This window comes from Mustela nigripes, chromosome 5 (assembly GCF_022355385.1).
Source record: "Mustela nigripes isolate SB6536 chromosome 5, MUSNIG.SB6536, whole genome shotgun sequence".
Lineage (NCBI taxonomy): Eukaryota > Metazoa > Chordata > Mammalia > Carnivora > Mustelidae > Mustela > Mustela nigripes.
Window position 1 is genome coordinate 100,652,193 of NC_081561.1, and position 144,179 is coordinate 100,796,371.

At 36.6% G+C, this 144,179-nt stretch overlaps 1 protein-coding gene and 1 non-coding gene across 2 annotated transcripts; one reads left to right on the forward strand and one right to left on the reverse strand.

Moving 5' to 3' along the window:
- The first annotated feature begins 20,538 nt into the window (after positions 1–20,538).
- Positions 20,539–20,649, forward strand: LOC132018821 (U6 spliceosomal RNA). Its single transcript, XR_009404603.1, has one exon. It is a non-coding gene; the product is annotated as a U6 spliceosomal RNA (small nuclear RNA).
- Positions 20,650–55,890: 35,241 nt separating this feature from the next.
- Positions 55,891–116,731, reverse strand: LCA5 (lebercilin LCA5). Its single transcript, XM_059399207.1, has 8 exons — positions 116,653–116,731; positions 99,027–99,360; positions 93,792–94,321; positions 64,723–64,860; positions 63,694–63,790; positions 62,862–63,004; positions 60,216–60,348; positions 55,891–58,566 (listed from the first exon to the last, which is right to left on the reverse strand). The coding sequence occupies exons 2-8, from the start codon at positions 99,217–99,219 to the stop codon at positions 57,704–57,706; spliced, it is 2,097 nt and encodes a 698-aa protein (XP_059255190.1). The 5' UTR covers positions 99,220–99,360; positions 116,653–116,731; the 3' UTR covers positions 55,891–57,703.
- Between the last annotated feature and the right edge of the window lie 27,448 nt (positions 116,732–144,179).

Below are 144,179 nucleotides of genomic sequence, written 5' to 3' on the forward strand. Positions count from 1 at the left end.
CTGCTGTTGATTCCCTCCGTTGTAGTTCTCCTTTTAATTACTGTAGTCTTCAGCCTTAACTGGTTCTTTTTTATATTTTCAAACTCTTTGTTGAAGTTCTTACTGAATTTATCCACTCTTTTCTCAGGTCCAGTGAGTATCTTTATGATCATTACTCTGAACTATTTATCAGGCATATTGTTTATCTGCATTTCATTTAGCTCTTTTTCTGTGATTTTGTCTTATTCTTTCATTTGGGACATACTCCTTTGTCTCCTCATTTTATCCAATTCTCTGTCTTTGTGCTCATTTCTATGTCTTGGGTATATCAGCTACATCTCCTGGTCTTGAAAGTAGTGGCATTATGTAGAAGAGGTCCTATGGTGCCTATGGCATAATTCCCTCCCCCCATCACCAGAACCAGGTGCTTCAGGAGTGTCCTCAGTGTGGGCTGTGGGTACCCTTCTGTTATGGCTGAATCATATTTGCTATGCACACACTGGTGGATGAAGTTAGCATTTCAGCACAGCTGGTTGCAAGGACCTGCTTTGCCTGCTTTGGGTGCACCGGACAGGGTGTGCTTCCCCATGGTATGAAGAGACCCAGCTGCATTTGTTGGGCTCACTATTGAGTAGGTCTAGAACACAATATGCCTGTCTACAATTAGCTTGTGCCATAGATGCAGGTGCACTAATGGGCAGGGCTTGCTCCCTACATAGCCAGATAAGAGGCCTGGCTGCTGGACATGTGGGTGTGTCTATTTTATGGAGTTATCTCCTCCACTCTGCAAGGCAGGAGTCACTTTGGAGTGGTACCAGTCCTGTCTGTACTGCCTGGCTGTTGTGGTGAGGCAGAAATTACTTAGACGTGATGCCTGTGAAGGTAGGCAGGTTGGGTGGTGTGGTTCTGCAAGGCTATGCCAGTGTGGAGCACACAGTGGTAGCAAAGTAAATGGAGTGTGTTAGAATGGGTTTGTGCAAGCATCTGACCATCTAGACTATGAAAGGACAGGAAAAATGTTATCTCCCCCAGAACTGATTGATGTTCAAAGCCAGATGTTATGGGGAGTCATCTTCCCAATGTGAGTCCCCAAGGTCTGGGGTACCCAGTGTGGAGTGTGATCCCCTCACTCCTCTGTGCTTGGGATGTACTTCCCATTTGTGGTCTTTTTGATGTGGCCTTCTCTCTATGACTAGCTGTGGAATATCTGTTCTGATAGTCTTCAGGTTGTTTTTAGGGTTATTTTACTAGAAGTTGTGTTGCCTCAGTGTGTTTGTAGGTTGAAGCAAATTTAGGATCCTCCTGTTACATCACCTTACCCCTTTCCTCATATGAAGATTTGTTATTAATTAATTCCATTTATTTTCAGCGTAAAGAAGTTCTTTTAATATTTCTTGTAAGGCTAGTTTAGTGGTGATTAAGTCCTTTAGGTTTTGCTTATCCAGAGGGCAGTTAATCTTTTCAATTCTCAATAATAACCTTGCCATGTAGAGAATTCTTGGTTTTTCTTTTTCTTTTTCATTTTCTCTTCAGGTCTTTGAATGTGTCATGCCACTTTCTTCTGGCCTGCAAAGTTTCTGATGAAGAATCAGCTTTCCCTTATACATAACAAGTTGTTTTTTTCTCGCTGCTTTTAAGATTCTCTTGAATTTTTACCATGTTAATTGTAACATCTCTTGGTATGGATCTTGGTATGGATCTTGGTATGGACCTGAGTCCCATTTCCTTCACCATATTGAGAAATATTTTGGTCATTATTACTTTAATTAAGTTTTGAGGCCCTTTTTCCCCTTTCTTCTCATTTTGAGACCTCTACAATGTGAACATTATTCCACTTGTTGTTGTTTGAAAGGTCATTTAAGTAGCTTCACTTTTTAACTTTTTTTTTTTCTTTTGCTGCTCTGGATGAATTCTACTGTTTTGTCATCTAGCTCCCTAATCCATTCTATTGATTCATTCAGTCTGCTGTTGAACCCCTATAGTGTTTTGGGGTTTTCCCCCTGTTCAGTTACTATACTCTTCAACTTTGTAACTTCTGGTTGGTACTTTCTCCTATTCTCCACCTCCTTATTAAAATTCTTGCTGTGTTCATTTATTCTTCTAGGTCAGTGAGCATCCTTATGACTTCACTGTGAACTCTTTATTAGGTAGATTGATTATCTCTATTTCATTAAGGTCTTTATCTTGTTCCTTTATTTGAAGCATATTCCTCTGTCTTCTCATTTTGCCTGACTCTGTGTTTGTTTCTCTGTGTTAAACAGCTATATGACAAATCAGCTATTTGTCCCAGTGTTGAAGAAGTAGCCTTCTATAGAAGATGTCTCAAGGAACTCATTAATTCTTTCCCTCCTGGCCCTCAGAGCAGGCACTCAAGGGGCATCCTCTGTGTGAGCTGCACACACCCACCTGCTGGAGCACTGGGATAGTCAGGGTCCCCAGTGAGGTGTACCCTCTGATGTTAAAAAGCTAGAGAATTCTGAAATGGTGCCCACCAACAGTAGCATTAGCAAGTTAAAATGAGATTAAAAAACTGGCAATCACCAGTCTCTGTTCCCAGGAAGAGTCCCAACAAGTTCCTGCCCCTTTAGCAGCAGATACTTTAAGATTACTAAGAGGGCAAATACCTAGTAGTGCAATTGCAGAGTCATAGGGTAACTCTATTTTTAATTTCTTAAGGAATCTCCATGTTGTTTTCCAAAGCAGCTGTACCAACATGCATTCCCACCAACAATGTAGGAGAGAGATGTAGTGAAAAGAAGGACTACCTGTATCCCAATGTTTATAGCAACAATGGCCACGATCACCAAACTATGGAAAGAACCAAGATGCCCTTCAGTGGATGAATGGATAAAAAAGATATGGTCCATATATACAATGGAGTATTATGCCTTCATCAGAAAGGATGAATACCCAACTTTTGTATCAACATGGGCGGGACTGGAAGAGATTATGCTGAGTGAAATAAGTCAAGCAGAGAGAGTCAGCTATCATATTGTGGAGCATAAGGAATAACATGGAGGACATTGGGAAATGGAGCAGAGAAGTGAGTTGGGGGAAATCGGAGGGGGAGACAAACCATGAGAGACTGTGGACTCTGAGAAACAAACTGAGGGTTTTGGAGGAGAGGTGGGGGGATTAATGAGCCTGGTGGTGGGTATTGTGGAGGGCATGTACTGCATGGAGCACTGGGTGTGGTGCATAAACAATGAATTTGTTAGAGTTGTTTTTCTTTCCTTTGATATGTTACCAGAAGCAGAATTGCTGGGCCATATTGTAGTTTAAATTTTTTGAGGAACTTACAGACTGTTTTCCATAGTGGCTGTACTAATTTATAATCCCACCAACAGTGCACAAGTGTTCTCTCTTCTCCACTTCCACACCAACATTTATTATCCCTTGTCTTTTTGATAATGGTAATTCTAACAGGCATAAGGTGATATCTCATTGCATTTCCCTATGACTAGTGATGTTGAGCTGTTGAGCATTTTTTTAATTAACATAATGTATTATTTGTTTCAGGGGTACAGGTCTGTCATTCATCAGTCTTACACAATTCACAACACTTACCATAGCACATACCCTCCCCAATGTCCATCACACAGACACCCCATCCCTCCCACCCCCTCCACTCCAGGAACTCTCAGTTTGTTTCCTGAGATTAAGAGTCTCTTATAATTTGTTTCCCTCTCTGGTTTCATCTTATTTTATTTTTCCCTCCCTTCCCCTATGATCCTCTATCTTATTTCTCAAATTCCTCATATCAGTGAGATTATATGATAATTGTCTTTCTCTGACTGACTTATTTCACATAGTATAATACCCTCTAGTTCTATCCACATCATGGCAAATGGCAGGATTTCATTTTTGATGGCTGCATAATATTCCATTTTACCTGCATGTATGTTATATATTGTATGTATATTATTGTGTGTGTGTGTGTGTATATATATATATATATATATATATATATATATGTAGTCTTCTTTATCCATTCATCTGTTGATGGACATCAAGGTTCTTTCCATAGTTTGGCTATTGTGGACATTGCTGCTATAGAAACTGGGATGCACATGCCCCCTTGGATCACTACATTTGTATCTTTGGGGTAAATATCCAGTAGTGCACTTGCTTGGTCATAGGGTAGCTCTATATTTAACTTCTTGAGGAACCTCCATACTATTTTCTAGAGTGGCTGTTCTAGTTTCCATTCTCACCAACAGTGTAGGGGATTCCCCCTTCTCCTCATCCTCACCAGCATCTGTCATTTCCTGACTTGTTAATTTTACCCATTCTGACTGGTATGAGGTGGTATCTCATTGTGGTTTTGATTTGTATTTCTCTGATGCTGGGTGATGTTGAGCACTTTTTCATGTGTCTGTTGGCTATTTGCAGAAATGTCTGCACATGTTTTCTGCCCATTTCTTGATTAGGTTATTTGTTCTATGGGTGTTGAATTTGTTAAGTTCTTTATAGATTTTGGATATTAGCCCTTTATCTGATATGTCATTTGCAAATATTTTCTCCATTTCTGTCAGTTGTCTTTTGTTTTTGTTTTTTACTGTTTCCTTTGCTGTGCAAAACTTTTTATCTTGATGAAGTCGAGCATCTTTTCATCTACCTGTTTGCTATTCATATAACTTCTTAGAAAAATATCTATCCCATACAAACGTAGTGATCCAAAGGGGCACGTGCACCCGAATGTTTATAGCAGCAATGTCCACAATAGCCAAACTATGGAAAGAACCTAGATGTCCATCAACAGATGACTGGATCAAGAAGATGTGGTATATATACACAATGGAATACTATGCAGCCATCAAAAGAAATGAAATCTTCCATTTGCGACAACATGGATGGAACTAGAGCGTATCATGCTTAGCGAAATAAGTCAAGCAGAGAAAGACAATTATGATATGGTCTCCCTGATATGAGGAAGTGGTGATGCAACATGGGGGCTTAAGTGGGTAGGAGAAGAATCAATGAAACAAGATGGGATTGGGAGGGAGACAAACCATAAGTGACCCTTAATCTTATAAAACAAACTGAGGGTTGCTGGGGGAGGGGGGTTGGGAGAAGGGGGGGTGGGGTTATGGACATTGGGGAGGGTATGTGCTTTGGTGAGTGCTGTGAAGTGTGTAAACCTGGCGATTCACAGACCTGTACCCCTGGGGATAAAAATACATGTTTATAAAAAATAAAAAATTAATATATATATATATATCTATTCCAGTCCTTTGTCCATTTTTAATTGGGTTATTTGCTTTTTTGCTATTGGGTTGTGAGTTCTTTATATATTTTATATATTAATCCTTTATCAGATATGTAGTTTACAAATATTTTTTCCCATTCTGTGGACTATCTTTTCAGTTCATTAATGGTTTCTTTTAGTTTGACGTAGTCCCACTTGTTTTTTTATTATGTTACTCATGTTTTAGGTGTGATTTCCAAAAAAACATTACCAAGATCCATATCAAGAAGCCTTTTTCCTGTGTTTTGTTTTATGAGTTTTATGGTTTCAGGTCTTGCATTTAAGTCTTGAAACCATTTTGAGTTCATTTGCATGAGTGATATAAGATAGGGATCAAGTTTCATTATTTCACATAACAATATCCAGTTTTCCCAGCGCTATTTATTGATGGGACTACCTTTTCTCCAGTGAGTATTCTTGGCTCCGTTATCAAATATTAGTTGACTGTTTATGTGTGGGTTTATTTCTGGGCCCTCAGTTCTGCTCCATTGATCTAGTTATCTGTTCCATACTGTTTTGGTTACTATAGCTGGAAATCAGGAAATATGATGTCTCATGATTTGTTCTTTTTTCCCAAAGAATGCTTTTGCTATTCAAGGTCTTTTGCAATTCCATATAAATTTTTTTTAAGATTTTATTTATAGATTTTATCTATTTGTCAGAGAGAGTGAGAGAGAGCACACACAAGCAGGCAGAGTGGCAGGCAGAGGCAAAGAGAGAAGCAGGCTCCCTGCAAAGCAAGGAGCCCAATGTGGGACTCGATCCCAGAACCCTGGGATCATGACCTGAGCTGAAGGCAGCAGCTTAACCAACTGAACCACCCAGGGATCCCTCCATATAAATTTTAATATTGTTTTTTCTACTTTTATAAAAAATGCTGTTGGAATCTTGATATTAAGATTGGTATTAAATCAATAGATGGCTTTGGGTAGTATGGCGATTTTAACAATATTAATTCTTCCAATCCATAAACATGGGATAGCTTTCCATTTACTTGTGTCTTCTTTCATCAGTGTTTTGTAGTTTTCAAAGTAGAGGTTTTTTATCTCCTTGGTTACATTTATTCTTAATTATTTTATTATTTTTGATGCTATTATAAATGTGATCAATTTCTTTTTCAGAAAATTTAGTGTATGCTGTTTATTTTTACATGTTAACTTTATATATTGTGACAGTGAATTTTCTTATTCATTCTAACTGTTCTTTGGTGGAGTCTTTAGGATTTTGTACATATAAAATCATGTCATCTGCAAATAAAGATAATTTTACATTTTCCTTTCCAATTTTGATGGCTTGTATTTCTTTTTCTTATCTGACTTATCCAGCTAGGACTTCCAATACTATGTTGAATAAGAGTGGTAAGAGTGGACACCCTTATGTTTTTCCTGATCTTAGAAAAAACGTTTTCAACCCTTTACCATTGAGTTTGATATTAGCTGTGGTATTTCCATATATGACCTTTATTATGTTGAGATATGTTTTCCCTATGTTTAATTTAAGTTTTTTATCATAAATAACTGTTGATTTGTCAAATGCTTTTTCTGTCTCGTTGAGATGATCATGTGATTATTTTTCTTTCATTTTATTACAATCACATTGATTGATTTGTTTATGTTAAGCCACTCCTGCAGCCCAAGGATAAATCCAATTTGATCATGGCGAATGATCCTTTTCATATGCTGCTGAATTCAGTTTGCTAGTGTTTTGTTGAATATTTTTGCATCCATATTAATCAAGAATATGGGCCTATAGTTTTCTTTCTTGGTAATATCTTTATCTGGCTTTAGTATCAGGGTAATGCTGGACTCATAAAATGAGTTTGGGGGTGTTTCCTCCTCTTCAGTTTTTTGAAAGAGTTTGAGAAGAATTCATTTTAATTCTTTAAATGTTAATAAAACTCACAGGTGAAGACAAGTGTCCCTGGACTTTACTTTGTTGACAAATTTTTTATTACTGGTTCAATCTTCTTACTAGTAATCAATCTATTCAGATGTTCTATTTCTTCTTCATTCAATATTGGTAGGTTGTATGTTTCCAAGAATTTTTTCATTTCCTTAGGTCATCCAGTTTGTTGGTGTATAACTGTTCGTAGAGCTGTACAGTCTATTTTTTTTTAATATTTTATTTATTTACTTGACAGAGAGAGACTGAGAGCACAAGCAGAGGGAGTGGGTGAGGGAGAAGCAGGCTTCCCACTGAGCAGGGTGCCCAATGTGGGGCTCAATCCCAGGACCCTGGGATCATGACCTGAGCTGAAGACAGATGCCTGACTGAGCCACCTAGGTACCCCAGAACTGTACAGTTTTAAATGGTTTAAATGTTATGTGAATTTGATGTCAATAAAAAAAAATTACTATGCTATTCAAATTCCATTTGTTGCATTAACACTGTGATACATTTTTATTTTAAAATTCAATATTCAGGGGTGCCTGGGTGGCTCAGTTGTTTGAGCAATTGTTGATTGACTGTTGATTTCAGCTCAGGTTATTATTTCAGGATCCTAGGGTTGAGTCTTGCACAGGCTCGCCACCCAAAGAAGGTCTATTTGTCTCCCTCTCCAACTGCATCTCCACCCATTCACACACACACTGTCTCTCTCCCTCAAATAAATAAATAAACAAATCTTTTAAAAATAAAAAAATAAAATTCAATATTTTCAGTCTTGTTAAAGTTAGTATCTTTGTAACAATTTAAACTAGAATGAACAAAATTAGATGTTTAAAAATGGGTGAAGGTGTAGGTTAAATCTGATAAGATTGCAAATGTTTTACCATTTTCACCTTAAAAATAACAGTTTCGTATGAATCAATTTAATAGTTTACAAATTCTTTTAGAAGGTACATATATAGTGAGTTTGAAAACCACTGATGCAAAGGATCTGAAAAATAGGTAAGTTTAGCACCTGCTAAGTTAGGGGGAAAGTTAAATTTTGGTGAGTGAGAATTTTCAAAGTAGGTGAATGGAAGCATAAGCAGTTTGCAACAAGAGGCAGTGTATAAGAGCTCAGACTCTGGGACCAAGTGTCTTTCTCAGCTTCCTGAACTATAAAATTGTGATGATATTAGTACTTAACTTATAAGGTTGTTTTGAGTATTAAGTAACTGTATGAATGTAAAGAGCTTAAAATAATAGTATGTAATATGTGTTTATCAGTCAGTTATTGTCACAATAACATGGCATAACAGACAAGCATAAAATCTCAATTGCATAAAACAATAAGCATTAATTTCTCACTGCACACTCTATGGGTTGATTTAGGGTTGGGCCCATATGTGCTCCAAAGTTTCTCATCCTCCTTGAGCCGAAAGCTAACCTAACCATGTTCTTCCCATGGCAAAAAGGAAGAACATGAACAACAAAAAAAATTCCTTGATTGTGAACCAAATTTATGCTTCCACCACAACCATTGGTATACCCATTCTTAGAAACAGTCCACTTTTCTACTCCACCCAACAAGCAACATGCATCCTGGACAGCATGGATTTAAAAAGAAGACAGATTTTCCTTGCATTTGAATATGTTTTGAATAGAATTTTCTCTTTCCTTCTTTAGATAAGCCTGCCTTGTGTACTATCTGAGTAATTTCATCATAGCACCTACTGAAGACAAATAATTTGAAATATACATTTTATGTGTTAGCTAAGAGATTTACCTTGTGCTGAGCAGGTGAGACAAGATTCAAAGGGAATTTACATATCTGTCTATAGTTTGGCCTTTATGTTTTATTATCAGAATTAAAGTTTTAATTTCACTTTCTGCTTTCTGGTGAATAAACAAAGGAAGATCATTTTGATAAAGAGACTTAATGGGAAAACTTGATATGTTATACCTTTGCAGATAACTCAATTTATGAGCTCAGGGAACAACAGTTAACCAATTTCTTCTTCTCAAATAGTCCGTTTAGCTTGCAAAATTCACATAAATAAAATCAACACTAACTTTTTTCCATACAGTACTGCTAACAATTGTGTGTGAAGTTATCTTATGTACCTAACCAGGCTGACAACACCTATTGCAATTAAGGATTTCCTACAAATGTAGAATATGGTCGAGTCCTTCTGGACAAAGAGCAAGACTGCACATTTCTCAGAGTTTTTAATGTGGCTTTCAAATAGTACTGGGATTATACTTGTTTCTAGAAAGAAAATTCTAACTGGTAATTACTCAGAGTGAGTGATAAACACACTCGGTTTTGTTGACAGCTATTCTTGTTAATTCCAGTTTTAATGTTCCTACATTGGTTATATTTCCTTAGAAATGAGGGAGTTGTAGCCTAGCCTTGAGAGATGGGAGGAGTAATAGGAAGTTCTAGCTATTACTCTTCCCTCTGAAATTCAAATAGAAATGTTTATGGCCCTTTGACCACAGGTTTGGTTATTCAGTTTTAAGGAATGTGTATATAAGTACTATGCAGGCATTCATTGTAATACTTTTAAGAAAATTTAATGGCATTAGAAAATTCTCATGGGAGGATCATATTATTTCTATAACAAAAAAATAGGATATAAAATTTTTTTAAAAAACATAGTTCTTATTGAGATAGAATATACAGTTATTTGGAAGGAAATATACCTAAATGTTAATAATGGGCTTGGGATGATTAATATCCCAACTCTTGCACTTTCCTGTATTTATGAATTATTTAAAATGAGCCAGTATTTTGTGACTTGAAAAGTTCCTAAATACCATAAGACATAGCTTCTTCCGCATTCTTATAATATATTGGGAAGACAACATTTCATACATTAAAAACTAGCCATAAAAGGAACTTTTCTAGGCTTCCCAAATTTCTATCTTCTGTCATCTTCTTTTCTTTACTCTCTTAGTAATCTTAGTCAGTGTCATAACTTCACATAGATAATTCCATCGTGTGTATCCAGCCCTTGCCCTGAAGTTCATTTTTAGTCTTGGAACAACGACTACCTGCTAGGCAGCTTCATAGGGATATCTTGTCAGCACACTCAGTACACCCCAGAACAAACCCCTGAATTGTCCTCTAGGTCTGCTGATCCTCCTGCTGTCTCTAATCCTGTTAATGGCACTACTTTTTCTAGGTCATTAAGAAAGGATTTGTCCCTGCTATCCTTATTCTCCATTATCCGTCACATACAAACAATTGTCATCATATTCTAGCTAAATAACCTGCTCACATTTCATTGTTTCTTTCCATTCCCTCTGGCTATATCCAAATTATGCCTCTTCCTTGTACAATAGCAAATTATGCCTCTTCCTTGTACCTACTTACGAAGCACTTCATGTTTATTAACCTTAATACTCAAAACAGCCCTATGAGATAGGTTCTTGTCTTATCATCCCTAATTGTACATTAACTTGCCTGAGGTCACAGAGTTTACAAGTAGAGCTGGATTTGAACTCAGACCATCAACGGCCAGAAACTACACATATCCCTTTCAGCCATTCAGTTTCTAGAGCAGTAAAGGCAACAAGAGCTTTACACTAGCTCTTGCTACATACCTACATTGGTATTATCCCTATTGTAGAGATAGGAAAACCAGAAACACCTCATGAGCTAAGTCTATTCATCCCTCCACCTCCATCAAGATTAATCTTCTAAATGCTCTGTTCTGATTACTCTTTTAGAAAGAAAAACACAATACTTCTCATTGCCCAGAGAATAAAGTCCAAATTGTTTCATTGGGCATTTAGAAGTTCCCCATCTACTACCTACCTACCTTTCAGCTTTACCTGATAGTCTCTACTCCTGCTGGATGGGTCCTCTGGCCATCCTTCAGCCATGACGCAGATCCTGCCTCCACTCATCTGAGCTCGAACTTCTAGTTTTGCTTCTTACCACCTACCCCAGCTCCCATGTATATATTCTCCCCTGCAAAGGAGCTTTTTGGAATTTTCACTGAACAAGAGCCATTGGTTAGGTGCATTCTGAAGACCATCAGGACTTCTCTGCCATTAAAGGACCCTGGGAAACAGAAAAATCACATTTCATTATTCCCGAGTACAAAAACTAGGCTTGACAGAGCTATCCTGCTGCTTTCTCTTTTGCAGTGGTGACCCCAGTGCATGTTATCAGTTCAACAATAAATCGTAAAAAAAATTAAAAAGGCGGGGGGGGGGGGGGGGGGGGAGCTTGTCAGTGATGGTAGTGGGAGCAAGAAGTAGATTAGGTGTCCTTAACTATTAACCCTGAGAATGATCGTCTGGGTGGCCCCAGCCTTGTGACCTCTTGTGCCCAGAGGCACAAGACCTTTGTTTGTTTGTTTTAAATTCTTTTTTAAAGATTTTATTTTATTTATTTGACAGAGAGAGATCACAAGTAGGCAGAGAGGCAGAGAGAGAGAGAGAGGAGGAAGCAGGCTCCCTGCTGAGCAGAGAGCCCGATGCAGGACTCGATCCCAGGACCCCGAGATCATGACCTGAGCCGAAGGCAGCGGCTTAACCCACTGAGCCACCCAGGCGCCCCAGATACCGTTTTCATACAGCTCTCCTCTTGTGGGCTAAAGCAGTGGTTGTGACTCTTCTCCTTCCTCCTCTTTGTTCTTCTTATTCTCCATCTTCTTCCAAATCCTTTTGTCAGAGAAAGTCTTTAGGAGACTCAATATAATTAATATATTTAAAACAGTTGCTCTGCTAGAGATTAAGTGGGGAGCCGGAAGCCCTCTTTATTTGTCCCTCACTTACCAATTCTCTCCCGTCACCTGAGGACTTCTGCATAGCCTCATTTTCAAGGGTTGTGTGAGCAGCATGTAGTCATGCATGCCTATTTAGAGGTAGGATGAAGTGGAAGGTGATTCTGTTGTTCATAAAAATTTAACATACTCAAACCCCTCTCTGCCTTATTCTCCCGTTAATTGCTTTTTTATTCTGTGCTCACGAGAACCTGGAATCAATTGTAATTCAACAAATATTTGTTTAGTTCTTGTTGAGCTGCTTTCATGATATGAGGCTCCAGGGAAATATATGAAGCAGCCCCTGCTCCTAGAATGAATATAATCTAATTGTGAGGCCAAGAGTATCACCTTCCTGAAAGTGACTCCAAAATTTTCAGTTCTGATTTCTTGCCCAAACTTCAGTACTACTTTAGTTGTCTGCCTGACTCCTGGGCTGTCTCTGCTTGGTTGTCCCACTCTCAGCTCAACTCAGCATACCTAGAAAACCCAGAAAGTGTGCAACATCAACATCAGAATTGACCGGTAAAGGAACAAAACCACTGAGAAACAGTAGGAGGCAATGGAAATCATCCATCAAAATGACAAAAGTAACACAAGTAATTGGGGAGAGCTGTGAATTACTATTAAATCTGTGTACCCTGGGCGCCTGGGTGGCTCAGTGGGTTAAGCCGCTGCCTTCGGCTCAGGTCATGATCTCAGGGTCCTGGGATCGAGTCCCGCATCGGGCTCTCTGCTCAGCAGGAACCTGCTTCCTCCTCTCTCTCTCTCTGCCTGCCTCTCTGCCTACTTGTGATCTCTCTGTAAAATAAATAAATAAAATCTTTAAAAAAAAAAAATAAAAAAAAAAATAAAAAAAATAAATCTGTGTACCCTATCATTTATGAGAGGGAATGGATGTATCCTGGAGAGAATATATACCTACATTATCTCAACTGGTCTCCATTCCCTGATGCTTATCTTGCAAACATCTCTCTATGTTAATATGATCGTAGAGTTAAAAAAAAAAAAAGTGTTTTATATATAAATGGCCTTTAACTGCAAGTCAGCAACTACATCTGCAGATCAGCAAAAGAAATAGAAATCTTTCCAAAAATGGAGGGAAAAAATTGGTCATGATGGATGTTCTAAAAGAAGAGACTATATACATAAAACCATATTTACTATAATTTCTGGATGATGACTGGGATTTCCAAGGGTAATACTGAACTCATCTTGTCTACTTATTTAAAAAAAGAAAGAAAGAAAGAAACCCTGAATAAATCGTGACTTCACTGTATTTGCTAGAAAGGACAAGTCAAGGTTATAGAGTAGCACAGTGCAGCTCACTATAAAAGAGAACTCCTAACCAGACATCTGTCCAAAGTCAGACCTGCAGTTTGGGAGAGCAGCCTGGTTCCCTTCTTAATTCAGTGATGGGCTGAGACAAATTACTGCATTTGAAGAGTTGAATTGAAAGGCCTCCAAAGTCCCTTCTGACTAAACATTTTATGAGTATATAAATATAAGTTCATTTGGAGGCCAAAGAGGTGAGAAATTAAAATCAGGAGTTTTCTCAGAGGGGTCTTCCTAATGGAGGCAGTTACTGGGGCTTGCTTTGAAGAACTGCTAGATTTTGGAGATGGGGCAGGAAAAAGCCATCATTCTGGGTGGGAAAAACATGTCAGAGTATGGAAGAGGCTGAGCAGGTGCAGAGAAATGAAGAGGGAAGCTGATGCTGATGGAGGAAAAAAGAAATATGATAGAAAGAGCCCCTTGAGAGAGAGTAGGAGTTGAACTGTATTTGAGGCAGTGGTAAGCTTAGCAAAAACCTGACAGCTGTTCATACTTTATCTGATAAACCTGACAGTTGCCTAAGGACATGTGAACTTTGGAGCAGCTCTGAAGTGAAAAGAGATAGAAAAGCTGTATGCTGTGTTAAAGCATATTCCCCAGTGATAAAGAACTGGGGTTTTCCTAAATATGGGGGTGGGCTACCAATCTGAGGTAAGATACATTTTTTTAAGGTATCGCTTGTCTATACCGAGAAGCATGGGCAGCAAGGAAAATCTGTAAACATTTGACTAAGGTCAGGAAATGACATTTTAAGAACTTGCACTACAGAGGTGAGAATAGGACCTTTAAAAACATGATAAACATTCTTTGTTTATGAATAAACAAGTACAGATATGGTACAAGATGACGTATTAAGGAATTAGGACACAAATTAGGAAGCAAACCTGACATGAAATTGCTTCAAAGGAGTCTTTAAGACCCTATCCATTTTGCAACTCTCTCATTGAATTATTAAATAAATTATATTATTACTTATATATAGATTGTGAAACCATTATTGGATGGCTTGCAGTAGTGTGTAGCTCAGAGTGATGATGTATCCCCTGGACTACAAGTGACCAATCTGAGGTCACTAGCCCCACCTGTGCCCTAGGAATAGGGCTGTGCATATTACGGCAGGTAGCCAAAAAATACCATGGTTCCATCAGCAGCTCAAAAGCTATGATGGTTCAAGGTAGTTGGTATATTTTTATGCTTGGCCATTATTGAGCCATAACTGTATTTTTATTTTATTCTTTAAAACCTTACCAAAAAAAAGAGAAAAAAAAACCCAAAGAATATATTCAGGATATTGAGAGCGAGACAAATTATGTTCCAATCAATTTGCCCTTTTGTAATCAAAGAGACCTCAAGTCCAGAAATATCATTAACTTAGAAGAGATGAAGTCACAAACATTGGGTTACTGCTATCCAGCTATCGAGGTATGAGGAAAACAATGTTTGTGAGAATAAGACTAATCATAACATTTGTCATTTGGATAATGAGAATCCCTAGTGGTATAAAATATCAGCAAATTTTGCTCATTCTGAAAAATAGCCAAACACTTTTGTGGCTTGGATCCTGGTGGTACCTGGTGGTTTTTTATTCCATTGTCTTCCACGATAGACTCTTATCTCTCCCTGGGTCCTACCAGTTTACAATTGGCCTTGAATTTATTTCAAATAAAATTTCTAAGATTGAATTTTTTTCCTCTCTTTTTAAAAGTATTTTATTAAGTTTTTAACTTTAATTCCAGAACATTTAACATACAGTGTGATGCTAGTTTCGGTTGTACAGTATAGTGATTCGACAATTCTGTACAGTATTCAGTGCTACTCATGGTAAGTGTACTCTTTAATCCCCATCACCTGTTTCCCCCATCTCCCCTCTGGGAACCACCAGTTTATTCTCTACAGTCAAGAATCTGCTTGACTTCGTTTGTCTCTTTTTCTCTTTTTCTTTTAACCTTTGCTCATTTGTTTTGTTTCTTAAATTCCGCATGAGTTACATCATATGGTATTTCTTTCCCTGATTGACTTATTTGGCTTTAGCATTATACTCTAGCTCTGTCCATGTCCTTGCAACTGGCAAGATGTCATTTTTTTATGGCCAAATATTTTTATGAAAAATGTTTTTATGGCAGAATAATAAATTATTATTATATTTAATAATATGATAATAAATAAAACATGAATAGTAAATAAAACACACACCCCACCTCTTCTTTATCCATTCATCTATCAATGGACACGTCGGCTACTTCCATAATATGGCAACTTTATAAACAATGCTGCAATAAACATTGGGGTGCATGTATCCCTTTGCATTAGTGTTTTTTTGCATCCTTTGTGTAAATACCCAGTAATACAATCTCAGGGTGATTTTGATTTGCCTTTCCCTGACGATGATGCTGACCATGTTTTCATGTGTCTTTTGACTGTCTCAATGTTTTCTTTGGAGAAATATCTGTTCATGTCTTCTGCCCATTCTTTAATTGAATTATTTGGGTTTTTTGGTGTTGAGTTGTACAAGTTCTTTATATATTTTAGATATGAGCCCTATATCAGATATGTCATTTGCAAATACCTGCTCCCATTCCATAGGTTGTGTTTTAGTTTTGTTGATTGTTTCCTTCGCTGCGAAGAAGTTTTTTATTTTGTCCCAATAGTTTATTTTTGCTTTTTTTTCCTTGACTCAGGAGACATATCTAGAAAAATATTGTTACAGCTGATGTCAGAGAAATACTGCATGTGCTCTTTTCTAGGATTTTTATGGTTTCAAGTCTCACATTTAAGTCCTTAATCCATTTTGAGTTTGTTTTTGTGTGGTATAAGAATGTAGTCTTGTTTCGTTTTTTCACATGTAGCTGTCCAGTGTTCCCAACACCATTTGTTGAAGAAATTGTCTTTTTCCCATTGCATAGTCTTGCCTCCTTTTCAAAAATTAATTGATCATAGAATTGTGGGTTTAGTTTCAGGTTTTCTATTCTGTTCCATTGATCTATGTATCTATTTTTATAGTCAGTACCATACTATTTTGATTTCTGTCACTTTGTAATATAACATATAACTTGAAGTCTGGAATTTGAGACTTCTAATTTTGTTTTCCTTTTTCAAGATTGCTTTGGCTATTGGGGTCTTTTGTGGCTCCATACAAATTTTAGGATTGTTTGTTCTAGCTCTGTCAAAAATTCTGTTGGTATTTTGATATGGTTGCATTAAATCTATAGATTGCTTTGGTATTTTATAGACATTTTGGTATTTTATAGACATTTTAACAATATTTTTTCTTCCAATCCACGAGGAGGAATTCCAATTCTTTAGGTCATCTTAATTTTCTTTCATCAGTGTTTTATAGTTTGTTTGGTTTTTTGTCTTTGTTTTTGTTTTATAGTTTCAGAGTACAGGTCTTTCACCTGTTTGGTTAAGTTTATTTTATTATTTCTGGCATAAATATAAATGGAATTGATTTAAAAATTCTCTTTCTGCTGCTTCATTATTAGTAATAGAAATGCGACAGATTTCTGTACATTGATTTTGTATTTTGCAACTTCACCTAAAAAGAGAGCTTTAAAAGGAACTGTTCTAAGGCAGAGTTCTCATTGGGGTTCAGTTACATAGACCTGATTGGTCATCCACATTGCTGACCTCCACATCCAGCCCCTCTGGAAGTCTCCTTGATGACACATGACCCAAAGTCTCTACCCTACACCACAATAATAGGCTATTGGTGTGGCCCAAAGTTCTCAGACACTCTTATCAGAGACAAAATTTCAAGGGTTTAGAGATCACCTCCCAGGGACTAAGGGTAAAAGCCCAATCTCTCCTTGGGTAAGATTAATTCTTTACTAGGCACTGAGGTGACACAGTTTTGCCATTTTAAAAATTCTCCCTCTCATTTCTGTCTCTTCTTTCTTTGTCAAAATCTTATAAGCTACAAAACAATCTATGTCCCCAACACCCTCTTCTTAGCCACTGCCAACTCAGGCTAACATAGTGACTAGGCTCTAAAAAAATGAGAGCAAGGTCAGTGTCATGTCTTCGTCCTCAGCTTAACAAACTCCACAGAAGTCTCTGCGCAAATTTCACGGTGCCAATTCCCTGGAGAATGTTATTTGCAAGGACAGCTTCTCACTTGGGAAATTGCAACAAATACAAGTCCTCTCAGAGGCCAAGGACTTAAAGTCTGATTTCCATGGTGACATAGGGACTGCCCCTCTCCACTAGGGACAGAGCATGTTGAAGACTTATTCTGAGCCACATAGTTTCAAACAATGCAGTTTTTAACAAAGATTAAATTACCCCAAAGGAAGTGACTATGTGATTTAGGTAAAGCTGCCTCAAAGCCTTTAAAGCTCTCTCAGGTGGCTTTTTGTTTTACTTGATATTCCTTTCCTTGCCAACCTGTTTCCTTCAGTGAAAGCCAAAGAAGGCTCCTCAAATAATGAGGAGGTTTTATTCCTGGAGATTTTTGCCATCTTGAGTCATAGCTCACATTAATTATCTTTAGAGATTTTTATAAGGAATTCCTATCTTAAAATTAAAAAAAAAAAATTTGGAAAAAGAAGATTGGGTCCAGTTTGGGGCTTATGCCTACAAAGTGTGTTCTGTGGTGAAGGACTTTATTTGAAAATAAAATATTTTCCACAAGCACTTCTCTAACTAAATCATATAGCACAAAAATAAAAGGGCTTGAATTCACAAAAACAATCATTATTTGCAAAGGGAAACCTTTTCAAATGTGCCCATACCTACCCACTCTGCTTTTTGATCTTGAGGCCAAAAACTCTCTTGAATTAAGTGTTTTCCTTCCAGTGCACTTATCTCAGAATTGTGAAATGAAATAAATAGGGAAAGTAAACAGCATTATTTTAAAATAATGCAATTTGTATCTAATGTGGTCATGTGTGGTACTCTTATTATGTTGAACTGCAATTTGAAATACCTCGTATCATATATTTTAAAAACTAACCTAGAGTTTTCTCCTACATCTTCAAAAGTAACTATTATATTTTCATATTGTCATTAACATTGAGTATGCTATCATACTAGTGTTCTGCTTTATATATTTTAATTAAATGTTTTAAATTTTGTACTTGTATCTAAGGCAATTTTAACATGAAGGGGACAATTTTATAAATGGGGGGAAAAAATCAAATGAATAGTGTGTTCCCTGCTGCCTAGAACATTTAAAAGCCAGAATTCCGTCTTCAAAATGTTTTTAGGCAAAGTAAAATTATAAGGAAAATTAGATGTTCTTAGAATGTCAAGAGTAAGTTATTTTCTCTTATTTGTCTTGATTTTTGGTTTGTTTGATGTAGTCATGAAACCATTTCTCCTTAAAAATGAGTTTGGTTTTGCTGAAGAGAAGGTTTGAAGGTTTATTCCATGGTCATTTATAATTATTAAATAATTGAAGATAAGGCAAATGTCTAAAAATAGGGGATTGGTTGCACGATTATGGAACAGAAACACTGCATAATCTCTAAAAGTCAGGTCATAAAACAACATAGAAATAAAATGAAATTTCATTTAAATGTTAAATGAAAAAAATCAATTATAATCAGTATACACAGAATAGTCCTTATTTGATTAAGAAAAATACATAGAATATGAATAAATAATATATGTAAATATGCATAGAAAACATTGAAAGGCTCTTTAGACCAGATTAGTAGTGGTTCTCTCTGCATTAACTACACATGGTTTGAAAGATCATAAATCTTTAAACTGTAGAGCTGAAGTGCCTTTGAGATCATTTAATTTAGTCACACATTAATTCACTAGATAATTCATTCCTTGGCTATTTAAAGACTGTCCTCTCTTCTTCTTCAATTCTCTTTTCTTCCCTATAACAAGCCAAGTTTTTTTAAACATTTCTTTGTGATTTCCTGACTCCTCCCTCTCTTGAGTTGTTGGCTTCCCTTTTAAGATAGGTCATCCGGAATACACCCATGTTCCAAGTGTGATCAGGCCACCAGCATCCAATGGACTTGTTTGCTCCTTCAATGTCTATCCAGCAAAGGCCATAATTTGTATGAACATGAAGTCAACTAAAACTTTTTCAGAGAATTTCTACATGAGCAATTATAAAGTCCATCTTCCCCAATTTGAATTCATTCTATTAATGCTTTGAATCCAAAGCAGGGTTTCTACAGCTATAACAGTCTCTGATTCAGCTTCCAGCCTTTCTATGAATCCTTATTAAGCCTTATCTCATTTGTTTTACTCTATATCCATGTCTGTCAAACTCATTTTGAATCTTGAATCTGTCCAGCAATATATTATATTCAGGGTTTTTTTTCCCTTCCCTTATTGATAAGCAAGACTTCTCTATCTTTACTCATCTCTAAAAACCATCCTTGAGAGCCAGGACTAGAAGTTGCTTTACCATCTCTAGAGTCCCATATCTGCTTTTTCACAGAGGACTGTATGGCATGGCATTTCATTGGTCACCGCCCCCACACTCATTTACCCCAACTCAGATAAGTAAGACAGGCATCCTACCTACAAGCATAGTCAGTGGCTGAGGAGGATTCAACCCTGCATTTTCTACCCCAGAGTTTTAGTGCACTTCTCACCATCAGGCTCAGTAAAAAGAATACAAAGGTAAAAAGTGGAGGCAAAAACTAAAGAGGGGGTTTTCCTGAAAGGAAGAAAATGTAGAAAAAGAATGAAGTAGCTAGTATCAGTTAGTGTTTACCTATCATTGACAAGTTCAGGGTCTATAAATAGAGTAATGGGATGAATCTCTTCTGTTTATCCCTGTAAAGACCACCCATGTCTGGCTCATTTATTTTGAATGTGGCTTCCAGAAAAATCATAGATAGGGGTGTCAAACTCCTGGGAGAATTGGTCAGCTGTGAATTTCAGAGACTCTAGTTATTATTATTATAACATAGCGTCCTCCCTGGACTTCAGACTCTATACCTACAAGGTGAAGAAAGTTAACTACTTGATGACACTAAAGTCCTCCCCTGTTCAACGTTTTTGATACAAAGATAAATTAATGTACCACCAAGGGGCAGTTTTTCCTTGCGATGCAGTTCAAGATAACCCGTGACACATAGATTTGATATTTCCAGAGTGTCTCTCTTCCTCTGTAGTTTTTTCATTTATCTCAAACTGACTCCCTGCTTTTTTCCTACACTCCTCAGGCACTCCTATATCCCCACTCAACATACTTTCTGCCTCTGCATGCTCCCTGCTTTCCTGGGAAAATTGCTGCAACCCAAACTTAGGGCTAGGGGATCTGGAAGCCTCTCTACCTAGACTCACATGTTACTCAACTGCGAATTCTGCTACTTATTGCCAAGTGACACATTCAATCACCTAATTTCTTAGCCTCAGTTTGTTCACATAAGATGATGATGCACATATACTAAAATTGGAACAATACAGAGAAGATGAGCATGGCCCCTGTGCAAGGATGACACTCAAATTCATGAAGCATTCCATATTTTTTTAGGATTTTATTTATTAGACAGAGAGAGAGATCACAAGTAAGCAAGGAGGCAGGGGGAAGCAGGCTCTTTGCTCTTTCCCTGAGCAAAGAGCCTAATGTGGGGCTCGATCCCAGGACCCTGAGATCATGACCTGAGCCAAAGGCAGAGGTTTAACCCACTGAGCCACCAAGGCACCCAGCATTCCATATTTTTATAACAATTATAAATAAGCTTATTAAATTTTTCTGGACAATGCATTTGGATTTTTTTAAAACAAGTAAATTTGTTATTGATGGCAACAAAATAAAAAAATAAATAAAAATAAAAAGATGATGGTTCTTATAAAACTGTTGGGAGGATATGTGGAATCAAGAGTATAGAGTCTTAAATGCATTGTCTAGTTCATAGAAAACACAAATAGATGTTCACCAAAAAACACTTCACATTTCTCTACTTTATCATTTCTCTGTATCTTAACCCTCTGGTCTCAGAATACAGAGGAGTCTGTATTCTTTTTCTTAGGCTATCCTAAGCTCCTTTTGTATTTCTACTGGCTTAAAACAAGAGGAATTACACATTCTTGTAGCCAAGTCTGGAGGAGGATGGACTTGAGCCTCTCAGCGTGCCACGAGGAACTGCATTCTGTGTTCTCTTCTCTGCCCTTGCTGGTATCAGCTTCACCTTAAGGTTAGGGCTCCTTAGGATCACACAATGGCTGCAGCTGTTCCAGAACCACATGCTTCATTTTGCACATTCAAGCAGAGAAAAAAAATTGGTTCTAAAACTTTACTTGGAAGAGCAGAGAAGCTTCATTTTCAAAAGTCTGGAGAGGAAAAAAAAAAAAATCCCTCTCGTATTTCACTGGTCTAAAGTGGATGAAATGCCTTCCCTAAACCCATAACTAAGGTCAGGTGATAAGTTCATGTTATTTTAAGCTTGAACCCCATAACTCTGTTTCTAGAAACAGGGTGGAGTTGAATTTCTCTCCAATGCACATAGAAGTCAGAGTACCCTGGCAGCATGGTCTCATTGCATGATTCATACGGATTTCTCATCTGGAACTGTGCTCTGTGGCTTTCACATAAAATACAGTGACTAGAGCTTCCTAGAGTTAGTCATCTGGTGGGCTTGGACTTAGAAAGAGGTGGTTGAACTCAAAGATAGTGACTGCAAGGAAGGTTACTAGATATTGGTTATATCATCACAAAGTCTACTTCACCATGTGCCTTTGAGTCCTTCCTATGGAAATTTCTCCTGTTACTTTATCCTTTTTTTGAATTATCAACAGCTTCCTTTTTATTGGGTCACTTATGCTCATTTTTTTTATCCAAAATAATAAACAAAAAGTTAAATTAAAATTTAAAAATCAGCTTCCCCAAACCTGCTACTCTGTCAAGCTGTTTGTGTTATTGAAAACACAATCTATCTTCATTGCCTCAACTTGGTCGTATTGCTTCTGCTTTAACCATATTCCTAAATCTACTCTCTGTAAATGAATCCAAATGCCATTGATGGACTCTAACTTCTGTGATCACCACATCATTCCTCTTTGAAATTTTCTCCTCCTTTTTCTCAATTTATTTGATCAAAATTTATCATGTACCTGCCACATGCCACACACTGGGATAAATACTGAGAATATAAACATTAAACAATTTAGTCCTTCCCCTCAAGGAGACTAATAAAGACTAGTGGGAAGACAGTCCATGAAACAACAGCCAAAAGCCATAGTGGAGGCATGTGAGAGGAGTAGAGGAGTAAGCATCTAAATCAAGGAGTTAGTGGAGTTTCAGAAAGAGATAATTCTTGGACTGATCTTAGGAAAAATTAAGGAGTTTATCCATTGGAAAATGTGTAAGACACAGGGAATATCATGGTACAATCAGAGAACTACAGGGGCTTGGTCTGGTTGGGGGATGGTAGAGAATATAGGGGAAGGGCAAGAGGGGAAGTTGTTCAAGAAGGCAGAAGCCATTTCAAGAGTTTTGACAAAGTGACATGGATCATAGGTAGCCACAAAAAAGTGAGCCATTGCTAAATCATTTCTGTGTAACAATGGAGGATGGAATAGGCAGGCAGACGCCCAGAAGCTGGTGGACTGGTAAGAAGGGTGCTCAAGAATGCTGATGTTTCTGAACTACAATTATAATGGCTGGTGAAAAGAAAAGAAGGTAGAATAAATTCAAAAGATAAAAATTTACAGCATTTAGCATGGGGTAGGAAGGATGGAATGGTAAAGAATGGCAAAACTAACTGGGAAGAAAAATTCAGTGATGTCAAATATGCAGAGAGGTTAGTCAAGAAAAGGGCATTCTGTGTATCCCTGGATTTCTTATTTGAGGTGCTTCCCAGTAATAGAGCCAGAGCAGACCTCCCTACATTTCTCCCTTCACAACACATTGTAATCTCATAGGTTTCAACAATTGCAGCTATGTTATAAACCCCAAATCTACATATCTGAGTCTGACTTTCTTCTCAAATCCCAACACCAATTTTCAGTTGCTTCCCCAGCATCTCTCCTGGGATGTCCATGTATAAATCTCTAACTAAATTGAAATCATCGTTTTCTCTCTAAACTTATTACTTCTCTTTTTCCTAATCTGTTGATGGCTTCTGCTATCCTTCTAGTAGGACAGTTTGCTGTCACCTTGGTACACTTATTAGTCTATTCACCCATCAAATATTGAGCACCTAAAATATATCTTGGACTCCTCCATGCAGATATAGTGGATGACCTAAACAAAGTTTAGCCCTAATAGAGCCTTATTTAGTGAAGGAATACATATTGTATTATATCAGAAAAGTATAATAATTTAAAGTAAAATAGGATACAGAACATTAGAGTGACAGTGTGTTCTATATTCAATTAGTTGGTCAGGCCTTTTGCCTCACCGTTAATGTTTCTGGCATTTATCCTTACCCGCCAATCCCACACTGTCCAAATTCTGTCTTCCATGCCCCCTCACCAAGCAAATGGCAATAATGTCTCAGTTTAACCCAAGTGAAAGAATATGTAGAGAGCTGATACCACATGCTGGGTACTAGACTTGATACAGATCTCAAAACAAACTAAAAAACATGTAGTTCAGAAGGAGTGATGAAATAAACAGCTAAGCCACTTAAATACAAAACGAAATTGAAAAATTCCACAAAGATATTATGCCTAACTAGCCATGGAAATTCACAAAATGGTAGATCCCTTCTGCAGAGGACTCAGTTGAGTTAGCAGTATTCAAAATGCCACTTGAAGGGTGGGCGGGACATATATAAAGTTTGGAGAGGACAGTTGGGGAGGAAAATGCATTCCAAGTGGAAGACTCTGGATGAGTAAAGGGGAAGCACAGATGTCCAGACAATAGTGCGTGGTGCCATTTGCTAGGAACGTAGGTTACTAGTAGAGGAAGCTGAGGTTAGGAAGATAAACTGGGACCATTCTGTGAGAGTCTTAAAGGCTGGTATGATCATTTATACTTAATTTCATTAAATGACGAAAGCCATCAGTTTTTTTCTCTTATCTTTGTACATACATGGCTTCTTCATTTGTTGGTTTATAAGATACTGTTTTTTTGTAGGACTACTATCTGCTACTATCCTGGAATATTGGTTTGGTAATTAAGAAGTTATTATACAAGGCACATGTGATGAAATAGTATCTTATGATATGAAAGCTAAGCAAACCCTGATAGATGGTGGCATGAAAGTACTTATATCTGAAAAATTATGTTCCTGAGCTTTGAAATATTTCAGGCTTGCCATTATTTTGAAATTAGATTAAAAACTGCAGTGAGCCAGCTTATAAAATGCTATTTCTGTTAACTTTAGAGACTGAAAAGAGAAAGTTCTCTCCTAGGGACTTGATCAAAATTCTTTGAATTGGCAGAGTCTATGAAACATAAAAAACATAAAGAAGAAATTTTAGCAGAATTATCCCCAGACCTTAATGGATAGGTCTGAATGAAAGTAATGGTTTCTCCCAAAAATATGTAAATAATTATCTAATTCTAGAATGGAGCATTAATTTCCAAAAAGATGCTAATTTGTCTTTCTAAACAAAAGACTGAATTGTTTAATTTACAAATGGGAATTCCCACTTAAAGAATTTTCAAAAGCAAATAAACCAGTTGAAGTTTCCAAATATAGAACTACATGTGTCATACTGATGACCTGTCCTAACAACCAGCATTGTGGTTTAGCTTCTGAATTACTCTATACTTCGACAATATATTAAAAAAATAGATTTGATAATGAGTATGGTCCTAATATCCTACATGAGTAGATTTGAAACCCAATATGACTTCAAAATTGGCCATCTTTACCAAGGAATCATGAAGAAAGGTTTCCATGGTTTCAGAGAATCAATAGTGCCCTCTAAAGGAAGTCCATGGGAGGTACATTCAATATCAAGATTTAATTCAGCATGCATTTTGTCCAAGTGTTACTTAATTGTAATTCACAAAATGGATTCAAGATTATAAAAAGTGTGGGCTGGCCCTCCTCATAAGTATCATAGGTAGCTTCCCACATAAATTTTAGACTGGTAGAGCAAACAGATCATCCTTGAGCCCCAGTTGATCCGCTCGCTGTGAACTATGGTCACCATCCCTGTGGAAAGCTTGAAATTCAAGGCAATGGTTTCTGAATTGAGGGCTGAACATCCTGGATTCTGAGACATGGGAAATTGAGAAAGGGATCCAGATAGCTGTCTTGGGAAAATGTGCTACACTGGGGGAACCTTGTGTAGAATTGAGTGCTGAAGAGTCCTCATCAGCTCTTTGTCCAGGGCCAGCTAGGAAAACCTATATGTTGGCAAAACAGCTGCATCAGCTGATTTAGATTCAGTGTAGCTTGGCTGAAACACATGAAAGTTAAAAGAAAAAGGTGCTCTGGAACACTTGTGGATTTTTATTTAGAGTCCAATTCTGTGGTTTATTCTCACATTTCTTTTCTCTATCCATTTTGCATGATATGCAGAGAACTAATCACAAATTCCTTGATGATGTTACAAGAAATACTGGGCATTATTAGTATTGCATTATTATTACTATTATTAGATGTGAGTTGAGTTGTAAAGACTAATATCTGCCTTACAGGCACAAAAAGTCTGTAAGTACAGATGAATGTTAATCCCAGATATAAGGTAATGCAGCAGAGTTACGGTCATAATGAGATAGTTGAGGATGAAGTTTAAAATATGTTGTTCTGCTACCAAAGCTGTAAATATAGAGCACCACGTATGCTTTTAAGACTCTTCCTTCAGAGTCAGGTCCAGTTTTGTCAGGCGATACTGATCAGCACTTAACACATACACCCGTGGCTTGCCTGCCAGCTTACTCTGCATGTTCAAGCCTCATACTTCTCCTGAGCCTCACATCAACCTTGTGAGGTCACAGGGCAATTATTGTAATAGAGCAAGAAAAAAAAAAAAACTTCATGGAACACGGGTAGGGTTATGGAGGAAAATCAATTTTCAAATATCTTTTTTTTCTACTGATTTGAATATTAAAACACTTGAAGAGATATTAGGTTAAATATTAATGGAAATAAAAATTGTCTAAGATGGTACATCAGCCATAGCAAAGCTGGTCCCCACCTTTTGGGAAAATCCAGGTAAACTGGCACTTTTCAGCAGAGACAACTGCGGTTAGCACAGCAAGGTGACAATAGCTTAACTAAATGGGACACACCAGTCTGAAGAAATTGGACACTTATGGCACTTAGAGTCATCCTTAGCAGATTTCTCAAACCACCACCAAAGCTGAAGGTACATCAGCAGAGCAGCAGGTGAGCAGAAGCTTGTGGAAACACTTGGCTCATTTGCACTAACACATCAACTCGTGGGCCTCCTAGGATGCATTTTGAGCTTCACAGGCTAGAGTTAAAAGGGTTTTTTTTTTTTTTTTTTTAAGATTTTATTTATTTTTTTGACAGAGAGAGATCACAAATAGGCAGAAAGGCAGGCAGAGAGAGAGGAAAGCAGGCTCTCTGCCGAGCAGAGAGCCCAACATGGGACTCAACCCCAGGACCCCAAGATCACGACCTGAGCTGAAGGCAGAGGCTTTAACCCACTGAGCCACCCAGGCGCCCATAGAGTTAAAAAGATTTAAATGTTCATTTAGATTTCCCTTCTGAATGGTTCTTGGAAAAAGAGCCAAGAAAGTATAGATTCTTTTAAATCTCTAGGGCAGGAAGTTAACACATACAAAAAAAGTCTCCTCCTCTGACTTATTCGGGTTAGCTAAGAAGCTATTTCAAAGTAGGCGCCCAACAGGTACTTCTCAGCGGTTAATCAGCACCACAGCATGGCCCAGGAACTGGCTGGGCATGAATCATAACACTTGTGTGTGACTGCCCTGTCTCAGCCTGTGATGGAAAATGTGCTGTGTTTCAGAATTCTCTCTGGAACCAAGGCTCCTCTTTGGGGAAAATGGCCCTTGAAGAGTTTGCTGCTCATAGGAGCTTCTGGATAGTGGAGTAAGAAAGTTTGAGCCTGGGCAGGACAGATACAGCCTGGGTACAACTGAAGGTCAGAAGGATCCATCCTCAGTGCCTTGGTCACTGAACAGAAATGTTGGTTTCTGTATCATGAGCTAAACTCTGCCTGTGGCCCTGCGGAGGATGCTGTTGAGTTCCTAATGACCCATAACCACCGAGTCTTCTCACTTTCACAAACCAGCTCCATTTATCCTGATAATTATTATGTTGCTCTGTATGGATGTTAGTACTTGGACATAGAAACACTTAGCATGTACAGCAACCCCATACAGTAGGCAGGATGAGTATTATTAACCCCCTCTTGCTGCTAGGGAGAAATTAAGTGCTTGGGCTTGACTGTACTCTGCTAGCTAACAACCCTTGGCTCCCTCCCTGTAACCCAATGCTCTTTGCTTTGTATCATTTATCCATTCTCCCTTTGGTCCTGTGCCATATGTCAAAAAGGCAATCTGATAAAATAACTAACACCAGTAGGAGATCAGAGGTATTTTCTCTTGGTCTCTCTCATCTAAGATCTTTCTGGAAATAATGTCTTAAAATGTTCCCTGACTTGATAAGAATTTTTTGGCTGGAAAGGACAGAATTTTCTCATGGCTTTGGGGCAATGAAAGCTATGAGTTAATGTGTATCTTTTGATGGGTCTCATATAGGATGCTTGGGAGCACACCCATGAAACTTTTGGTTAGTCAAAAAAAAAAAAAAAAAAAGGTCAAGATAATAGGATTCTGACCAGGGGGTGGGTATTAGAGAGGGCACGGATTGCATGGAACTCTGGGTGCGGTGCAAAAACAATGAATACTGTTATGCTGAAAAGAAATAAAAAACTAAAAAAAAAAAAAAAAAAAGATAATAGGATTCTGCTTTGTGCCAGTTCAGGGGTACTGGGAGATAGAGCTTGGGTACTGTATCTGTTAGGTAAAGGAACTTGACCGGTATGTATGAAAACTCTCTGCCAGAACATAATAGTCATTTGATTGTAGAGTCATTTGGGATGTTTCTTTTATACAGAGGGACAATTATTCTTGCAAATTTCATTTCTGTTTTCCCTGGATTTGAGCATTGTTCCGGTGACCAGAACAACAGGAGCAGTTTTGGGAGCCTGTTTAAAATGCTGTGAGATAGGACAAGGAAAGAAGAACTGGCAGGAGTCAGTGGGATTGTTTACCTAAGTGAGCATTGGTCCAGAATGTTCATCACCAGTTGAATTGCTTACTGGTCTTCTGATAAAGAGAAAGAAAATAAATCCTGAGGACTATTTCTGAAGTCCTATTACAATGTCAGTCACTGGAGACATTTGATCTCCATCAGACTAGTCCAGCCAGCAGTCCAAGATTCCACCAATCAGGAAACCATTATTTTTCTGGGCTCCAAAACTAGAAAGCTAAAAATGACATTCCCCATACCAGTTCATACTCAGGGTTCTAGACACAGTGGGATGAAGGCTTTCTTCCTTCAACTTGGGGCATTTTTTTTTTTTTTTTTTTTTTGCTAGCAACCAAGACTTTGGAGTATACAGTCTCTAGTGGCTGCAGGGATAGCAGGAACCAGACTCTGGGCTCCAGTCCCAGCAGTTGAGATGGTGATAGCTTTCTGATCCTGGCTTTTAATTCTCTGAACTGGAGCTGCATTTAGGTGTCCTTGAAGTCAGGTGACCTCCTGATTACTGCAGAGGAAGGGTGCCCTGAGTGGGCTAGTCTGGAGTGTTCTGGAAATCAGTTGCCGAAGCCCCATCTAGAGACTGCTCTTCCAGTTCTGATTTCTTAAGCACTTTGTTCCTGATATTAAATCCTTTCTGTTCAAAATACCTAGAATAGTTTCTGTTTTATACACTGAACTCTTGTCTGATATAGAGTACCACAAAAGATTAAAGAAAATAAAAGACCCATAGTAAGTACAGTAAACACGTCCTGTTGATGTTTCATTTCAGTAGTAAAGTAAAATCTGGACAAACAAAGATATTACCAAGGGGAGGACCTTTGAATTAGAATAATAGTTCTTCTCTATAACATTGAATACCAAAAGAATTAGAGTGGTATCAAGTTTAGGAAATTGATGCCTACTTCTCTTAAAATTTCATAATATGTAATTGTGTACTACAGATTCTGAGAAGCTAGCAATAAGAAAGCATGCTTAATTTTGTTCATGCTCATATTTCCCAGACTCGGAAAGATAGTCATTATTTGGGGAATGCTACTTTACTTCAATTTGAGAGGGGAAATACAGTCCTAGTAACTATTCTTAAAGTAACATAGTACTTTATAGGAACTTACTAAAGCATATTTGAGATATCAAAATTTGAAAAGCAAAGGCAGGATATATAAGAAAAGTCAGCAAGCAGTAAAACCAATGAAGTTATTAACATCTAAGTAATTGTTATTTTTGGTTACTAAAACTTAATATTCATATTAGGCAAAAGTCTTGAAAAGGAAGATAAAGTAAAATAGTAGCAATTAATTTAAAAGCCTATAATGTTCTAACAAAAAACTAAGAAGTGGAAAAGGAAGAATGAAAAAAGTATGCTAATTTTTCTATTCTACATTGAGGGAAGTCAACAGATTTGGATTTATTCTTAACAGCTGATAGAAAAATTTAGAAAATAAATGAACAAATGAGTACATACATACATATTTAATTTTAGGGTAACATGAAAGTATTAAGATTAGTAGCTTTCACATTAACAGAGAAAGACAAAAACCCGATAAAGAAAAAAAAATCAAGAAATCCTATTATTAGATGACAAATATAAAACAAAACCCAGTAGTGACAACTATAAGTGTTAAAAGCTAAAACACTATATTGACTTTTAAAACATTCCAAACTGTATGCTTTTTTTTTTTTTTAAGATTTTACTTATTTGATACAGAGAGAGAGAGAGAAAGATCACAAGTAGGTAGAGCAGGAGGCAGAGAGAGGGGGGAAGCAGGCTTCCTGCTGAGCAGAGAGCCCGATTTGGGGCTCGATCCCAGGATCCCGAGATCATGACCTGAGCCAAAGGCAGAGGCTCAACTCAGTGAGCCACCCAGGTGCCCCTAAACTATGTTCTTTATAAATAATCTATGAAAAGCATTATGTGGAAAACATAAAATAAACCAAGGGATAGACAAATATGTAATTAGAAATTCAAACCAAAGTAGGGAGTCTTGATATCAATAACCAAATAAAATTTAAATTAAAAGAAGTTAGAGATAAAGATTTTAATAATGCCAAAAATTGCACACTAATGTCAAAGGGGAAAGAAACCATTTTTCCCTTCTCTGAGTGCCTGTCTCCCTTAAAATAGAAACTCTCCCACCTCTCAGAATCAAGTCCCAGGCCTCCAGAAGTACATCCCCTGTAGCTCTCCTATGTTCCTTCCACAGGGATGACTTATGCGATCAGTAAAATCAGAAAAGAATCATTGTGTATTCATGGGCTCCTCTCTTTTACAAGCTCTCTTAGAGCCACCTACTTAAAGTGAGTTCTAGGTGGAAAGCTCCATGGAACATAGAATGGTACCATTAATGTGTGACTTCAGAGAAATTCAATCCTCCCTACTCAAGCCACTAGAATGGATAGTAAAACAGTGTGCTTTCTATTCAGACATCCCTAGGATGCCCTTCCAACCTCATGGTTGTCCCTAGTCCCCCCACCACTTAGAAAGTTTGGAACTACTGCCTTTTCCCATCCTAGCTACCCCATTGATAACTACATTAAGTTATAGAAAGTCAATTTTGGCTAGAAATCCAAGCTTAATCTTCCAGTGCCATTTAACATGCAATGAAGCTCATATTTCATCCCAATCTGATTTCTGAGTATCTTTCTCAATAGTTTATAAACTGGAAAGGAGAGAGCTATGGGTAATGACACCTTCCAAACCTCCAAACTGGAGGCCATTAACTTTAATGAAAATAGATTAAAGGAATATATAAGAAGAAATTGACAAAATCACATTCCAAAGGGACACTTAAACGTTCTCTTTCAATACTTAACTGAACAGAAGGACAAAGACTAGAATAGGAGAATTTGAACAAATAATAAGAGCTTTAATGAAAAGATATACTGAAATTTGTGTTCTACAGAGAGACTAGGCCTTCTTTTCACATATTCTTGAAAAAATCCACAAAATTTGATCATATATTGTCTCAAATAGAATCTCAACAAAATAAAATGATGGATGGCTCAGATGGCCAACTCTAGATTTTAGCTCAGGTCATGATTTCAGTTTCATGAGATTGAACCCCATATCGGGCTCCACACTGGGTATGGAGCCTGCTTGGAATTCTCTCTATCCCCTCCTTCAACCCCTCCCATGTTTGCCCTTGCTTGCAAAAGCGACAGTTTGGAAGGAGGAGGACAAAGATGGTGGAGGAGTAGGGGACCCTATTTCAACCAGTCCCCTGAATTGAGCTAGATATCTACCAGACCATTCTGAACACCCATGAAATCAGCCTGAGAAGTAAGAACATCTATCTGGATCTCTACAAACAGAATATCTCAAGCAGTTGGTCTCAGTGTATGAAGTTGGGAGCCCTGATTCTATGGGCAGCTATCAGAAGATAAACAGAAGGGAGAGGGAGCCACCGTAAGTGCTGGCACCAGGAAGGCGAAATAACATAGGAGTGCAAAGCCTCCTGTACTGGAGGCCAGGCACAGGCTCACAGACCTATAGCAGCAGGGAAGGGCTTTAGGGCAGCCCCCCAGACCAAAATCTGGAGCTATGGGGGTACATATGTGAAGCATGTGAACTGGGAATAGCTGGCAGTTTTAGAAGAACAAAGGGCAGAGACGGGAAGCAAGGGATGGGAGTGGTGTGGGGCACACAATTCAGGACGCTGCAGTTTTTAACAACACAGACAGAAAGAGAGACAGCGTGGCTTGGAGAGCTCAGTGACAATCAGACTGCAATCTCTCTGTTCTGAGACAGAGGTTTGGATACAGTCACTTCTACTCTGACTCTCAGAAGAGATGCAGAAAGCCGCCAGGGAAAGCCACCGGAGAACAAAAGCCCCCCTAAAAAACTTTTCACTGAGCCCCTCCCCCCCCACAGGGGGCAGAGCAACTCTGCCCAGACAGAGTTGCTTAAGTAACAGCATGTCGAGTCCCACCCTCAGAAGACAGCTGGAAGAACAAGAAGCCGACAACCCTACATTCCCTATAATACAGGTGCATCTTGCTTGGATTCCCTCAACCACCCCTCAACAGAATGACTAAGAGGAGGAACCCCCAACAAAGGAAGAACCAGAAAATGTGGCCTCTGCCACAGAACTACTGGATATAGATATAACCAAAACGTCAGAAATTGACTTCATAATAGCAATTATCAAGGTGATATCTAGGCTTGAGAAAAATATTAACAAAAATATAGAATCTCTAAGGGAAGAAATGAGATCTAATCATGCTGAACTTAAAGATGCTATGAACAAAATGCAGTCTAGGAGCAACTGGGTGGCTCATGACCTGCCTTCAGCTCAGGTCATGATCCCAGGGTCCTGGGATCAAGGCTGGAATTGGGCTCTCTTCTCAGTGGGGAGCCTGCTTCCCCCCCTCTCTGCCTGTCTCTCTGCCTACTTGTGATCTCTGTCAAATAAATCAATAAAATCTTTTTAAAAAAAAAAAGAAAAGAAAAGAAAAATACAGTCAAAGCTGGATATGCTGACCACCAGGGTAAATGAGGCAGAAAAATGAATTAGTGAGATAGAGAATAAGATGATAGAAAAGATGGAAATAGAGGTGGCATGGGAAAAACAAATTAAAATCCAAGGACTCAAACTGAGAAAGACTAGAGATAGGATGAAATGTTCCAGTATCAAAATAATTGGGATCTCTGAGGGGGTGGAGAAAGAGAGAGATCTAGAAGATATATTTAAGCAAATTGTAGCTAAGAACGTTCCTAATCTGGAGAAGGAAACAAGCATTTGTGTCCAAAGGGCAGAGAGGACCCCTCCCAAGATCAGTGAGAACAGAGAAACATCAGGACATATAGTAGTACAATTTGCAAATCTTAGATCCAAGGAAACAATCTCAAAAGTGGCAAGAGGGAAGAGATTTCTTATGTACAGAGGGAGGAGCATCACAATAATGTCAGACCTGTCCACAGAGACCTGGCAAGCCAGAAAGGGCTGGTAAGACTTATTCAGGGTACTAAATGAGAAGAACATGCAGCCTAGAGTACATTATCCATGAAGGCTGTCATCCAGAATGGCTGGAGAAATAAAGAGCTTCCAAGACTGGCAAAATTGAAAGAATATGTGATCACCAAGCTGGACCTGCAAGAAATATGAAGGGGGGTTCTATAAAAGAAGACCCCAAGAGTGATATAGAACAGAAATTTACAGATACGATCTATAGAAACAAGGACTTCACAAGCAACATGAAGACCGTAAAATCGGATCTTTCAATAATCACTCTTAATGTGAATGGCCTAAAAATCAAAACCACAAAGAGATACCACCTTACACCAATTAGAATGGCAAAAATTGACAAGACAAGAAACAAGAAACGTTGGGGAGGTTGTGAAGAAAGAAGAACCCTCTTACACTGTTGGAGGGAATGCAAGTTGGTACAGCCGCTTTGGAAAACAGTGAGGAAATTCCTCAAAAAGTTAAAAATAAAACTACCATATGACCCGGCAATTGCACTACTGGGTTTTTACCCCCAAAGATACAGATGTAGTGAAATGAAGGGCCATGTGTATTCCAGTGTTCACAGCAGCAATGTCCACAACAGCCAAACTGTGGAAAGAGCAGAGATGCCCTTCAACAGACAAATGGATAAAGAAGATATGGTTCATATATACAGTAGAATATTACTCAGCCATCAGAAAGGATGAATACCCAACTTTTGCATCAACATGGATGGAACTGGAGGAGATTATGCTGAGTGAAATAAGTCAAACAGAGAAAGACAATTATCATATGGCTTCACTTATTTGTGGAACATAAGGAATAGCATGGAAGACATTGGGAGAAGGAAGGGCAAAATGAAGGGAGGAATCAGAGGAGATTAACCATGAGAAACTATGACTCTGAGAATCAAACTGAGGGTTTTGGGAGGGTGGGGGTGAGCCCCATGCTGGGTATCAAGAAGGGCATGTATTGCATGGAGCACTTTATATACAAACAATGAATCATGGAACACTACATCAAAAACTAATGATATACTGTATGGTGACTAACATAACATAATTTTAAAAATTATAATAAAAAAGTGAGAGTTCTACCTGCCATATTCTCTGGCTATAAAAATAAAACTGGAAATTAACAATACAAAGCAACAATAAAATAAATTTTAAAATAGATTAAAAATATTAAATAATGCTAACCTTCTAGTCAAAGAGATAAAATCAGTTTCAGGAAGTTAAAGTATATTCCCACATAGGTTTCAACATATTTGAATCTCCCTGATAGCAAATGACGTTGAACATTTTTTCATCTGTTAGCCATTAGTATGTCTTCTTTGGGGAAGTGTCTGTTCCTGTCTTCTGCCCATTTTTAAACTTGATTATTTGTTTTTTGGGTGTTGAGTTTGAGAAGTTCTTTATGGATCTTGGATACTAGCCCTTAATCTGTTGTATCATTTGGAAATACCTTTTCCCATTCCATGGGTTGTTGCTGTGTTTGTTTGTTTATTGTTTTAAGATTTTATTTATTTATTTGACAGAGAGAGATATAGTGAGAGAGGGAACACAAGTAGAGGGAGTGGGAAAGGGAGAAGCAGGCTTCCCACCAAGCAGGGAGTCCGATGTGGGACTCAATCCCAGGACCTGGGATCATGACCTGAGCCGAAGCTGATGCTTAACTGACTAAGCCACCCAGGCGCCCCCTGTCTCTGTGTTTTGTTGACTTTTTCCTTGGTTATGCAGAAGTTTTTTATCTTGATAAAGTCCCAGGACTTCATTTTTTTCTTTTGTTTCCCTTGCCTTTGGAATCATGTTTTGAATGAAGTTGCCATGGCTGATGTGGAAGAGGTTACATTCTCCTCTAGGATTTTTTACTCTGTTCTGAGACCCTATTATGCATTTACTTTATTCTTAATTCTGTAGTTAAATGTTTTTAGCACGCATAAGCATCCTTTTGGGTGATGTTTCTAATCATCTCTCAGTTACCTGTCTCACATTGAGGTCTTTCTGTCTAAATGTTCCCATAAAATGGCACAGGTTTGCAGATTGGATTAAAAGACAAGATCCATCCATATGATATCTACAAGAGATTCATTTTGAACTAAAGATATATTCAGACTGAAAGTGAAAGGATGGAGAACCATTTTTCATGCCAATGGACCTCAAAAGAAAGCTGGGAAAACAATTCTCATAACAAAATAATTAGACTTTAAGCTAAAGACTGTAGTTAGAGATACAGAAGGACAGTATATCACGCTTAAAGGGTCTGCCCAACAAGAGGATCTAACGATTGCAAATATCTATGCTCCCAACATAGGAGCAGACAACTACATAAGTCAACTGTTAACCCAACCAAAGAGACATATTGATAATAATACATTAATAGTAGACCTCAACATGCCACTCTCAGCAATAGACAGACCATCTAAGCAGAAAATCAACAAAGAAACAAGAGCTTTGAATGACACACTGGACCACATGGACCTCATAGATATATACAGAACATTCCACCCTAAAACAACAGAATATTCATTCTTGAATGCATGAGGAACTTTCTACAGAATAGACCAGATACTGGGTCACAAATCAGGTCTCAACTGATACCAAAAGATTGAGACTATTCCCTACATATTTTCAGATCATAATGCTTTAAAACTGGAACGGGAACATATTTTGTGCATATAGCAGTATATCTCAAGGGTGAGGCATACTTAGCATTCATGGATTCTTTATCAGGAAATAGAGGAAGTTAAGGCCGTCAACCAGTGGAGATGAAATCAATGGAGAAATACTTCTTCCTTTGTCCTTTAAGGAGAAAATGTTATAATACATTTAGTATAGTCTTCAGAATATCCTTATGGTATCAAAGACCACTCTCCCATGAAGAGTCATCAACCCAATAATGTATCTATGAATTGGATTTCCCTCCTTTCCCTGTTTCAGTCTGCCTGGTCTCTCATTCCCTCTTCCTGTTATCACTTCTCAAATAAATTCCTTGAATGTAAGCTCTTATCTTACAGGAAAACAAGGGAAGTCAAGCATGGTCCTGGAAAGCCCACCTTGGGATGGTATCTGGAACCCAATTCACCAATCAGATGACAATGAGAATCCCACTGTGGTGAAATAAACTTCAGGTAACTGAGAGGTGATTAGAAACGTCACCCAAAAGGATGCTTATGCATGCTAAATACATTTAACTACAGAATTAAGAATAAAGTAAACGCATAATAGGGTCTCAGAACAGAGTAAAAATGTTTTATGTCCTGATATTATGAGAATTATAAAACCAATAAAACTTGGGAAGAAAAAGGAAAAAGAAATAGGACCTATAGTAAGTATATTAATTGCTTCATCTGTAATACTTTACAGTTAAAACATATCATTTAAAGCTGACAATCCAAGAAGGAGAAATGTAATGGTATTTAACAATATAGAGAGTAAGAAGTAATATTATCAACAAAAATCTTATTGGAGGGGCACCCGGGTGGCTCAGTGGGTTAAAGCCTCTGCCTTCAGTTCAGGTCATGATCCCAGGGTGCTGGGATCGAGCCCCATGTCGGGCTCTCTGCTCAGCACGGAGCCTGCTTCCCCCTGTCTCTGCCTGCCCCTCTGCCTACTTGTGATCTCTGTCTGTCAAATAGATAAAACTGGAACTCAATCACAAGAAAAAATTTGGAAGAAATTCAAACACTTAAAAGTTAAAGACCATCCTGCTTAAGAATGTTTAGGTCAACCAGGAAATCAAAGAAGAACTTAAATACATCACAGAAACCAATGAGAATGAAAACACATTGATCCAAAAATCTATGGGATACTGCAAAAGTGGTCTTAAGGGGGAAATACATAACCATCCAAGCCTCACTCAAAAAAATAGAAAAATCATGAATACACAAATTAACTTTACACCTTAAAGAACTGAAGAAAGAACAACAAATAAGGTCGAAGCCATGCATAAGAAGAGAAATAATTAAGAATGGAGCAGAGATGAATGAATTAGAAACCAGAAATACAGTAGAGCAGATCAACAAAAATAGAAGCTGGTTCTTTGAAAGAATTAATAAGATCAATAAACCACTGGCCAGACTTATCCAAAAGAAAAGAGAAAGGACACAAATTAATAAAATTATGAATGAAAGGGGAGATCATGACTAACACCAAGGAAAAAGAAACAATTATTAGAAATTATTATCAACAACTCTATGCCAATAAAGTAAGTAACCTGGAAGAAATGGATGCATTCCTGGAAACCTATAAACTACCAAAACAATGGAACAAAGATCAAGCTTATCTGAATATCAATAAAATAAATGTATATATTGAAAGAAAGATTTACAGACTGAATTACAAAATAAAACCCAATTTTATGCTGTATACAAGAGACATATCTAAAACAAAACAAACAAACAAAAAAAAAACCCAGAAAGTTTGAAAAATAAATACGAGGCAAACACCTGCCAAAATAAAAATAAGTTCATGATCTAAATATAAAAAAAGTGGAAGTCAGACCAAAGAGCAATAAACTATGCATAAAAATGAGAACTTTCTTAAACCTGATGGCCAAAATTCACAGCAAGTAAATAATTATGAATCTTTCACGTCCCAAATAATGCTTCTGCAAATTTTATAAAGCAAAAATTACTGAACCTGTAAGGAGAAACAAAAACATATTCTCTCACATTATTAGACCTAAAAAGACCATTATATAATCCTATTATCACAAAAACATTTGGAAAACAACTAGATATCCACTCTTGATTATAAATAATTAAAATTGGAAGAGATGATTACTTCATATGATAAATTTGTCTCAACCCAAAGTCAGCATCATGCTTAAAAGAGAAAACAATAGAAGCATCTCGACCAAAAACTATATGTAAAACAATTATGACTGCTGTCACTACTATTATATATTATACTGTACTAGAGGAAAGAGCCAATGCTATCAACCAAGAGAAAAAAGTAGAGACAGGAGAAATGGAAATGAACAGCTAAAACTATCCAATGGAAACTGAAAAAAATAGCTTCACATATACAAAGGTAATCAGAAAAAAAAAAATGAACGTAAAGTTGATATTTATAATAACAACAAAAAGCTTAAAAACGTAAGGATGAATTTAACAAGAAATGTGTAACACTATACAGAAACAATAACACTTTAGAACATTACTGAAGGATACAGAACCAAGGGAAACACATTCTTAGATTTCAGCCAAATACTATTTTAAAACACCAAAACTTTGGGGCACCTGGGCGGCTCAATGGGTTAAGTGTCAGCTTTCCAGTCAGGTCATGATCCGGAGTCCTGGGATCAAGCCCTGCCTCAGGCTCCTTGCTCAGTGTGGAACCTGCTTCTCTCTCTCCTGCTCCTCCTGCTTGTGCTCACTCACGTGTGCTGTCTCTCTCAAATAAATAAAATCTTAAAAAAAAAAAAAAACTTAAAAAAAAAACTAGACAAAATGATTCTGAAGTTTATAAGGCAAAACAAGAAAAACTCTGGGGAATGTGAGATGAGTGAAGAAGTAAAAGGTCTAGTGCCACTAGATATGCCACTAGATATGTTTATTTTATAATTTCAAAAGTTAAAACAGTGTAATAGACATAAACAGACAACGGAAGGAACATAATAGAAATTTTGGTAATGGAACCAAATGTATATAATTTGCATATGTGTAACACATAATTTTATATGTGGTAAAGATGGAATTTCAAATCAAAGTTTAAAGATGGACTCTTAAAAAATAGTGTCAAGACTATTGGATAACCATTTGGAAAAATGGTTGAAATTATCTCACAGTATATACAAGTATAAATTCTACAGAAAATGAAACTAAAAGAATTGTTACATTAAAATAAAGGAGAATTCTTTCACAACCCTGTAGTGATTAAAAAAAACTAATAAATTTTTCATAAAAATAAATTATTCATGGTGGAAAGAAAAACAATAAGCAAACACACACACACACACACACAAAATAAGCAAAATCAAAAGACAGTGACAAATTGGAGGGAATTGTTTCCAAGTCATATAATAGATAAAGGGCTAATCTCTCCAATGTAGAAATAAATCCTAGAAATAAAGATTAATAACCTAACAGAAAAATGAGAAAAGAATATGAACAGGCAGCTCAGAAATGTAAATGGCTTTTAAACACAATCCCATACTTAGTAAAGAAATCATAAATGAAAACTATATTGAGATATCTCTCAGAAGGGCAAAACATGCACTTGCCTTGCTTATGTGTGTATAAATTGGTTAAAACCATGGAGGATAATATTGTAGTATCTGTCAAAATAACAAATGCTATACCTCTGGCCCATCATTTCCACTGCTGGGAATTTGTCCTACAGATATACTTAGATATATGTGAAATTGATATACAAAGTCATTCAACAAAGCATTGTTTATAATAGCAAAGACTGGAAACAATCCAAATGTCCATCAATAGAGGACTGGCGAATTAATTTTGGATAACATGAGGCTATTTTTTAAGTGAGGATACTTTCTATGTGATATGAAAAGATCGTCGTATTAGTTTTTCAGGGCACTATAACAAATCACCACAAAGTGGGCAGCTTCAAAACAACAGAAATTTATTCTTCCACCATTGTGGAGAGGGAAGTCTCAAATCAAGGTGTTGGCAGCACCCCATTTCCTCTGAAGGCCCTAGAAATGATCTGCTCCATTCTTTTCTCCTAGCTTCTCATGGCTTCCAGCAATGCTTCCCATTCCTTAACTTGCAGCCTTCACTCCAGTATGTATCTCCATCTCCATGTGGTGTTCTCCCCTTTAATGGTGTTCAGTTAAGTAACTGGGTGTCATAGGTAGCCAAGTTCACATGTAAAACTAACCATCATAATCGCCAAGGTATGTATTGAATGTAAAATAAGTCAAGGTACAAAATAGTGTATACCTTTCATTTACCAAAAAGGATGAATAAGAATTGATATTGCTTGCATTGGCATAAATTGGCATGAATTCTGGAAGGATTCTCATGTGTGCATGTGTATCTGGTTGCGGACAAGGAAAGGAACAAGAATTTATTGAATACCTTTTACTGTTATTTGGTATTTGAACCATGAAATGTACTACATAGGCAAAATGTTTAATTTTTTTTTAAAGATGTAACAGTAGGTTCTAGTGTGGGAAAAAGCTGATTATTAGAACAAGACAAAGTCTCAGAATAGACACACACACTAAAATTGTTTTTTTCAAGTGAGCGATAGAACTAGAGGTTAATTTTGTATTCTTTTGCTTACCTGTACTGTCTATTTCCTCGGGGAGCTTATTTCTTCCTCTTTAAAATGTTTAAAAACTGAAGCCTCTCATTTTTTTTTTTTTTAAAGATACATTTCTTATCTTGAAGGATTTGGAGGGAAGAAAGAAAGGAGAAAGAATTTCAGGTATGTGTATTTCAGGAATCTCAGGAATATTTCAGGTATTTATGAAACTCAGAATTATAAGTGAGACATGATCTTTAGGGAAACTGACATGGTCATCCTCTGCTATTATTGATTTATTTCCATCGACACTTTTTTCTTTTTTTAAAACACACTAAGTAATCCTGTTTAGACCCATGGCTACAAATTCCATACATATGTGACCAAGTCCTAAGTCAGTATCTCTGGTGTAGATCTTCCTTTTGTTGGCTCAACATGTCCTAAGGGATGTCCCACAACAAACTCAATAAGCTTACCAAGGAGCTACTCATCTCATCTTCTACCTCTCAAATCTGCTCTGTTCATAAAGGTCTGTATCACCGACACCTTCTCAGCCTCTTCTTGCTTCCTGCTCTCTCACATATATTTGATACCGACCACTTACTAATTCCCCCTCCTGAATACCTCTACAATTCATCTATAGTGTATTTTCACTGACTCTTTCATTTTTTGCGGTTTTTAATAGACATACATCACTGTATAAATTAAGGCATATAGCATAACTATTAACTTACACATATTATAAATTAATTACTGCAGTAAGTTTAGTGAACATCCATTTTCTTATAAAGATATGTTAGGAAGAAAAAGAAAAAAAATGTTTTTTTTTCTCATAATAAGAACTCTTAGGATTTACTCTCTTAATTTTCCAGTTCAGCTATCGTATTTTATAACTCTAGGAATTCTGGGTTTTTTTTTTTTTAAAGATTTTATTTATTTATTTGACAGATAGAGACCACAAGCAGGCAGAGAGGCAGGCAGAGAGAGAGGAGGAAGCAGGCTCCCTGCCAAGCAGAGAGCCTGATGTGGGGCTTGATCCCAAGACCCTGGGATCATGACCTGAGCTGAAAGCAGAGGCTTTAACCCACTGAGCCACCCAGGTGCCCCAATTCTGGGGTTTTTGTAATGTTTTTTATTTCTTCTTTGAACCTCTCATTATTTATGCATTGTTTTCCTAATTTATGTTGTTTTCTGTGTGTTCTTGAAGTATACTATACTTCTTTAAGAGGATTATTCTGAATTCTTTGTTGTAGTCCATGGATCTCTACTTCATTAGGATCAGTTATTAGAATTTTATAGGTTTCCTTTTCTGGTGATATATTTGCCTGATATTTCATGATCCTTGATTCCTATGCTGGTAGTTGTGCATTTGGGTAAGTGGCCTCCTTTTCCAGACTTTATAGGGTCATATTGGCAGAGACAGTTCTTCACCATTTAGCTTGGCTTGAGTTTCTACTGGGAATGTCCTTAGACAGATGGGGCAGGCTAAGAGGGTCTAATTTGGGGCAAGGCAACTGTTTGCTCTCTGAGTCAGGGCTGGTGGGACATGCCACTGGCTGAGAACAGCTACTAGGACTGCTGGCTTGATTCCCCGCCCAAGTGAGGTTGTAGGATGGGCTCTGCTATTGCCTAGACTCTCTGATCAGGCTTCTTAGATAGTGGGGCTTGAGTATTATAGTCAGTATCAGGTGGGGCATCAGGACAGGACCCAGGGCCTGCGCAGCTCATTGTTTGGGGACCCAAATAAAGCAAGAATGTGTATCAGATATCCTGTTCTGGTGAAGCCACTGGGTTTGCTCTGCAAGCAAGGAAGGTCCCAGGCTGTTCAAGTGCTACTGTAAGCACGGCTGTGGGATGTGTTACACAGCTTCGCATGTGGTCTCAGAAGTTTCCCTGGTCAGGTGGGCTGAAGGCTATATTCGGAAATATGGGCGACTATGAATTGGTTCCCTGTCCAGGCACAGCAAGTGGGCTTTTATAATACCTCCTTAACTGGGAGGACTAGGAAGGCCCACTCCAACAAGTCCTAAATTTTCCCAAAGAGGCTTTCTCATAGGGAGAACTTGGAGCCAAATCCATGGCAGGTACGGCTATGAGTCAGTACCTCTGCTACATGTGGGAAGACCAGCCTACAGGGCTGGCAAAAATCCTTGTTTGTGGACCCAAGTTAGGCAGACTTGCACCCCACTGTGTTCCCTGGCCCGACTGCTCCCCCACTCCCCTGACTTGGTCTGCAGACAAGCAGAACTGCCAGTCAGGATTACTGGATGGGCTGTGCTGGTAGGAATACTGTCAAGATCTCGAGTGGTGGTTATTGAAAACCCCTCAAAAAAGAAGGAAACCCCTCCACACTACTTCATCACAATTAAATTCTCAGCCGTTGAGCCTAGCACATGACCCTACAGCCTCCATGGGGCGAAACCAGCGTAGGGGCTTCCACCAAATGATCCATGATGCTGGGTCCTGAATGTACTTACTGGGCTCTCTTCCCACTGGAGGAACTCTAAGCACGGTGCTGTGGTTGCCTGGAAGAAGAGTGGCCATTCCTCTTACTTTTCTAATGCAGTCTGTCTTGGTTTCCAGGGAGCAGTGGGGAGGGGGCGGTGCTTCAGGCTCACTCTTTTGTTCTAGGATCGTTCATCTCAATGCTGTTCTGTCCATGAGTAGCTGTTCCTTGTTCTTATGAGAAGGAGCGAAGTCAGGAGGAAGCTAACTTACCATTTGGTAACATCACTTTTTCATCCTCTCTCATTTTTTTTTTTAATTGAAGTATATTTAACCCCGTTAGGTAGTTTCAGGTGTACCTCATGATTCAACAAATTTATAGGCTTTGCTGTGCTCACCACCTGTCACCACACAAGACATTGACTCTATTCCCTATGCTGCACCTTCCATCCCTGTGACTTACTCATTCCGTAACTGGAAGCCTGTACTCCCACTCCCCTTCACCCATTTTGCAGACCCCCCCACCCCCTTCCCTCTGGCAACCACTAGTTATCTGTTTTTACGTTTCTGTTTCTGCTTTTGGTTTTTTTTATTGGTTTTTTAGGTTCCACATATAAATGAAATCCTATGGTATTTGTCTTTCTCGGACATTTCACTTAGTATAAAATAGTCTAGGTCCATTTGTGTTGTCACAAATGACAGGATTTCATTCTTTTTTATAGTTAATAGTCCATTATTTATTTATATATATCACATCTTCTTTATCCATTTATCTGTTGATGGACACTTGGGTTGTTTCCACATCTTACCTACTATAAATGATGCTGCAATGAACATAGGATTGCATATATTTTATCTAATTGTTTTTGTTTACCCAATTACTGGATCATATGGTATTTCTATTCTAAAAACTTTGAGAAACTTCCATACTGTTTTTCACAGTGGCTGTGCCAATTTACATTCCCACCACAGTGCATGAGGGGTCCTTTTTTTCAAGATTTTTGCCAACACTTGTTATTTCTTGTCTTTTTTATTTTACCATTCTAAGAGGCATAAGATGATATCTTGTGGTGGTTTTGATTGGCATTTCTCCAACCATTAACGGAAAAAAAAATTAATCAGATTATTTGCTTTTCTTGGTGTTCAGCTATGTACCTTATTTATATATTTTGGGTATTAACTCCTTAGCAAATATATCGCTTGTAAATATCTTCTTCCATTCAGTAGGTTGCCTTTTAGTTTTGTTGATAGTTTTTTTTACTTCACAAAAGTACAGAACTTTTCATTTTGGTGCTGTCCCAATAGTTTATTTTTTGCTTTTGTTTTCCTTGCCTAAGGAGATACCGCTAAAAAAATGTACTGCTATGGCCAGTGTCAAAGAAATTACTGCCTATGTTCTCTTTTAGGAGTTTTATGGTTTCAGGTCTCCAGTGCTTTTGTGTGTGGTATTAAAAGTGGTCCAGTTTCATTCTCTTGCATGTAACTGTCCAATTTTCTTAGCACCATTTATTGAAGAGACTATCTTATCCTCATTGTATATTCTTCCCCCTTTGTCATAGGTTAATCAACCATATACATGTGGGTTTGTTTCTGGGTCTTCTATTGGTCTATGTATTTATTTTTGTGCCAGTACCATACTATTTTGATTACTACAGCTTTAAAATAAATCTCGAAATCTAGAATTGTTTTGTTCTTCTTTCTCAAGATTGCTATGGCTGCTTGGAGTCTTTTGTGGTTCCCTAGAAATTTTAGGATTCTTCTAGTTCTGTGCAAAATACTGTTGGTATTTTGATAGGGATTGCGTTGAATCTTTAGATTACTTTAGGTAGTACGGACATATTAACAATATTGTTTTAATACATGAGGATGGAATATCTTTCCATTTGGGTCATCTTCAATTTCTCTCATCAATGTTTTATAGTTTTCAGGGTGTAAATCTTTCACTACTGATTTCTGGGTATTAATTTTATATTCTACAACTTTACTAATTTAATTTATAACTTCCAATAGTTTTTTGGTAGAATCTTTAGAGTTTTCTACGTATGGTTATCATGTCATCTGCAATAGTGACTTCTTCCTTAGCAACAAGGATGCCTTTTATTTCTTTGGGTCATCTGATTGCTGTGGCAAGGATTTCCAGTGTTATGTTGAATAATGGTGGTGCCTGGACATCCTAGTCTTGTTCATGATGCAATGTACCACATTGGTTGATTTGTGAATATTAAACCATCTTTATATTCCTGGAATAAATTCTACTTGTGATGAATGGTCCTTTTAATGTATTATTCAATTAGGTTTGCTAATATTTTATTAAGGATTATTGAGGATTCATTGATGTATTTGGAAGCTTTCTTTCCTTTTTTTTTTTTTTTTTGATTAGTTTAAGGAGAATGTTTGGTATAATTCACCTATGAATCAATCTGGTCCTGGGTTTTGTTCCTTGGGAGTTTTAAAATTATTGATTCAATTTTTTTATTTGTAATTGGTCTGTTCAGATTTTCTATTTCTTCCTGGTTCGGTTTTGGAAGATTGTGTTTCCAGGGATTTATCTATTTCTTTTAACTTGTCCAGTTTGCTGGCATATAATTTTTTTGTCATAGTCTCTTATAATTCTTTGTATTTCTGTGGTATCAGTTGTTACTTCTCCTCTTTCATTTCTGATTTATTTATTTGGGTCCTCTCATTTTTTTGATGAGTCTAGCTAAAGGTTTATCAATTTTATCTTTTAAAAAAACAAATTCTTGTTTTCCTTGACTTTTTTCCTATTTTTTTAGTCTCATTTTATTTATTTCTGCTCTGATCTTTCTTAATATCCTTTCCTCTATTAGCTCTAGGCTTTGTTCTTCTTTTTCTAGTTCCTTTAGGTGTAAGGTTAGATTGTTTCTCTGAGATTTTTCTTGCTTGAGGTAAGCCTTTATTGCTAAATATTTCCCTCTTAGAACTGCTCTTACTGCATCCCACAGATTTTGAAACATTGTGGTTTTGTTTTCATTTGTTTCCATGTATTTTTTAATTTCCTCATTGATTTTTCCATTGGCTGTTAACTAGCATGTTGTGTAGCCTCCACTTGTTTGCGGGGATTTTGTTTTGTTTTCTTGTAATTGATTTCTAGTTTCATACTCTTGTAGTTGGAAAAGATGTATGATATTTCAATCTTCTTAAGGTTATGGAGTCTTGTTTTGTGGCCTAACATGGGATCTGTCCTGGAGAATGTTCCATGTGCACTTGAAAAAAATGTGTATTCTGCTGTTTTTGATGGAACATTCTATCTCTTTTATGTCCATCTGGTCTAATGTGTCTTTCAAAGACATTTTACTTTCTGCTTGGATGATCTATCCAATGATGTAAGCTGGCAGTTAAAGTCCCCTGCTATTATTGTATTGCTGTCACTTTTTCTTTATGTCTATTAATACTTGCTTTATGTATTTACATACTCCAATATAGGGTACATAAATATCTACAGTTGTTATATCCTGTTGGATTGATTTATTTATCACTATGTAGTGCTTTTCTTTGTCTTTTATTATAGTTTTTGTTTTAAATTCTATTTTGTCTAAGTATTGCCATCCTGGTTTTTGTTTTTGCTTCCATTTGTGTGGAATATCTTTTTCCATCTCTTTCACTTTTAGTCTGTATGTGTCTTTAGGTCTAAAGTGAGTCTCTTATAAGCAGCATAGTTGGGTCTTGTTTTTTATCCATTCCTCCATTCTATCTTTAGAGTGGAGCATTTAGACCTCACACTTAGTAATTATTAATAGGCATATACTAACTGGCATTTTGTTCATTGTTTTCTGGTTATTTACATTCTCTCTTATTTCTTATCTGCAATTCTTGAATGGTGCAATCTATCTCCCATATTAGTATAGAAGTTGCTCTTCCAAAATGAAAACCTCATGTCATCTAAAAATCTACTTTGACTTCTAGTAAAGTGCATTGTCTACAATAGAACCTCCATAAACTGTTTTAAAATGAATGAATAAACTCGATGATTGACAGTTGAGTAGGTTCAGTCAGTTATATTCAGACTTATTAGCTATAAAACAATTGTTGGAAGAATGCCAACCATTTAAAGACATTTGCTGATTCTTAACCTTTGAAACAACTGCCATATCACATCGAACTATTGTAAATGAACTTGTTTTTCTTTATAAGTTTCTTGATTTTATTAAATTAGCCAGAAACAATGATCATAATTTATATGAAATTTTGGAATTGAATATGTCAATAATAATAACCCTAATAACTACAATAGCATTTCTGCAGTATTACAGATACCATGGAGATGTATTTCCTAGTGGCACTTTAAAATTCACAATTCTTTCAGCTCCAAATGCATATATATTGTGCAACACAAAGGAATACTCTCTCTTAAATAAAAGTGACTAATTCTCATCCACTAAATTGTTATTCAAAACACGTTCTTTGTAAGTGTACCTAAACACATTTCTCTAAAGCTAAAAGCATCCAGAGATATATAGCACTCATCTTGCTATAAATTTAAATGCAATCCTGACCTGTATTTTTATGAATTAATAAAAATGTTACTTGGGTAATCCAGGTTTTGCAATTAATCAAGAGAATTTTATCTTTAAGAGTGTATCCTAGCAACCTTTCAGCAGCTCAGGAAAGACCCAACTGACAATATACACCGATTTAATTATGCTGCTGGCTCTATCAAACTTTGCAGTTAATCAAAAAAATACTTAAAAACAGAAACAGAAATTAAGTCACAGCTGAAAATGAGAACTGGTGAAGGAGCATAAGGGATGAATTTCATAACTAAAGGAGAACTCTTTGCTTGGAACATGTTTATCAATAGAGTAGAAATGAAATTGGTAAAATTATGATTTTACAAATTGGTAAAGTTACGATTGCTATGGGGGTGTCAGAACCATATTGATTACTCTATGAGATTGCTAGTCCAGGACCAAAATTACATTGGGATAATCACAGCTTTAAGAATATATTGAAAACTTGCAACCCCACTACATTTTCTAGTGGCAATGCGTTTTATGAGAACTAAACCCTGGAAAAATGTTTCTCCTGAGTACGTATTTGGGAATTTAGCTAATTTCATTGCCACCATTTCCTCCAACCACCACTCCTCCTACCCTATCACCACTACTACCACCACTATTTTATGTGGTCCAATACTTGGCACCAAATTTATCTGTTTATATCTATATGTTTATAGCAGATTTTATAGCAACAGGTCTGTCCTTGATGAGGTGGGGGTTTTCTGGTAATAGCTATCTAAATCAAGGAAGCCAGAGAAAGACAGATGGAGACTTTATATAGCATATAAAATCTAAACTCATGAAAACATGACCTACTTCATCTATAAGTAAACACTACCACTGGGATGTATATAGAAATTCTTATTTATATACATCTGTCTTCACAGATGCAAAAAGTGGACACATGAGAAATTTGAATACTTCGTTCTAACTTTTCTTTTGTTTAACATATTCCCTGTTTTTAGGCTAATTTCATTTAGGTAATTTTAATATTTATCAAACCTCAGCACAGAAAGTACTTGCATGAACCATTAAGTATACACACACACACACACACACTTAAACATTGAAAAAGCTAAACTTTTAAATTTAATAAGCTTGTTGCTATACCAAAATGTATGTTCTACAAAGAATGTGAAATTCAGGGAATGCTGTAGGAGATTTTGAAGGATTATCAGGAACTTTGGGGATTATAGACTATAATAGAGAACTGACATACGAATCACCCAACCTTTTTGGTCCTGGTTGTTCCAAAGGCATTCCTCTTTCCTGACTAGTTGGACTCTTCTGATATATTAACCACAGAGAACTGACAGTTACAGGCCATAACTGTTGTAGCCATAAAAAAGACAGTGGTTTGTTTCTAGTCCAGAAAGTACAGTGTGAGGGGGCAAAGGTGAGTTCATATACTGTACATACACACTGTGATCCCAAGCTGTGTACATTTCAATTTGCAAAACCCTGCAGATAGCCACTCTAAATAGGAATGCCCCCAACTACCACCTACTAGTGTTAGCTTAGAGCACTGGTTTTCAAACTTGAGTTGCAACAGAATCGCTAGAAGACTTGTACAGATACAGACTGCCTTACCTCCGGAGTTTCTGATTTAGGAGGTCTGGGATGGGTCCTGAGAATTGGCATTTCTAACAAGCTCCCAAGGGACACTGGTGAGGCTTAGGGTCTGGGGTTAAGATACAACTTTTGAGAACTACTGCCTAAAATATAAAGCAAATTTATTTAAAACTAGACTTCAGAGTTATGTGTCCCATTGACTCTGGACCCCAGTGATAATGTTTGAGATGTTAACATTAACAGATTTTCCTAGCATATATTCTTTGATTCTACTATTTCTCTACTGAAAAATATTTTGGATATGGAACATAAGAGATTCGTGATTATTTGAATGAGCTCTTCTGTAAATACTTAGGAGAATAAACTTTATGGATGTCACTGATATTAGAAATAAACATTGAAGCTAAATTTAAGATTTGGAGGGAAGCTCTTGTAGAAGGAAAAAAAGCTGCAATAAACCCTTGTTTCTAGGTGTACCCAAAAGTTTTCAGTATCCATTATTGTCTGTGTATGGTAATTCTCAGATTCTTTTTACCAGGATGAAAAAACTGAAGTCTGTGATGTGCTATTACAGATAGTGCAAAAGGTAGGCCTTACCAGAATCCATATTAACTGTGACAAAAATTCTGAAATTTGATATTCAAGTCAGTTAAACAGAGAAAAAAGGCAGGCGCCTTTGGCCATGCTATTCATGGCATTCCCCTGCTATGCTAGCAGGGAGGCTTCTTCCTGAATTCTAATACTCTGCCTTCAGACCAGAGTATGGGCTCCTGATTTCTGTTACTCCCCATGGAAACAGCTGGAGAAGCAAAACTATGTGTGTAAAACTGCTTCTCCCACAGGCTGCCTGTTCATGGCAGCAGCAACGTGCCTTTTGTGGGGGACTGCAATTTCTGCATGGGTCCATAAAGACAGGACGATTTCAAAGATGCCAGATTATAGGACAAGATTCTGTTGTTTTAAAAAAAAAAAAAAGCTTGGGGTACTGATACAGAACCAGAAGAAAATGCTAATAGGTAGGTAATGTTTTCCCTCTAGTGACATGCTTATATTATCTGTTCTCTTCTCTCAAGAAAAATCATCTCATTTAATCCTCATTTGTAAAATATCATCAACCCCATTTCACATCTGAGGAACCTTAAGAAAAATTAGATTATTTGTAATTCGTAAGTGGTAAACTCCAACTCAACTCCTGACGGAAAAGCCAGTATTCTTTCAACCCTATCCTGGCTACCCATTTCTAATTTTTGTTTTATTCTAGATTGAGCTAAAATGTTCATTTGTATATTAATATATTTCACAAATGTAGCATCTAGTATGAAAAAATACTTATCTGGAACTTTTCTCTGAATCCCAAAATGTAGTTTAATTGTCTTGCATATTTATCTTACATAATGATGAAACAGCTCAGTAAGAGCGAACTTCGTAATGGAACCCCATGATTACAATCATATCACAAAAGTAGCTTGTTCCTAGGAATAAGGTGTTGTGATTAACTAACACTTGTTCCATAAAGAACCTTTCAATGTTTTTCCCTAAGAGCTATTAATTTAAATATTTTTAATTGGAAAATACAGGCATACCTCCTTTTATTATGCTTCACTTTGTTGCACACTTCACAAATACTACATTTTTTTAAAAAATTGCTTTCTAATTTGAAGTTTTGTTGCAACCCTGCATTGAACAAGTTCGTGTTATTTCTCCAACAGTATTTGCTCACTTCATTTCTGTGTCACATTTTAATGATTCTTGTTAATAACAGATTTTAACCTTTTTCATTTTATTTGGTGATTTTTTTTAGGATTTTATTTATTTGACAGACAGAGATCACAAATAGGCAGAGAGGCAGGCAGAGAGAGAGGAGGAAGCAGGCTCTCTGCAGAGAAGAGAGCCTGATGCGGGGCTCGATCCCAGGACTCTGGGATCATGACCTGAGCTGAAGGCAGAGGCTCTAACCCACTGAGCCACCCAGGTGCCCCATTTGGTGATCTTTAATCAGTGATTTTTTTTTTTAATCAAACTATAGCTGGCACACAATGTTACACCAATTTCAGGTGTACAACATAGTGATTCAACAAGTCGATATATTCTGCTGTGCTCCTAGCAAGTGTAGCTACCATCTGGAACCATACAAAAATATCTAATCTGTGATCTTTGACGTTACTATTGTCATTGTTTTGGGACGCAAACTGCTCCCATATAAGATAACGAACTTAATCAGTAACTACTGTGTGTTTTCACTGTGGAGCAGTCAAAGATTGGTCATTCCCTTTGTCCCTCCCCTTGGGCATTCTTATTCCTTAAGACACAATAATATTGAAATTAGGCCAATTAATAATCCTACAATAGTCTCTAAGTGTTCAAGTGAAAGGAAACATGTCTCTCACTTTGAATCAAAAGCTAGAAATGATTATGCTTAGTGAGAAAGGCATGTTGGATACTGACATAGAGCAAAAGCTAGGCTTCTTGTGCCAAAGAGCCAAGCTGTGAATGTGAAGGAAAAGTTCTTGAAGGAAATTACATGTGTTCAACTACATTGAACACATGAATGGTAAAAAAAAAAAAAAAAAAAAGTAAAACAGCCTTATTGCTGATATTCAACGTTTTAGTGTTCAGGAAAGATCTAACCAGCCATAACATTCCCTTCAGCCAACGCCTAATCCAAAGCAAGGCCCTAACTCTCTTCAGTACTGTGAAGGCTGAGAGAGGTGTTAAAGCTGCAGAAGAAAAGTCTGAAGCTAGCAAATAATGGTTCGTGAAGTCTAAGGACAGAAGCCATCTCTCTAACATAAAAATGCAAGGTGAAGCAGCAAGGGCTGATGTAGAAGCTACAGTACGTTATCCAAGAGATCTAGCTAAGATCATTAATGGAAGCTACAGTAAACAGATTTTCAATGCAAATGAAACCGTTATACTGGAAAACGCCATCTAGAACATTCATAGCTATTAAAAAGTGTCTGTTCTCAAAGCTTCAAAAGACAGGCCAACACTCTCTGTTAGGAGCCAATGAAACTGGTGACTTGGGGTTGAAGCCAATGCTCATTTACCATTCTGAAAATCCTAGAGTGCTTAAGAATGTGCTAAATCTACTCTGCCTGTGCTCTATAAATGGAACAATAAAGCCTGGATGATGGCACATCTGCTTACAACATCATTTATTAAATATTTGAAGCCCACTGTTGACACCTAGTACTCAGAAAATAGATTCCTTTCATGGTTAAAGGTACACTGTGAAGGTACCTTTTTTTTTTTTTATTTTTTATTTTAACATATATTTTTATCCCCAGGGGTACAGGTCTGTGAATCACCAGGTTTACACACTTCACAGCACTCACCAAAGCACACACCCTCCCCAATGTCCATAATCCCACCCCCTTCTCCCACACCCCCTCCCCCCAGCAACCCTCAGTTTGTTTTGTGAGATTAAGAGTCACTTATGGTTTGTCTCCCTCCCAATTCCATCTTGTTTCATTGATTCTTTTTCCACCCACTTAAGCCCCCATGTTGCATCGCCACTTCCTCATATCAGGGAGATCATATGATAGTTGTCTTTCTCTGCTTGACTTATTTTACTAAGCATGATACGCTCTAGTTCCATCCATGTTGTCACAAATGGCAAGATTTCATTTCTTTTTGATGGCTGCATAGTATTCCATTGTGTATATATACCACATCTTCTTGATCCATTCATCTGTTGATGGACATCTAGGTTCTTTCCATAGTTTGGCTATTGTGGACATTGCTGCTATAAACATTCGGGTGCATGTGCCCCTTTCAAATTATTACTGCTCGACAACATGTCAGGTCACCCAGGAACTCTGATGATGTACAGTGAGATTCATGCTGTTTTCATGCCTAACACAGCATCCATTCTGTAGCCATGGATCAAGGAGTCATTTTCACACTCAAATCTTATTTGAGAAATACATTTTGTAAGGTTGTAGCTGCCATAGGTCATGAAACCTCTGATGGAGCTGGGCAAAGCAAGTTGAAAACCTTCTGGAAAAGATTGACCATTCTAGATGCCTTTAAGAGCACTTGTGATTCATGGGAGGAATTCAGAGTGTCAGCATGAGCAGGAGTTTGGAAGATGCTGATTCCAGCCCCTATGGATGACTTGGAGGTATTCAAGACTTCAGTAGAGGAAGTAAGTGAAGATGTGGTGGAAATAGCAAGAGAACTAGGAGTGGAGATGTGACTGCATTACTGCAATCTTGTGATCAAACCTGAATGGATGAGGAGCTGCTGCTTATGGATAAGCAAAGAGTGTTTTCCTGGGATGGAAATTTACTCCTAAAGATTGTGTGAAGACTGTTGAGATGACAACAAAGGATTTAGAAGATCACATAAACTTACTTGATAAAACAGTGGCAGGTTTTGAAACGATTGCCTCTTAATTCTGAGAGAAGCTCTACTGTGTGTAAAATGCTGTCAAACAGCATTGCATGCTGCAGAGAAACCATGAAAGGGAAGAGTTAATTTGGCAAACCTCATTGTTGTCTTCTTTTAAGAGACTGACACAGTCATCCACCCTCATTCAATAACCATCACCCTCATCAGTCAGTGTAATTAACATTGAGGCAAGACCTCTACCAGCGAAAAAATTACAACCTGCTGAAAGCTCAGATGATGGTAAGCACTTTTTTAGTAATATTTTTATTATTTTAAAAAATATTTTATTTATTTGACAGGGAGAGCCAGCAGGCAGAGGGAGAGGGAGGAGCAGGCTCCCTGCTGAGCAGCGAGCCTGATGTGGGACTCAGTCCCAGGACTCTGGGATCATGACCTGAGTTGAAGGCAGATATCTGACTGAACCACCCAGGCACCCCTTAGCAATACTTTTATTAAAGTATGTATGTTGCTTTTAGGCATCATGCCATTGGACATTTAATAGACTATAATGTAAAGCTAGGTTTTATATGCACTGGAAAACTAAAAAAATAATTTGACTCGCTTCATTGTGGTGGTCTAGAACCAAGCCCACAATAACTAAATGGATTTTTTATGTCTAAAATTTCTTCATCAGGGAAAAATGCCTCCCCTATCCATAGAAGTTGTGATCATTCCATGAAGAGGGATAGTAGTTTCTTCCTTCTACACAATGCCACCAGCCCTGTAGGTGGGCATATAATATAAACTAGTCAACCAGACTTTTGCCAGAGCTATAGAGAAGATTTTCTTTTTGAAGCGGGTGCCCAGCTAAAGGGAGCCAAGCTAAAAGGTGGGCAGAGTAAACACTATTATTTGAACCTCCAGATCAAACCACACTCTCCTGAGCTTTCCATATTCAAGCCAAAAATAATTTCATTTTGTTTAAGCTGGTTTGATTTGGGTTTCTGTTACTTACCACTATTGCAAGAGTATTTTCTGAAATATCTTATTTCTTTGGACTTCTTAAATTGACACTACTGAATATAGTCTATCACCTGTATCCATCACTTTCATTATTACAGTCTACTAGCCCCAACTGTAAAATGGGAGTAACAGTATCTACTTGAGAAAAAATTTTATGGGGAGCACATGCATAAAAATGCCAACTGCCATGCCTGGCATTCAATAAGTATCACTTCTCTTCCCTGTTTCTCCATTACCTTTCCAAAACATCAACAGCAAGAATCTGAGCCTTTACATTTCTGTTCTTCACATATAAACTCATTTAACATATGCAGTCACCATGAGGTAGGTCCTATTATTAGTCCCATCTTATAGAGGGGGGAAAGGAGATACAGAGAGGTTTTGTAGCTTACCCAAGGATACACACATTGTGGGAGAGCTGAGGAACAAATTTTCACATTATGCAATCATAAAGGCCTGTGTTTTCTGTATTTCATTTTTGCTGTGAAGCTTACTGCACAGTTAATGCTGAATAAAGCAAGGAAAGTTCCAAGTGCAGACCTAAGGGGCACAGTATATTTAGCATAGATGTTTTATGATAACTTGGAGAGTTTTTCTGCTTGTTATCTTGTGCAAAGTATAGTGTCAATATATGTACATACCTATGCTCTATTTTTCAATTATACTCTAAAATAACGTCAATCAGCTATGAGAACAGCTAATGTTTACTGAACACTTATGTGCCAGGCACCCTGCCAAGCATTAACTTAAGTATTTCATTCATCTTTCATAACTACCTTAAAAGTATTAAACAAGAGCAGTAACAGCTGAGCAAACCCAAGGACAGTGAGGGAGCTGGTGGGAGGGCAGGGATGGAGCTATGTGTGGTCTGGCCTCCTGCGCTCTGCATTCACTCTGAGGGCAAGCACAGGGCCTATCTTACTCTCCTGGCACCTCCTACATGCAGGGCACCCAGTTAATGAATGACTATATGCTCCTCACTAAAAAGAGAGCACTTTCAAATGATATAAAAGGTGACTTTAATCTGAAAGGGGCACTTGTCGTGTAGAAAGGAGAAAGCTTTAAAGGCAGATCTTTCCTTGATAATTTATAGTTCCCTTTTTTAATCCTAAAAACCCCACATTGTCACTGTAACACACATTTCCCTTCCCCTTTTCACCAGGCAGACCTGCATGCTGTATCTAACACCCAACCAGGGTTACCAGAAGGTGAGTATGTCTGATAGGAGATAGAGAGGAGGATCAGAAAAATAGAGAGTCAGCCATGAAGTAAGTTTATTTTATGATTCAATTTAATCCTCCTGACCCCCACCTTTTTATATTATGAGAATATATGCCATTAGGATAGCTATTAAGGGTGAAAGGATTAATTAAAACTATAATTATCTGATAAGACTAGCATACTGTCTAACCTGATTTAGGGCAAATTCGTCTACTTCAATTAAAAATACTGGGCAGGAAAAAAAAAAAAGAATAATAAAAATTAACTATGCAGGTCCTCTTTCTACCATTCTACCATGAATTTCCTAAATGACCTAAGGTATCACTCAAACAAAGAGCCAGAGTGTGTTTTTAGTTTTTATTAGTTAAGAGTTCTGAGTACAAATAACAAATTTAACTTGACATTTACAAAAGAAAAAAAAAAAAGATTTACTCTCTGAGGTTTCTTCATAAAGAAAAACCTGTTCTGTACATTTTAATATCAATTTTAGGTTGAATTTTAATATTTCTGTCTTATTTTATCTGGTGAAAGAGACTAGAAAACATTATGTAGGAAAAAACCAAGAGACGAATTAAATGACCTAAATATAAAGCTTTTACTAGAAGGCTTTTTAAAAGCCACTTAAAACAATCTAAAAATTAGAATACTTTTGGCAGAAAAGTTAGCAGCTATCAACAAAATTAACATTACATAATATTTTATCAAGAACTGCATTACAATATTGTGGTTTACATATATTAGAATGATTTGCAACATACTAAAAGCTTAAAACAATTTTTTAATGTACTTTAGCACTTCGGGGAGATTCAGTTCCCAATAAATGACAGTAACACAATTTAGAAGATGACAGATAGCATATCTTTTCATTAGAGTCCTATCCAGGTAAGTCTTGCCAAATTGTTATGAAATTATATTCAATAATAAGCATTCATAAGAACTCAAAAGAGTAACTTGGTCCCCTCATCAGAAACCATACTAATTTCTGGAGCAGGAGGCAGGAACTAACTTTATAGTAAGTGTCAACCTACATTTTTTTATGCTTTCCCTGAAACAGTTTCCACCACTCTTCATTTGAAGAGTGTTTCTTCTCAGTTGGTGGTATATTACCACTTCTTAAAGATCAATCATACCCAACATAATCCAAGGTCATCAACTCCTTTGTAGCTGAAGTAAGCTACAAACAACAGAAGACCAACGCATGCATTTCAACATAAAAATATCCGCCCTACTCAGCAAGGCAGAAGCCCCATCTCTAAAACATTTGTAACCAAAGGTTGCTTTAAAATCAGTCCTATAAGTCCAATAGTATTACAATATCATTATCATTGGTTTTGATAGTAAGTTCAAACCTTAAAAATATATATTAAATTTTCCAAGTTGGATTACTCTGGAAACATAATTGTGTTGAAAAAAATCTTTTTATATTAGGATAAAATTTAATTTCCTGTATTTGGGTATGAAATCTCATACCTAGTCACTGAGATACAGAGTGTAAGAGGGGGAGGAAAAGAAGTACTGATTATTCTGTACCCAAGCTGCTAGGAGCCATGAAAGGGGAATTATCCATGCAAACAGACAAATGTCTTTTGAATTCAACCTGTGTTAGCACAGTTCTCTTAAGTGGGAAATCCCTATGTTGTTGTCACTGCTTCCACTTACGTGTAGCTCTACGTAAGGGACCCCTTTCCTGTCCACAGAGCACAGGGCTCCTAAGTAGCACCAGGGCTCCACCATCTGGGAGCTACGCTTCCCAACCCAGAGCCTCCCACTTTTAATTTCCACTCGACAAGACTATAATTAGCTCAGTGAGGACATGACCAAAAAAAAGTAAATAAATAAATAGGGATTAAAAACAGGAAATAAATATGAACTCCAATGGAGTAAAACTTCCTATAGAGCTGATTAAGAGGTAAAACCTATTTGTAAATAAAAAAACCAAAACCAAGTAAGATATATCTCTCTTTTTGGTTCATTCAAGAGTCTCCTTCATTCTTTGCAGACTAGCTAGGTGGTGTGATATGATCTACTTCTTTTCATTTACACTGTATCATTCCTTAATAAGGACTTTTTAATATCAAAAATTCTAAAGGTTTATAATAAATATTATATTAAAATATTTTAATATTTACAACTGGAAAACTGTATACTGCAGTCAGTCATCTCAGGGCTACCTCTTCAATTTCATCTTCTACAGATTCCACTACTTTTACTGCTGGTTTACTGTTTGCATGTTTTAATCGGTGTCTATTTGGATTAAAACTTCTTCCTTCACTGAGGAAAAAGTCGTCATCTTCCTCATGTTCTCTATCCCTGCTGCTCTTATCCCCTGAGAGAAAATTTAGAGGATCAAAGTCTCCTTTGCTGGCAGCCAGAGAATTCGGGTCACTGCTTTTAGAGGAGATGGTGCTGCTGCCACTGGCACCAAATAGCTGTTCCATCAGATTAGCTTTTTTCTCTCTTCTTGTAATTAAATCTACACTGTCTTTACCAAGTTTCTCTATACTGTTTCTTTGGACATCCAAAAGGCCACTCTTTTGGCTAAATGGATTTGACTTCCCTGATGTTTTTGCGAACGAAGGCACATAGCTGCCAAATGCAAGCTCACTTGCGGAGACTGGGCTTCTAGTATTTCCTGGATTCTGACCATCTCCTTTTGTAGTGAAAACGCTGATCTCTTGCAGATGATGCCCATTAAATACTCTCTCTGAGGATTCTGAGAACATGTATGTTTTGGGGCTTCTCTCTGGGGAATGCAGTTTTGATTCCGAATCAGGCAGCAATGGCAGAGGAGGACATTTTATATTCTGAGAATCTTGGAGTTCTCTGCTGATTTCATTCAGTTTAGCAAGTAGCATTTCTCTCTTCAGCCTTTCTTCTTCCTCTTCCTCTAATTTATCTATATTTTGAATTTGACATATTTCCATTTGGTATCTTCCAGTTTCCAATGCGGGCTTTTCTTCTCTCTCTAACAAAGATATTTTGTCTTTTTGCTTTTTAACAAGTTCTTCTCCTTCCCACTCTGTAAAATCAAATTTTTAAAAATGGGATTTTACAGCAGTTAATATTTTTAAGTAGGAAAACTCAATTGTCATCTTTTACAAAACAGTCTAATTTAGTTATCAGTATAGTGAGAATGAACACCATAAATTTCATTGCTACACTTGATATTCTGGAATTCAGAAAGAATGTACTTAATGTGTATTGAATTTAAAATTCACATTTATGGAAGAAATTTTGTTCTTCAGTGTAGAGGTAAGGAAGAAGGTTCTCTATTTTTTATACTTAATATCGTGCTATACACTGAATGAAAGGTGATGGATAGATGGGAGTTTATTTTAAACTTAAATTGAACCTCTGCACGTCATACCCTAAAAAAGATACAATATCCCTTATTTGGTATTCTGACTAAAGATAAATTAAATTGAGTCTAATTAAGAGAACACTTCAGATAAACCTCAAATGAACATTCTATTTTTAAAAAATAGGTCTTTATTCATCAAAAATGTTGACCTCATGAAATATCTAGAGAAAACTAAAGAGACAGGAGAACTAAATGCAATTCATCATCATATTCTGGCGAGAAGAAAATGCTATAAAGGACAATATTATGTCAACTAATAAAACTGTACTATGGACAGCAGATTAGAGAAATGTATCAAAGTTAAATTTTCTGAAGTTAAAAATTATACTGGAATGATTTAAGAAAATGTCCTTATTTTGGAAAAATACACATGCAAGTATTTTAAGGTATGGCCATGAGAAATACCAGTTACTCTGAGTAACTTTAGTAAATGGCATACATTCTCACTGATGTTTGAGGTCCTTAATTCATACAAACTCCAGGGGGAAAAAATAGAGATGAAAAGAAGGGGCCAGTCTTCTTAAACCCAACTGACCATAATACCTTTCTAGTCTATGTTTTAATACTATGAAAGCATCTCCCTTTGTGCCTTAGCCAATAGTAATATAAATAAATCTTCTATTTCAACTGTGTTAAGTACACACACACAAATATACATTCACTAATTTAAGCAACAATTAAGTCATAATTTAAAGGGAAGAAAAGGATTTCTCTGCAAGAAGCTTCTATAATGAAATATGTGCAGAGGATTAGAGTCAGGGATCCCTCTTGCCCATACCTTTAAGACTTTTTAATCCAGATGGAAATGAATTTATTCCTGAACTTCATTTTCAGTATCTGAAACTATGTGAGTTGGTTCACTAAACTTTCACACCAAAATGAAAGAATACCTACAGGAATATATTCAGGACCTCACAATTCACTGATTTTAATGTTTGGGCCACAGATTAGAGTCTCAAGGTCAAGCCAATGGACTGCATTGTCTTTCAGTTATCTCTTCATCAAGCTTTAGTTAACAAACACACAAAAATTTCCTCTTTTATCTGAATTCTACTTCATCTGAATTTTCTGAACGTAACTTGTCCTTTTTCCCTAACTCCAAACAGCAACTTAACAGTTGCATTTTTCTTTCCTTAGTAACTTTATTCAAATGTTTGTGATTCCTAATAGACCATGTCCTACACTGTATCAACCTTTTTTTATTCTGTATAACCAATTTACTGTTCAGCTGGAAAGTATCAGGGGATGCTAACCCTTTCTTTCCCAAAGGATGCTGACTCATTACTTGATTAAACAAATTTTCTTACCATTTTCCAGCTTTTCAACTTCCTGATTTACAACACGGAGTCCTTGATCTTTAACAAATTTTTCTTCTGTTTTCACAGATGGGGTTAGAATCCTTGCTTCTTCATGTTCCCCTCTCTCTTGCAGTTCCAGGTCCTATTACATATATTTTTTTAAAAAATGCAAGTTCACATGTCAAAAGGGGAAAAAGCTATTTAAATATCAGAGTCATCTCGTATTAAATATGACACCAAGTAAGTTGGAAATTAAAGCCAATTTTAATTTAATAAAGGAGTAAGTCACAAGTTACCACCCTTTGAAAGATGCTTTAGAAGCACACAAGATTATTTTAAAAAAAATTTTTAAAGTATAACATATATCAGAACCAGTATCATGGAATTAAAGCCAATAACCCACAAAAAATTCTGAAGAGACATGTTTCGGAAGTATCCTTGCTTTGTATGTTTCACAACAAAATCTGATTAATTCAGTTAACCAGGAAAGGTTATTAGCCAATTATGGAGGCCACGTTGGAAGGTCTGCTGAATTATAACACAGGCAGTAACAACTGCATTGAATCTTTCGAGTTTATACTTAAGACTGTGTCCAAAGCCTCCAGTAAATTTTATAATATTTAAATCAAATAAAAATTGGGGCGCCTGGGTGGCTCAGTGGGTTAAGCCGCTGCCTTCGGCTCAGGTCATGATCTCGGGTCCTGGGATCAAGTCCCACATCGGGCTCTCTGCTCAGCAGGGAGCCTGCTTCCTCCTCTCTGCCTGCCTCTCTGCCTACTTGTAATCTCTGTCTGCCAAATAAATAAATAAGATCTTTAAAAAAAAAAAAAAAGATTTAAATCAAATAAAAATATAAACTTAAAATTACTTGTTTTTTATGGTCCCTTTCATGCGTGGGTATAATAAGGTAATTTAAAAGTAAAATACCTATTATTAGTAAGCAGAGTGTTGTCCCCTAGTATCAATTTTCCTCTTCTTCCTTTTAGTTAGGAATCCCTTGAGTTTTAGCAGGGTATAAGGCGGCTCAACTGTAGACTACATCTGCTAGTCTCACTTGCAGTAAACAGGACCAAAGGGATTTGAGTGAAAGTATGTATGCAACTTCTAATCACATTTATAAAAATAAAACCTGCTTGCCCTCCACTTCCATGTTTCTCCTTCTCACAAAGGTGTTGAGCCAATTCCAACCATACAGAGGAAGACTACACTGTTTCAGATGAAAGAACAGTAAGAGGATGACTACCAAGGAACAAAGCTATAAAGCTATCTACCTATAATGGACTACCCACTGACCTTCACTCTATTCGAAAAGAAAGAAAACTCATGTATTTCTTGAGCCACTGAATTCTGGATCTCTTTCCAATAGCAAATTAGCTTGCACTTGAACAATGCTCCCTTTTGCGAAGACCCTTCAGTGGCAGGATCAGTCTGAAGAGCTTTACAAACTTTGTGATTAGTTACTACCACAAGCTGATGGGTAAACCATCCCTGTTTTATAGATTAGGAAATTGAGGCTCCAGAAAGTCACACAACTAAAATGTTAACACTGCCTTTTTAATTAAATTCTGGTTCTAACTCCAAGGCTCTTTTGCTCTTTTCACTGTATAAGGTTGCTGCTCCTCATGCTGAATCTTACAAAGACTATTTTTTTAATCCTTTTAAAGTTAAGAATGACTTTGCTATTGCACACTTTACCCTTTTCAAAGAGACAACATGATTTAGTTTCAATGATAGTGAAAATATAAGAAGAAAGACACTCAGCAGGTACAGCTACCCAGGAACTAAATCAGCCCATCCTTTCTGTTTTATACCACAAGAAAAAAATCTCAGGGCCACTGGGAAAACTCTAAGGCACAAAAACCCAGGAATATATGAAATATGCTGATCCCCAATATATTGTTTTCTTTGGAATTTAAAATATAGAACCCTCTTAGAAAAAAGAACATCTGGTGTTGTATTTATAAGTCCTTTTAAATGAAGGCCCAAACACAGACTCCCCTGAATTTCACTCTAATTTGAATGATCTAAATAAAGTCAGAGTGCACTGCAATACTTTGATCAACATTCAGCTAATCTGTAAAATTCTCACATAATAGGAGGCCCAAAAATACATAAGACAAATCTTAAAAAAAATATTTGAAAACTAGTAAAATTTGCTATTATGTATAAAAACAAAGAGGGTTTTTAGAGACTATCTGGGTACATAAAAGCTAAGAAACCTCTATCTTTGGGGCACCTGGGTGGCTTCAGTCAGTTAAGCACCTGATTCTTGATTTTAGCACAGTCATGATCTCAAGATTGTGAGATCAAGCCCTTCTTCCAGCTCTGCACTGAGCATGGAGCCTGCATAAGATTCTCTCTCTCTCCCTCTCCCACCACTCTCTCTTTCTCTCTCTACAAAAAGGAAAGAAAAAGAAAGACTTCTATCTCCAACCCAGAAGGTATAACTAACCTTCTTGATGTATCTGGAAGATGCAATGAAAACTAAGAATCAACACAAAGGAATTTAATAAAATACTCTCTCTAGAAGGCTACTTGCATATTTACACAGATACGGTACTAGCATCATTGCTAACTTTTAAAATGTTCGATATTGTGTTTTTAGGAATAAATTCAAACCTAGAGTTTAGTAACCAATCATGTTGCTAAACTCACCAAAGTAAGACATTCAGGTTCTTCCCATTTGTTTTCATAACATATAACTGTTTGTGGTGTCACAGGAAATTCTTCCAGCTCGAAGTCCTCATTGGTTTGTACTCCTTTTGTACACTGGTCTGTAAAATCACTCTGGCATGCAGCTACCATGAAAAGTATGGAAGAATTTTTCTAATCATACTGAACAGTGCTAAGATATATGGAATTTAACTGGTATATGTTCACCATCTACATGAGATAATGCACGTTTTGCTTAGCTCTATGACTACTCACTATTACCATTTGTATTTCTAGGATTTACTGGCAATTATATAATTTGAGGACAATTTAGACAGGTAAACCCTATTAAGCTTTTACAAAGTTTGATTTTAACTTTCTGCAATTTATAAGATGAAAATTTACACTTTTGTTTAAAAAAAGTAAAGACATGCATAATAATGCCAAAGTATTTATGGGTGAAATGAAATGACAGCTGGGATTAACTTTAAAATACTCTTTAAAAAAAATATTCTAGAAGTAGAAAAAAATAGATGCAATAAGATTAGTAAAATATGTAACTGTTAAAGCTAAGTGATGCATAAATAAAGGTTCATTAAAATATAATCAAGCACCAGTCTGGAGTCTTCTTACTTATCTTCAAAGTTTCAAAAATAAATTATAAAAAAAAATTTAAACCTTAGGAAAAACTGAGAAAGAGGATTTCTGAAAATTAACTATAAGGAAATTTAAATTTACTTCAATGAAGTTCTTTCCCCTTCCTTCTACTTTAGAATTATTTGATTTTATTATTAGTGACAGCTACAATGTTTATCAATAATAGTAACTATTATACCATTTTTTCGTGACCTAAGTTCTTTTTCTTTCTTTGGAGAAGACTTTGGCAGACGATTAGAATATATGTTTTTTATATCCAGTTCTCTCTCCTTTTCCTGAAAAACAAACAAACAAAAAACAATACAATTAAGGATGTAGAGTAGCATTTTACAATAAAACAAAAATTCTCACCTTGTCAACTGGTATTTTCCTTACCAAATTAGAATATATATATACCAGCTCAGTTTCCCTTCTTAACTACTGAACTACAGAAAGGAATATCTCTAGGACATCTAGGTTAGAGCAATGATTCTCCCTAAAAAGTGTAATATGTACTGACAGTCAAGAAAATTAGAGTAAATAAGGCAAAATTCATTTTCTACCCATTCCTACCTAATAGAGCTAGCTGCGTCTTCAACTGTCTTCTAACTTGGCAACAGAGGCCAAAATAATTTCATTAGTATCTTTCAAACATGGCTTTTGAGTTACTGACACATTAAAAATTAGACTTTTTAAAAACAGTGTTCTTTATCATTTTGAGGCAATGATTCTTTCTGAGAATTTGATTAACAAAATGAAAATCCTATGTAAGATAATGCATGAGCATTTAATTTTGCACAAAATTTCCCCATCAACGACCTCTGAATAGAATTAAGAACACTTTCAACAAAATTAAATAATGTGAATGCTTCCTCTCAACACTGACAAGGGCATTATTTGAAACAACTTTTAAAATAATCCTAGGGTTATCTGAGGAAGAACACTGGATTATTCAAACACACAACAGAGAAAAACACTAGTTCCCATAATTCCTTCCAAAATTCCATAAGTTATTTCAGTTATATCAATTCTACTAGGATTCAATATTTCACTTTTGGCATTTGTCATAGTGATTATATTACCAAAACTTTTCTTTAAAAGTACCAAAAAAGAATAGAATTTTGTAAATTACATTGTTCCAAATTACAAATATGAATAAATGTTTTAAGATGCTGAGTGTTCGATATAGTTCACATATCTATTATCCATTAAATAAATAAATACATACTTTTAATTTGTGATACAGTTGTTGCAGCTCCTTCTGAAGGACTTTATTTTCATCATGAGCCTCATATGCCCTTTTCCTTTCAGCAAGCAACTGTCGTTGGAAACTGTTAGTACTCAGCTCAAGGTTTTTGGATAGTTCCTACGATGTGTATAGAAACATATAAAAATAATACTTGAAAATAACTGAAGAGTAAAACACTGCACTTAGCATTGAAATAATGTTTTTAGTAGTACAAGACCTACAAATCAGGCTGAGCTTTGTGTTCATGAACATAAACTGGAAAACAGATTTACCAACAATTTAGTAAGGCACATAGCCTATTATTCCTTATTTTGCGTTTCAAAATGATTTGTAAATTCTTAAGCATTTGCCTGAAGCATATATGAACAGTTACTTAAGTTGGTTGCAAATTCAGCCAAAGGATGTGATGAGAAACACTGGCTTCTGGGAGTCATAATTCAGGCAAATATAATACCAAGACAGCTGCATAAAACTACATAGCACTATCCAAGGTGCAGAGATTACTTTGTAAAACATTTCTAGATGAAAATAACAGTCATGTCCACAGTATTCAAATGTTTTTCATAAAGTTTGTGAAAAAATTTAGGTTAAAATGTTTTCTTTCAGGTGCATCAACATCATGGTAGCATGAGTCATTCTTTTTTCCCTACCTTTCAATTTACAACTAATCAGAGCCACAAAACATCTATAACTAAACAAAAGCACTTCTGCACACCACACCAGGACACCTGAGAGAACCAACCATCTCTGCACCTGAAAGTGGATGGACTGGACATCAGCAGAGGCTGTGGAGCCAGGGGTAGTATAGGTGGCAGAGGTAGTGGCAGGCCCATCCGACCTTTCTGGCAGAAGAGGTGGAGGGTAAAGATGTTAAGCGGGGACCTGCCCGGCCACATGTGCGGCACTTGGAGGGCCTCACTCTCTCTGAGGAGAGACCACAATGACTAAGGGGAGGAAAAGGAAAGAGAAGAAGGTAAAGAGAACTGAAGGAATACCATTTCCCACTGTATGCCCAGGAGTCTGACAAGAGATCATCGATGAATCTCTAGGAAATATCCCCCAGCTCAAGGATTCCCAAGTGGGTAATGGGCACAGCCAAAGCATTAAGTGGTAAGCACACACCTCCCTCCACTCTGTCACCACACTTTTTCTATCCAGCCCAAGAGCTTTTTTTTAATTGTATAATTTTTTTTCTCATATGCATTTCATTTAAAACCCCCTGATTGTCTCAGGACTGTTAGGTATGTAGACCCTTCTGACCCGAGGGATGTCTTAAGGTCTTTAAATAGTTCAAACAACAATTGGAAACTTGAGCACTAACTAGATATTTGAAAATACTAAAAAGTTGTTATTTATTAGATGTTATTCTTGGTATCAGTTAATGGCATTTTGTTTTTAAAGTCTTTCTATTTTAGAGAGATAAAATTGAAATATTTATGAATAATACAATAGGATATTCAAGATCTACTTTGAAATAATACAGAGAGGTGAAGGAGAGTATATATGAAAAAATATTTTCTATAAGGTGGCATTTTTTTAAGTTTTAATTTTTTACTATAGTTGACACATAATGTTATATTAGTTTCCAGTATACAACATCGCAATTCCACAATTCCATACCTTACGCTGTGCTCAGCACAACTATAACTAACATCTCACCATACAACGCTATTACAATACCATTGACTATATTCCCTGTGCTGTGCCTTTTATTCCTGTGACTTATCCATTCCATAACTGGAAGCCTGTATCTCTTATTCCACTCTCACCACCACTCTCCCCTCTGGCAACCATCAGTCTGATCTGTCTTTATGGATCTTTTCTGCCCTCCCTAGGCCCCATCACCTATTTAACCCATCCCCCCACCCCCAAACCAGCCCCCTCAGCAACCCTCAATTTGTTTTCTATAGTTAAGAGTCTGTTTTACGGTTTGCCCCCTCTTTTTTTTCATGTTCATTTGTAAATGGAACGGTTTTCTTAATTTCACTTTCTGCTACTTTGCTATTACTGTAGAGAAACAAACTAACTTCTGCTATTAATTTTGTATTCTGCAACTTTACTGAATTCATTTAATACCTCTAATAATTTCTGGTGGAGTCTTTAGTGTTTCCTACATATGATAACATGTTATCTGCAAACAGTGACAAATTTAACTTTTTGCTTACCAATTTGGATGACATTTATTTCCTGTCCGATTGTTATGCCTAGGTCTTCAAGTACTATGTTATATCAAAGTGGTAAGAATAAGACATCCTTGTCTTGTTACTAATCTTAAAGCTCTTTCCCCCTCCCTGAGTATGATTAGAGTTAGCTCTAAGTTTGTCACATATGGCCTTTATTATGGTGAGTTATGTTCCCTGTACACCTACTTTGCTGAGAGGTTTTATCATGAATGGATGTTGAATTTTGTCAAAAGCTTTTTCTCAGCTATTGAGCAGATTGTATGATTTTTATCTATCACTTTATTTATGCTGTGTATCATGTTGACAGATTTTTTTTCAAGATTTTATTTATTTATTTGACAGAGATCACAAGTAGGCAGAGAGGCAGGCAGAGAGAGAGGAGGAAGCAGACTCCCTGCTGAGCAAAGAGCCCGATGTGGGGCTCGATCCCAGGACCCTGGGATCATGACCTGAGACGAAGGCAGAGGCTTTAACCCAATGAGCCACCCAGGTACCCCCAGTTAATACTGGACCACCCTGATATCCTGGAATAAATTACTCACCTTGATTATGGTGAGTAATTTTTTAAAATATATTGAATAAAGTTAGCTGATTTTTTTTTTTAGAATTTTTTTGTGTCTATGTTCATTAGGGATTTTACTGGCCTATGGGTTTTTTAGTAGTGCCTTTGTCTGGTTTTGGTATCAAGGTAATGTGACCTTGTAGAATGTATCTGAAGCTTTCCTTCCTCTTCTGTTTTTTGGAAGTTTGAGGAATATAGGTATTAACCCTTTAAATGTCTGGTAGAATTCACCTGTGAATTCATCTGGCCATGGACTTTTGTTTGTTCAGAGTTTTTATATTACTGATTCAGTTTTGTTACTAGTAGTCTGTTCAAATTTTCTATTTCTTCCTGATTCAGTTTTAGAAGATTGTACGTTTCTAGGAATGTATCCAGTTCTTCTAGGTTGTCCAATTTGTGGGCATATAATAGTTCATAGTAGCCTCTCATAATATTTTATATCTCTGTGGTATCATTTGTTACTTCTCTGTCATTTCTGAATTTATTTACTTAGGTCCTTTCTTTCTTGGGAGAGAAAGCTTCCAAATACATCAATGAATCCTCAATAATCCCCAATAAAATATTAGCAAACCTAACAACATATTAAAAGGACGATTCACCACAAACAAGTGAAGTTTATTCCAGTAATGCAAAGGTGGTGCAATATTTGCAAATCAACCAATGTGATACACCACATCAGCAAAACCAAGGATAAAAATCAAATGATCATCTCAATACATAGAAAAAACATTTGACAAAATTCAAAATCCATTTATGATTAAAAAACAAAAAACCCAACCTCTACAAAATGAGTTAAGAGGGAACATACCTCAACATAATAAAGACCATATAAACCCAAAGCTAACATCATTCTGAATGGTGAAAAAACTGAGAGCTTTTCCTCTAAGAACAGGAACAACGCAAGGAGTCCACTCTCACCACCTTTATTCAACATAGCACTAGAAGTCCTAGCCACAGGAATCAAACAACAAAATAAAGGCATCTGGATTGGTAAGAAAAATGTAGTAATCAAAATAGTATGTACCAGTACAAAAGTAGACACATAAATCAATGGAACAGGATAGAGCAGAGAAATAAACCCACACTTACTTGGCCAATTAACCTACAATAAAGGAGTCCAGAGTGTAGAATGGGGAAAAGACAGTCTGTCAAAAAATAGTGCTGGGAAAACTGGACCATTTTCTTATACCACACACAAAAATAAAGTCATAATGGATTAAAGATCTAAATATGAGACTTGAAACCATACAACTCCTATAAGATAACATAGGTAGTAATCTCACATTGGTTGTTCCAACATTTTTCTAGATGTTTCTCAAAGGAAACAAAAGCAAAAATGAACTATTGTGACTATACCAAAATAAAAAATTCTTACACAGAGAAGGAAAGCAACAAAATGAAAGGGTTACCTAATAAATGGGAGATGATATTTACAAGTAATGTATCTGGTAAGGGGTTAATATCCAAAGCATATAAAGATATAAAATCCAACACCACAAAAACAATCTGATTAAAATATACAGAGAACCCGAACCTTTTTCCAGAAAATAAACAGATGGTCAACAGACCCACGAAAAGATCCTCAACATCCTTTATCTTAAGGGAAATGCAAACCAAAACCACAATAACATATCATCTTACACCTGTCAGAATGGCTAGCATAAAAAAATCAAGAAATTGGGGCACCTGGGTGGCTCAGTGGGTTAAAGCCTCTGCCTTTAGCTCGGGTTGTGATCTCGGGGTTCTGGGATCAAGCCCCGCGTTGGGCTCTCTGCTTAGCGGGGAGCCTGCTTCCCTTCCTCTCTCTCTGCCTGCCTCTCTGCCTACTTGTGATCTCTGTCAAATAAATAAGTAAAATCTTTAAAAAAAAAATCAAGAAATAACAAGTGTTGGCATGGATGTATACTCATACACTACACTGCTGATGGAAATGTAAATTGGTACAATCACTGTATTAAACAGTATGCAGGTTCCTCAAAAATTTAAAAACAAAAATACCATTTGATTCAGTAATTCCACAACTTATCCAAAGAAAATGAAAACACTAATTTGATAAAGTCATTCTTTGAGAATTTTTATAATCTTGATACCAAAACTGGATAAGAACAGCCTGAAAAATAAATCATAAGCCATTCCTTTTTTTTTTTTAAGATTTTATTTATTTATTTAACAGACAGAGATCACTTGTCGGCAGAGAGGCAGGCAGAGAGAGGAGGAAGCAGGCTCCCTGCTGAGCAGAGAGCCCAATGCAGGATGCGGGGCTCAATCCCAGGACCCTGAGATCATGACCTGAGCTAAAGGCAGAGGCTTTAACCCATTGAGCCACCCAGGCGCCCCAAGCCATTCCTATATGTGAATGTTGTAAAAATCCCAAATATTAGCCAAAGAAATAGAGCACTGTATAAAAAATATATCACAACTATACCAAGAAAGCAAAGGATAAGAGTAGTTTAATAATAATGTAAAAGTGTAATTTTCTGTGTTAAATGAGAAAAAAAAATCATTTTACTAGAAGAAAAGCATCTGAATATTTAATAAAATTCAATTATTATTCAATTAAAATGAAATTCCTAAAAGCTAATAATAGAAAGCAAGTTTCTTCACATATAATATACATAATATGTACACACAGAAAACACACAGGGCATATACCAAAATGCTAAAATTGGTGATATCTCAGTGTAAGAATTTTTTTTTGTTATTTTCCTCATTTTTTTGTAATGCACATGTGCTACTTATTTAAAAATAAGACAATTTCTAAAAATACGACTCAATGAAAATAAAATAGGAAGGAGATATATCTATCAACTTCAGAAAAAAAATTACTTCTGAGGAGAGAAAAGCAGAGAAAGAGATATTTTGGAAAAAAAGTGTACAAGGAAGCCTTAAAGTAACATCTGAAGTACATGATCTATAGAAAAAGTAGCAAAATAGTAAGTAGATTAATGACTTTTAAATATTCCCTTTTCTGTATGTTCAATATATTTCATAAGAAAAAAAATTAAAAGTGCTTTTAGAAATTAAAGATACAAATAAAATATTTAAAAAAAAAGAAATTAAAGATACAGAACTGAAAAAATATAAATAGTGGTTATCTTTTGCTGGAAGGACTACCGGTATTTCTTTCCCTACTTTACTGTCAATTTCAAAATGTTTTAAACAAAAATTTAAATACTTAACTGATATTTCACCAAAAGGAAGTATCACAGAACTGTAACTCTAAAAGAAATAAAGGTTTATATAATTTAGCAACTTTTGCGAGCAAACCCAAATGATAACTAATATTACCTCCACTTACTGCTTATTAATTAATAAAGCAATATACATTTACATAACAATATTGCATTTGTTTAGAAAAATCTATAAATGTCAGCTGATTTCATCTCTGCTGAGTTATTGTAACTCAATCCTTGAGATTTAGACACTTGGGTAAACAAGATCCATAGCCCAACTTATAGTCATAGTTTTTTGGTTTTTTTTTTTACAACAGTGCTAGCAGGTGATCATTTAGCCTCTGTACAAATAGTTCTGGTGGCAGAAAGTTCAGTAATTCAAAGGGTTTCATTTCACTATCATTAGACAATTCCTATTATTTCAAAGGTCTTCCTTATGAATAAGCAGAAACCTGCTCCCAGAAATATCTGTTATCTTTGTACTGCCTTCAGGAACATCCAAGAGCATATCTATTTCTCCTTTTCCAACAAAACAGCTTTTATTTTTTTCAAAGATTTTATTTATTTATTTGACAGACAGAGATCACAAGTAGGCAGAGAGGCAGGCAGAGAGAAAGGGGGAAGCAAGCTCCGTGCCGAGCAGAGGGTCCGACGCAGGGCTCGATCCCAGGACCCTGGGATCATGACCTGAGCTGAAGGCAGAGGCTTAACCCACTGAGCCACCCAGGTGCCCCCAAACAGTTCTTTAAATACTGAAATATATTACATTTTCCCTTAATTTGAATCTTATTCATGGCTCCATGGTTCTTCCACTGTTTCTTATATTCCTATTTTTTCACCCCCTGGTTCTGTGCTTGATCTCTACATGTCAGTTTGTTACGTAAAATATGGTGCCTGTTTTCAGATGCGATCTGGCTGGTAAAATTAGTTGTTATTAATGCCTAGGGCCTGGGCAGCAGCATAACTGGTTAACTGTTTTTTTCCTTCTGTTAACTTTTTAAGCAGCTATATGACTGTAAGTTCAACAACTAAAACGCTATGCTTTTTTTAAAAACTTGAATTACTGTCAAATCAGGTATCCCTGTGTGGTACCCATAAAATAGATAGGAAAAAACTGAGGACTCAACAGTTAACCAGATTAAATTTTATCTTGCTTGTTTTGGGCCAGATTTTGAGCCCGGGGAGATCTTAATCTTGTTAAGATGAAATTTGCTGCCCCTCCTATTTCTAAACCTGTCATGAATGCCACTTTCTTTCACTGATCCATCTATCCACTCATTCCTTTAAAAAAAACATTATTTCTAGCCAGATAGTCAAATGTTACAAATACAAAATGAAACAATACTTGTTCTAAAAGGAGCCCAGTCAAATTCACTGATAAATATGCTGACAAAGGGCCAGGGCCAAAGCACCCACCTAGAAATGTTCTCTCAAAACTGATAGCTATGTATTTGAACGCTCTGGGTTCAGTTGCTGATCTAATTGTAAAGCTTTCTAATATTTTCAACCAGTCATTTCTCCATTAAAACACAAACAAGGGGGGCGCCTGGGTGGCTCAGTGGGTTAAAGCCTCTGCCTTCGGCTCGGGTTGTGATCTCGGGGACCTGGGATCAAGCCCCGCATCGGGCTCTCTGCTCAGCGGGGAGCCTGCTTCCTTCTCTCTCTCTCTGTCTACTTGAGATCTCTGCCTATCAAATAAATAAATAAAATCTTTAAAAAAAAAAAAAAAACCACAAACAAGGGGGCGCCTGGGTGGCTTAAAGTCTCTGCCTTTGGCTCAGGTCATGATCCCAGCGTCCTGGGATCGAGCCCCACGTTGGGTTCTCTGCTCCATGGGCAGCCTGCTTCCTCCTCTCTCTCTGCCTGCCTCTCCACCCACTTGTGATCTCTGTCTGTCAAATAAATAAATAAAATCTAAACACACACACACACACACACAAACAAGAAAGATTTCCCATATCTACTATATACACTATATCTACTATACATGAAAATATATCTACTAGCATATATTTTAACTGCACTTTGTACAGAGAAAAATTAATAGGTATAGTATACTTTGTTGTACTTGTAATCTTATGAGGAAAAGAGTAAGCATAGTTCTGAGAAATATGTCCCAAAACATTCAAAAATTTGGTAGAGATTGGCATTAAGTTTACTGATTAATAGTATCTAATATTTACCTCTGCCTACTTTTGAAAACATTGGTACTTCCTTTTTCTCACTTTTCTTATCTGGCCCTAGTTTTCCCAACTCCCCAGTGTACACTGACAAAGCCTGTGAAATCACATTCATAAGTCCTCTAGGGGATAATTCATTAGAATGTGGAGCCTGAGCTCATTTAAATAAGTTATCTATCTCTTATTATTTCTTCATCTGCTTTGAGCAGGACAAGATAAGAACAAGCTTGGAATCTAACAGTTATACTTTCTCTGTGCATTAGAAACAGTGGGCTTTGGTCTTATTACTCTAATGAAAACTCTGCTGTTTTGTTTTAAAGTGTTTACAAGAAGCCTTTGCTCACTCTCAAGTTTTTGTCTTCAAACATGTAACTAGATTTTTACCCCACAGTATTTAGCACAGCTAGTACCAAAAATAAAACACATTTCAGAAGTGATTCCTGCTCAATAAACTGCATATAAAGAATCAGCATGATATGACAGATTTTGGGGAAAAAAAAAAAAAAAAACCATTTCTTTCTTCTCCATTGTGGGCATCATCTTATCCATCTTATCAGAAGATACTGATAAAATAGCCAAAGTTAATTTTAATATTTTAATGCATGCCACCATAAAACTATGAAAAAACTCAAATATATTATTACAAGAAAGAATATCATACTACTCAGTTTTAGAAATGTGATAAAATTACAAGGATTTTACTAAATGGTAATAGAAAAAAAAGAGCAACAGAATGAGAGACAGCAGACTGCAGTTCTAGTTCCAGACATGTGGTTCTAGTGTCCTGTGTGATTCTATGTGGCCTGAGAGAAGAAAAATAACATCTTTCTGTCCTAGCCTCCTGAACTGTTAAATGCTTAAGTTGAACTGGAAAGTTTCCCAAGAAGTTTCAGGGCTGCATCAGATTGCTGGGCAACTGAGTTTCTGCACCTAACTCACCAGTCACCACACGCATAGTTCAGCCTTTATCTGGCTGCCTGTGAACAAATGCTAAAATTTGAAAAAACCAATGGATCAAATTGGTAGTTTTTAAATATTTTTGTAAAACAATAAAATCCTTGAAGTACATTGAGCTCTTGTGAAAACCAATGCAAAAGCAATATCTATGGTCCTTTCGAAGTCTCAAATACTTCTATTCTGTGATGTATTTACTTTTAAATAATGTAATTTGAGTGCACTTTATTTTTCAGTTATATAACAGGTGCCTAAAAAGTATCAGGCACTGAACTAGAACCATCCTGAACTTTTCTCTAACACTGTTTATCACACCACCTGCAAGCATTTACAGACTGAAAACTCGAGTTCAGATAATCTAAGTGGTATTGAAAATCACAAAGCTAGCCCAGAAATTGAACCTAGGCTGAGTATCTGTATGCATATATACAATTCCATTTCATTAGGAACTCAACACCTTGGGAAGTAGTATTAGTTGACAGCATAATTAAATAGAAACTAAGTAATTTTTTTATTTGGTCTTAAACTGTGAGCCAATAATTTTTGACAAGTTAGCAAAAGTCATCACTGCTTCCATATTAAAGATGCGTTCATGAAAATGCATGTATTTTTTTATTTTTTTTTTAAATATTTTATTTATTTATTTATTTATTTATTTAATTTACTTGTCAGAGAGAGCGAGAGCAAACACAGGCAGAGCGGCAGGCAGTGGCAGAGAGAGAAGCAGACTCCCCGCTAAGCAAGGAGCCTGATGCAGAAATCGGTCCCAGAACCCTGGGATCATAACCTGAGCCGAAGGCAGCAGCTTAACCGACTAAGCCACCCAGCCATTCCAAAAATGCATGTATTTTAAAGTCTTCTTGAGTGATATTAATCACAAGGAAAGTAAATTTAATCAGTTTTTCTTGTAGTAATAAAGTTAAATTCTTTTAGTTTAAGGAATAATATCTTTAAGATAAAAGAATTTTAAAACATTTTATATTATAATATTTAACATTATAATATTTAAAATAAAAGAATTTAACTTTATTACTGTTAAGAAAAACTAGAATTCAGTAGCATTCTTTACATTCCTTACATACTCAAATAACCAAAAATGATCTGAAAATGCTTTATTGATTTCCACTTCCAGGAATTTTCCATTAGTATATTTACATATGCATGCAAAGACTTAACTTCACTGCCATAATGTATATTTATTCTACACCAAAACAAGTTCCTAATATATGTGTTAGTAAGGGAAGAGATTCAACATATTATCATATATCTACACAATGGAATAGTAAATCACCTTCAAAAAGAATAAGGCAGACTTTGGAAAACAGTGTGGAAATTCCTCAAAAAATTAAAAATAGAGCTACCCTATGACCCTGCAATTGCACTACTGGGTATTTACCCCAAAGATACAGATGTAGTCAAAAGAAGGGTCATCTGTACCCCAATGTTCATAGCAGTAATGGCCACAGTTACCACCAAACTGTGGAAGAACCAAGATGCCCTTCAACAGACGAATGGATAAAAAAGATATGGTCCATATATACAATGGAGTATTATGCCTCCATCAGAAAGGACAAATACCCAACTTTTATATCAGCATAGACAGGACTGGAAGAGATGATGCTGAGTGAAATAAGTCAAGCAGAGAGAGTGAAGTATAACATGGTTTCACTTACTTGTGGAGCATAAGGAATAATACGGAGGACATTGGGAGGTGGAGAGGAGAAGTGAGATGGGGGAAATTGGAGGGGGAGACAAACCATGAGAGACTGAGGACTCTAAGAAACAAACAGAGTTCTGGAGGGGATGAAAGTGGGGGAATGGGTAAGCCTGGTGGTGGGTATTATGGAGGGCATGTATTGTATGGAGCACTGGTATGGTACATAAACAATGAATTTTGGAACACTGAAAAGAAATAAAATAAAATGGGGGGGGGGAGAATAAGGCAGGAGAAAGTGATGTTACCAAAATAATGACATACATCATTCCTCACATCACTCCCTCTTATAAAAACAACTAACAACTACTCAAGGACAAGACACCATTAAGACAATTCTAGAACAGGAGTGAGGCTGAAGCAACCCCTGCACCAGAGACCAAGACAGATTGCATTAAAAGGATGAGAGAAACAGCTACACTTTGATACCACTGCCCTTCCCCTATGCCTCTAGTTCCTCCAGTGGGAAAATAGAGCCCAGAGGGAGAGCCCTACAGAATTGTGGGCTGCTTTGTGGGAGCCCTTACTCTGGTTTTACTTCACAAGGACCACAGGAAACTACAGGACTCAAGTACTGGGACTCTAACTGTGAAAGAAATGGAGAAAGACTTCTAACAACCAGCACTAAGATCTTGGCAGACCAAATTCCTATCTGCACAGCCCGAGTAGTAACCCCAAGCAGCTTGATCTGTACTTGATCTGTAGATCAAGTCTAGGGTGGAATCTGACTAGGAAACTCAGTGGGGTGCAAGTCTGCCCACTTTGGATCCCCAAATGAAGAATTTTGCCAGCCCTGGGGTTTGGTCTTCCCAAGACCAGCAGAGCTGGTCACAGTCCTACCCTATTGCATATTGTGGCTCCCAGCCTCTTGAGACCAGAAAGCCTGCTCCGGAAAATTTAGCAGTTGTCTAGAAAGGGCCCTCCTAATAATCCTGCCCAAGTAGAAGCCTTAGTCACACCCCTCTTCTTGCAGAACATAGTCCATAGTCCCATCTGCCAGTAAGAGTTGGCAAGAACAGCTAGAGGATGCATAGTAACTAAGTAATTCTCAAGGTGAGAGGTGGGTAAGCAGAGCTGATGACCTGTAGACAAAGCTAATGGCCCTGTTCAGCCAGGAGACTTCGGCGGAGGTCAGGTTGACTCATGACCATAAACAAAGAGCATTAGTGGCCTTGGAGCTGCTTCTCCTGCTGTGCCTCGACAGGGAACTAATTCATAGCTGCCCCTATTGCTGAATATAGCCTTCAGCCCTCCTGACCAGGGAAACTTCCCAGACCACATGCGAAGCTGTGTAACACATCCCACAGCCGTGCTTACAGTAGTACCTAAACAGCCTGGGACCTTCCTTGCCTGCAGAGCAAACCCAGTGGCTTCACCAGAACAGGATATCTGATACACACTCTTGCTTTATTTGGGTCCCCAAACAAACAATGAGCTGTGCAGGCCCTGGGTCCTGTCCTGATGCCCCACCTGATACTGACTATAATACTCAAGCCCCACTATCTAAGAAGCCTGATCAGAGAGTCTAGGTAATAGCAGAGCCCATCCTACAACCTCACTTGGGCGGGGAATCAAGCCAGCAGTCCTAGCAGCTGTTCTCAGCCAGTGGCATGTCCCACCAGCCCTAACTCAGAGAGCAAACAGTTGCCTTGCCCCAAACTAGACCCTCTTAGCAGGCCCCATCTGCCTAAGGACATTCCCAGTAGAAACTCAAGCCAAGCTAAATGGTGAAGAACTGTCTCTGACAACGTGAACCTGCAAAGTCTAGAAGAGACTACTTACTCAAATGTGGAATACCAATGTAAGAATCAAAGATTACAAGAAATCAAATATGACACCACTCAAGGAAACGAATAAAGCTCTAATAATTTATCATAAAGAAATGGAGATCTATAAACTGTGACTCAGAACAATCCTCTTGACAAAGGGGAACCCTCTTACACTGTTGGTGAGAATGGAAACTGGTACAGCCACTCTAGAAAACAGTGTGGCGGTTCCTCAAAAAGTTAAAAATAGAACTACTCTACATCACAGCAACTATAGTACCAGGTATTTATCCAAAGGATACAAAAATAGTGATTCAAAGGGGCACCTGCACCTCAATGTTTATAGCAGCAATATCCACAACAGCCAAAATATGGGAAAAGCCCAGATGTCCACTGACATATGAATGGATAAAGAGGATGTGGTGTACACACATACACACACACACACACACACACACACAATGGAGTATTTTTCTCAGCCATCAAAAGGAATGAAGTCTTGCCATTTGCAACAATGTGGATAGAACTGGAGGATATTATGCTAAGTGAAATAAATCAGATAAAGGAAGACAAATACCATATGTTTTTACTCATATGTGTAATTTAAAAACAAGAGAGATGAACACAGGGGAAAGGAAGGAAAAATAAGATAAAAAGAGAGGGAGGCAAACCATAAAAGACTCTTAACTATGAGAAATAAACTGAGGGTTGCTGGAGAGGAACTGTGTTGGGGGATGGAATAACTGCGTGATGGGCATTAAGGAGGGCACTTGATGTAATGAGCACTGGGTGTTATATGCAACTGATAAATCACTACATTCTACCCCTGAAACTAATAATATACTATATGTTAACTAAATTGAATTTAAATTTAAAAAATTTTTTTAAAGATTTAATTTATTTTATCTGAAAGAGAGAGAAAGAACAAGCAGGGAGGAAAGGCAGAGGGAGAGGGAAAAACAGGCTCCCTTCTGAGCATAAAGTCTGATGTGGGGCTCAACCCCAGGTCCCTGATCATGACCTGAGCCAAAGGCACCTTGCTTAACCAACTGAGCCACCCAGGTGCCCCTGAATTTAAATAGAAAAAATCTGAAAAAAGAATAATTAAAGTTTAGTGAACTAAACAGGCTGGAATGTAGGATATTTCAAAAATATCCAGTCAGAAAAGCATAAGAAAAAAGAATGGAAAAGGGTGAAGAAAAAGCCTATGGGAGTTATGACACAATAAAAAGAAATAATACACACATAATGGGGATTCCAAGAAGAGAAAGAGAAAAAGACAAAGTATATTTAAGGAGATAATGGCTGAAAACTTTCCAACCCTAGGGACAGACATAGACCCAAAGGAAGCCCAAAGGACTGCAAATAGGTTGAACCCAAATAAGGCTACATCAAGAGATGTTATAATGAAATTGTAAAAAGTCAAAGACAGAATTTTAAAAACATAAAGAGAAAAGTTACACACCAGGGAACTCCCATAAGACAATCAGCAGATTTCTCAACAGAAACTTTTCAGGACAGAAAAGAATAGGATGACATGTTCAAAATATTTTTTAAAGATTTATTTATTAATTTGAGAGAGGAGAGAGAGTGCAAGTGCATGACCAGGGGGCAGAGGGAGAGAAAATCCCAAGCAGACTCCTTACTAAGTGTGGAATCCCACAAGGGACTTGATCTCATGACCCTAAGAACCAAGAGTTGGACGCTTAACTGACTATGCCACCCAGATGTCTGGACATACTCAAAATACTGAAAGAAAAAACTGTCAACCAAGAATGCTACCTGGCAAAGCTGTCCTTCAAAAACGGAGGGATAAGGACTCTGCCCAACAAACAAAATCTGAGGGAATTCATCATCACTAAACCTGCCTTATAAGAAATACTGAAGCAGGATCTTTGATTGCAAATAAAAGAACACTAATTAATATCCTAAAAACATAAGAAGGTAGAGTAAGTCAAAGTTCAACCCTATAATATGGCAATTTTGATGCATAATTCAATTGCAGTTCTAGATTAGAAGTTTATAAAAACACAGTAAAGGGTGCCTGGATGGCTCAGTCGGTTACATGGCTGTCTCTGGCTCAGGTCATGATCCCAGGGTCCTGGAATCAAGCCCTGTGTTGGGCTCTCTGCTCAGCAGAGAGCCTGCTTCCCCTTCTCCCTCTGCCTGCTTCTCTGCCTACTTGTGCTCTCTAGCTCTCTGTCAAATAAATAAATAAAATCTTTAAAAAAAAAAAGAAACAGTAAAAATAACCATAACTACAATGATCTTATTAGTTACACAATATTCAAAAATATTAAGTTGTAACATCAACCTAAAATGTGAGGGCAAAGAGAAGTGAAAGTGTAAAGCTTAAGAATTCTACTGAAGTTAACTTTAACTTGTTATTAGTTTAAAATACAGCGTTATAGTTTAAAGTTTTTTTTTTTTTTAAGATTCTATTTATTTATTTGACAGAGAAATAAAGAGAAAGCACAAGTAGGTAGAACAGCAGGCAGAGGGAGAGGGAGAAGCAGGCTCTCAGCTGAGCAGGGAGCCCAATGCCGGGCTCAATCCCAAGACTCTGGGATCATGACCTGAGCTAAAGGCAGCTGCTTAAGTGACTGAGCCACCCCAGGCACCACAGTTTAAAGATATTTTTATGTATAAATAAAATATCATGATGAATAACCATAAGGGAAAAATCTGTATTAATTACACAAAAGGATATGATAAAAAGTCAAAGCATACTGATATTACAAGACATCAAAACACACAAAAAGACAACAGGATAGGAGACAAGGAAAAAGAGATCCAGAAAACAATTAACAAAATGGCACTAGTTTTTATCAATATTACTTTAAATGTATATGGATCAAGTTCACCAATCAAAAGATATGGAGATGATGGTGGAATACATTTAAAAAAAAAAATCCACTGATATGCAGCTTACAAGAGACCCAACTATAGCCTTAAAGACACATACAGATTGAGAGAAGGGATGGAAAAAGTCATTTCAAGAAAATGACAACCAAAAAAAAAGCAGTGGTAACTACAGACAAAGTAGACCTTAAACTAAAAATTATAAAAAGAGACAATTGGGGCGCCTGGGTGGCTCAGTGGGTTAAAGCCTCTGCCTTTGGCTCAGGTCGTGATCCCAGGGTCCTGGGATCGAGCCCCATATCAGGCTCTCTGCTCAGTGGGGAGCCTGCTTCCCTCTCTCTCTCTCTCTCTGCCTGCCTTTCTGCCTACTCATGATCTCTCTCTGTCAAATAAATAAATAAAATCTTAAAAAAAAGATACAACAATTAAAAGTATTTATGCACCCAGGATCAGATTACCTAAATATGTAAAGTAAAAACTAAAAGAACTAAAAGAAGAAATAACGAGTAATACAATAGTAATAATAGTTGGGGAGGGGGTTTTTTTTTTTTTTAAGATTTTATTTATTTATTTGTCAGAGAGAGAGAGAGAGAGCACAAACAGGCAGAGGCAGGCAGAGACAGAGAGAAGCAGGCTTCCCACTGAGGAAGAAGCCCCATAAAGGACTCGATCCCAGGTCCCTGAGATCATGACCTGAGCCAAAGGCAGCCACTTAATTGACTGAGCCACCCAGGCTCCCCAGCTGGGGACTTTAACACCCACTTAAAACACTGGAGGTTTTATTCATTTATTATGCTGTAAGCTTATGAGTATTTGTAAATATATCTGGTTTGTCTTGCTGGAGTAGTTGTGAAATGATGGCAAGAACCACTTTTTCAGGAGTGAAGGGTAGATTAAGCTCTCGAACTTATGGTTAGCTAGCAGGGTTATCTGTCTTCAGCCAGGAGAGCGTCTCTCTCTCCAGTGACCTAAGAGTCTGTCTGGGTTTACAGGAGAAGCCTTGAAGTATTACCAAAGTCAGAGTGAGTTGGAAAGTGGTTTCTTTAATGGGCTTACATGTACTAAACAGTCACTTCATGCTGTTATCAGTATATTTAAGCCCACTGAGCCACCCAGGCACCCCCAGTGGGGACTTTAACACCCCACTCTCAACAATGAACAGATCGTCTAGACAGAAAATACAGAAAGAGATTTGAACAACACTATAGACCAAACAGGCCTAACACACGCATATCCAATAACAGCAGAATACACTTTCTTCTCAAGTGAAAATAGAACATTTTTTTAAGATAAGCCGTATTTGAGGACACGAAACAAACCTTAGCAAATCTGAGATTAAAATCATGCCAGGTATTTTCTCTAGGCACAATGGTATGAAACTCAAAATCATTAACAAAAGGAAAACTGGATAATTCACAGATACAAGGACATTAACACTTTAGAATAACCAGTAAATCAAAGCCAGAAAAGGATACTACCAGGAAAAAAAATACAGACAATATCTCAGTGAAAATGGATGTAAAATTCTCAATAAAATATTCACACACCAAATTTAGCAGCACATTAAGGAATCATTTACCATGACCAAGTGGGATTTATACCTGGGATACAAGCAAGGATAGTTCAACATTCAGAAATCAACAATGTGATACATCACATTAATAAAATGAAAGTAAAAATCATATAATCATCTCAATAGATACAGAAAAAGCATCTGTCAAAATTCAACATATGTTCATAATAAAAACTCTTAAAAAATTAGATACAGAAGAAACTTACCTCAACATAATAAAGGCCACATATAATCCCATAGCTAATACCATACTCAATAGTGAAAGGATGAAAGCTTTAGCTTTTCCTCTAAGATTTGGAACAAGACAAGGGTGACCACTCTCACCACTCCTATTTAATAGAAGTCCTATCTAGAGCAATCAGGTTTTAAAAAAAAAAGGAAATAAAAGGCATCAAAATTGGAGAGGAAAAAGCAAAACTGTCTCTATTTGAGATGACATGATTTTATATAAAAAATCATAAAGACTCAACCAAAAAGCTCTTAGAATGAATAAACAAATTTAAGAAAGTTGTAGGATACAAAAAAATTATCTACACTAACAATGAATTATCTAAGAAATAATCCCATTTACAATAATAGCAACACAATAAAATATTTTGAAATAATCTTTTTTTTTAATGTAAAAAATAATTTTTATTCAAGGATGATTAACATACAGGATTATATTAGTTTTAGGTATATCTAATGATTCAGCAATTCTATACATTACTCATCAAGGTAAGTGCTCATCAAGGTAAGAATACTCTTGATTCCGGGGCACCTGGGTGGCTCAGTGGGTTAAAGCCTCTGCCTTCCACTCAGGTCATGATCCCAGGGTCTTGGGATCAAGCCCTGCATTGGGCTCTCTGCTCAGCAGGAAGCCTGCTTCCCTTCCTCTCTCTGCCCCTGTCTCTGCCTACTTGTGATCTTTCTTTGATTTATTTATCAAATAAATAAATAAATAATCTTAAAAAAAAAATACTTTTGATTCCCTTTGCTGTTTCACCCATTCCCTGATCCACCTCTTCTCTGGCAACTGTCAGTTTGTTCTCTGTATTACTTAGGAATAAGCTTAACCAAGGAGGTGAAAGATCTCAATATAAGACATTGTCAAAAGAAATCAAAGAGGGCACAAATAAATGGGAAGAAGTAACCTGTATTCATACAGGGGGAGAATTAATATTTGTTCAAATGTCCGTATCACCCAAAACTATCTATAGATTCAATAGAATCACTATCAAATTCCAATGGCATTTCTTAAAGGAGTAGAAAAAAAATCCTAAAGTTTACATGGAACCACAAAAACAATAGCCAAAAGCCAAATAGCCAATAGCCAAAAGCCAATAGCCAAAGCACTCCTGAGAAAGAGAACAAAGCAGGAAGCATCACACTTCCTTATTTCAAGGTGTACTATAAAAAGCTATAGTAATCAAAATAGTATGGCATTGGCATAAAAACAAAGAGATCAATGGAGCACTAATGAAAGCCCAGAAATAAATCCAAGTATATACGGTCAGTTAATATTTGTCAAGGGAGCCAAAAATACTTAATGGAGAAAAGCAGTCTTTTCAATAGAAACTATAGATTCACATGTAAATGAGTAAAACTGGACCCCTATCTTACACCACTCTCAAAAATTAACAAAATGGATTAAAGACTTACACGTAAGAAGCAAAATGATGAAACTCCCAGAACATAGGAAAAAAGCTCCTTGACATGGGTCTTGGTGATGATTTTTTTTGATAGGACACAAAAGCATAAGCAAAAATATAAAATATAAATATAAACAAGTGGGACAACATCAAATTAAAAAGCTTCTGCACAGCAGAAAAAACCATCAGCAAATTAAGACACCCTACTGAATGGGAAAAAATATTTGCAGGCCATGTATCAGATAAGGTGTCATATCCAAAATATATAAGGAAATCCTACAACTCAACAGCAAAAAATAAATAAAAATTAAAAATCCAATTTAAAATGGTCAAAAGACCTGAATAGACATTTTCCAAAGGTATATGAAAGGCCAACAAGAAGATGCTCAACATCACCAGTCATTAAGGAAATGCAAATCAAAACCACAATGAGATATTATCTTCATGCCTTAAATGGCCATCATTAAAGACAAGAGATTACAAATATTGGTAAGGATGTGAATGTAAAAGGGAACCCATACACACGATTGCTGAGACTGTATGCTGGGATAGCTGCTATGGAAAACAGTATGGAGGATCCTCAAAAAACTAAAATTACATGGACTCCTGGATCTAGCAATTCCATTTTTGAAAATATATCCAAAGGAAACAAATACACTAGCTCTAAAGAATATCTGCACCCCTATGTTCACAGCAGCATTATTTCTAATAGCCAAGACATGAAAACATCCCAGTGTCCATCAATGGATGACTGGATAAAGCTATTGTGATGTATACATACATACACAATGGAATATTATTCAGCTATAAAGAATGAGGCAATCCTTCCATTTGGGACAGTATGAATGGACCTTGAAGGTAAAATAAGTCACAAAGAGACAATTACTGTATGTTCTCACTTACACGTGGAATATATAATTTTTTAAAAATCCCAGAAAAAGAGATCACACTTGGGGTTAGCAGGAGGGAAATGGGGAGGGGAGAACAGGGAATTGGAGAAATACAGTCAAAAGGTATAAACTTACAGTTATAAGGTAAATAAGTAGTAGATATGTAATATATAACATGGTGACTACAGTTAACATGCTGTATGATATACATGAAGGTTGTTAAAAGATTGAATCCTAAGAGAATCACAGGTAATAAACAAAGTTTCTTTCTCTTTTTACTGAGTCTATATAAGATGATGGATGCTTACAAAACTTATTGTGGTAATTATTTCACGATTAATGCAAACCGTTAGGTTGTACACCCTTTACTGTCAGCTATATCTCAATGTATCTGGAAAATTAAAAAAAGAATGAGGCAGATTTTATATACATGTGAGTTTATACATAAACATAGTACGTATACATATATAATAATACATAAAGAGTACCAAAATATGTTTCAGTAAAAAAACAAAAAAACATAAAAACCAGTGTGCATGGTACACTCCCATTTGTAGTTAGAGAATTAAAAAAAGCATATACATATATGAATTTGTACATGTTGAGATTTTTTTTTTTAAAGATTTTATTTATTTATTTGACAGAGAGAAATTACAAGTACACTGAGAGGCAGGCAGAGAGAGAGAGAGAGAAGGAAGCAGGCTCCCTGCTGAGCAGAGAGCCCGATGCGGGACTTGATCCCAGGACCCTGAGACCATGACCTGAGCCGAAGGCAGTGGCTTAACCCACTGAGCCACCCAGGCGCCCCAATTTTTAACAGTGCTTATTTCATGGGAAGCAGTCTACAAGGATAGCATAAAAGGGATACTAATGTTTCACTGTATATTTCTATTATTTGAATTTTTAGGCCTTTTGTAATGCTTGTATTACTTTCCAACATATAAATTATTTTAAATATTAATATAAAATTGTTGTAACAATTGTTCTCAATGAGTAGTTTTAAAGGATTTTGTAAAATGTATTCTCTGGAATGTTTTTAAATTTTCCCCTTCAATCACAGATCTCATAATTTCATTGTAAATCTTCCCCCACCAAAACTGGTAAAAAAAAAAAAAAAAAATTTATAAACAATAAAATCTAGCCAATTCCTTGAATTATTACACGATGAAAAATTATTAGGACCTCAACAAGTGCTATTTTATTTTATAAGTAGTTCCTTTTTTTCAACATTAGAAATCTTCCATTCTCCCAATATTCAATAATAGGTATGATAAGGACTTAATTCGGGGGGGAATGAATATGGTTTACCATGCTAAAAACACTTTTGGCACATAAAAGATATAAAATATGATTTATACTCATCAGGTTTCAAAAACTGAAGGAGCCTCAGAATCATTCCATTTCATTCCTCAATGAAGCAACTGAAACCTGTTGGTTAAGAGAGCTGCTCAAAGTCAGAATAGGACAAGAACAAAACTGAACTCTTGGTTTGACTTCCATCTCTCCTAATTAGCTTCATTTTTTAGAAATAATACAGAACAGGAAAGTGAGGCAAAGGCAGGCCTTCCGGATTTGAGTTTCTGAAGAGTTCAAGGGCAGAAAAATACTTAGAGCAGATACCTGGCCGTAGAGTACAAAATGGCAGGGAAAGATGTAGGAAAAGGGCCTAATATTAGATAGTTCAATTCTGGTTCTGATTAAATTAGGAAGGGTAAAAGAAGATAATGATGAATCAATTCTTACTTCTGAAAATGGCTTACAGTGGAAGACAATACTGTTTTTATCACCAAGAAACAGCTACTTGAGGGCAGCTCTAGGGTCAAGGAAATTTAAATGCCACTCTTACAGGAAAATCTATCAAAAGAAAAGGCTTGAAACTTTATTTCACAACTGTATGGTACTCAGGCTATTCAAATAATTCCCCCAAATCTTTACAAATTTCTAAAAAGGGAGAGAAAGCCTTGTTAATAGTTTATGTTTTTCTAACATGGTAATTCAGTCTGTGGCAATTCAATGTTAAAACAGAGTTGGATTTTTTTAATATATTAAGTATGTACCCTTGGTCCTTTTAATAATATGTATATGGTATTACATATATGATCTTTTCCAAAACTTAGTACATAATTTCTCATTTAATGACTAAGGATTCTTATGATAGTTACAATTCATGTTATTTGTTTCATTGGTCTTATCTATGACTAATATGCTACTGCATCCTTAGGCAGTTAGACAACCCCTAACTCTTTCTTATGAGGGGTTGGACAGAATTGGTGCCTTTACCTTCAGCCCCTACTGGAGGCCAGTCACAGGCCTAGTAGCAATGGTGCAGTTTGGCAGTCATTAAAAGAAACTGCATTTTTAAGGGCACCTGGATGGCTCAGTTGGTTAAACTCCTGCCTTCAGCTCAGGTCATGATCCTGGGGTCCTGGGATGGAGCCTCATATCCAGGCTTCTTGCTCAGTGGGGAACCTACTTCTCCCTCTCCCTCTGCTGCTCCCCCCACTTATGCTCTCTCTCTCAAATAATAAATAAAATCTTTAAAAAAAAAAAGAAAGAAAGAAACTGCATTTTGGGGGAGTCACTAATGAAGCCACTAATAAAGAACTGCTTTTTTTTTTTTTTTTTTAGTATTTATTTATTTGAGAGAGAAAGCGTGAGCAGGCAGGGGGCATAGAGGTAGAGGGAGAGAGATAATCTCCAGCCGACTCCCTGCTAAGTGCAGAGTATGTAGGGCTCCATCTCACAACCCTGAGATCATGACCTAAGCCAAAAACAAGAGCTGGATGCTTAATCGACTGAGCCACCCTGGCACTCCAGAACTGCTTACGTTAAATCAGCGATTCTCAAACGGTGGTACAAGGGTCACCTCAAGGTCCCTTAGACACCTTCAGGAGTCTGAAAGTTCAGAACACTTTTATAATGCAGTATTATTTCTATTTTCAGTCATTGTCATGAATATAAAGTGGAATTTTCCAAAGACTATGATATTATATAAAGAAAAGTGTCAACATCCAGAAAATCTGCCTAACACAATGAACAAGTACAAAAGTGATGTACACAGTACAAAAAGTTCCTTGATTACGGCTTCAGATATCACACTGCAAAAAACCTAATAAGAAATAAATACCACTGGGGCACCTGGGTGGCTCAGTGGATTAAAGCCTCTGCTTTCGGCTCAGTCATGATCCCAGGGTCCTGGGATCAAGCCCTGCATTGGGCTCTCTGCTCGGCGGGGAGCCTGCTTCCCCCTCTCTCCCTGCCTGCCTCACTGCCTGCCTCTCTGCCTACTTGTGATCTCTGTCTGTCAAATAAATAATAAATAAAATCTTTAAAAAAAAAAAAAGAAAGAAAGAAAGAAATACCACTTACTAAGTTTTGATGTAGTATTAAAGAGGCATATCTAGTTATCTGGAAAGTCTATTAAAATATTCTTCCATTTCTGACTCCTATAGACATCTGTGTAAGGCTGCATTTTTAAAATATTTATTAACCACAGTAACATATTGCAACAGATTGAATGCAGAAATACCTCTAAGTACCCAGCTGTCCTCTATTAAGACTGATATTAAAGAAATTTGCAAATATATAGAACGATGCCACTCTTCTCCCAATTTATTTCTGGTTTAGAAAATATTTTTCTTGAAAAAATTTCATGATAACATAAAGGAGTTATTATTTTTAGGTAAATTAAGAAATATTTTTCAAAGTTCTGTTTTTCTTCCTGAAATGGTAAATATCAACAGACCTACCCACATAAACAAAAGCTCCTAGGCAGGGTGGAGGGGTCTGCAATAATTTTTAAACATTTAACAGGTCTTAAGACCACAAACTTTGGGAATCACTGAATTATAGAACTAAAAATGTTTTTTGCTGTAAAAGTTAGCACACCTTACATTTTTTTGCAGCTTTATACTTTGTCATAATTTTATTTAAATATTAAAATGCATGTAACTATTAATATTAAATAAACATATTAAAATGAGGCTGCTACTACGACAAAACTCTATTCAATAAATTTATTGACGTAATCAAAATAACAGTACAAAAACAACTATAAGTAAAGAAATATGTATTCTGATTTAGCTGCCTACCCCTAGTATAGAATTCAACAAATATAACCTCATCAAGTAGTTCTTCATCCCTGGTGTCCAGTCCAGGATGGGCAGACCACATCACACAAGAGAAAAACAGCAGTCATGGGTGCTTTTCTCCATTCATAACTTGGGCTGCTTGTTTCAGTAATCATGTATCCATTTCTGACTACCTGCTCTTAAATCACAGAGACACTGCATTCACTCAGTTCCATCAACCTACCAACTAAGCCTGCACCCAACTTAGAGGTTAATATTCAGAGGGAAGTTTTTTCACAGCTAAATTATTTACAGGTAACCTTGAAAACTGCTTTCTGTCCCTCCCCTAAGAAGAAAAGGTAACTCAAAAAGGGAGTAAGAGAGTAGCCTGATATCCTTCCTGGAATGAGGCAATCTGTAAACTAACAAAGCTGCTCCAAGTTTCAGCTTAAGGACAGACTCAAAAGAAAAAGCTACACCAAATGAAACATAGAAAAAACACGATTCTTAAGAAAGAGTGGCACAGAACTAAAAGAAAGCACTACTAATATTTCACTGCAATTTTAAGGGATACTCAGGACTGTCCTGGTTTTCAGTTAATGTGCAAAATGAAACACTGCAATTACGCTTCTAGTTTTCTTTTTTATTTCTCCTTTGCCTAATAAATGGTAGTGACTATAACCTACTGAGTTTGAAGAAAAAAGATCAACTTAGTGTTGGATAAAGTAAGAAAATTGAGTAAATGAATGAGACACAAAAACAAAAGCTGAATTTCACACTGAATTAAGAAACTCAATGGTAAATATTTCAAATTCTGGGTTGATTACTGAGATTATGAAAGATAAAATTAGACATAATGGACCAAAGGCTTTAGGAAGTATGAAAAGGTAAGCTAGAAAGTTACGCTCAGGTGGGTTGCCGAGGCTCCTCCATTCAGAAGAGAGGTAGTATATAATGTGACAGCTGAAATGAGATTGATTTGAGAAAAGGAGGTTCGTAATAACATATTAAATGTCAATTCTAATAAAACCTCAAACACAACAGAAATGAAGTAGTTTAGATCTCCCAACCAAACTCTGAGGCTTATAGCTAATTAACTCAACACTCCTAAAATCTGAGAGTAAACTTCTAAAAAAAGTTACTCCTTCATGTACATAAAACATTTATAACCCCTTGTGAAAATAATTATTACCAAAAAAATAATTGAAATTTGAAAATACAAGTTCAAACATAATTTTCTCATCGAGAAAGACCTGAGATTATTTACAACTATTCTAAAGAAAATAAAATATTTATGTATAATCTAACAAAACCTGTATGGGTCTATATCCTAAGAATGACAAATTGATGATGGAAGAAATGAAAGACGACCTAAATAAATGGAAGAATATACTGTGTTCGAGAATAGGAAGGTTCAACACATCAATTCTCCACAAATGATCCTTTCTTTTTTTTTAAAGATTTTATTTATTTATTTTACAGAGAGAGAGAGATCACAAGTAGGCAGAGAGAGAAGGGAAAGCAGATTCCCTACTGAGCAGAGAGTCCGATGCCGGGCTCGATCCCAGGACCCTGAGATCACGACCCAAGCCAAAAACAGCGGCTTAACCCACTGAGCCACCCAGGCGCCCCCACAAATGATCCATTTTTAATGCATGACCCATTAAAATCCCAGGAAAGTGTTTGTAGACAAAGACAAGCTTATCCTAAAGTTTATATGGAAAGGCAGAGGACCCAGATTAGTTAAAATAGCCAAACTTTTAAAAATAAAGCATAATGAGACAAATCAATCTACCTAATGTAAACCTCATTATTTTGCCTATAATGAAGAAGGTGTGGTATTGTCAGAGGGACAGACACACAGATCAACAGAAAAGACTAAAGAATCCAGAAATAGACCAATAAAAATATGCCCAACTGATTTTTGAAAAAGATGCCAAATTCAAAAGAAGGATACCTTTTCAACAAATGGTTACTGGAGTAACTGGGCACCACAGGTGAAAACAAAACAAGAACAAACAAACAAACAAACAAAACCCAGCCAAATAAAAACACCTCAACCTGAATCTCACATATGATACAAAATTAACTCAAAATGGACATGAAAGTAAAACACAAAACCATAAGACCTTTGGATAAAAGTACAGTAGAAAATCTCGGGGGCTACAGCCAAAGGGTGATAGAAATAGACAAGAATTCTGAGACTTTATCCAAAGCACAATCCATAAAAGAAAAATCTGATAAACTAGATTACATCAAAATTTAAAACTTTCCCTCTGAAAGCCCCTGTGATAAAAATGAAAAGACAACTACAGACTGGGAGAAAATATCTGCAAACCACATATCTGACAAAGGACTTGTAATTAGAATATATAAAGAACTTAAAAAATTAGTAACTACACCAACAAGCCAATTAGGAAATGGGCCAAAAAAAATTTTTTTTAAAGGAACATGAACAGAATCTACAGATGGCAAATAAGCACACAAAAAGATATACATCATTAGCCATTAGGAATGATACAAATTAAAACCATGAGATAGCACTAAACACCTATCAGAATGGCTACAATATAAAAGTAGTAACATCAAAAGCTGGCAAGGATGTGGAGATACTGGATCAATTATACATTGCTAGTAGAAATGTAAAATAGCACTGCCACTCTAGAAAGAGAATGGTTGGGGCGCCTGGGTGGTTCAGCGGGTTAAGCCTCTGCCTCCAGCTCAGGTCAGTCTCAGGGTCCTGGGATCAAGCCCCATGGGGCTCTCTGCTCAGCAGGGAGCCTGCTTCCCCCTCTCTCTGCCTACTTGTGATCTCTCTGTGTCAAATAAATAAATAAGATCTTTAAAGAAAAAAAAGAAGGAAAGAAAGAGAACGGTGTTTCTTAAAAAAACAAAAATGCATTTATCATCCAACCCATCAAGCACTTTTAAACATATATCCCAGAAAAATGAATATATATGTTCAGACCAAAAACTGTGTATGAATGATCATAGCAGCATTATTAGTTAATAGCTAAAAACTGGAAAACAACCCTGATGTCCTTCAATGGGATGTACCATAACACTCCATGATATATCCATACCATAGCATACTATTCAGGAATTAAAAAGGAACACACTATTGATATATACAACTTCGATGGAGCTCAAGGAAAAAAAAATGAAATCTATTCATCTCAAAAGGTTAAATACTACATGATTCCACTTATATAACGTTCTTAAAATGAAAAAATTATACAAATAGTGAACAGATTAGTGGATGCCACAGGTGAGAGAGAAGGCAGTTGTGCCTATAAAAGCTGGTAACTCGGGATCCTTGTGATAGAACTGTTCTGCATCTTGATTCTGGATGTTGTCCACATAAATTTTTCTACACGTGTGATAAAACTGCATAGAACTAAACACATACACACATGCAAACACAAATGAAGGCTCGTAAAACCAGTGAAACCTGAGTAAAGTTCATGGATTGAATCATTATATCAAAAACAATTTCCTGGTTGCAGTATTATATTGCAGTTATGCAGGATGTTACCACTGCAGAAACTGAATGAAGCATATAGGGGATCTCTACATATAATTTTCATACAACAGCATTTGAATCTATAATTAACTCAAAATAAAAAGTTAAAAACACTTTTTTTTACACCCAATAAGAAAAAAAAAAAAAGAATTGAGGACACTATTCAGTTACCAACTATTTCAAAGACTTTACTACAGATGATTTTCTTGCTAAGTGAGCAGCTAAATAATCAACTTCATCTATTACTAAGAATCCAAAGACTTCTGTATTTCCTCTTTCTTTTTTCTCCTCTTCCCCTCAACACTCATAAACCTCCTTCATAATTGGCTGTAAGAGAGAACCACAGTATATGTGTGTGTGTGTGTAGATTGCGACACCATGTTCTCTCTAGTTTTATACATACACAGAGGTATTTTCTTCTTTAAAATCATTATTAGCATTCTGTGCTCGTGGTTCCCAATTTTAAATATCCATGGTATGGAACATTTTCTATTTCCCCTTTAAAAATAATTGAAATGGGGTGCTTGGGTGGCTCAGTCATTAAGCATCTGCCTTCAGCTCAGGTCATGATCCCAGCATCCCTCAGGCTCCCTGCTCAGTAGGAAGCCTGCTTCTCCCTTTGCCTGCTGTTCCCTCTGCTTGTCTTCCCTCTCTCGCTATCTCTGTCATAAATAAATAAAATCCTTAAAAAACAACAACAAAAAATAGAAATAAAATAAAAATTAAAAATAAAAATTAATTAAAATGTTTTGTTTTTTGTGACAATAATTACTTTCAGATCCTATCCCCACTCCACCTCAAGGTAAGTAGCCCTTTAAAAAAAAAAAAGTTTCCATATGCCTGCTCTGCAGTTTGGGTTGATTACTGGTAAAGCCTACACGATAGGGTACCTTCTGTGCACTGAAACAGAAAAATGATTGTTAATTATATAGAGTAAGTTAGCTACTTTCTCTAACCATTGATGTACACAGTATTAGCAAGCCACTGCCCCTGGGCTTAGCACTGGTGTACTAAACATGGTATCCTATACAAAGAAGCACTATAACATACCAATTAAAAACACCTAATTAATACATTGCAGAAAGTTAATTTATTTGTAGTTCTGACTTGCACTTGTTCAGAGAGCTCTCACAGCAGGCATTATTCCTATACTTTTCCTCAGCTTTGCTTTCCAAACTACTCATTGATTTTCATAAGCACTGACTCAGGGCTTTGGTTTAATATACATATGTACACACATATATCTATATAGATACACTGTATATGTATTTAGTTTTATGCAATTTTACCACCTGTATGGGATATGTATATATACATACATACACACACACACACACACACACACACACACACACACAAGTATAAGGTAGCATCTAATACAAATTCTTTGTGCAAATATCATGGGGTAGTACTCTTTTTTTCAACCTGTTCCAAGAAAAATACCTTTTTAAAAACTCTGCTATATTCTCAGACTACTGACTCTTCTTATACCTACCTCTCATCTTAGTTTCTATCTAGGGGAATAAGGGTAAGCCCTGCCCCCCAAAAGTCTTACAAATGTTCAAAGAAATAAAAACAAAGAATTTTTTATGCGACATTTCTTATACAATGCCCCCAAATGTCAGTTTTATAAACTACAGCTATTAGTGTATCATTTTCAATTTTAGAGAAACAATCAGATAATCAAATAATGTATTTCCCCAAAATGACTAAGATTCATGGAATTAAACATTCATTCATTAACAGGTGGCCCATTAACGGGTAAATTTTTTGTATCCTGCTCTTAAGTACACAATTTTAATTTTTTCCTAATCTCTTACTCAAAGATAATTTTACAAATATTAAAAGAAATAGTTTTCATTTCCAAACATACACTGAACTACAATAAGCAAACTTAACAGAGCACATTAAATACCCAATGAAAAACCAACACAAAACAGTACAATTAGAGGCTGTATTAGTTTTACCTTAATTCTTCTCTCGGTGTCATCTAATTTTAACTCTGCTGAAACTAGTTTCTTTGCCAAATCATCTCGCTCAGGTAGGTGTCTAGCTTCAGAGATCTTTTTCAGTTTCTGTAAGGAAAATTTTGTCCTAAATAGTTCACCTTCTGTATCTTTCACCCTTTTTTCAGTTGCCCGTTCTTTCTCTTGAGATTTTCTTAAGCGTTCTTTGAGTGCTGTAATCTCATTGTTATGACGAGCAATAAGTTGTGAGATTTCATTTTCTGTATCTTCAAACTTATTCAGGGCTTTCTCCTGTCTGTACTGAAGCCTTTTCAAAGCCTTATTTTCTTTTAGCAGCTCAGCTAACTTGACCTGGAGTTCAGTTACTTCATTCTGCAATTCATTGATTTTTAGCAGTCTTGCAGAAAGAACCCGTTTTGTAACAAGATCAGTATCTTTCCGGAGTGGCTCCCTATTGAGGCTCTGGGAGCGAAATCCCACTCGGACTCCCTTTCTGTTTGGTGGACCCTTAGGGCTTGGCTTCCTAGGGGCTAAAAAAGAAACAGTAATGATGTAAAGTGAAAGCTGTACTAATGTAATATTACTTATTCATTCTAATATAAATGAATCTATAACATTCTTTAGTTTCTTCCTTAAAAAATGATCCTACAATATTTAAGTATCAGGTTTTATTTAGAGGTCTCAGTATGTTTTTATTAAGACAGGTCCAGAATCTTTTCTTAAGAAAGGTTAGGAACATTCTGACTTATCAAAATGATACCCTAATGGTTTATAGGAAATTATTTTTACATTGCTTTAAAAAATAACAGCACCAGGCTTTACCATTTTTAACCTTATAGATAAGATAGCAAGCCAGAATTCAAGCACAAGCATTAGCATGGGGTGTAATAATAAACACTGGAAAAATACTGTGATATTAAAGTAATTTATGCCAAGATATTTGGGATTATAATTTGGAATGTGAAACGTATGTTTTCTCTAAATTAATTAGAACTCTTTTTCTTTATTTAGGGAAACAAGACAATACCACATTGTACAGCGATAAGATCTGGGTTTGGGACTTTGATTTACCACTTAATAGCTCCTTGGGCAATTCAGCTAAACCTTTCCAGGTCTATTTTCCCCACCCATATAATGAGCATACCACCACCTATATAACTAGATTGTGTGAGGATTAAACAAAGAATGCATGTAAAACAGGAAGTTCTACACACATATTCTCTGTCAGTAATAAGAACTTAATCCCATTTATCAGTGACTGAAAATGAAAAACGCTTTTAGCAGTACAGATGTTGCTGCATTATTTCAAATGCTTGCTCAGGGGCTTTTTGTGGGAGGTTCAAATCAAAAACATTTGAAGAAATTTGAGAACAAGATAAAAACAAAAACCTACACCCTAAAAAATATAGGCATATGAAATCTTTAAATTGTACATATTAAATAACAACATTTCACAAGACTGTGGAATGCCATTATTTTTACTAAAAGTTCATTAAACTTGGGCCCCAATACACAAAGCACCTGCCCTTTAAAAAGAGACATCTGGAAGTCTGCCACAGTTGAGAATAATGAACTTTAATCTCCAAGGTGACTGCTTTTTTTTCCAAGAAGGAAATGCATTCCAGAGGGGGAAAAAAAGAAAAACTAGAAAATCCAACCCTTCCTTATCCTCCCTCCAGCTGTGGACACCTTGATTCCATTATGTAAACAAGTAAAGAGTAACAGGTAATATTTACAGTTTACATTACAAAAGTTCATTTAAAAAATGGACAACTCTAAAGAATGTGTTTTGACTGTGTACTGATTTGGGATTTCAGTTCTATAATTGTTTGAATACACAAAAGGAAGCGGTAATACTAAGCAATGGGGAAAAGCCTACAACTTTGAACTACACTTTCCAATAATAGTAGTAGTCACTAGCCACATGTGGCTTGAGAGATTCGAAATGTGGACAATCCAAACTGAGATATGCCATAACTGAAATACATACTAAATTTCAAACACTTGTTCAAAAAAATGCATAATGTTTTAAACACAGTGTTTTATATTAACTACATTTTAAGAAGATAATATTTTGAATATTTTGGATCAAATAAAATATACTATTAAAATTAATTATACCTATTTTTCTTTTTTTTTTTTTAAGATTTTATTTATTTATTCGACAGAGAGAGAGATCACAAGTAGGCATAGAGGCATGCAGAGAGAGAGAGGGAAGCAGGCTCCCTGTAGAGCAGAGAGCCTGATGTGGGCCCCGATCCCAAGACCCTGGGACCATGACCTGAGCCAAAGGCAGAGGCCTTAACCCACTGAGCCACCCAGACGCCCCTATTTTTCTTTTTTTAACGTGGTTATCAGACAATATAAAATTACATGTGTGGCTTGTGTTTGTGACTTGCATTATATTTCCCCTGGATGGCACTGCTCCAATTTTAAATTGGGGCATCCATCATTTCAATTTTCTTTCCTTCCCAACATACTGAGTTAACAGTTTTGGTATCCATATACTTTTAGAGAATATGTATTCAATTCTTGGAATGACAGAAACTTTACACATACAAATGATTATACATAAAGACAAATGTTAATTATTCCAAATCTCTGATTTTTATGTATAAAATTATATTTCTCAGCAAACAAAATTACAAATTACAAAATACAAATAGAAACTTATTTTATTTGAAAAGTTAAAGCCTATATAAGAATCAGGATAGAATTTCCCACTAATACCTTACTTCGATTGTTCAGTCAGACAGGAAGGGCTTCCAAAACCAAATTTTTCACATCCTAAAAATCTGAACATTTATTTTTAGCATATTCTATTAGCATGACTACAAACTGATCATAAAAAGTACACTTAACCTGAACTCAAAAAGATTTCCTAGGTGCCATTTACTTTTTTATTTTCATTTTTAAAACTATCAAGATGAAATACAGTACTAGTAAGAGTGAGAAAAGATGACTGACTATCATGTGTATCACTCTTCATCTAATTCTTGTTAAGTCACTATGAAAAAGAGGGTGAAAAAATACTGCTTTGTTTCTACCTTCGGGTGATAAAAATAAAATATGACTCCTTTAAAAAACAAATAGTAAAGATGAATTATGCATCTATAAAAGACTTAAGATGCTTATACTACTGACAAAACATGAAATATAATAAATACATAACATGTAATACATAAACATGTATAAATGAAACTATTAAATTTTATTGTGCATATAATTTTTGATAAAGCAACAATTTTATTTTTACAATATTTAATATGCTGAAAATTAAAAAGGAAGAATATGGTATCAAACATGCAAATACATGAATTTAAGTGTTTAAGATGCTACTTTAATAACATTTGTTCTGTCCTTAGTTTACTGTACACTGGTGGTTGCCAGGCTAACAAGAAACTAATTCAGTGTTTAAGAAAACACTAAAGTATTTAACTATAGCTGGTATGGTCCTGTTGATTGATCTAAAGGTAGACAAATTACCACAGATTTTAATTCAGAATACAAAACAAGCAAGTCAGATTGAAGATTAATAACTGAAATTTTCTGGGTGATGTTGGAAATGTTTTTCAAAGCTTTTTCTCAATTATTTTCCTTAATAATGTAAGGTTTAAGAATTTCTGACTCCTTAATTAGGTGGCCTCCTAAACTGCTTCTGGGGAAGTGTTGAAAAATTAAAGTACTCCTACCAATAATACCAATAATTCCTCAAATATGTACATTATTTCTTAGGAACAAGAAAGCATTTTCTAAGGTTCAACCCTACGGTCTGTTTTTTCTTAATTAGATAGCAAAAGTTTAGTATCAGATCATGCATTCAACCACAAAATCAAAACAAGAGGCTCTCACTGAGCCAGATTTGGAGCAAAAGACCAAAAACCCTGAGCACTGTATAGGCAAAAGAAAGAAAAAGAAAAAGCACCCAATTGTTATAAGAACAGAGGACATCTCTGGGAAGTTAGATCAGGTGTCCACGAAAGGGCTGCTTTCAAAAGTAACACATTCTTTGCAGATTTTTTTAAAGCAAATATTACTTTGCAAAGTAAAAATTTATAAAGGCAAATTTAACTACACCTCTGCTTAAATCTGTTCAATAGCCAATTATTTCCTGAAAAAGAGAGCCAATATATTATTATAGGTTTCAAGGTCCCGTTTTCCTTTTCGGCTTCCAATTTTACCCCTCCCTGCCTTGCAATCTAAACTCTATATAAGCAGGATGCCTGGGTGGCTCAGTTATTAAGAGTCTGCCTTCGGCTCAGGCCCTGATCCCAGGCTCTTGGAATCAAGCCCCACATCAGGCTCCCTGCTCAGCAGGAAGCCTGCTTCTCCCTCTCTCACTCCCCCTACTTGTGTTCTCTCTTTCTCTCTCTCTCTCTCCCTCTGTGTCAAATAAATAAATAAAATCTTTTTTAAAAAACCTCTATATAAGCATTCTAACCTAGTGCTGCGTTCATCAATGTATACTGTAATTACCTCATTTACCTTAGCTTAATTTTCTATGGTGTATTTTTCTACAGTGGTCCTTAGATATTTTGTTACTAAGTACATCTGGGGCTTTTTGACCAAAAATTCATTAAGATGAAGAGGAGATTTCTAGAACACTGCCTTGTCAAATATGTATTAATATGTAGATCCAAACTAGGAAAATTTTAATAAAACAAATCATTTCTAATAATTAATCTTGTTTCCATTATAACATAATTTTACAGAAAACCAAGTCGTAGTCCCAAGTCCCAAATTCCATTTCTAGATTTAATTTGAGCTTTTGCAGTAAGCACTGTGTATCCTAGAGGAAGTAGTTTTATAAAAATGTCCCTTAACTACCTTTTAGCAATGTCTTTTGCTGCTTTTTAGAGGTGAAGATTTAAAAAGGAATAAACATTTGCTGACTTTTTTTTTTTGCCTTTACAGTACCTCAAAGACATTCATTTAGAAAGAAGAAAACAAAATAAGAAGATTTATTAATAGTTTCTTCTTCTGTATATAGTATGATTTTAATTATAACAAAGGATAATACACAGCACCACAGGCAACAACAATATATATCACTATATATACAACAACTAAATATATAACAACTATATACAAAAATACATCTTATTCAAAATGACAATCAGCCCATTTCCATGTGTATATCAATATGTATATAGCAATGGAAATTTCATTCATACAACTTTCCTAAACACTTAAAATGAGTCTTCAAGGTCCACCAGACTCTTAAAGAATGCTTACCTTGATGATGCACTTGGCTATCTGAAATTTGTCTTTTAGGATTTTTTCCCTTAATACTTGTGGGTGAAGAAGAATTGATCAGCGAAGACCGGCCAGAAGACTGTGGGGTAGTTTCAAAATCAGATGAAGAGTAACGGTGTTTTCCTGCCTTACTTTCTTGATCATTATCTGGACTTCTTTCTCTTTCCCCCATGGCTTTGTAAAATAGTCTCTATTCACATAATTTCACAGATTCCTTTCTCCAAAAAACTCCATGACCAGACTGAATAGCAGTTTTAGAGTCTTCAGATCCTGGTGATACTATTCATGTCTGCACTTTGTTTTCTCCAGGTATCTGTAGTAAAGATTAAAACATTAGCAAAGAGAAGATACACTTTTGCCCCTACAATTAAGGAAGAGGAAAGGAAACTCATTATATTTCGTGAAATAGGTTTTATAGTTAATTACAATGAAAGATACTAAAAACAAATAATATACTATTTATAATTTCTAAAAGAAGCTATAATTCGATTCACCTATATTTTTCACATTGTTATTTGTAGTATTTGGGGAACAGACAGAATGTTGGAGCTTAGACAGAGAACATGTAAAATACCTAACATATAACTCTTCGAATAAGTTAACTGAATTTGACTCCCCTGACTCTTAAGATTTATAATAAAAACAAATGCTTATTTTTTACAGATGTATAATGACCAAATCACCATTTTTTTTTTCTGGGAGGGCAGTGGTGGTTAAGGCAAGCCTAACAGGAATAGCAACAACAAAAACCAACCTACATAAAAGTGTAAAACTAAAGTATAGGAAAAAAAAATTAATCAAATTAAAACACCTAATGAAAAACATTTGCAACATGTCAAAAAAATGGTTACCATCCTTTACATATGTAAATAACTCATACCATCCCATATGAAAAAATATGAGGCCAAAAGTTAAATGGATAATTACATATTAAGACCCACAGTGGGCAATACAAATGATAGGCACATAAAAATTCAACTTCAGATACCATTTTTAAACTTACCAATTACCTAAGATTTTTCAATATAACACTCAATGCTGCTAGAATGCCTATCAAGAAAAGATCCACAAGATTTTTGGAAAAAAAGTTGGCAAGATATATTAAAACTTTAATTGCACTTTTAATCTTTGATCCCGTAATTCTATGCCTAAAATAACAAGAAAAATATCCTAAACGTAGAGGAAAAATTACGTACAAATGGTTATAGAGTACAACTTTTTTAAAGATTTATTTATTTATTTGAGAAAGAGAGAGCTTGCAACCAACTGTGCCACCCAGGTGCCCCTACAGTACAATTTTTTTAAAAAAGGGAAGCAACGTAAATGTCTAACAACTGCAGAATAATTAAGAATATTGTAAAAATCAATACAGCATAATATCATGCTATTATTAGAAACACAAAAAGTTTGTTACTAGAGGAAATGTTTATAGTAAAGACAAAATTCAAACTGGTGAATACAATATGGTCTCCACTATACATATTCATTGAAAGAAAATACTGAAAATACTGAGTATTCATTCGTTCCTCAGAAACTAAAAAAAATTTGAGAAGTGTCTGGCCCACAAGAATTTTAGATGATTTTTTTCCTCTCTTTATAAATTTTTATTTTATAATAAAATAAAACTGGATTACCTTTTTAATTGGAATAATTGTATTTAATATTCAGGGAAAAAAGTCCCATTGACAAAATTAATATTTCAAGTATAGTGGTTCTAGTACTATATGTAAAAAGATATGCAGACAAGGCAGTGGTACTAATGTTCACTGCAGTATTATAGTGGTAGAGAACTAAAACAATTAGGACCATAAATAAGGTACTGGCGACATAATAAAACCACATAATGAAGTACTGTACTATGAAGCTACTAAAGGAATGAGCACTACCTCTGTTTACTTTCTGCAGTCTGGAGCGATCTCCACAAAATATTACGGGAAAAATATGGACAAAGCATGTATAGTATATTACCATTTATCAAAAAAAAAAAATTACAAACTTGTATACACAATGTTTCATGTTTTTAAAAAGTAAAAGGATAAACTAAACACTTAATGTAAAAAAAGGGGAGAGGGGTTCTGTAGGGCAAGGCTGCCCAATAAAACTTTCATCAAGAATGGAAATGTTTTGTCATGGGGCGTCAGCGCCTGCTGCACTCAAAGGAGAACTTTTATGAAAGCAGCTTATGACGAGATCTACAGCCCAGTGTTCTGAAACTCTGTCCCCAAGTAAAGAATAAGCACTGATTTCAAGGTTTCTGTATTTTCCTTCACATAGTGTCCTTATTTACATAAACTTCGACTGCATCATGGCAAAAAAAAAAAAAAAAGGAAATGTTTTATAATCTATGCTATCTGGTATGGAAATTGGCCACATATGAGCACCTGAGCACCTGAAATGTAGCAAATGTTACTAATTTTTAATTTTGTTGAATTTTATTAACTTAAGTTTTAAAAGCTATACATAATGGTGTTTGGCTCTCTGAATCTCAATGATCTCATTTTTAAAGGGAATAGTAATAGTAATTACCTTGGAGAACTGCTGGGACAGTTAACTAGGTTAATTCAAGAACTATGACACCATAAGCACTCAGTAAAAATCAATTACATTTACAATTCAAACATACAAGATGCTCAGTAAATTGATATTCCTTGTCAAAGACTCAGTTTTAATTACAATATAATTAAAAGCTGATCATATGGTATAAATGAGGATTATTTGTTTATATGCCTATAGCAGAAGGAGCTCCCTATGACCTGTCCCATCTTAATCAGTGGTGCCACCTAACCTTTCACTGCAAAAGATATACCTCACAAAACATTACCTGCCATTCATCTTCTATGCACCAGCATTCACCATTCCCCATCCATGCCTCAAATATATGCATACAGTTTATTTAAAAAAAAAAAAAGGAACCATCCACTGCCCCATTATTCAGGTCCCTCTCCCTGGGATAGCTATTTTAGTGGCTTATACTTTTATGCTTATGCTATTTCTTAAATTAGCAACTTAAGAGTACGTAAGATGAGGATTTAACTTGTGACTCATTTTTAAACGGCTGCAACATGTAATGACTTGTTTGGAAGTTTTTTCCCTTCAGATTCCTAATAGTCCTTTTTTCTTATTGAAAAGAAAAAACAACCTTCCTATATCACTAATATTTACCTAGCTTGGTAGTCATTCTATCTGTAGCCTGAATTCCACTTCTTTCCTCCTCTTAAAAACATTTTTCTTGGAGATCAATTATTTCCAATTCTAATTTAAATCAATTATTCTGTAGCCCTGTGGTACCACTGTCATTCTGGAATCATTTTTGTAGTACTTCTGGGATAATCCACCATTTCTAACACCTCATGACATCATCTTTATTAGTTTTGATCATCACTTTTCTAGTCTATATTCTCAAGTAACTTCTACAGAAAGGGTAAGTAGGCTGACATGCGAGACTGTGGACTCAGAAACAAACTGAGGGTTTTGGAGAGGAGGGGATGGCGGGATGGTGAGCCTGGTGGTGGATATTAAGGAGGACAAGTATTGCATGAAGCACTGGGTGTGGTGTATAAACAAAGAATCTTGGAACACTAAAAAAATAAAATTAAATTACAAAAAAAAAGGGGTAAATAGGTTGAGAAAAATGTTCTGAGTCTTTATATGCCTGAGAAGGTCTTTATTTTGCCCTCCAATCTGGTAGTTTTTGTAAGTTCTGCCATCTAAGTTATTTTCTCTCAGAACTTTAAAGACACTACTCCACTGCCTTCTAAACCCTCAGAGGTTCTTGGAAGATGTTATACTCTCTCTTTTATCCAACATGTACTTCTTCTAAGCTCTCACAATGCAGCCGTAATGAAAACAACAACCTCAAAAATCCCTGCCATTAAGGAGTTTACACTCTAGTTATGCTCATCTGATTCTCATTCCCTTATAGATTATCTTTTCTTTTCCTTCCTAGGAGTTTTTAGGCTTTTCCCTCCTCTTATACTGCAATCCCACAACATGCATAGGTCCGAGTCTTTTTTCATTGATTGTGTTGCCCCTTTACCTCCCTCTTCCTTTTAATATTGAAACAAGTACCTTTAAGCACTAGAAATGTTTATGTTATTTTTCTGATAACTGGCTTTCCTATTTATTCTTTTTGAGATTTCTACTGGCTAAATAACAAACTGTTCTCTCGGTATTTCTATTTTCACTCAACTTATCTTTTAACTATCCAGGATTGTTGTGTTTTTATTTACTTTTTGCAAACACCTTAATTCCCAAGAATTCTTTCTCGTTCTGGTTTTTTAAATAACTATCCTGTTCCTGATTTACTGATGGAATATATTTTCATTCCTCTGAGAACACTATCTCCTGAACTAGGACCTCCGTCTTACACGGTGATAGTTTTTCTTATTTATATATGGTTTTATTTCTTTGAAGGTAATTTTTGGTTGTCCATTGATATTTTAAAAAGGAAAAAGAAAGAAAAAGAATAAATGGAAAACAGGTATTTATAAATAAGGCTTCCTGACATGCACACTTTGCTTTAGGATGAATAGCAGAGAATCAGCCATTTTCCAGGGGGATCCTAAAAAGCTAGAATTACAAGGGATAATCTTCAGATACAAATATCCACCATGGCAACTCTATTTCTCTTTTAGGGTTGTCTTTATTTTGATTTTCTTAAGAAATTGCTTCTGTATTTTTTGACGGCAAAGAAAGGGAATGGTGAAAGGCAGGGACTATTACATTGAGTCACTGTATATGGGACTGGGTAGGAAAGGAAGCATAACTATTACACAGTTTTTCAACTATTCTTCCTTCCCATTTTCAATTATCCTTTCTCCCTGACTTTTCAAATTCTAAGATGTTCTGAGATTCTTTTAGATATAACTGAATCTTTCTTTGCTGTAGTTTCCTCCTGAATGTTTTCAGACACAGCTTTCTCTGTTTCAATGTGTTTCATCTATCATTACTCTTTTCCTCTTTCAGAAATGTGCTGTGATGTCTCATCTACAGACAGTACCCTAAACACCTGATTATTAGTAAGAAATTGAATTGGTACTCACAAAACTCCCAAGAACAAAAATCTGGGATCAGATAAATTCACAGGTGAATTCTACCAAACATTTAAAGAACACCTATTCTCGACATTTTTCCAAAGACATATAGATGGCCAACAGAAACATGAAAAAATGCTGTATCACTGATCATTAGGAGAAATATAAATCAAAACTACAATGAGATGTCACCTCACACCTGTCAGAATGGCTAAAATCAAAAGCACAAGAAACAACAGGTGTTGGTGAGGTTGTAGAAAAAAGGGAACACTCTTGTTCTACTAGTGGGACTGCAAACTGGTACGGCCACTGTGGAAAACACTATGGACATTCCTCAAAAAGTTAAAAATAGAACTACCTGGGGCACCTGGATGACTCAGTTAAGTGTCTAACTCTTGATTTTGGCACAGGTCATGATCTCAGGGTCATGAGGCTGAGCCCTACGTTGGGCTCTGTGTTAAGACACTGGAGCCTGCTTAAAATTCTCTCTCCCCCTCTCCCTTCGCTCTTCCCTATCCCCACTCTCTCTCAAAACAAAAAATGAAAAACAAAAAAATCTACCTTATGATCCAGCCATTGTACTACTAGGTATTTACCAAAGAATACAAAAAAAAAAAAAAAAAAGAAACTAATTATTTTTTACCCTGATTATTTATAGCTGCATTATCTACTATAGCCAAACTATGGAAACAGCCCAAATATTCACTGACTGATGAACGGGAAAAGATGTGTTGGGGGGGGGTGTATAATGTAATATTACTCAGCTATAAAAGAGAAGTCTTGGCGTTTGCCATGGTGTGACTGGAACAAGAGAGTATTATACTAAACAAAATAAGTCAGATAAAGACAAATATCATATGATTTCACTCAAATGTGGAATTTCAGAAACAAAACAAAAGAGCTTAGGGGGAAAAAAGAGAGGCAAACCAAGAAATAAACTCTTAACTATAGAGAACAAACTAATGGTTACCAGAGGAGAGGTGGGTGGGGGAATGGGTTAAACAGGTGATGGGGACTAAGAAGTGTACCTGTTGTGATTAAGCACTAGGTGTTGTATGGAAGTGCTGAATCACTATACTGTACAACTAAACTAATATTACACTGTATGTTAACTAACTGGAATTTAAATAAAAACAAAACAAAAGTAAAGAATAGTTGTTTTCTTCAAACTATTTCAAAAATAGAAGAGGAGGGAAAGCTTCCAGATACATTCTACAAGGTCAGCATTATGTTGATACTAAAAGCAAAGATAATACCAAAAAAGAAAACTATAAGCCGATATACCTAATGAACATAGATGCAAAATGTCAACAAAATATTAGCAAACTACATTCAATAATACACTAAAAGAATAATTCAGTACCATTAAGTGGGATTTACTGCAGGAACACCAGAACAGTTCATCAACTAAAAACCATCAACATGACACACCACATAACAGAGGGATAAAAATCATATGATCATCTCATTAGAGGCAGAAAAAACATGTGACAAAATTCAAAATCCATTCAATCCATCTACTGAGCGAAACTGTCAACAAAGTGGGCTGACAGAAAACATACTACAACATAATTAAGGCAATATATGTCAAACCCACAGCTAACAGTATATTCAATGATGAAAAATTGAAAACTTTTCCTCCAAGATCAGGAACATTACAAGGATGTCCACTCTTGCCATTCTTACTCAAAATGACACTGGACGTCCTAGCCACCTCAATCAGACAAAAACATTAAAGAAAAGGCATCCAAACTGGTAAAGGAAAAAGGAAAACAGTCAATAACTGTAGATAATGATACTATATATAGAAAACCCTAGAGACTCCACCAAAACACTATTAGAATACATTAATTCAATAAAGGTGCAGGATACAAAATTAATACACAGAAATCTGTTGCATTTCTATACATTAATAACAGCACAGCAGAAAGAGAAATTTTTTTAAATTCCATTTACAATTGTTCCACAAATAACAAAATGCTTAGGAATAAATTTAACCAAGAACGTGAAAGAACTCTACTCTCAAAACTATTAAAACTCTGAGGAAAAAAACTGAAGATGACACAAACAAATGGAAAGCTATACCATGCTCATGGGTTAGAATAACATTGGGTTTTTTTTTTAAGATTTTATTTATTTATTTGATAGAGAAAGAGAGAGATCACAAGTAGGCAGAGAGGCAGGCAGACAGAGAGGGGGAAACAAGCTCCCTGGTGAGCAGAGAGCCCAATGTGGGGCTCAATCCCAGGACCCAGGGATCATGACCTGAGCCGAAAGCAGAGGCTTAATCCACTGAGCTACCCAGTTGGGGTAGTGCCCCAATATTGTTTAAATGTCCATACTACTCAGAGCAATCTACAGATTCAATGCAAACCCTATCAAAATACCAGTAATATTTCTTACATAACTAGTACAAGTAATCCTAAAATTTGTATAGAAGTACAAAGACAGAAGATACAAGTAAAAAGAACAGCCAAAGCAATTTCAAGAAGAAAAAAGATGGGCGTATCACAATCCCAGAGAGTACTGGTACAAAAATAGATACATAAATCAATGGGACAGTACAGAGAGCCCAGAAATAAACCCACCCTTGCGTGGTCAACTAATCTATGACAAAGAAGATAAGAATATATAATGGGAAAGATATCCTTCTCATTAAATGGTGCTGGGAAAACTGAACAGCAACATGCAAAAGAATGAAACTATACCACTTTCTTAAACTAAACAAAAAAATAAACTCACAATAATTAAAGACCTAAATGTGAGACCTGAAACATAAAACTCCTAAAAGAATATAGGCAGTAATCTCTTTGATATAGACCTTAGGAACGTTTTTAAGATTATTTCTCCTCGGGGCGCCTGGGTGGCTCAGTGGGTTAAGCAGCTGCCTTCAGCTCAGGTCATGATGTCAGGGTCCTGGGATGGAGTCCCACATCGGGCTCTCTGCTCAGCAGGGAGCCTGCTTCCTCCTCTCTCTCTCTGCCTGCCTCTCGGCCTACTTGTGATCTCTCTCTGTCAAATAAATAAATAAAATCTTTAAAAAAAAAAAAAGATTATTTCTCCTCGGCTAGGAAAACAAAAAAGCAAAACTAAACTATTGGGATTACACCAAAATTAAAATTTTTGCCCAGCAAAAGAAACCATAAACAAAAAGGCAACCTAGTACATTTGTTAAAGGGTTACTATCCAAAATATATAAAGAACTTATCCAACTCAACACCAAAAAAAAAATCAAAACACAACCAATCCAATTAAAAAGTAAGCAGAAAACCTTAATAGACGTTTTTCCAAAGACGACATACAGATAGCCAACTGACAAAAGAAAAGATGCTCAACATCACTAATCATCAGGGAAATGCAAATCAAAACCACGATAAGGTATCAACTCACACCATTCAGAACAGTTAGTATCAAAAAAAAAGAATAAATTGGGGCACCTGGGTGGCTCGGTGGGTTAAAGCCTCCGCATTCAGCTCAGGTCGTGATTCCGGGGTCCTAGGATTGAGTCCTGCATCTGGCTCTCTGCTCGGCGGGGAGCCTGCTTCCCTTCCCCTCTCTGCCTGCCTCTCTGACTACTTGTGATCTCTATCAAATAAATAAATAAAATCTTAAAAAAAAAAAAAGAATAAATTACAAATGCTGAAGAGGATGTGGAGGAATGCCTCACACTGGTGAGGCACACACCACCACACACTGGTGGCAGGAATGTAAACTGGTGCATTGGTAGTAACAGTAGCCTCACTTACAATAAGCATAGCATAACCTATAGAGTTAAATCCCTATGCTATATGCTTAAAACTAATGTAACGTGTGTCATTTGAACCTCAATTAAAAAATGTGTGTGTGTGTGTGTGTGTGTGTGTATGCGCAAATAAAAATAAGTACTGTAGCTTAACATACCAACTTTGCAATGGAAGGAACCCTAAGGAATCACTTTTTTCTCTGAATAGAATAAGGAAACTAATACCCAGAAAAACAAACTGACTTACCCAAGAGTACAATTTACCTAAGGTGACAGAATTAAGTTAATAAGCCTTGAAATGGATCCAGGCACACCTCAGAGATATTGCAGGTTTAGTTCCAGACCACCAAAATAAAGCTAATATTGCAATAAAGCAGACTACAATAAAAATAGTCAAATGAATTTTTTGGTTTCCCAATGCATATGAATATTTGAACCATACCATATGATAGTCTACTAACTGTGCAAGAGCATTGTTTTAAAAAAATGTACATACCTTAATTTAAAAATGCTTCATTGCTAAGAATTAAGAAATGTTAATCATCATCTGAGCTCTCAGTGAGTTGTAATCTTTTTGCTGGTGGAGCCTTGCCACAGTGTTGATGGCTGCTGACTGATCAGGGTGATGATTGCTGAAAGCTGGGTGGCTGTGGTTATTTCTTAAAATAAGACAATAAAGTTTGTCTCATTGATTGACTCTTCCTTCCACGAACAATTTTTCTGTAGCATGCAAAGCTGTTTGAAAGCACTTACTCACAGAAGAACTTTCAGAATTGGGGTCAGTCCTCTAAAATCCTGCCACTGCTTTGTCAACTAAGTTTCTATAATATTCTAAATCCTTTCTTGTCACTTCAACAATCTTCACAGCATCTTTACCAGGAGAATCCATCCCAAGAAACCACTTTCCTTGTTCATCCATAAGAAACAACAACTCTTCTGTTCAAGTTTGATCATGAGATTACGGTAATGCAGTCATATCTTCAGGCTCTACTTCTAGTTCTCTTGCTATTGCCACCACATTTATGGTTACCTCTCCCACTGAAGTCTTGAAACCCTCAAAGTCATCCCATGAGTGTTGGAATCAACTTTTTCTAAACTGCCAGTAATATGAATATATTCACCTCTTCCCACAAATCACAAATGTTCTTAATGGCATCTAGAATGGTGAATCTTTTTCAGAAGGTTTTCAATTTACTTTGCCCAGATCCATCAGAGGAATCATTACCTATGGCAGCTACATATTTCTTAAATAAGAGAACTTGAAAGTCAAAATCATTCCTTGATCTACAAGCTGCAGAATAGATGCTGTGTAAGCAGGCATGACAACAACATAAATCTCACTGTATATCTCCATCAGCTTTTGGGTGATCTGTTGCATTGTCAATGAGCAGTAATATTTTGAAAGGAATTTTTTTTCTCCTTCCTGAGCATTAGGCCTCAACAGTGGGCTTAAAATTTAAATTCAGTAAACCATGTTGTAAACACATGTGCTGTCATCCAGGCTTTGTTGTTTTATTTGTAGAGTACAGGCAAAATAGATTCAGCATAATGCTTCAAATAGCTCTAGAATTTTTGAAATGGTAAATGAACACCAGTTCAACTTAAAGTCACCAGCTACATTAGCCCACACGAGAGTCAGTCTGTCCTTTGAAGCTTTGATGACAAGCACTGACTTCTCCTTTGTAGCTATCAAAGTCCTAGATGACATCTTCTTCCATAGAAGGCTTCCATAGAAGCCTTCCTAGAAGGCTGCTGTGTCTACATTGAAAATCTGTTGTTTGGAGAAGGAACCATCTTTATTATCTGAGATAGATCTTCTGGATAACTTGATGTAGCTTCTACAACAGCACTTACTGCTTCACTTTGTACTTTGACGTTACTGGGATGGTTTCTGTCCTTAAACCTCATAAACCAAGTTCTTGCAGCTTCCAAGGCTGCAAAAGTTTTCTTTTGCAGCTTCCTCACTTCTCTCAGCCTTCATACAACTGAAGGGAGCTTGGGCTGTACTCCAGAATAGGCTTTGGCTTACGAGACTGTTGGGGCTGGTTTGATCTTCTACCCAGACCACCAAAACTTTATCCACATCAGCAATAAGGCTATTTTCATTTTCTTATCTTACTGTATGTGTTCACTTCAGTAGCACTTTTAATTTCCTTAAAGAACTTTTCTTTGAACTTGCAACTTGGCTGTTTGATGCACAGGTCTACTTTTGGCTTTTCTTGGCTTTTTTTGGCTTTTCATGCCTTCCTTATAAAGCTTACATCATTTCTAGCTTTTGATTTAAAGTGAGAAATGTCTGACTTTCACTTGAACACTTACAGGCCATCACAGGGTTATTAATTGGCCTAATTTCCATCCTGTTTCTTAGGGAATAGAAAGGCCCAAGGACAAGGAGAGAGAGGGAGAACGGCTGGTTGGTGGAGGAGTCAGAATGCACACATTTATCAATTAAGTCCACTGTCTTATATGGATGCAGTTCATGGCACCCCAAAACAATTACAACAGTAACATCAAAGATAACCAACTAATCAGAGATTACCATAAGAAATACTATATCAAAAAAGTCTGAAATATTATGAGAATTTAGAAAATGTGACACAGAAAGTGAACAAATGCTATTGGACGAAAATGGCGCCAACAGACTTGCTCAATGCAGGATTGCCACCACTCAAATTGTTAAAAAAAAAAAAAAATGCAATTTCTGCAAAGCACAATAAATCAAAGTCCAATTATATAAGGTACCCCTGTAAAAGTTTTCTCTTGGTTGAGTATCCCATTAGGTATTTCAGTATCAACAATCAGATGAAAACTACCTCATCTTTGAAATCATCTCCATTTGCATCTATCAATATTGTTGCCTTCCTGCCACTAAAACTGAAGAAGCATTTCTGTTCCTTTTCAGAGCTAAACCTTTCACCTTTCACCTGTCTCCCTTCCCATATCTTCTCTCCATCTCAGGACTGTGCCCCTGCTACTGTACTCTGCACAGGATCATTCCTACCAACAAAGAGGCTCTAATAAAGCTGTTGCTTGACTCCATGTCCTAATACATCTATGACCCAGTTGCTCTATTCTAATTTTCCAATAAATCTCTTTTGAAGAGTAATCTAGAATCTAGAATGTTATCTCTACTTTGTTGAATCTGCCTCCTCTTCCCAAGGCACCACATATTGGCTCTCTTTTCTTCATCTACACTCTCTCCTTAGATGGTCTCATCTAGGCTTCATTTACTCTGACTTCCAGATTCACATATCCACCTTCATATGTGACAACTCTATCTGGGTATCCAAAAATCATTTCAAACTTGTATGTCCAAAGCCAAAATCATAATTTGTCCTCTTTCTATCCCCACTCTTCCCTATTTTTCTAATTTCATTAAATGGCACTTCCATCTACTAAATTAACTCCTGTCGCAAATCTAAGGATCATCCTGGATTCCTTCTTAACCTCACATCCCACATCCAAGCCATCTGTGAAACCAAATGGTTTTATCTCCCAAAATACATTCCACATTATTTTTTATCATTCCCACTGCTACTGCCCTAGACCAAGCCACCATCTTTTTTCACTTGAACTTCTGCAATTGTCTCCTAGTGATACCTGCTTTTATCCTTGCTTCCACAGAGTAAGCTATGACACAGAAGCAGATAGCATTGCCCTCCTGCTTAATACTCTTCAATGGCTTTTTACAGCCATCAGATTCCACAACCAGACCTGCAAACTCATACAAGATCTAACCCCTCAGCCTACTTCTCCATCCTTATCTCATGCCACTTATATATTTTTTCAGCTAAAGTGGCCTTCTTTGTTGCCTCCAACATGCCAACCTTTTGCCAACTCACAGACTTTGGACTTGCTTCACCCTTTAACCCTAAGAGGTCCTTCTTAGAACTTTGCTCCTTCTCTTCCTCCTGCTCTCAGCACAAATGTCAACTTCTCAAAGATGGCTCTCCTAACATTTCTATCAAAGTAAGCCCAGTCACTCTATCTTAATTACTGTTTTATTTTCTTCATAGACCTTGTTACTATTAGAAATAATCTTACATTCATCTTTCTCTTCCTACTAAATAGAAAACCTGTAAGACCAGAAATCTTGTCTGCCTAGTTCACCATGGTAACAACACCACTCACTAATTTTTTATGGACTGAATGATTATTCTATGAAGCTATTCCAAATAGAACATTAATAATTTCATTCTATAAAGTTTGTCTTCCTGTTTCAAACAAAGTGTTAAATTTTCCCTCTTTTAAATAACTTTTAAGTAAGTCTTACTTAAATCTCTAAAATTCCTTAGAAGGGAGAAAAGTTAGCAAATCAAAAAGGTCTGCTCAGACCCATTACCACAGTAAAGTTGGAATATTCTAACTCAGTTAATTTTAAATAACTGAGATGAACTAATATGGCTTCAGACAAAATAAATTTCACCTGTACTTAGAATAATATTTTCCATTTGACTAATATGGTCACAATATTACTAAATGAATAAATATTATTTTCTCTTAAATGAAAAAAGTTACCTAGATTAACTTTTTGAACACTGAAGATTTATATTCCATGTACAGTTTTCCAGCTAATTTAAGCTAATTCTTTGTGATGGGGAGTAAATCAACTAACAGGTGGTTCATCTATCACCCCTATCTGTAAGAGGGTAACTACATAAAAGCAAAAAAGAAAAACTACAAGTCTTGCCCAATTTCAATTCCTAAGAATTGTTTATTTTCTAAAAATAGCCAGGAGTGCTACCATGGCAATGCTAGAAAACTAGCAAATCTAACATGTCATTTTTCATCCAAAAATAAACTTCTAAAAAGTCCTAAACAGAATAGTTCGCATGTAACAGGTCAGAAAAAAGATGACCATAAGCCACTTCAGTACCAGAATGTCCCTTTTATATTGTTTCAAATGAATCAAAACTAGATCTAAGCTAAAAAGCTTACTATATATGGAATAGCATAATAATTATCTGATTTATAAAACTTGAATAAAGGTTCTTAGTTTTAAGGAAAAAAACTATATAAAATCAAAGAACTGTTCATATCTTGTGTTCAGCTTCTTTGTATAAAACATTGCTGCCTGGCCACCTCTGCTGCCAGCAAAAGAACTCAAAACAAGCAACTAGATAAGTAAAATAAAAATAAACTAAGAGAGAAAGGTATAAATAAGAAGATTTCTCTCCTCAAAAAGGAATATAAATAACTGAAGATGAGACAAAATTAAAAACAATCTTGTTGCATAAAACTGCAACTAATTCTCTCTTACAAAGGAGAAAAAATTATTAGAAACAGATAAAGCCAAGTCATTTTTCTACCCTTCTACTGACATGTTCCACTATATTCCTAAGCATTTTTTTACTCTACCTTTATTTACACAACACCTACTCCTGCTTTAAAAATCAAACTATGTTTAGATTTTAAATATAGTTTTCTGGACTCTAGGGCAGAGCACAGCATATGCTAGACTTAAAATTTAAGGCATAATCAGCTTCATTTAAACGGCATTTTGAAACAGTGGTTCAAATTAAAGCATCTTAACTACAATATGCATTCCCAAAGTGTAGTCAGTCAAATGAACACATCACAGAATATTCATTCATACATGTATAAGGCCTTTACTGAACACCTACTATGTCAGGCACTAAACTATGAATGGAGATACAAAAAATAAGATACAACTGACACCTTACCATTCACAAACTCCAACGCAGGAAGAAAAAGATAATGCAAGAGTATGAGTACTAATGACAAAAGAAGTAAAGTAGGCTAAGTACACTTAAAACTAAGATTGAGAGGACAGAGGGAAATCAGAAAGAATTCCAGAGGAAATAATGCCTAAATTAAGTCTTTAGGTATTACCTGAGGCTAAACACAAGTATGGGTGTTTGGGGGCTGTTTTTTTTTTTTTGTTGCAGGGGGTGGATAATGGAAGATGAGGTTACTAAAAGAACACAGTTCATGACAGAAGAGTCTATTTCAGGAAAAGAAAGCAGCATGTGCAAAAGTAAAAGGCATGAGATAGGTGAGGCATATAATCAAACTGCAAAAAGTATGCAATTGTGCTATTCAAACAGTGGCTACTGAAAACATGAAATGTACCTAGTGAGAAATGAGATATGCTGTTAAGTGTAAAATACACATGGGATTTTGAAAACTCAATACATAAAAAAAAAACATAAACTATCTACTTGAATATATTTTTAAATATTCATCACGTTAGGGGTGCCTGGGTGGCTCAGTAGGCTGGGCCTCTGCCTTCAGCTTGGGTCATGATCTCGGGGTCGTGGGATTGAGCCCCGCATTGGGCTCTCTGCTCGGTGGGGAGCCTGCTTCCCCCTCTCTCTCTGCCTGCCTCTCTGCCTACTTGTGATCTTTGTCAAGTGAATAAATACAATCTTTAAAAAATAATAAAAAAAATAAATATTCATCACGTTAAAAGATTATTTTGGATGTACTGGTTTAAATAAGATATACTATTAAAATTAATTTCACCTGTTTGTATTTTCCTGTGACTACTGAAAAAATGTTTTAAATTATGTATATGATTCGCATTATATTTCTTTTAGACAATGCTGGTTTAGAATGACTGCACTGGCTGGAGGGCCGTGATTAAAGTAATAAAAGAGACTGGATCAAGTGGAAGAGACTGTTACAAGAAGGATCTTTATATCATACAAAGAAGTTGGTTAGAAAAAAAGGATCTTCAGTAGGATTAAAATGATCAGATCCACATTTACAAAGATCCTTCTCCAGCCCAAGAACTGGAGGCCCAATAAGGCTGAAGGCAGAAAAACAGCTGGTCTTGAAATCAGGTGACAAGTGACAGAGCTTTGAACTAACAGAGGGTAACTAGAGATGTAGAGTACAGAATTAAGAAATGTTTATCAAATAAAACAAACTGAACTTGATGACAGGTTATATGTGGACTATGAGAACAGAGAATTCAAAATTCTTCCAAATTCAGAAAATGAATTTCAAAGTTTTGGTCTTAAAAAATTGGGTAAATATGGTACCATTTAATAGGACAGGTCTGGTGGAGAAAGGTGATGGTTTCATATTAGATACATCGAGTTTAGGATGCCTGTAAGAAATCTATGTGGAAACATGAAAAATTAGCTATATAAATTTAGAACTAATTCAAGAGTTCCAAGACAGAGACAAAAACTGATTGTGCATTAATAAAATATAGATGGTGGAAGCCAAGATGACCAGAAGCCTGAAGATGAACTCAGCCAAAAAAAAGAACAGAGTGAAGAGAAGGCAGAAGACTAAATTATGAGGAAACACAATACTGGTGAGCAGAGAAGGAGGAGCATCCACAAAGAAGCAAAGAAGATCAGTAATAACAGGCAGAAGAAGAACCAGGTGAAAGAGCAGAATCTTCTTTGGGGGTGGGAGGAAGATGGACAGAGGGAGAGACAGCATCAAGCAGGCTCCATGCCCAGGCCAGAGCGTGATACAGGGCTTGATCTCCCCACCTGGAGATCATGACCTGAGCTGAAATCAGAAGCTTAACCAACTGAGCCACCCAGGCATCCCAAAAGTAGCATCTTCTAATGGACTTCTGTGTCTGCTATTCCATGAATGCTTAATAGGAAAGATGTGATGCTGACAAAAAAAAGAAAAATCTTTTCCAAAAATCACCAACTACTTTTTGATATTTAAAATGATTCTCTATTTGTATATATTTGTAATATAAAATTCAAATGTGGAACTATAACTTGAAAACATATGAATTAAAATAACATAATAAATAATGTCCAGAACTGTACCCTTTTTTCAAAACTGCATGTAGACCCCTCCTGCCAAAAAAGATAAATACATAAAAATCATTTAAATGGTGACTTTTAATCTCAAAGATATTTTTAATCCAAGTTGATGGTAAAGAACCAGAATAAAAATGTTTGTGCCCAAGTGTACTTTCCTATGGAGAGGAGCCAAAACGTTCTTCAGACTTTCAGAGGAGGATCCAACAAGCAAAAGGATTAAGAAAATCTCCAGTAATTGCAGCCCATCGAACTGCTCACACAAACAAAATTTCAAGAACAAATCCACTTGAAGAGAACCATCCAATTTTTTCTTCAGTTATCTCATTATAGGTAGGAACACCACAAGAAATTAATCCTCACAAGAGTGTCTATACTATTCCCATTCCCAAATGGAAAAAAATATATATGCCCCTTGTTACTAGCCAACAATTTGTTACTAATTGATATTAGTAATTTGTCCAAGGTCACAAAGTGAATGAGAGGGGGGTTTAAACTCAGGTGAACCTGGCCCAGGGTCTTCACCACCGCGAAACACTGTATCCTTTTGGTCCTGCCCACGCAGAACACCAACCAGAGCACTCGGACTCACCTGGCGCATTTTTTGCCAAACATCTTTCCCCTCATCCCAGCCTGGGTGGACATGTAAAAATTTCACAGCCAGGATAAATGGGCCTTTCCGCTTTAACCCAACTGTCTTTAATCTCCAGTTATCCCAGAGATGCCGAAAGTTTCACAGTCTCCTTCCCCTTCTCGGCTGTCCCTCCTTTGCCATCTTCAGTCTCCACAGGCCACTAGGGTTTCCTAATAAATCCTAACCCTATCTCTAGATCCTCCTGCAACGAGCTCCCTTCCTCCTTTTCTCGATTCCAACAATCAAACCTTCTATAACTTCGTCTCCTCCTAACTTCCCAATCCCCCACCTGTAGCCAACCTCGCCTCCTCCTCGTCCTTTCCCGGCTGCCGTGTTCCTCACTTATTTGCTTAGGACTCTGCTCTCCCCGCGTCCCCAAACCCTCCCTATCCTTAATCCGCTCATCCTCCCCGCTTTAACAGCTCCACTCTCGTACCTCCATCCACGAATAGCCGGCCCCCCACGCTGCAGTCCCAATCTCACTTCGCACCCCGAACTCCCCAGTCTCCACGCCCACGCCAAAAGCCCACCCCCAACCCGCCCCGGCGCCTCCTCAGATTCGACGCGGCGTCCCGCCTCCTTGCCTTGCTTCTCTCCACGGAACAAACTCCCCGTCTAGCCGCCCAAGAGTGGGTGCCGGGTTGCTGCGAAGATTGAGGGGCGGGAGCCAAGGTTGCCGGGGTGCGGGAAGTTTGAACACAGGGCCAGGTTAGGGGCGGGGACCGTAGTTCCCTGGCGGCGGCGACGCGCCTACTTCGGCACCAGGGTAACGGAGACGGAGGACCATACTGCACTGCGGCAAGACTGCGGCCAATGATTCCCGCCCCCAATCTCCCATTGGCCTCCGGCACGAGACGACCATTCCTATTGGGGTCAGTGGAACTGGAAGGCGGGACGATGAGTACGGGAGAAGGCAGCCATTGGTTGACCGCTTCAGTTGTAGCGGCAGCCCGGAGTGGGGAAGTGGTTCCCGCCCAAGCTCTGCGGGGCACGCCGGGCTTCCGTGGGCTGTGCAGGGCGACACGCGACCGCACCGCTTCAGGGGCCTTGGATGGTTCGGGGAGCATGTGGGCGGAGGGGAAAGAGGGTTGGTGTAATGAGTTGTAGAAATTGGCAAATGCGTGATGGAAAACGTTGAAAACTGTTTTGAATCCTTCTTGGAAATCAATTGATTTTAAATTAGGAAGAAATTAATTATAAACAAATAGCTAGTTACTTCTCGGTCTTAGCACCGAGATTGCTTGTTTTCAGGAGTTGGTGGAGTTAGTGTACTAAGTAGGTCCTTCCTTGAGGTCCTGACCTTTGTAATTCACGAACGCGCAGCAAGTTTGGCTTGAAAGTGGGTTTTTTAAGGTTTTGGAAAGGGTTCGAGGTGGAATGACATTTGAGAGATTTGCACATTTAAAAAAAAAAAAGTTTAAATGTCATGGTGCATGTCAGTAACCTATTGAGAATTGCAGTATGGCATTTTCCCTTTTAAAAAACTGCGTTAAATGGCTTTAATTGCGGGAGGCAGGGAAAGTAAAAAGAAAATGCTCTCTTCGGTGAAGGTTATTTTAAGCAATTCTAAAGGTTCTGATTACTCAGATGGCTTAACACCGCACCCCGCTTTTTTCGCCATTGGTAATTTCTTGAAAACTGGGCTTTACCTCCATTCTGCAGAGTATCTAAATCTTGAAGGCAAATGCATTGTAATCAATCCTCTCACCATGAATTACGGTAATTCTGTTTCTGGCCTGACCTCGTTTTCCCAATTTTGCCCTATTTCAAAGCTTTCATTTTATCCTGTCAATATCTTTCACTTCAAGTTACAGACTAACCCACCTAAACAATACTGTAATTAAATGCAATTTTCTGTATAGAAAGTAGAAGATAGGAATCGTCTGTCAGTGAAAAATAGATGAGTAATACCTAAGTGCACTTAAATAACATCTCATCAGTTTAAATCTGCTAATACTCTTCGTTAAAATAGCTCACTGGTTATTACTGACTCCATTAGAGTTAATATTACGTAGTTTAATAAGCGCATTGGTGGAGTACTTTTAAAGGAAATAGCTATAAAGGGTAAAGAAACATGCTGTGTTTAGGTGAAAGAACAAACGTCTCTCTCCAAGGAGTCAAATGAAGGTTGCTAGCACTCAAGGACAGCTGAGAATGAAACTAACATTCATTCTGCACTAGCAATGTGCTAGGCAATGTAATCTCATTCCATCTTCATTGCTGATTCTAGACGGGTGTTATTCACTGTTATACCTGAAGAAACAGATTCAGAGAAATGAAAGAATCCACTAGGAAATACTAAAGTAGTAAGTGGTAGGGGCAAGAATCAAGCCTAGGTCAGCTAAATTCCAGGCTTCAAATTGAATGCCTTTAATGTGTTTCACCTACAGGTTAATAGAGTTGTTAGAAAGCCAGAAAGTACTTAAAAGGTTAGTCGTCTCCAAAAAATTATCTAATTGTATATAACACTTTTTCAAGATGTTTACAATGTGCACTTTTATTCATTCTATCATATTTGAAGTAATAGTGACTATCAATTTATTTGACCTTGAATAAAGACCCAAAGGATTTCTAAATCTCCAGGACTAAAAACCAGCTTATTGAACTAATTCTTTAAAATGTATCCCAAAACATGAGATAATTTCTATTGTGCTTTTCAGAAAAATAGAAAGCCAACAAAAGTATATTTTTATATTATGACACTTGAAATTGTATTTAATAGGAATAAGCCTTCTTATTATTTTTAAAGATTTATGAAAGGAATTATACTATATATATTATAATAATCAGTATAATTGGAGTTTTATTTTTAATATAAAATATATTTTTAAATATTTTTAATATATTTTCATATAACATTGTAATTTTATTTTTAGTATTTTGGCCTTACACAGTATTGCAATATCTCCAGATTAATCATTTTGCTAACTGAATGTTCTCTTTCTGCAAGATTTTGATTGCCTTGATTAATACCATGTGATGATAGATATTATTAAACTCTTCCTAGAAGTGCTTACTAATGAAATTATTCCCATTTTCTATGTGAAGAAACTAAGAAGTTTGAGCAATAAAATCAGAAGTTTCATAAAATTAATAGGTAGACTTCCTTCTGTAGACAATCCAGAAATTACAATGACTGCATTTTAAAAGGAGCATACTATAAAAAATCATATCTTAGAAAGCACACCAGTATAATCATCCTTAGCTAAAGGTTGGTTGTGCCTGGGTGGCTCAGTTGGATGGGCAACTGCCTTTAGCTTATGTCATGATCCTGGAGTTCCAGGATCAAGTCCTACATAGGGTTCCCCGTTCAGTGGGGAATCTGCTTCTCCTTCTGACCCTCCCCACTCTCATACTCTCTCTCTCTCAAATAAATAAGTAAAATCGTTTTAAAAAATTAAATTAAAAAATAAAGTTTAGTTGTCCATTTAGCACCATTCTTTGGGGGGGGAGCATTGTCACAATTTTACATATCTTACCTAGATAGGTGATAATAAAAAAAATTGGGGGCCGGGGGGCTCTGTCGATTAAGTGTCTGCCTTTGGCTCAGGTCAGGATCCCAAGGTCCTGGCACTGAGCCCCACATGGGGCTCCTTCCTCCCACTTGCGCTCTATCTTGTACTCTCCCACTATCTCTCGATCTCGAATAAATAAATGAAATCTTTAAAAAATAATAAAAGATGTTCTTAAAAAATAAAAATAAAAAATTTAAAACTTTTAAATCAAACTTCCAGTGTCCATATTGCTAGAAAATTTTAAACTTTACTAAGAAATTACAGGTTGGGGCTCCTGGGTGTGGTTCAGTTGGTTTAAGCGTCTATCTTCAGCTCAGGTCACCATTTCAGGGTCCTGGGATACACGGCCTAGTGGACTCCCTGCTTAGCAGGGAGTCTGCTTTTCCCTCTCTCTCTGCCCTCCCTCCCCCCACCCCAGTTATGATCATGGGTGCATATGCATGTGCTCTCTCTCTCTCTAATAAGTAAAATCTTCTTAAAAAAAGACATTATAGGTAAATAGATTGTCAGCATATAATACTTTTAAACAGCACCTAATATGCTAGGTGTTCAAAAGAAATTGAATGGCTTAGGAAAACTTGAGCCAGGTGTAAATAATAGTGAAATTGGAGACACATATGGTGATTTGATCTTCCAGAAATAGATTTAGTCTAATTGATTATTATTATTTGCCCTTACAGTACAGAAGGCTGATACCCTTTGATTGTTGCTTTAAACAATAGGATAAATTACTTTAAACAAAGGATAAATCTTTTTTGATTGCTATATTAAACTTACAAGTTTATTATTTTATTAGTGGAGAAAGAAATAAAACCATTGAGATGTTTACTAGTATTTTTCTTCTTTCATAACTGGTAAATAAATAATTGATAGCTTCTCAATTTCATGGAATTTATTTGAACCTGAGGATGTTTTACTTTTGTTTAGCATAAAAAGAGTTAAGCCAAAATTGGTTTAAGTTAGTTTTTAATACATGTTTTTGGGTTTCATTACTCCACAACTACATCTATAAGTAAATTGACCTAACAACTAAGTGCTATCTCCAAAGCAGTAGAAATAGCACTAAAGGAAAACATAATTCTATTTGTATTCACATTGTTAGATTTGAAAGGGAGAATGTCAGTACAATTTTCTTAGTAGGCAATTGCCTGTTCTTAACTGAAAATAATCCATAGGAAATTCTGTTAATATCAGTGACTATATTTTTAATTTACAATAAGTATGCTAGGTAATTTTAATTAATATTAAATTATTGCTAAGTAATAATGTGCTAGGTGATTTTTAATTTTAATTGACAGATATGTTAGGTGAATCAATATTTTTATTGAAAAAGTGTTTTTACTACTTCAGGATTCTAGTGTAAAACAACCAGTTATTTCTCCAGTAAAGACAGGAAAATGGCAGAATCACAGTGGAAAACTAAGTTAAACACTTTCATTCATTCACTAAATACATATTGGGTACTTACTACACACTGTTAAAGAATACAGGTAAGAAAAATAAAGTCCTTGTCTTCTAGCTGCTTACTGTCTAATGAAAAAGAAAAATAAGTTTCTCGAATTGCAGTTACTGTGTAATAAGGACTATTATAAAGGTATGTTTAGGGTGTTAAGGGGAGTTGGAAGAGTGACTCTTAGCTCAACCTGGTGGCCCAGATATGCTTCCCAGAAAAACTAACTCTCAAATTGTAGCTTATGTTACATAAAAGCTAACTGGAGGTGGGAAGATTGATAAGATAGAAACAAATCAGTAAACAGCATTAGAGGGGCAGGACAAATCACTGAGGAAGACATGATGAGGAGCACTTAGAAAGGGAACGGCCCAAGATATGACCTGAGAGGGAGCAAAGACTAAATGTTTAAATGCCTTTTTAAGAAGCATATGTTTAATACCAAAAGCCAAGTAGTGACTAATGAGCTTTTGAACAGAGGATTGATACGATTTGATCTGCATCTCAGTGGCCTCATGCGGGGTGAGACCAGAAGCAGAAGGTCAGCTAAGGGCTTTAAAACTTCAGAAAGGGGTGAGTAATAAAGGCAAGAAATGAGGAGGCCTGCTTCAGCTAGTATCAGTTGAGCACCTTCTTTTTTTTTTTTTTTAAAGATTTTATTTATTTATTTGACAGAGATCACAAGTAGGCAGAGAGGCAGACAGAGAGAGAGGAAGAGAGGAAGAAGCAGGCTCCCCGCCGAGCAGAGAGCCCGATGTGGGGCTCGATCCCAGGACCCTGAGATCAGGACCTGAGCCGAAGGCAGAGGCTTTAACCCCCTGAGCCACCCAGGCGCCCCAGTTGAGCACCTTCTATTCCTGGACCTGAGGTTCAAGTTTTATAACCTCCCTTTATCCTTGCTACAACCCATTTTAACCCTTGTTACAATTCTATGATACCATATTATTTTTATTATTTTGTTGTTGTTGTTGCCAAGTGAAGCCATGGTTGGGGGGCCGGGGTGGCAGTTAAGAACTTGGCCCAAGGTTACAGTTAAATAGAGGAGTAGGGATTTAAACCCTTGTCTGACTCTGAGACCTGAGCTTTCATCCATCTTTTTTCCAAACTGTGTTTGCAACTTATTAATGAATCATCAAATCAATTTATGCTTTATGATCACATTTTTTAAATGGATAGAGAGTGGAACAGAAAGGATAAATACCGTGAAGTTTTTGTTTCAGTTACTTTTATATACATGTAATACGTATATTTTTACTATATCTCAAAGGTAAAAAAAAGTTTGAAAAAAATCACCATATTGCAATCATAATGAAGAGAGAAAGAAAATGGATATGTACTACCTGTTACCAGACTGATTGCATGTAGGAGGGTGTAGAGGGAAGAAGGAAGCTAGGTTGAGCCCAGATTCCTGAGTAAGACACGTGGCACCCTTCACCAAGACAGTGAGCACAGAATGCAAATGCGAGGTAAAGGACAGTAAGGAGTAATTTGTTTGCGATATCTACAGGACATCCAGGTAAGAATGCCGATGGTGTTTCTTATGTAGACAAGCACACATCTCTAGCATATCCTAGTAATTTTACTCCAAGGTAAAACAGGAGAAACAAAATCAGATATCCAAAAATACTTAATCAACAGTGTTGATTTATTAATATTATGAAATAGGAAACAACCTAATTATTCTTCAACATGAGCATAAATGTTTAAAATGTATATCCCTTTGTGTTCAACTAAATTGAATCATAATTTCAACTAATGTTTTATAACAGTAATTATGTTTTATAGTAGTTCAGTTTAAAGATTTTATTTATTTATTTGACAGAGAGAGATCACAGTAGACAGAGAGGCAGGCAGAGAGAGAGAGAGAGGGAAGCAGGCTCCCTGCTGAGCAGAGAGCCCGATATGGGACTCCATCCCAGGACCCTGAAATCATGACCTGAGCCGAAGGCAGTGGCTTAACCCATTGAGCCACCCAGGTGCCCCTAGTAGTTCAGTTTAAACATAATTTCTAAAATCCTTGGGAAACTTAAGAACTTGGATTGATAGTACATCAAGTTAATTAATGAATAATCTTTTGATACCTAAAACATTTGTAAGGCTGAATATTGAACAGTGATTACTACACATGATTTTCACTTTGGGGTTTTTCTTTTTTTTTTTTATACACAATAAGTGATTATATCTTTAGGTCATGTTAAGGAATGTGTTTATTTTTTTCACTCATGTGGAATTTAAGAAACAAAACAAATGATCATAGGGGAAAAGAGAGGCAAACCAAGAAACAGACTCAGCTATAGAGAACAAAATGATGATTACCAGAGGAGAGGTGAGTGGGGGATGGGTGAAATAGGTGATGAGCACTTAGGTGTTATATGGAACTGTTGAATCACTAAATTTTACTCCTGAAACCAATATTACACTGTATGTTAACTAACTGGAATTTAAATAAAAACTTTAAAAAACAAAAATGTATATCCTTACAATAATGCTGGATATCAAGAAAATTAACTGATCAACATGATAAATTTCCAAGGTATGTTAAGCAGAAGTCAACCGCAAAAGAATATATTCTGTATATTACCACCAATAATCAGTTCAAAAGCAGGCAGAGTTCATTTATACCGTTGAAAATCAGAACATTTGACTACGGGAACAGGGTAGCAATTGACTAGAAAAAAATGAAAGAGATTTTTTAGAGTGCTGTAAACAGGTTGTATCTTGACTGAGGTGGAGTTAAAAGAGTGTTTCCTCTATCAAAACTCATCAAAATGTAAACTTACAATAGGTGTTTTTCACTGTATGTGTTATTTCAACTTTTTGAATGACTTCATTAAAAAATTGCATTGACTTATATAAATAGAAAAATCTAGAAGGTGACCTATTTCCAAATATGGTAAATCCATATATTCAAAGTCATTAAAATTGTTTTCTCTTTTAAAAAATGATCTCTTTATCTTGCACATACTTCCCTATGTGTTTGTTTTATACCAGGTGGGCTGTAGGAAATACTAGGTATTAACACCTAAGCTCCAGACTTACACTCTATTCACCTAACAACCCCATGGAGAAAAGAACACCTCTTTTCTGATTGGTCCAACAGAAATCCTGGTATTCATTCTGACTTCTCATACCAGGACATGAACTAATTACTGCTGCCAAGGGGTTGCTTGCAGTAGGGGAAGTAGAAAGGGTATGATCAAGTCTCCTGAATTTTCATGTTCTTCCAGAAGAGCTGAGAGAAACGTTTCCCCAAAGAAAAACTGGAATGTTATTATTAGAAAAAAGAATACCAGACAAAACTTTAAAAAGTCCCCAAAAGTGACAATGACAATTTTACTCAAATAGGTTTGTAAACCAGTCTGGCATACTTAATTTAAAGTTCATTTAAGAAAAACGTATGTAGGGGCGCCTGGGTGACTCAGTGGGTTGGAGCCTCTGCCTTCAGCTTGGGTCGGGCTCTCTGCTTGGTGGGGAGCCTGCTTCCCCCCTTCTCTCTTCCTGCCTCTCTGCCTACTTGTGATCTCTCTGTCAAATAAATAAATCTTAAAAAAAAAAAAAAAGTATGTAATTATATAGGCTGTAAATATAGATAATAGCAACCATATATGGTTGTCTTTTGACCCCTTCTGATTTATAATACTTATATTGTCAAAAGACTTTCCCACAGTAATTTCTAGGACCTCCCAGAGAGTGTCTCACACTTACAAACACACCAACCTTCATTGGTAGTCCTTCCTAGGAAGGGCATCAGGACCACTGCTATATCATGCAAAAGTCTATCCCATTTCTTTCCAGAAGCCAGCAGTTTCCACTGGTGGCTGTCACTAGCTCTCTGAGTGGCACCACCATGTCAGGGCCACAGTTGAATTGGAATTACACCAGAAGTATACCTATTTTTCTCAGATCCAAACCTGCCTTTCTATATTCTGTTATGTAGTGCTGAGGACTCAACAAACTACATTTCCCATAGACTCTTTGCTAGTTTGTTCAATATTAGGTTCTGCTGATAGAACACATTAGGAAAAGGTGGCAAGGTGGGAGTTGGTGAGAGCAAAGTTCCTTTTTCATGTCCCTGCTTCTATCGATGTGACTACGACACCAGCAGCTGGCTCTATTCTAACATGTCTTTTGCTGTTCCTAGGTCTACATATCTGGAACAGTCCCCTAGAGGTGTAGACATCAGCTCTGTAGGGCCTCCTCTGAGTACCTAGGCTCTAGTGACCCCCAACCCCAATTATTTTGTTCCCTTAACAAGTTAACTGCTTTCTGCAGTACAGATATCCAGGTTATCTCAGTGTTCCCTTTGTGATCTTTTAGCCTTTCACCACCTATGTTCTAATTCCCTATATTAAATACCCTCTGTTCAAGCCTAGTGTGGTTTCTCTTTTCCTGACCGTACCCTGACTGATCTAGTGTTCTAGAACCAAGTTTTGGAGGTGAATGTGAAATGCCCCTTTCCTATGTATTATTCTCTATTAAATGGATCCCAATAAAGTGTTACTTGCTATTACAGACTAAATGTTTGTGCTTTCCCCCTCAAAAAAATTTATATGTTGAAATCAGATCCCCAGTGAAATAGTATTAAGAGATGGGGCCTTTGAGAGGTAATGTCACCATGAGGATGAAGCCCTCACGAATGGGATTAGTACCCTTAAAGAAGACACCAGAAAGCTAGCTCTCTGCTCTCTGCTCTCTGTCATGTAAGGGTACAACACAACAGCCATCTGCAACCCAGGAGCTGGGTTCTCACCACACAAAAGATCTGCTAGCATCATGATCTTGGACTTCCCAGCCTCTAAAACTGTGAGGAATAAATTTCTGTTGTTCAATCCACCGAGGCTTCAGTATCCTACTTTGTTAGAGCAGCCTGAACTAAGACATTTGTTATTCCCAGAAATTTCATGTAAGTTAGTGAAGCAGTGCTTTCATTTCTCATGCATTATGACACAAACCAGTAGGGAGGTGATCTGGTATATCTTTGAATAAGTCACTGTGCTATATAGTCGGACACTAACTTCTTTGATAACTCTTGATCAAGATAACCACGCTTGACTCTTCCCCTTAGAAAAGTTCTTTTTTGGGGAGGATTCTAAGGTCTATCACTCAAACTGAGATTCTCACTGCATGTAAGTAGCATCTACAATCTATATGGCTCTGCACTGAGGCTAATGAGTAGATGGGCTCAGCACATACACAGCATATAAATAAGTCTGCATGAATGTGTTCTTTATAATGTTTGCAGCCTACACTATGATCTACCTCCTTCCCCCCAAAACATATAAACAACAACAAAGGAAAAACTCCACAAAACTTTTCTTGCTTGCCAGGGAGCAATTAACACAGTAGGTAACCAAGCAAACTTAAATGCTCAAAATGCTTCAGAATGTGATCATATTTGAGTAGCGTTTTGCATAGCACTCACAATGATTACTTCATTTGATTTTAAAACAACCCTGAGAGGGATGCCTAGCTGGCTCAGTCAGAAGTGTGTGTGACTCTTGATCTCACAGTAGTGAGTTTGAGCCCTATGCCGGGTATAGAGATGACTAAAATAAAAGTTTTTAATAAAATTTTTTTTAAAACCCTGAAAAATAAGAAGGGCAGATATTTCCCACTGTACATAGTGTGCAAACTGACCTTTTGGTTAGATCAGATTTGTCTAATAGAAACACAATATATGAGCCACATATTTCATTTTAAGTTGTCTAGTAGCCAGTCACATTAATATAAGTTTTAAAAAATGAAATTAAATTTACCATATATGTTATATAACACAATATATCCAAAGTATTATTTCAACATGTAATCAATACTTTAAAATTATCAATGAGCTATTTCACACTGTTGTTTTGTGCCAAGAATTTGACACTGGGTATGTATTTTGCAGTTACAACACATCTCAATTCAGACAAGCCACATTTCATGTACCTCAGCAGTCACATTTGGGTTGTGACTACCCTACTGGGACAACACACGATTAGATTATTTACCCAGAGACATATAATGGGAAGTAGTGTTCCTAGGTAGCCAGCTTCTGAAAAGGGAATGACTGGTCTAGAAACCTGAATTCACAGACCTGAATTCCAGACATGCCTCTGCCTGTTACTGGTTATGGGATAGTGACAAGATATTTGTTTTCTTTAAAGCTTGGTTTCTGGTTTGTTAAACAAAGCAAACAGTATTAATCCGATGCCTTTATTTCCCCTTTCACCCTCTAGCAGAACTGATTCTTCTAAAGAAACTTTGTATGGAAACCCAGTATTTTAAAAAACAAAAAGCACGATTTCATAGGATGTATAGGAAGGGCTGCTTCTCCATCTAAAGGGACATGGTAGTGGGGAGGGAAGTGGATTACCATGTTAGTGCACACCCCTGTTTGTACACACACATGCGTACACACAGAGGCATTTTTCTGAGGGGGTTCTGATGAACACTTTGCGTACATTTGAAAACACTTGGAAGAAGTCTTCTCTAAGATACTTACTGTAAAAAGTCTATGATCCCATGCATATAATTCCACTCAGGCATGGTTGACTCTTTCAACCAGCCTTTTGTTTAACACTTAACCAAGAAAGTCAGTCCAGTACTATCCACAGACATCCTTATGTTGGTGTTTGACTCACGATTTTAAGTTTCATAGGATTGATTTTCATAAATGGAAGCTACACTTTGAGATCAATTATTCAAATGGCTTTTGAAGCTTCTCTTCGAACAGTACCTGACATAGAAATCTAAAATCCTCTCCAAGAGAGTCAGCATGGGTCCGCAAATTTGAAGAGGATGTGAGGAGGTACGACCCTAATGGAGGAGCATCGCTCAAATACCGTTTCCCAAAAGAAGCCCCAAGAATCCTCCTTCCAACCGCCAGGGCAAACTCGTGGAGACTTTGAACAGCTAGAGTTTAACCCTAGCTCCAACCCTTTCATCTGATGGGGAAACAGAGGCCCAGAGAGGTGTTCAAAATCTCACCCCAACCTCCTGGCAGAACTGACCCAGAACCCAAGTCATTGATATGCTAGAGCTAGCTGGCAACTGGCTCACAAGGGCCCATTATTAGATCTTCAGAAATTTTGTAAGCCAGCTGACATCATATTGGTGGCTGGAAATCAGCCATGGGGAGAATACTGACACCACAGACATCAGTAAATGCTACAAATCAGGGTTTTCCCCAGAGAACTTGCTGTTAAAGCCTTTTCCCAGTACACTGGTATCCAGGGTTCCTGGGCCCAAGTCTTTATACCCTAAACAGCAACCTGGGAATAGACGCACGTCTTTTGATAGGAAACACAATTTTAAGTTAATAAAAAATTTAAAATTTTTTTTAAAAGTGTCTGTTTATGAAAAAAGGACTTAGTACCAAAAATAGCCATTTTTCTCCGTATTTACCACTTTCTATTGTCCTGTGGGTACGGGTTCCATTGTCTTTCAAGCTGTTATTTGGAGTCTTCCGTCACTTTGGGGATTGGTTTTTAGTATTTAGTGAGCCAGGCAGCTCAAAGAACATTAGTTAAATTAATCCATAACAGAAAAAAAACCTAAAAGAAATTATCGAAACTGCCGTTTGAGTAGCGAATTATCTGATATACCTTCTCTCTCAGTCCCCTCTGGTTCTATTTCTGGCTAAGAAGGTATTAAAAGGTCGGTGTAAACAACTGCCAGTCTCCAAGCTTCTTGGATGGCCTTGAACCTCCCCGCATTTAATCCTCCCAACTGAACTTCTGATTCATCGCCTTAACAATGACCCTCTCCCTCTGCCTCTCTCTCCCCGCCCTTCACTGCTTTTCTTCTGTCCTTTGTGGCGCTGGCATTGCAAGCAGCAGCTCTCCTCCTGGGCCTGTTTGGGCATGCTTGTGATGTCAGATGCCTGCACTTCAGCTGTCCTTTCGTATCCATGGTGATGGATGAAAAATAAGCTGCTTTGCAGTGATTTGAACTTTAATCCATTCAAATGATGCATGCTTTATTACTCAGGTGATTTTTTTCCCCCCAATACTTTCAGATCACTGAAATCTTGAATTATTAAAGAGGAATTAACATGCCTTCTCTTTCTTTGCTTTTTTTTTTTTTTTTAACCTTTTATGCCTTGGTAAATTTAAATAATCTTCTGTGATCTCAGCACCTGAAAATTTTTTCTTGATAATTAAGCCAATAGGAAAACAATTTTAGAAATATGATTCCAAAGGAAAAGAAATTATAAAAGATATAATTTGAAGTTCCTTCTCCCTACACACTTATAAGGAATTTTTATTAGGCTGAGTAAAGTGTAGAGGGCTTACATAACACAAGGGAAACATAACAAAAGCTATAAACATTTACTAAGTGGTGTTGTCCAAAATGTTGATCACTTAACACTAGCGGTACTTGAAATCACTTTAGTGATCTATTGATACAGTATTAAGTAACTGGCTTTGAATTTTTTTAAATTCAGAAAACATCTCAATCTGTTGGTAGTCTTTAGCACCTTGCTAATACTTGTTAATCCTTTTTTTATGAAAAAACGAGAATTGCTTTTTGCATGCAAACTGCATGCAGTAGTTTCTAGCTGAAATGTAAGAACTATGTTTAAACTCTAACAATTTTTATAGTGTCTTCCATTTATAAATAACATTGACTTTCTAGTGATATAAAGTTCCTTTCTACTAAAAAATGATCAATCAAAACAAACAAATAGCAAGGAAATTCAGTTGTCTACAGTTATGCTGTATTAACAGCCAAGATCCTGCCTCTCTTTCTGGGGGACGAAGGCAAACATGCATTCAGACACTTTTCTTAAGTTAGCTATAACCTCTCATCTTCCTGCTTCAGAAGTCTGGACACACAACGTTCAGTGTAACCAGAGGTGATTAGCCTTGAGAAAAACATTAATATTATATAAAACATCTAGGATATCCAGTCTCCTAGAGACAGAAAGTTGAGGCAACCAGGAGCTGGGGAGAGGAGGGAATGGAAGTTACCATCTAATGGTTACAGAAATTTTGTTTGAGATGTTAAAAAAATTCTAGAAATGGAGAGTAGTGCTGGTTATACATACTTGGAATATACTTAATACCACTGAAATGTATCATTAAAACAGTAGCTTTTCTGCATTTTTATGTGTGTTTTACCACAAGCTTAAACTATTGCAATTTATAGCTGTCGTTATTCTTACTGAAAGAAATCTTAGTGAATTGACCTAGGCAGAAACTAGTGGTGGGTCACAGGTCACACTCTGCCATTAGAGTTTAATGAAGCTGATGCACAGGATGTCCTCTTTGAAAACTCAGATGCAACAAGGGATCTTTGACAAGTCTAGGCTGTGGTTGAGTATCAATAACCTAGTGATTCACTATATTGGATCCTGACACAAGAGCAAGGGACCTGGCTATGTAGACTAGGGTAAGAAATCAGACCACAGGAAGCATGATCCCACTTGGCCTGTTTGATATCACCGAACTCTGTTTCTTCTCTTCAAGGGCATAGTGATCAATTCCCTGCTTTTAATGATGGAAAAGAGGTGAGGTCAAGGTCATGGCTTCTGGAATCAGTGCAAGGTAGGGAGAACAGGGTAGCAATTTTGTGTGTTTTGATCTGGTTTATGACAACAAAATTAAATGGGAACAGAAGCCAAGTAGACTCTAACAACATGATACAATCCAAGATATTTAGGGAAATCATAACAGTTGAGTGAATTAAGATATTCAGATAATACAAATTAAATTATAAAAATAATGAAGTAAAAAATCGCTAAATTTGAAAGTGTCTTTAGTCTCTCCCACCCCCTTCCTGCCAAATGGAATCTTACTTGGAGTTTTTCTTGTTGCCCTAAAACTGTTTGAAGCTTAGGTGATGCTCTTAAAAGCCATAAATAATTAGGACTCAAAATCGACCAAATCTTACTAAAAAGTGTAGAACTAACCTTCCTATTGTCTAACACACCCCTAGAAAACTCTTCTTTTCACCTTCACCTCACCAACAGAATGGCCTAGTGGGTGGGGGTGGGGGGAGGAAGTCCAAAGGAAGAATTCATAGAGAATCATAAGGTGCCATGAAGAAGAAGAGACTAGCATCTAGATTCCTGACTTGTATCTGCTTCTTTGTTGCAGCTTCTTTGGAACTTTGTGCTGCCATTGGAGTAAAGCATTTAAAACAGTTCTTAAGAGAGTTTTCCATTGTTCATGGTGGCATCTCCATTCTTACTCTAGAAATGTCCAAAGATAGGAGTCAAAAAAAACTACTGCAAATAACGTTTAAAGATGCAGTATAGCTGAGAAAATGAGGGCTCCTGGCCCCAGTCTGGTTCTTCATGACCTTGAAGGCCATGGCAAAGATGTCCGAGTTTCATGATTCCATATAAAGGAGTGACAAGTGAGAGGAGAGGCAGAAGAGCACAGGGCTGCCTAGGAGGTGGCTGGGCGGTAGATGTACAACCCAGAGAGGAAGCTGAGAGGATGAACTCCTAGTCAAACTGAGGGAAGTCTACTTTGCCCTCTCTTCCTCACAACTAAAAGGAGCTAGATAAACTGAGTATTATCCCAAGGGAGGCACACTTCATGTGTTTGGAGTCCAACTCATCAAAGATGTTAATCTGGACTTCAGTAGAACATAGTTGAAAACAGTGATGGGGAAGAGTGATACTATTTTTTATTAATAACCCACTGAGTTGAGGCTGCCCCATTAACATAGAGTCAAAATATATACATAATTTTGTAACATGATTTTTTGCTTAATAGTAACAATTTTTTCATCTATCTTAAAAAGTCTTCATTAGTATCACTTATGATAGTCTCATATTTCCACTTTACAGATATGTCATAATTTATTTAACCATTACTCTAAGACAGTGATGTTGTTTTCAAATGCTAAGAATTGAATTTTAATATTTATTTGTTCCTTTATGTGATTATTATTATCATTACTAAATATCCACTGATCTGTAGACCAAAGTAATTCTAATTACTGAGTAATTTGTTAGAAGACAGCCAGGAGTTTTGATGATATGTTTAACTTGGCAGCATTACACATTTTATCCTGCTAGTGTTTGCCAGTTTGTGTGGAGCCCATGACTATAATTCTACAGGATGTAACATATCCCTGCCTTCTAGAATGTAATCACCACAAGGGGGGGAGTTCATCTCTGTTTCATTCTCTGCTGTATGCCTAACACCTAGAATAGGGCCCAGAACAGAGTAGGCACTAAAAAAATACTTAAGAAAAAAATGAAAGCAATTTTGAGTAGGAGTGGGACATAATTACTCCTCATTTCCCTTTGATTTCTGCGGAGTGGGTTTATGGAAATCACATAAGTAGGTGATTAGGGCAAGTATGGATACAAAACAAAAAATGGAGGATGCAAGGCATATAGCAGAAGATAGGGACAAAGAGAAAAAGGGAGCTCTGGGTCCCTGGCATCTAAATAAACATTGATGCAATCCTATGTCTTTGTTTTCATTAAGATTTAAATTGATTAATACAATCTGTAAGACATCAGGCTCATAATAAGATGGTTGAAATCAAACAATGGATATATGGGAGAAATTATTTCTACTATTGCTAAGTGGTGGTTTGCACATACCTTGAACAACTCTGAACTCAACCAGAGATCTAAGAAGTGAATCCTAGGTGATATACGGGAAGATAAACTACAGGGGGGAGGGACCCTCTGTAAGCCAGCTACCAGAAAGTTATATAGCAGCAGGGAGTACAATCTGAACTTTTAGAAGTCTGCTCTGGTGAGGAAATTGCTCAGGTGACTAAGTGGGATCAGAACACTTGCTTGAACAATGTGGGCTCAAGATCCTTGGGATCACAGGAAGACAGGGGTGCCTGAGTGTGGCAGAGCTCCCAGATATCAGAGTGGGGAATCCACCTCCAATCAGCAAGCTCAGGAGAGAACCCTTAGCTTGAGGTTGCCATAAACTGCAAACCATGGCACAGTCAGGCAACTGCTCTCTGAGCAAGGACCCAACAAGCAGCAGAACCACAAGACTCTCCTATCTCTCCCTGGAGGAGCAGTGTATGAGCGCACTCTAAACGGGGTCTAAACAGGTGATAGAAACTCTAAGTCACAGGTCAGGTGAGCATGGAGTGTGGACAGAGACCAAGGAGACAGAAGCGACAGACTGCTTTTCTCTGAGGGCACACTGAGGAGTGGGGCCCTGAGGTTTTGACTCTGGGGCTAGAGATTGAGAGGCCACCATATTTATTCTCATCCTCTAAAGCTGTGTGGTAAGCCTTCACGGAAAAAAGATCACAGAGGGCAAACCTAAGCAGATTACATAGCCTGGCTCCCTGATAATTCCATTGGGGAATACACTTGAGAATCAAAGCAACAAGCCCCTCCCCCAGAAGATCAGCAAGGACATCCAGCCAAGACCAAGTTTACTGATCAATGAGAGCTGCAAAAGTCCAGTGGTGGGTAACACAGCACATACAGAATCCATGACTTTTTGACCAAGATTCTTTAGTCTTTCAACTTTAATTTTTTAATTTGTTTTTCTTTACTTTCAACCAATTTCCTATTTTATAACTATTTTTTAAATCTTTTTTAATTTTTATTTTTGCAGTAACTTTCGATCTCTTCATTGTATTTAATTTATATGTATATAAATTGTATTTAATTTATATGTATATAAATTAAATAGACTAAATAAACTAAACTAAATAAAAACCAAATAAAAACTAAACTAAACTAAAATATATATATATATTTATATGTATATAAATATATATAAAAATTTATATAAATATATATTTATTTATATAAATATATATTTATATTATTTATATTTATAAATATATTTATATTATATTATATATATTATATATTTATATATAAATATATATTTATATATATTATATATATATTTATATTTTATATATATATTTATATAAATATATATATGAGTGTATATATACACTCATATAAATTTTCTTTCTCTATAATTTTGGGATGCAGTTTCTTCTAACAGATGAAAATATACCCAAAATCTAGTATATGGTTCTGTTCAATTCATCTGTTTCATCATATTTGCTTTTTCTTCTTTCTTCCTTTTTTCTTCGGGTTTTGTTTTGTAAAGTCTTTTTTAATTTTCACCTCTACAATTACATTCTATCATTGCAATGTATTTAATTTTATTTTTGTATATAGAAGTTTTTCTTTATTTATAATTTTGCGGTGTATTTTCTTCTAACAAGCCAACCAAAATACACACAGGATACAATGTATTATTTTGTTCTGTTCACCTGTCTGTTTTTATCTCTTATTGTTGTTTTTCTCTCCTGTTTTTTCTTGTCTTTTAATTTTCACTTTTACAGTTACATTCCATTCCTTCATCATATTTAATTTTATTTTTGTACATATATGTTTTTCTTACTTTACAATTTGGGGATCTAGTTTTCTAACAAAGGGACCAAAATACACACAGGATCTAGTGTATTGCTCTATTCAGTTCACCTGTCTGAATACTCCCCTTTTCTTTCTTTTTTTAACAATTTTTATTATTTATTTATTTATTTATTTATTTTTGCTTTCTGGTCTCTTCTGATTGGCTAGTGCACATTTCTCTGGAATCATTGTTGCCATTTTAGTATTTTGTTCTCTTCTGTATCTTTTCTTTTCTGGACAGAATGACAAGACAGAAAAACTCACCTCAAAAAGGAGAACAAGAGGACAGACTGACTTCCAGGGACCTAACAATTATGGACATAATAAGATGTCAGCATTAGAGTGCAGAATAACAATTATAAAGATACTAGCCAGGCATGAAAAAAGCATAGAAGACACTAAAAAATCCCTTTCCAAAGAAATGAAAGAACTAAAATCTAACCTTTCTAAAGAAATGAAAGAACTAAAATTCATCTAAAATGAATTTGACTAAGGTCAAAATCAAAAAGGTTATTAATGAGATGCAGTAAAAAATGGAAGCTCTAACTGCTAGAATAAATGAGTGAAGAGAGAATTAGTGACATAGAAGACTAAATAATGGAGAATAAAGAAGCTGAGAAAAAGAGAGAAACAACTACTGGATCATGAGGGGAGAATTTAAAAGATAAGTGACACCATAAAGTGAAACAAATTAGAATAATTGGGATCCCAGAAAAAGAGGAAAGAGAAAGAGGGGCAGAAGGTATATTGCAGCAAATTATAGCAGAGAGCTTCCCTAATCCTGGGAGAGAAACAGGCATCCAAGTCCAGGAGGTACAGAGAACCCCTCTCAAAAATCAATAAAAATAGGTCAACATCTCTACATATAATAGTGAAACTTACAAATCTCAGAGACAAAGAGGAAATCCTGAAAGCAGCTGGGGACAAGAGGTCTGTAACCAACAAAAGTAGAAACATTAGATTGGCAGCAGACCTATCCAAAGAGATCTAGCAGGCCAGAAAAGACTGGCATGATATACTCAAGGTGCTAAATGAGAAAAATACACAGCCAAGAATACTTTATTCAGCTAGGATGTCATTCAAAATAGAAGGAGTGATAAAAAGCTTCTAGGAGAAACAGAACTTAAAGTTGTGATCACCAAACCAGCCCTATAAGAAATAAAAAAAGGGATCCTCTTAGCGAAGAGAGAGCCCAAAAGTAACATAGACCAGAAAGGAACAGAGACAATATATACTGAAACAGTCACTTTACAGGTAATACAGCAGCACTAAATTCATATCTTTCAGTAGATATTCTAAATGTAAAAGGGCTAAATGCCCCAATCAAAAGATGTAAGTTATCAGATTGAATAGAACAATAGGACACATCAATATGCTTTCTGCAAGAGACTCTTCATACCCAAAGACACTTCAAGATTTAAGGCAAGGAGGTGGAAAACCATTTATCAAGGTAATGGACATCAAAAGAAAGCTGGGGTGGCAATCCTCTTATCAGGCAAATTAGATTCTAAACCAAAGTCTGTATTAAGAGATGAGGAAGGACACTATTTCATGATTAAAGGATCTATCCAACAAGAAGATCTAACAATTGTAAATATTGATGACCCTAACCTGGGAATAGCCAGTTATATAAGCCAATTAATACTAAAATTAAAAACACATTGATAATAATACAATAATAGTAGGGGACTTTAACACCCCACTTTCTGCAATGGACAGTTCATCTAAGCAGAACATCAACAAGGAAACAAGGACTTTGAATGACACATTGGACCAGATGGACTTCACAGAAATATTCAGAACATTCCATCATATAGCAACAGAATACACATTCTTCTCAAGTGCACATGGAACCTTCTCTAGAATAGATCATATTTTGGATTACAAATCAGGTTCCAACTGGTATCAAAAGATTGGGATCATTCCCTGCATATTTTTAGACCACAATGCTTTGAACCTAGAACTCAATCACAAGAGGAAATTTGGAAAGAACTGAAATACATAGGAGGCGAAAGAGCATTCTATTAAGGAATGAATGGGTCAACCAGGAAATTAAAGAAGAATTTTAAAAATTCATGGAAATAAATGGAATGAAAAAACAAATTTCAAAACCTTTGGGATGCAGCAAAGGTGGTATTTAAGAGGGACGTATATAGCAATACAAACCTTTCTCAAGAATCAAGAAAGGAAGAAAGTTCTCAAATACACAACCTAACTCTACACCTAAAAGACCTAGAGAAAGAACAACAAATAAAGCCTAAACCCAGCAGGAGAAAAGAAGTAATAAAGATTAGAGCAGAAACCAATGACCTGGAAACCAAAAGAGCAGTAGAACAGATCAATGAAACTAAGAGCTGGTTCTTTGAAAGAATTAATAAGATTGATAAGCCCCTGGCCAGATTTACCAAAAAGAAAAGAGAAAGGTCCCAAATAGATAAAATTATGAATGAAAGAGGAGAGATCACAACCAACACTGAAGAAATACAATTATAAAAACATATTATGAGCAACTATATGCCAACAAATTGGGCAATCTGGAAGAAATGGATGCATTCCTGGAGACATACAATCTATCAAAACTGAAATAAGAAGAAAGAGAAAACATGAACAGATCCATAACCAGCCAAGAAATTGAAGCAGTAATCAAAAAACTCACAACAAACAAAAGGCCAGGGCCAAATGGATTCACCAGTGGATTCTACCAGACATTTAAAGATGAGTTAATACCTATTCTTCTGAAGCTGTTTCAAAAAATAAAAATGGAAGGATATTTTCCAAACTCTTTCTATGAGGCCAACATTACCTTGATCCTAAAACCAAAAACCCCCACCAAAAATGAGAATTACAAACCAATATCCCTGATGAATATGGATGCAAAATTTCTCATTAAAACACTAGCCAATAGGATCTGACAGTACATTAAAAGAATTATTCACCACAACCAAGTGGGATTTATTCCAGGGTTGCAAGCATGATTTAACATACTTGAATCAATCAGTGTGATATACTAAATTAATAAAAGAAAATACAAGAACCATCTGATCCTCTGAATAGATGCAGAAAAAGCATTTGACAAAGTATAGCATCCTTTCTTCCCAGTGTAGGAATAGAGGGAATATACTTCAATATCATAACAGCCATATATGAAAAAGCCCACAGTGAATCTCATTCTCAGTGAGGAAAAACTGAGAGCTTCTCCCCTAAGGTCAGGAGCATGGCAGGGATGTCCACTATCAGCACTGCTATTCAACATAGTACTAGAAGTCCTAGCTTCAGCAATCAGACAACAAAAAGAAATAAAAGACATCTGAATCAGCAAAGAAGTTGAACTCTCACTATTTGCAGATTACAGGATACTCAATGTGGAAAACCCAAAAGATTCCACCCTAAAATAGCTAGAACTCATACAGGAATTCAGTAAAGTGACAGGATGTAAAACGAATACACAGAAATCAGTTGCATTTCTATACACAGACAACGATACAGAAAAAAGAGAAATTATGGAGTCAATCCCATTTACAGTTTCACCAAAAACCATAACATACCTAAATAAACCTAACCAAAGAGGCAAAGGGTCTGTACTCTGAAAACCATAGAACACCTAGGAAAGGAATTGAGGAAGACACAAAGAAATGGAAAAATGTTCCTGCTCATGGATTGAAAGAACAAATATTGTGAAAATGTCTATGCTACCTAGAGCAATCTGTACATTCAGTCCAATCCCGATCAAAATACCATCGACTTTTTTCACAGAGCTGACCAAATAATCCTAAAATTTGTATGGAATCAGAAAAGATCCTGAGTATCCAAAGGAATGTTGAAAAAGAAAACCAAAGCTTGTGGCATCACAATTCCAGACTTCAAGCTCTATTACAGGGCTATAACCATCAAAACAGTATAGTAATGGCACAAAAACAGACACATAGAGCAGTGGAACAGAATAGAGAACCTAGAAATGGACCCTCAATGCTATGGCCAACTAATGTTTAACAAAGCAGGAAAGAATATCTAATGGAAAAAGATGTTCTCTTCAAAAATGGTGTTGGGAAAATTGGACAGCTACATCCAGAAGAATGAAACTGGACCATTTCCTTACAGCATACACAAAAATAGACTCAAATAGATGAAAGACCTAAATGTGAAAAAAGAATGCATGCATCAAAATCCTTGAAGAGAACACAGGCAGCAACCTCTTAGACCTCAGTCACAACAACTTCTGGCTAGACATGTCTCCAAAGGCAAGGGAAACAAAGGCAAAAATTAACTATTGGAACTTCATCAAGATAAAAAGCTTTTGCACAGCAAAAGAAACAGTTGACAAAACCAAAAGACAACTGATAGAATGGGAGAAGATAGTTGCAAATGTCTTATGAGATAAAGGGTAGTATCCAAAAATCTATAAAGAACTTACCAATCTCAACACCCAAAGAACAAATAATTCAGTCAAGAAATGGGCAGAAGACATGAACAGATATTTCTATAAAGAAGACATACAAATGACCAACGACACATGAAAAAATGCTCCATATCACTTCTCTTCAGGGAAATACAAATCAAAACCACAATGAGATTACACCTCACATCTGTCCGAAAGCCTAAAATTAGTAAGTCAGGAAACAACACATGTTGGTGAGGGTGCAGAGAAAGGGGAACTTCCTTACACTGTTTTCCAGTGTGGTGCAGCCACTCTGGAAAACAATATGGAGGTTCCTCAAATAGTTGAAAATTGAGCTACCCTTCAGCTCAGTAACTTCACTACAGGGTATTTACCCCAAAGATATAAATATACTGATCAGAAAGGGCACCTGCACCCCAATGTTTATAGTAGCAATGTCCACAAAAGCCAAATTATGGAAAGAGCCCAGATACACACACATATATATATATATATATATATATATATATATATATATATATATATGGAATCTTTACCTATTCTTCTCTGTGTGTGTGTGTGTGTGTGTATGTTACTCAGCCATAAAAAAATGAAATCTTGCCATTTGCAACAACAAATGTTGTGGGTGGAACTAGAGGGCATTATGTTAAGCAAAATAAGTCAGTCAGAGAAAGACAATATCATATGCTCTCACTGATTTGTGGAATTTAAGAAACAAAACAGAGGATCATAGGGGAAAAGAGGAAACAATAAAACAAGATGAAACCAGAGAGGGAGACAAATCACAAGAGACTCCTAATCATAGGAAACAAACTGAGGGTTGCTGGAGGGGAGAGAGGTGAGGTGATGGAGTAACTGGGTGATGGATATTAAGGAGGGCTCGTGATGTAATGAGCACTGGGTATTATATAATATTGACGTGTCACTGACATGAATAATGTATTATATGTTAATTAATTGAATTCAAAATGTTTTAATGGGGAAAAAACAAATAAGCAAACAAAAACATAAACAGGTTCTGACTAAAGGAACACATCGAGGAGTGAAACACTATAGCCCCAAAACTCCTTTCTGAAGGAGGTCCAGAGGAATTCCAGGTCCAGAGGCGTCATTTGCAAAAGTCAGTTCAGTTAGGGGGTCTCATCAGAACAATCAGTAAAGAAGTGCTGAGACTATTGGGTCCTCCCTGATCCCCTTTCCCTCTCTTTCTCTATCTTTCCCCCAGGTTTACATTTTCAAACTCAATCTATAAGCATAGCAGAGAAGAGCTATTTTTAAAAATGAAAACAATAAGACAATATAAATGTAAACATCAACAATTTAAGAAGTATAACAAAAGTTGGGAAGAACAGAGGTGGAAGTATCCTAATTTCCTCATCTTTCATAACAAGTTGATGAATACTTCTAAAATCAGTAAGTCAAGAAATGGAAGTAAAATATATTCTTTTAAAGAATAGCTGCCTCAAACAAAGGAACAAGCAAAAACCCCTTAAAAATATTCAATGGGCATGATTATTTGATGAAAATAATTTTGTCTGGGGTATGAGACTTGCATAAGAAGTAGGAAGAGGGGCTATGAGTATCAGACACATTTGTATAATTTTAAAAGGCTTCTAAGTTTTGATATTCCTTTAATTAAAAACAAGCTAATTTTAAAATGGTAGTAATTAGAAGATGTAAAATGTTACTTTAAAATGTTAATAGTGGTTATTTTTGAATGATAAGAATTATGGACAATGGTGGCAGGTGGATTCTACATTTGTACATTTTCCAAGTTTCCTAACTTCATTATTTCTACAGTAGAAAAAAATCATTAAATGTCATGGCCATGGGTTTGCTATAAAGTATTATACATACAAATAAAGAATTTAAAACAATATTAATGAATAAAAGAGAATCAAGGAGGCCAAGAAGAAAGGCTTGACTTTCTATTCACTGGTAATTGGAAGAAGCGAAAGTTGGGATTGAAGAGAGGAAGCTGGCACCACTTTCAGAGAGGAATAAATTCTGAATGTACACTAGAATGGAAAGTTTGACCAGCCATGGAGCTTATGGAGCCACTCCTGGATTTTGGTCCACTGTGATCTTGTTTATCTAGATTTTTCTGTATCATGAGGAGCATGCGTATCCATTTTCCCTCTCCTATTTATTACAACCAGATACAAATCCGACTATTGCAGAGATCACAGATGAGACCTTTCCCATCAGGACATACTCCACCTGAAGCTGTTGCTTCCTGATCATATACTTGCTGATCATGTCCCTACAAATCAGACATGACCTTACACTGTTCTTACTTGGTCAAGGAGTCAGGGTCATGCACGCTGTTGAGTTTTTCCACAAGAAGAGCTTGTCACATACGGTGTGGTTAATATAGAGTATGACCAGAGAGAAACCGGTTACTGTGGAAGGTACATCTGCATAGCAGTCTTCATGCAGCCACAACACTTGTGCCTTCAGCAAACCTCTGGTACTTGTACTTCAGTGTCATGACCATGGCATGCCTCTCTGTGCCTTTCTTCTTATACTTTTTCTGCCAATGTCTCAAAAGAGCATATTCTTTTATGCAACATCCAGCAATGATTTGCTACAGAAGTCAGTGGTCAAGGATGCAGTGTTAATGGAACGTCAAAAGGGTAGCATGCCAGCCTACTACATGAAAAGAGTTCCTTCAGAAATATCCACATTCCAGGACACCTGGATGGTTTAGTTGGTTAAGCGTCTGCCTTCGGTTCAGATCATGATCCCATGGTCCTGGGATCGAACCCCACATCGGGCTCCCTCCTCAGTGAGAGGCCTGCTTCTTCCTCTGCCTGCTGCTCCCCCTGGTTGTGCTCGGTTGCTCTCTGTCAAATAAATACAATCTTAAAAGCAAGCAAGCAAGTGAGCGAGCCATATTTCAAGGACCACTGATAAAGGCCATTTGAGAGTTTTGTGCAATGTTTCCAAAATTTGAAGGATTTTCACTTTTTTAAAAAGAATTAATTAGTTAATTAACTGACAGAGAAACAGAGAGAGAGAGAGCACAAGTAGGCAGAGCAGCAGGCAGAGGGAGAGGGAGAAGCAGGCTCTCCACTGAGCAGGGAGCCTGATGCCGGACTCCATCACAGGACCCTGGGATCATGACTTGAGGCGAAGGCAGCCATTTAACAGACTGAGCCACCCAGGCGCCCCAGATTTTTACTTTTTGAAGCACCTTTTCTACTGATTCTTCTGGTGGGCTTTTTTCATTGCAGGCTGTAATGATTAAACTATGTACAAGTTCTTTGGAATTACAAAGCCTCATCCCTAATTCTTTACTATATAATGGAGCAGTTAGAGGCTATTGAACTATTAAGGAAGCCATGGCTGTCTTCCCAGTAGGATGTCCAAAAGTCAGCTGGAATCTTTTTTTGGCCTCAATCTTGCATCTCAAAGTGGGGTCCCTGAACAAACAATGTCAGCATTGCTGAGAATCAGTCAGGATCTCAGGTCCCAAACCAGACCTACAGAGTAAGAATCTTTATCACAGGTGATTTGTCTGCACAATAAAGTTCGAAAGGTACTGGTTTAGGAAAATTCATGGTTGTTTTAGGAATATTCACAGCTGTCAACACAGAGACTTTATATCTTACAAATTTCACAATTAACTTCTGAACATGCTATACTGACTATTTGATATTTAAGATAGATTAGATGCTTCTCATAATGACAGCAGTATTTATTTCAAATAGCAGTTACTCTAAGCATAGGATGCTATGCCCTGGGGTATGGGATCAACCCCTTCATTGTCTTGGTGATTCACACCCTTTTAATTGGGATTGCCTAACTCAGAGAGGATTCCAACTCCCAAAGAGTTTTTCATATGGAAGCTGCTTTCCAGTAATTGGTTGGAATTTTCCTTTGAGGAGCATTTACATGTTCTACACAACCAAATGAAGAAAGAAAGGACAGAGTTCACAGCTGCAGCAAGTTAAGGAACAAATTTCTCATCTCAGCCTCTTATCTGCATTGTCTCTTGAGTTTATACCAGCCAGTCCTAATACTACTCTGATCAAAAATATAAAAGAAAGAAAATGGTGTTTGTTTATTTTCTTACACATGGAAATACTTTGCAAGTCTGAATTCTGATGAACGCCTTCAAAATCACAACAAAAACTCAGTTTTGGATAAGATACTCACATGTTCAAATGAATTTCATGAAGAATTTCATCATCTAAATGAAAATAATCCATGCTGTGACTCCAGTGTATAGAAGGAACCTAAAAATTCATATGTGTTTTTGGTTTTGATGTGTGTGTGTGTGTGGTTTTGTTTTGTTTTGTTTTGTTTTACCATTTGGATGGGCATGCAAACATGATGTATCAAAACAAGGGTGATGTTTGCAGCCGTGATGGATAGAAACAGATGAGGGAACTGAGGCTACCTGAGGACAAAGCAGAAGCTGATACCACCCCCACCGTGGGATATAAGTGACATTCCTCAGGGACTCCTGGATGCCCTAAAGGAAAAACAAGTAGTTAATTAATGGGAATCACAATCTTGCAAGACCTGAGTCTCCCTCAGTTTACAAATTTCCTAGTGATTTATAAGGAAGAAACTTTCTGGTCAATAGCTTAACTTCCAGAGACCTATAACTCAGTTTCCTGAAGCCCTACCATCACCCTCCCCTCCATTACATTGAGGGAGGCTGAGGCAGAAGGAAATGTAAACAAAATTGAATTTCTTTGAAACCTGCAGCCTATTGATAAGGACTCAAGATAGGAGGAATGTAACATTCCTCCAGGAAACTCCCGACTATCTTAATGTTAATGTTTTACTAGAGGGGTAAACAACCTTAACTTGACAGGGGCAAGCTCCACCATCCTTTGTATCTTGTAGGTCTTCTTTAATACCTGAAAGTTCTTTCAAAACCCCCCTTTTTCCTTACCTCCCCCAACCCCAGAGTATATAATCAGCCACCCCTCACAAGCTTGGTGCAGCAGCTCTTCCTGCCCAAGGGTCCTGTCCCTATGCTTTAGTAAAATCACCTTTTTTTTGCACCAAAGACGTCTCAAGAATTCTTTCTTGCTTGTAGGCTCTGGACTCTACCCCCACCAAACCTCACCTATATTCCAAAACCCTATCAATATCATCATTGGTCACACTAAGCTACCTAAGGGCAAGGATTAATATGAGAAGCTGAATTGTTAATTGAAGAAATATTAAAAGGACAAATCTAAAAGTATGAGTGACATGAAGGTCACTTCTGTTCTCAGAA

Bases quoted from the DNA above. Each gene is read 5' to 3' on its own strand.
- LCA5 (XM_059399207.1), bottom strand. From the start codon at position 99,219: ATGGGGGAAAGAGAAAGAAGTCCAGATAATGATCAAGAAAGTAAGGCA. The intron at 94,322-99,026 runs GTAAGCATTCTT...TTTCTTTTTTAG, and splicing joins TAGCCAAGTGCATCATCAAG to CCCCTAGGAAGCCAAGCCCT. The intron at 63,791-64,722 runs GTATGTATTTAT...TTTGTTTTTCAG, and splicing joins AACTGTATCACAAATTAAAA to GAAAAGGAGAGAGAACTGGA.